Source organism: Leucopleurus acutus (assembly GCF_964270905.1).
Source record: "Leucopleurus acutus genome assembly, chromosome: X".
In the NCBI taxonomy this organism is placed as follows: domain Eukaryota; kingdom Metazoa; phylum Chordata; class Mammalia; order Artiodactyla; family Delphinidae; genus Leucopleurus; species Leucopleurus acutus.
In genome coordinates, this window is record NC_139148.1 from 63,179,661 (window position 1) to 63,323,839 (window position 144,179).

Sequence of the window (144,179 nt, forward strand, 5' to 3'; positions counted from 1 at the left end):
TGAGCCAGGCTACATTATGAGAAATACAGAGATTTAAAAATTTAGGCTCAATCCCCTTAGGATCTTATGGGGAGAAAAGACTAAAGCGAATATAAAAAAAGAGGTTCCATGAAAAGCAGTTGTATTCCAAGGGTGAAATGAGTGGTACTGATCATCAATGCTACAGTTCAGAGAAGGGAAAGACTGCTGTGGTCACAAACGTTTTCAAGATGCAAGTCTTGAAGGATGGGTAAAATTTAGAGTGGTGAAGAATGAGTGGGAGGCAAGGACAGCCCAGGCAAAAGTAAGATACATAGAATAGGTATGACAGGATACTGTGTAAACTGGTTTTGGTGAAGTGGAGAGAGAGTAAAAAGAGATGAGACTGGAACACACATAGGTACACAGAGGTGGTTTGACCTCTAGGCTAAAGAGCTTAGACTTTATGCCGGGAAGCAATGGCAGCTGTTTGGTATTTACAGCCTAGATTGCACTATTGTTTCTATTGATATATGTTCTGGCTCCTCTACTGAACTCTAAGCTACTTTAAAGTGAGAATGGTATCCTATCTCTTTATAACTCCAGAGTGCTTAGCAGTGTAAATAAAAGTACGAGAAATATGAAGGAGGAGTCGGTAGTTGGTTTATGAGTTGAATTCCTGATTTTGCTTGTGCCATATGTTAAATTAGGTATGTGAAACAGAAATACATCCTACTATCTGCTCAAAAATTCAGGGTAAGTGAAAAACAACTGAAAAATTGAGTTGAACTTTGAGTGAGAGCAAGAGAGAGACAGAGAGAGAGATCCTTTGCCTTCGTATGAAATCAAAGCCTCTTCAGGGAATGACAAGTATCCTTAAGGAATTCAAACTTTGCTCTCAAGGCCCTAACTAAAGGTCTTATGACTTGTTATTCTTCGGCATTTGTGAACTGTTATGTGAAGCCATTGTAGGGCAAGGAGCCTTCCTGCAACCTCTGAAATCATATTTTGTACAGTCTCTAACTTACAAATGCTTGATTCACAAGTGACACTTTCATGAAGTCATCTACTGCCATCTCTGCCCTTCCTTTCTTTTATCTCTCTCCCTCTTCTCCAAGGCTCCTGATGCCACTGGCAGTTGAGCCATAAAGAAGAAAATAAAGTGAATTTACAGAAAATCTGTGGGAGGAGGGAGCAAAGCTGTGATAAATAAGAACAACTTAGGGGACATGAAGATGGTAGGAGTAAGTTCCCAAATAGGTCTTACCTGACTTCATGATGGCCCTCTGCCCCAAAATACCTTTCACCAAATGGCCTGAATTTTTCTTATAAATTTGTTATACTGCCTGAAAATAAACTATATGGGAATGTGTTTAGATTAATAAGCACCTTCTTTCTATGTATACAAATGTCTCTAGGAGGATTAGGACAGCCACTTGACCTTTACTTATTAGTATTGCTATGCCAAATAAAGGCCCATTGCATACAAGCTAATAATCAGCTTACTTTTCCCCATGACATGTAAATATTAGGATCTAAGGGACTGGGACTTTGGGTTCTGGTAGAGAGGGTAGGTCACTCTGTGAGGCCTAGCTGACTTCAGTGGCATGATAGAGAGAATTTTAAGATGGCCTCCTAAGATTCCTGGTTTCCTGGTGTACACACACCTTCTGCCAGTTATTCAATCAAATACTAATCTAGGTACTGCTGTGAATGGATTTTGTAGATGAAATTAAGGTCCTAAATCACTTGACCATAAAATAGAGAGATTATCTAGTTGGGCCTGATTTAATCAATGGGTTCTTTAAAAGTAGAATATCTTTTCCACCTAGTGGCAGAACAAGAAGTCAGAGAACTGAAGTACTAGTGGGATTTGATGCATTGAGAAGTTTTCTGTTGTTGGTTTGAAAATGGAAGAGGATATGTGGAAAGGATTGTGAACAGTCTCTTGGAGCCAAGAGTGGCCCCTGCTTGATGGCTTGCAAGAAAACAGGGACCTCAGTCTTACATATGCAAGGCATTGAATTTTGTCAACAATCTGAGTAAGTTTGCAAGAAGACCCTGAGCTCCCCATGAGAACTGCAGCCCTGGGCAATAACTTAATTTTTTTTTTTTTTTTTTTTTTTTTTTTTTAGCGGTACGCGGGCCTCTCACTGTTGTGGCCTCTCCCGTTGCCGAGCACAGGCTCCGGACGCGCAGTCTCAGCGGCCATGGCTCACGGGCCCAGCCACTCCGTGGCATGTGGGATCTTCCCAGACCAGGGCACAAACCCGTGTCCCCTGCATCGGCAGGCAGACTCTCAAAATAACTTCATTTTAACCTTGTGAGCCCTGAGTAGAGGATCCAGCTAAGCTATAACAGACTCCTGACCCACAGGAACTGTGAGCTAATAAATGGCTGTAATTAATATTTTAAGCCACTATGTTTGTGTTATTTTGTTGTGTGGTAAAAGTAATATGTGATCTCCTAGGATGAGCCTGAGGGTTTTGGCACTCAAGAATCTGGAGGGAGGGGCTCTATAAAGCAAGGGGCTACAAAAAGCAACCTATTTGAATATTTTGCCAATGGACTGGCTCTCTGCTCAAGAAAGGGAAGGTAACTCTCTTCCTTTCCTCCCCCTACACTCCATCCCATGAACAACAGGACCTTCTTCTTCTAATACCTAAGGCTCAGATTGGTTATATTATTTTTCAGTTTTCCAAAAGTTAAATAGATTTCTACAGTCTGGCCTGAGAACTTAACTATTATGTATAACGTTGTTTCTATGGGAAAATGCATTCTGAGTTCCCAAGAACTTAAAAGCAAGCCTTTGAAGCAAAACCCATTCATTCTGAAAACAGACTGTACTCCTTTTAATAGAATATAAAGCCTTAAGCTAAAAGAAGATATCTATATCTATATCTATCTGTAGAGTTCCAGGTACCTGAGAGCTGGTATTTGGGAGGGTGAGGGGACCAGTTTCTTAGCAAAGCCATATATATCATAGCATATCATGCATCTAGATCCTAGTTGCCTGTGTTTAAACCCTATCTCTGTCACTTGTTAGTCGTGTGACCTTGGGGCAAGTTGCTTAACCTCTGGTTTCCATCTATAAAATGTGATTATAGTACTAATCTCATAGGATTGCTGCACAAATAAAAGAGCAGATATATGTAAAGCTCTTAAACTAATACCTGGCGTACTACATAAGCGTTAGTTATTACTGTTATAAATCCTCAGAAACTTTTTTTATAGTCTCTTTTGCCCCTCAGCTTCCTTAGCCTTACCAGCTAATGTAATTCAGTTAATCTCTAAAACTTTAGCTATTTTAGCATCAGTCTTGGAATATAAGGGGCATCCTTATACCATACCAGCCAAAGTTTCTCTAATCTAAGGCCAAATTCTATCTAACTCAATAGAAGCTCAACATCTTTTTGTGTGGTCACCGAGGAAGAACAATTCTTGTGTGTTTGTTTGTTTTAAGTAGAAGAGTGTGAAGTTGAGGAGAGTGAACCTGGAGGTGAGTTTTAAAATCTCAGTCTCGAGGGTATGCCTAGAATCTAAGTTCAAAATATGAAGGTGATCTGATTGGGAAGCCTGAGATCTGAGTGAGGTTATTATGACTAAACTTCGAATTTTGCTTTTCAATCTTTGGTCAAAGCTTTTGAAACTAAAATTCAAATTGCATAGCCTATTTGAGTCATACTGCAGCATTCCGGCGTATCAAAAACAAATAGCCATCCTTGGCACAGAAGGGTCCAGTTTTAAGAATAGCAAAAGATAACTTAGGCTTATTAAGAAGCCAAAAAAGCCATTGGGGCAGCACATAGCTATTTATTTATTTATTTATGGATGCATTGGGTCTTCATTGTTGCACGTGGCCTTTCTCTAGTTGCTGAGAGTTGGGGCCACTTTTCGTTGCAGTGCATGTGCTTCTCATTGCGGTGGCTTCTCTTGTTGTGGAGCATGGGCTCTAGGTGCATGGGCTTCAGTAGTTGTGGCATGTGGGCTCAGTAGTTGTGGCTCGAGGGCTCTAGAGCACAGGCTCAGTAGTTGTGGTGTACGGGCTTAGTTGCTCTGTGACATGTGGGATCTTCCCAAATCAGGGATTGAACCTGTGTCCTCTGCACTGGCAGGCGGATCCTTAACCACTACGCCACCAGGGAAGTCCAGCACATAGCTCTTTCTATAAACATTTTTATGAGGTAAATGCAAATAAACCAGAAACATGTTTTGGATTTCCTTGAAATTACATAGAGTGTAACAGGCAGAGAGATTCAGTTCACATTTGCATAGAGATGATCAATTATGCCATTTATTAGTCTACTTGGTAAAGAGCAAGAGGCTGGCACAAAATTCATGAAGGGGAACTCTAGTATATCCAAGTACGATGTGTATGTATCTTTTGGCTAGGGACCTCTTCATTCCTGCCTCCCTCATCCTTTTCTAGTGTTGGGTAAGGCTTTGGGAATATCTGTGAGAGCAGATTTTGAGGGTGTGAAGGAAGATAGAAAATTAAACTCATTCAGTCACTCCTCTTATAGCTCCAGTACAATGACCTGAGGAGAGTAGACAGGCCTCTGTGTGCAAGAATTGCAGGATATAGTGAAAAGATCATGAAACCTGGATCCTAGTCTTGACTACCATTCAGCTTAACCTCATTTTTTTCATGTGTAAAATGAGAATACCAATCTCTGTTCTGAAAAACTCAGAGGGTTGTTGTGAAGATCAAGCAAGATCATGGGTGAGAAGGTGCTTTGTAAACTATAAAGCACTGTGCAAACCCTAATACTTTCCTTCCTCTGTGCACTATCTCATGCCTTTATCACAGTACTTGGCACTATACAAAATCAAGTCTTTACTGGTCTATCTCACCTACCAGACTGTGAAGTCATTGAAAGCATGGAACCTATCTGTTTCGTTCACTGCTGTACTCCTGTACCTACCCCAGAGCCTGACACAGAGTAGGTATTCAATAAATACTAGATAAGTTAATCATAGGAAATTTATATTAAAAAGGCACAATTTGCTTCTGTTGCCCTCAATTTTTTTTTCTGGACTTCTCTCATCCCCAGTTCCCTCTTTGTTTCAGAGCCCTAATGTCTCACATTTTCCAATTAAAAAATGTTCTGTGGAAAAGAACCAATAACTTCACTTACAAGATGCGAATGGTGAACACTACTTACTGGCATATTCTCTGCTCCTCTTTCTCTTGGGAAATTAACATTCTAATAGGAATGAAAGCCTCAGGGTAAAGTAACAATTTCTAATGGTTGGAACTTCAGGGATCAGTAGCTTGTGGACAATGCATGATTTAATGCAAGAATGTCAGAGCCAGCAACATCATTAATCATTAGGGAAATGCAAATCAAAACTACAATGAGATATCATCTCACACCAGTCAGAATGGCCATCATCAAAAACTCTAGAAACAATAAATGCTGGAGGGGGTGTGGAGAAAAGGGAACACTCCTGCACTGCTGGTGGGAGTGTGAATTGGTACAGCCAATTCACATTTTAAGGAGGTTCCTTAAAAAACTACAAATAGAACTACCATATGACCCAGCAATACCACTACTGGGCATATACCCTGAGAAAATCATAATTCAAAGAGTCGTGTACCAAAATGTTCATTGCAGCTCTATTTATAATAGCCTGGAGATGGAAACAACCTAAGTGCCCATCATCGGATGAATGGATAAAGAAGATGTGGCACATATATACAATGGAATATTACTCAGCCATAAAAAGAAACGAAATTGAGCTATTTGTAATGAGGTGGATAGACCTAGAGTCTGTCATACAGAGTGAAGTAAGTCAGAAAGAGAAAGACAAATACCATATGCTAACACATATATATGGAATTTAAGAAAAAAAAATGTCATGAAGAACCTAGGGGTAAGACAGGAATAAAGACACAGACCTACTGGAGAACAGACTTGAGGATATGGGGAGGGGGAAGGGTGAGCTGTGACAAAGCGAGAGAGTGGCATGGACATATATATACACTACCAAACGTAAGGTAGATAGCTAGTGGGAAGCAGCCGCATAGCACAGGGAGATCAGCTCAGTGCTTTGTGACTGCCTGGAGGGGTGGGATAGGGAGGGTGGGAGGGAGGGAGATGCAAGAGGGAAGACATATGGGAACATATGTATATGTATAACTGATTCACTTTGTTATAAAGCAGAAACTAACACACCATTGTAAAGCAATTATACCCCAATAAAGATGTTAAATAAAATAAAATAAAATAAAATGACCAAAAAAAAAAAAAGAATGTCAGAGCCAGGATTAGGATAAGGTATGGCACTTGCCTTGGATGCAAAATTTAAGAAAGCATCAAAAACTCAGTAATAAAGATAAATAATATTTTAATGTATTTGTTTACTTTTTTACAGCTTTATTTTAAATTTAAAATTTAAAGTGCACAATAAAATGGTTTTTAGTATATTTACAGAGTTGTGCAACCACCACCATAATATATTTTTACAACATTTTCATCACCCCAAAAAGAAACCTTGTACCCATTAGGAGTCAGTCCCCACTCCCCTCAACTTCAACCTCTTTCCTCCCAGTTTTAGGCAACCACAAAGTTATTTTCTGTCGCTATGGATTTGTCTATTCTAGACACCTCATGTGAGTAAAATTATACAATATGTGTATTTTTGTGATTGGCTTCTTTAGTATAATGTTTTCAAGGTTCATCCATTCTATTGATATACTACATTCCATTTATCCATTCATGAGTTGATGGACATTTGAGTTATTTCTACTTTTTGGCTGTTATGAATAATGCAGTTATGAACAAGTTTTTGTGTGGACATGTGTTTTGTCTTGGGCATATACTTAGGAGTGGAACTGTTGAGTTATATGGTAACCCTAGGTTTAACTTTTTGAGGAACTGCCAAACTATCCCTCACTGTACATTCCCACCAACAATATATGAGAGTTCCAATTTTTCTACAATTTTACAAATGCTTGTCTTTTTTATTACAGTCATCCTTAGTAGACATGAAGTTGTAAATGCAATATTTAAAAAAAATTAAAGTTAGTGCAGTAGATCCATGATGAACAGAATACTGAAATTTTAAGTAAAGACAGAAACTGGCAGTGCTGTGCTGAGCCATATTAGAGCCTGAAGCAAAAGAAAATATGTGTGATCACATATACATATTTCTATATATTTTTAATGCTAATGAAAGAAATCAACTTTGAAAGTATGTTTTATGAATGTAAAACTTTATCAACAGATATGAATATTCTTCCTGAATTTGAAAATAAATGTAAAAAAAGGAAATAAATTGTAAATGTTCATATCACCAGATGAGAGCATCAATTATTGTGGAGAAAATGCATATCAAATAGAAATTGAGGAAATTATAAATGCCCTAATTTCACATTTGAAGTGGAAATATGAAAAATTAAGTGAAGTACCCTCACAATTTTCATTTTTAAGAAGAGAAAAATTATTTTCTATGAATACTTCTGACTTACAAAAAGCATCCAATGACTTGGCTCATAACTATTCTGATGACTTAAATCCTGTAGAAATTTCATCTGAAATAGTTAAGTAGCATGAAAAAGGAGAAAAACTGTCAACAACTGACTCAATAAGAAATAAAAAATCTGAATAGACCTTTAAAAGTGAAGAGAGAGAATTAGTAATCAAAGAAAAGCCCATAAAGAGAAGCCCAGGCCCAGGTGGCTTCACTGGTCAACTGTATTAAATGTTTAAAGAATTAACAGTCCTTCACAAACTCTTCCAAAAAACAGGAGAGGAAAGAACAATTTTCAGCTCATTCTCTGAGACCAGAATTACCCTGATACCAAAACCAGGTAAAAACATGTGAAATGGAAACTACTGACCAATATCTCTTAAGAATATAGACACAAAAGTCTCCAACAAAATACTACCAAACTGAACCTGGAAATATAAAAAGAATTATACGTCATGATCAAGTGGGATTTATTGCAGGAATGCTAAGTTGGTTCAACATAGGAAAATCAATCACCCTATTAATAGAAAAAGCACAAAAAACACATGATCATCTCAATAAATGTAGAAAAAAACCTTTAACAAAATCCAAACTCTTTTATGAAAGAAAACACCTAACTAGGAATAGAAGGGAACTTACCCAAACTGAAAAAGGGCATCTTTGGTAGGCTGAATAATGGTCCTTGTCCTAATTCCCAGAACCTGTAAACATGTTATCTCACATGGTAAAAGAGACTTTGCAGATGTGATTAAGATCTTGAGATGGGGAGATTATGCTGGATTATTCAGATGAGCCCAGTGTAATCACAAGGTTCCTTATAAGAGGAAGGCAGGGGATCAGAGTCAAAGAGAGAAGGTGAGAGGCAGAAAGCAGAGGTGAGAGATTAGAGATGATGTTACACTGTTGGATTTGAAGATGGAGGAAGAGACCCATAAGCCAAGGGATGCATGCAGTCTCTAGAAGCAAGAAAATGTAAGGAAACTGATTGTCCCCTATAGCCTCCAGAAGGAACACAGGCCTGCTAACACCTTGATTTTAACTAAGTGAAACTGATTTCAGATTTCTGGCCTCCAGAAGTGTAAAGAGAATAAATCTGTGTTATTTTCAGTCACTAACTTTGCGATAATTTGTTATAGTGGCAATAGGAAGCTAATACAGCACCTATGAAATCCCTTTCTTCCTTAGATCAGGAACAAGCCAAGGATGTATATTCTCAGCCTTGTAGTGGAGGTTCAGGGCAATTAGGCAAGAAAAAGAAATAAAAGCCATCCATATTAAGAAAGAAATAAAACTATATCTATTTTTAAATGACATAGTCTTGTATATAGAAAATCCTAAGAAATCCATAAGAACTACTAGAACTAGAACTAATAAACCATTTTAACAAAGTCATAAAATACAATACCAATATACAACAATGAGTTGTAGCTTTATACACTTGCAATGAAAACTCTGAAAGTGAAATTAAGAAAGTTCCATTTAAAATAGCATAAAGCCAGGACTTCCCTGGTGGTCCCGTGCTAAGACTCTGCACTCCCAATGCAGGGGGCCCCAGTTTGACCCCTGGTCAGGGAACTAGATCCTACATACTGCAACTAAGAGTTCGAATGCCACAACTGAAAATCCCGCGTGGTGCAACTAAAGACCCCACATGCCACAATGAAGATCCTGCATGCCTCAACTAAGACCCAACGCGGCCAAACAAATATTTTAAAAACCAATATTTAAAAAAATAAATAAAATAGCATAAAACCACTTAGGAATAAATTTAACAAAAAAGTGCAAAGCTTGTACATAGAAAGGTTCAAAATGTCATTGAAAAAATTAAGAAGACCTATGGATCAATATACGGGGAGACATCCATTCCCTGTTCATTGGTTGGAAGACAATGTCAATATGTCCCCCAATTTTCTACACATCCAACACAATCCCTATCAAAATCCCAAAACTCCAACTTGATTATTTCAAAACTTACCAAGCTAATCCTAAAATTCATAAGGAACTGCAAGAGAGCAGAATAGCTAAAACATTTTGGGGAAAAAGAAATTTGTAGCACTCATACTTCTTAATTCTAAAACTCACTTCAAAGCTACAGCAATTAAGACTTATGGTACTGGGCTTCCCTGGTGGCGCAGTGGTTGAGAGTCCACCTGCCGATGCAGGGGACACGGGTTCATGCCCCAGTCCAGGAAGATCCCACATGCTGCGGAGCGGCTGGGCCCGTGAGCCATGGCCGCTGAGCCTGTGCGTCCGGAGCCTGTGCTCCGCAAGGGGAGAGGCCACAACAGTGAGAGGCCCGCGTACCGCAAAAAAAAAAAAAAAAAAAAAGACTTATGGTACTGATGTAAGGTTAGACATGTATTTACATCAATGGAATAGAATTGAAAGTTCAGAAATAAGCTCTCACATCTATGTTCAACTAATTTTCAACAAAGAAAGACTAGTCTTGGGACTTCCCTGGTGGCACAGTGGTTAAGAATCCATCTGCCAATGCAGGGGACATGGGTTTGAGCCCTGGTCGGGAAGATCCCATATGCTGCAGAGCAACTAAGCCCATGTGCCACAACTACTGAGCCTGCGCTCTAGAGTCTGTGAGCCACAACTACTGAGCCTGTGCACTATAAGGCCTGCGCTCTGCAACAAGAGAAACCGCCACAATGAGAAGCCTGTGCACTGCAACGAAGAGTAGCCCCCACTCGCCACAACTAGAGAAAGCCTGCACACAGCAACGAAGAACCAATGCAGCCCAAAAATAAATAAATAAATTTAAAAATTGCTTTAAAACAAAAGGAAAGAAGTTGGATCCTTATTTCCCACAATATACAAAAATTAACTCAAAATAGATCAAAGATCTAAGTGTAAGTGCTAAAACTGTAAAGCTCTTAGAAGAAAACTTAGGTGTAAATCTTCATGCCCTCAGGTTAGAAAATGGTTTCTTTTTGGGGGGGGGGCGGGTACGCGGGCCTCTCACTGTTGTGGCCTCTCCAGTTGCGGAGCACAGGTTCCGGACGCGCAGGCTCAGTGGCCGTGGCTCACGGGCCTAGTTGCTCCGCGGCATGTGGGATCTGCCTGGACCGGGGCATGAACCCACGTCCCCTGCATCAGCAGGGGGACTCTCAACCACTGCGCCACCAGGGAAGCCCCAACAATGGTTTCTTAAATATGTCATCAAAAGCCCAAGGATCAATAACACATACCAAAAAAACCAGATAAATTATACTTAATCAAAATTAAAATTTTTTGTCCTCTAGAGGACATATCAAGAAATTGAAAAACCCATGGAATCAGATTAAGTATTTGCAAACCATATATCTGATAATGGACATGTATCCAGAATATATATAAAACTCTTATGACTCAATGGTAAAAGATCAATAACCTGATCGAAAAACGGGCAATGTATTTGAATAGACATTTCTCAGAAAAAGATATACAAATGACCAATAAGCACATAAAAAGATGTTCTACATTATTAGCCATCAGGGAAATGCAAATCAAAACTACAATGAGATGCTACTTCACACCTACTAGGCTGGCTATAATTAAAATGAAAAATGTTAGCGAGGATATGGAAAAACTGGAACCCCGTTCCATTGCTGGTGGGAATGTAAAATGATGCAGTACCTTGGAAAACAGTTTGGCAATTCTTCAAAGGGTTCAACATAGTGTTTCCATATTACCCAGCAGTTCCACTCCTAGGTATATTCCCTAGAGAATTGAAAATATATATCCACACAAAAACTCATACGTGAATGTTCATAGCAGCATTATTCATAATAGCTAAGAAGTAGAAACAACTCAAATATACATATTACTATGCTAAGTAAAAGAAGTCAGGCACAAAATGTCACCTATTGTATGATTTAATTTATATGAAATATTTGGCAGGGGTAAATCCATAGAGACAGAAAAAAAATTAGTATTTGCCAGGGACTTGTTTTGGGAAAGAGGGAATAATTGACAATGGTTACGGAATTTCCTTTTGGGGTGATGAAAGTGTTTTGAAATTAGATAGTGGTAAGGATTACACAAGTCTGAGTATACTAACAACCGCTGAATCATACTCTTTGAAATGTGAATTTTATGGTGTCTGAATTATATCTCAATAAAAAAGGAGTTTCAAATCATTAATCATCAGGGAAATGCAAATCAAAATCACAGTGAGATATCCCCTCACACCTGTCAGATGGCTTTTGTCAAAAAGATAACAAATAACAAGTGCTGGCAAGGATGTGGAGAAAAGGGAACTCTAGTACACTGTTGGTGGGAATGTAAATTGGTACAACTGCCATGGAAAACAGTATGGAGATTACTCAAAAAATTAAAAATAGAACTACCATACAATCCAGTAATTCCACTCCTGGTTATTTAGCCAAAGAAAATGAAAACACTAATTCAAAAAGATACATGCACCTCTAAGTTCATAGCAGCATTATTTACAATAGCCAAGATACGGAAGCAACCAAAGTGTCCATCAACAGATGAATGGATAAAGAAGATGTGGTATATATTTACAATGGACTATCACTCAGCCATAAAAAAGAAATGAAATCTTACCATTTGTGACAACATGGATGAACTTGGAGGATATTATGATTAGTGAAATAAGTCAGACAGGGAAAGATAAATACTGTGTGTTTTCACTTATATGTGGAATCTAAAAAATAAAACAAATGAACAAAAGTAGCAAAACAGAAACAGACTCACAGATACAGAGAACAGACTGGTGGTTGCCACAAGGGAGAGAGGTGGGGGGAGGGGCAAAATGGGTGAGAGGGATTAAGAGGTACAAACTACTAGATATAAAATAGATATGTTACAAGGATGTAAAGCATAGCACAGGGAATGTAGCCAATATTTTATAATAACTTTTATGGAGTACAATCTATAAAAATATCGATTACTATGTTGTACACCTGAAACTAATATAATATTGTAAGTCAACTATATTTCAATTAAAAAAATTTTTAAAGCGCTTCAGGATAGGTCGACTTTACACATAACGTAAATAGTGTGATTTTTAGATGTCTCATGATATATTTTCCTTCTAATATATTGCCCTCATTGGTTTGCAGTATAGTCATAGATTTCTTTTTGTTGTTGTTCTTCCCATTTGCTACATCACTTAGTACAGCCTTGCGAAATGTATGACTTTATAAATCATCTTAGGTGTTGAAATGTGTGTATTAAATACTTTTCATCTCCTTGAGTCCCCTAATAAAAATATTACCCAACCTTCAGGTTTTATTTTTCCCCACTAGTCTGTATATTCCCTGAGGCTAACACACTCAAGCCTCACTTTTATTCCCACCTTGTACCTAGTACGGTGCCTGATACAAAGATACTGCTTATAATTCTTTAGAACTCCTCTTAGTTTCCCCTCCCCAACTTGAATCTAATCTCCTTGAGGACCAATACTTGGTTTCATTCATATTTGTACTCTCTACTATCCTCTTGTGTAGCCCAATTCTTTACATGTAAGTTCTTAATGAATGAACTGTTATATCTGCTCTCCCATTTGCCACAACAAATTGTACTTTTTCCCAACTCATGTTTCAAATGAATGTATTCAAATCAAATGCAGAGTCTAACTTTGCATGCATCAATTATTTTGATTGTCATTTATAGATCCATTATTCATTTATTTGCCTTAGATTATGAATGCAAAGGTAACAGAAACTATTGTCCCAGAGGTCTGTGCAATTATCTTTGTAAATTCTCCAGCTTAGAGCCCTTTATAAGTAAGTGCCTGCTAAATGTGGCTGGATGATGGTGAAACCCCAACCTTCTTTTGCCTATTTGGATTTTATATCCTTGCAGGAGACAGTTTTATTACTTTTGGAACAATTACTTATGAAAGAGGAAAATTGGCCTCTCATAGAGAATGGAACAGGTACTGACTGCACCAGTAGAGTCCAGGAAGCTAAGAGGACCAGCCTTGAGGAGCAAACGAATCTCTGTCTCTGGTGTTTTCTGGAGGAATTTTTCTTGGGTTGGAATCAAGGCAGGCAGACTAGGGGAAATGTGAGTGGGTGGAGGCAGGGGTATGAAGCTTCCACTTTGGCTGTAAATTAATAGGGCTTTTCTGCTCCTAGGTCTCTGGATCCAGCACCTTTCAATTTGAAACAGCACTAAACAAAACCAGTGCATCAGGGTTTTTTTCCTCTAAAATTGACTAGCAGTTTTACAAGCCTATTGTTCTACTAATGCTTCCTGCTGATTATTTATTTATACACATATTTCTTTAAATCCAGTCATTTTTCCAGACAGAAAACATCCTGAGAGTCATCAGAGCAAAACTGTAATAGGTTTCACTTATTTTTCTCCACCTTTCTACTTACCATTAAATCACTGCAGAGAGATGTTGTATATCTAGCTTAAAATAAATATATTTTGTAGTACAACCAAGAGATATGCCACTTGATGGGAAAAGATAGTTGAAGTCACAGATCTCCTGCAATACCCAGAATTGTCCCTCCATTTACCCTAGGTTGTCTGCCTGACTCCATCCTCTCTTAAAATGAATTCTTTCTCAAGAGTTCAGCAGTTCTTCTTGCAATTGATTTCTGGTGTCTGCCCTACCACCCAGTTTCCAAACTGTGCTCAAACATGTCTAAACCCCAGGAAATGACATACTTTAAGCTAAGCTAAGTCCTTTTCACCTCACTACACAGATTACTGACAACACAGGTTGGCTCTATGCAGTATTTTACATAAAAATGGCCACACATCAAGGCCCAGATGTTTATACAGTTCTCTACCATTACCTCCTATTTGAGGGTGACAATATCAACATAAAGAAAGAGAAAGTAATGATGTAAATGAATAGAATAAGAGATGTTCTATGCTGGGTTCTTGTAGAAAACTAATGATAACTTTAGAATGTAGAAACTATTCCTTTGGAAAGGAATTAAGACCTCTAAATTGTCTTTTCCTTAACTGTGCAGCACGAACCTTCCCCCACTAACCTTCCACACCATTCACATGTAATTTTGCACAAACAAGTTTGAGTCTCAGTTTAAAAAAATGTTTTGGAGGCTGGCATCCAGCTAGTGTATTTTTCCTTACGGAGAGGGACCAAAAAAGATACACGTTTTGATTAATACAGAGGCTTCTTAGAGGAGTCAGAAGTTGAGCGAAGTCTAAAAGAAGGAATTTTGGGGCTGGAGAACAGCATCCCAACCACTATTTTTTTTTTTTTTTTTTGCGGTACACGGGCCTCTCACTGTTGTGGCTTCTTCCGCTGCGGAGCACAGGCTCCGGACGCGCAGAGTCAGCGGCCATGGCCCACGAGCCCACGAACCCAGCCGCTCCGCGGCATGTGGGATCTTCCCGGACCGGGGCACGAACCCGTGTCTCCTGCGTTGGCAAGCAGACGCTCAACCACTGCGCCACGAGGGAAGTCCCCCCCCAACCACTTTTTAAAGACGCTTTCTGTTACAGAATTAAACAAGGAAGCATCTTGTTTTGAATCCAGTTTTGTCATTGACTTATTGTATGAATTTAGGCCTAAACCCTTCCCATCTCTGTACAGTTTTCTCATCTTTTCAATTAGCTGGTTGAAGTAGACCATGATCTATAGGAGCACGGAGCTCAGTGGAATGAAAAGAATTAGGTTTTGTACACTCTAACACTCACTAGCTGTTGCAGCTTTTGGAAAATTGGTTCATCTCTCTAAGCCTTAGTTTCCTCATCTATAAAACAGGGAACATCAGTTCCCAGCTTACCTTATAATGTTGTGATAATTTGGTAAAATAACAGAAAGATAGGTTTGTCTATTAAAAAATGCTATACACATGTGAGGTAAATGAAAGTTGACTAGAACGAGAGATGTGGAAATGTGGAAAGGAGTCGGGGCAAAGATAAAAGCAATTTGGTATGGAAAAAGAAGAAAGAAATGAAGGGAAAGAAAATGGGAAATAACGAGGGAATTTCAGCGGAGGTAAACGCTGTAACAGGAAGCGCAATTGGGCAGGAACACTGCGGGGGGGCCGCAGGGCGCCTGGGTCACGTTGCTGGGGGAGCCATTTGGGCAGTGCACGGCGGTTGGGCGCCGGCGCTATTTGGCTGTGACGCTCAACTCAGGTTTCTATCGCCCTATCCCTTAGGGCTCATCTAAGACCTAAGATGGCGGCGTTTCCATGGCGTGTAAGCGCTGCAGGCGTACCAGATATGGAAAGGCGGCCAAAGGACGAATCTACTAAGGAGTGTCCAAGAACTCGCCGATATTTGTGTTGTGGTGAGTGCTGAACCTCACATCGGGTAGAAGAGTGACCGTTAGCAAGGTTACACACTTCGGGATCGCGTGGCCTGCCTGAGTGGGGGAGGAGCCGGCCTGCATTTCATCTTTCTCTCTCTCCTCTCTTCAAAATATCGGAGAATTTCTCTCTCCTTAATCACCTTACTGTCACGGATGAGGATAGGTGGTTGCACAAACTAGGTCCTAGGAGCGATCCTGGGTCGTTTTCCTCTTTGTTTTACTTTTTAAAATGGGTTTTTATTGACACCATGACGCCCTAAAATGAAAGATTCTGTCTCCCTCGAGCGCTTTCAGGAACTGCCTAACCTGTTGGGCCTACCCGTCCTTAATTCCTTCGGGCTGCCTTTCATGTGCAAACTTAGTAGCTTTGATAAACCAGTCAGTTTGTAACATATTCATTGTGGGCTAGATTAAAATTTTTTTTTTCTATGCCCTTTATATATACCCCAAATAAGGACTTTTGGGCATATAATACTTAACATTTGTTCTGGAAGCATGTCAGAGGTAGAGGTGTGTGTGTGTGTGTGTTTGTGTGTGTGTGTATAGATAATATTTGTGGGAGTTGCTACGTTATTTTGTGGATTGTTAGTTTTATTACTCACTGAGTAAGAAAAGAGCTAAATTTCCTGTGTTCAGATCTCTTGGTGAAAATAAATTTATGTTAAGCATAATATCATAACATGTTTACTATATGGGGAAGACAGTAAAACTGAATTTAATCTATTAAATGCTTATGTGGTTAAAAGAAATTTCACTCAAGAAATGCCCATATCTCACTCATACGTTGCTGGAGAGTATGAATTGCTGTAACCTTTTGAAAAATAATCTGCCAGTGTTTAGGGAAATAAAAAATACAGGTACCACTTGACTAAATACTGGAACCTAATAGTCTGACTTTTAAGAATACATTCTACAGAAATAAATGTACCATTGTATAAGGACATATGAACAAGATGCCTTTGTAGCTTTGTTTTTGTGACAGGTAACTGGAAACAGCCTGTATATCCATCAATAGGAGGATGTTTGAATAAATTGTGGGACATTTGTATTATGAAATATTTTGAAGCTGTGGAAACAGATTTACCTCTTTACACTCTTTTGATTTAGAGAATGCGATAATGTATTGTTATGTGAGGAAAGTAAGTTGTAGAATACTATGTCTAGTATGATTTAGTGTTTTTGTTTTTGGTGGTGAAGGAATTGTTAGATTAACTTTCTTTGTCTTTTTTGGGGGGCTTTCTATATATGTTATGAAATACTTAAGGCATATACAAACATATAAAGAATAGTACAGTGAATCTCTTTTCTCACCAACCAAACATAAAAAATTAAACATTACCATTATAGTTGAAGTCCTCTGTGTACCCATCCCTGATTGCATCTCTCACCTCTTCCCCAGAGGTAACCATTATTTTAAAGTGATTCTTTTTCCCATGCATTTCTGAAACTTTTGTGACATAATGAACTTTTTCTAGCATGGGTTATTTTTTATACATTTTGAAGAGAAAATTTTAAAAGTCAATAAAAAAGATGAATTTTTAAGTGCCTGTTATCTGGGTAACAGTAACAGGGGCCAAGTGAAATTTCTTCTAAATTGAGGACAGAGTCTAATTTATTAAAAAACCAAAACCAGGAAACAAGTGTTGGCAAGGAAATAGAGAAATTGGAACTCTCATACATTGTTGCTAGGATATAAAATGGTGCAGCCACTGTGGAAAACAGTTTGACAATTTCTCTATAAGTTAAACATAGAATTACCGTACCTCCTTGCCAACACTTGTTATCTCCTGTTTTTGTTTGTTTGTTTGCTTAATTTTAAAATTACAACCATTCTAGTGTGTTTGAGGTTATATGTCATTGTGGTTTAGATTTGCATTTTCCTAATCACTAATGATTTTGGGCATCTTCACGTACTTGTTGGCCATTTGTATATTTTCTTTGCAGAGATGTCTATTCAAGCCCTTTGCCCGTTTTTAAATTTGGGTGTTTGTTGTTGAGTTATACTTTATATATTATGGATAGTAGACTGATCATATATATAATTTGCAAATTTTTCCCCATTCTGTATATGTTTTTTACACGTTCTTGGTAATGTCCTTTGGTGTACAGATTTTTAAAGTCTGAAGTCCACTTAGTCTATTTTTTTTTCTTTTGTTGCTTGTACTTTTGGTGTCAAATCTAAGAATTCTTTGCCAAATTCAAGGTCATGAAGATTTATCCCTATTTATTCTTCTAAGTGTTCTATGGTTTTAGCTCTTATATTTATGTCATACATCCATTTTAAGTTAATTTTTATATGTGATGTGAGGTCCAACTTCGTTCTTTTACATGTGCATAGCCAATTGTCCCAGCACCATATGTTGAAGAGACTGTTCATTCCCCCATTGAATGGTCTTGGCACCCTTGTTGAAATCAGTTGGCCATAGATGTATGGGTTTGTTTTTGGTCTTTCAGACCCCACCTGTTTCTATCCTTATTCCAGTGCCACTTTTTTTTTTTTTTTTTTTTTTGGTGGTACACGGGCCCCTCACCGCTGTGGCCTCTCCCGCCGTGGAGCACAGGCTCCGGATGTGCAGGCCCAGCGGCCATGGCCCACGGGCCCAGCCGCCCCGCGGCATGTGGGATCCTCCTGGACCGGGGCATGAACCCACGGACCCTCAACCACTGCGCCACCAGGGAAGCCCTCAGTGCCACTGTTTTGATTGATGTAGATTGTGCTAATTTTTAAAATTGAGAAGTGTCAGTCCTCCAACTTTGTTCTTTTTTAATATTGTTTTGGCTATTCAGGGCCTCTTGCAATTCCATATGAATTTTAGAATCAGCCTGTCCATTTGTTTTTAAATCATATAGAAAAAAATAAGAGTTACAAACCAAAAGTACAATAATACTGGCTTTTATATTTACCTATGTAGTTACCTTTACCCATGTGCTTTATTTTTTCATATACTTTTGAGTTACTGTCTATTATCCTTTCATTTTAGCCTGAAGAACTCCCTTTGGCAATTCTTGTAGGGTAAGTCTGTTAGCAGTGAACTCCCTAAGCTTTTGTTTATCTGGGAATGTCTTAATTTTTCCTTCAGTTCTCTTTTGACAGATTTATTGAAGTATAATTCATAGCATACAATCACCCATAGCATACAATCACCCATTTAAAGTATACAATTCAATAGTTTTTAGTATATGTGCAACCATCACCACAGTCAATTTTAGAACATTTTCATCACTCCAAGAGGAAGTCCATATGCTTTAGCCATAAACCCATATCCCCTTCAACCCCACCTGCCCATCCCTAGGTAACCACCAATCTACTTTTTATCTCTATAAATTTCCCAGTTTTGAGCATTTCATATGAATAGAATCATATAATAAATGGCCTTTTGTGATTGGCTTTTTTCACTTAGCATAATGCTTCAAAGTTCATCCATGTTGTAGCATGTATCAGTACTTCATCCCATTTATGGCTGAATAATGTTCCATTCATAGTATGGATATACTACATTTTGTTTATCTGTTCATCCATCTGTGGACATTTGGGTTGTTTCCACCTTTAGGCTATCAAGAATAATTCTGCTAAAACATTTGTGTACAAGTTTCTGTGTAGATACATGTTTTCATTTTTCTAGGTGTATACTTAAGAGTGTTATTGCTGGATCATATGTTAACTCTGTGTTTAATAGTTTGAGACACTGTCAGACTTTTTTCCAAAGTGGCTGCATCATTTTACACTCATACCGGCAGTACGAGGGCTCTAACTTGTCCACATTCTCACCAACACCTGTCATTATCTGACTTTATCCAATTCTGGCCATCCTAGAGGGTGTGAAGTGGTATCTCATTGTAGTCTCCTTTCCCACAAGGTTAGTTCCCTGATGTTGCTCCTTGGGGAGGTGCAATTTGAATATACCCACCACCACCCTAGGATGATGGGTTTTGTTAGAGCTGACTGTCTCCGACCACACCCAGCAGCCATCCTCCACTTACTGTGAACTGATTGTTTAACTGTTTTCCATAATGCCCTAGGGCATAAACTATTCTGAAAACTAAGTCAGTCAAATAGTGGGTCATTTGAAGAAATAGTTGCTGAAGTTAGTGCTTGATATTTGTTCTGGCTGTAGGAGGGTTCCTCCCATTTGCCTTATTGCCCAGTTCTCACCTGCAAACTAGCTGACCTACAGTTTAGCCTATATTTTGAATCTTCTCCCAATTGCCTTTCTTTACAACCTCACTGTTTTTTCAGGGCTCCTCTAGGCTTGACTTTCTCCATGGTCTTGCAAATGAAGTCAGTTCAGTTCCTTTGAGAAGAGAATAGGTGCTCCGTTTTAATGTCTGCTTCTTCCCTCAAGCTAAAGCTCTGAGTCTGGTCTCTGGAGGTGGGGGTAGGGACAATGGCAAGTTTCTCTCTGAGAGACAATTCTGCTCGGTTAGCTGAGCGCTTAGTGGAGGGGAGGGTGCCACCAGAGGTCCTCTCAGTTTGCCTTTCTCTCACAGCCCAGGGCAAGGATGTTCAGGGTCCAGTATTCTCCATGTACCACACCCAATTAGAGTCTACATTCCACCACCTGGGGTTAGGTGGCAGAAGGGAACCCGTTCCTCTAAACCACACTTGCTCAGGACTCAGCCCTAGCAACAGGCAGCTGGTGGCTGGATGGGAAACTCTGATGTCCTGTTCTTCCAGGGAAGAAAGCTCTCTAAATGGGACTGGGGGAGGGTGGAGAGGGAGCCCTGTGTTCTTGGCTTCAGGAGTCTTGAGTAGAGTCTCCCGTTCCTTGAGCTGGGATGGGAGAAGAAGGGTGGGAGGGAGAAAGTAGGCTTGGTTCAAATACCGTAGGCTTACCTTTCTTAGTGAATTTTAAAAGATGTTCTTGAATAGATGTTTCTTCATTTGTTGTTTGTCCTTAGAACCATTGCCAGAGGCTTTAAATGGTTGGGTTTCTTTTTTTAACAGGTTTCGTCAGTTTCAGTGGGGAGCAGGACAGTCGAGCTCCTCACGCTGTCATGCCATAAGTTGATTTCTTGCCCTTCTTTGTGAAAGATTGTTTTGTCAGAAATAGATTTGTTGATTCAGAGCTTTTTTTTTTCTTTCTGGCTTCTTTTTTACTTTATTTATTATTATTATTTTTTTTATTGGGGTTCAGCTGTTTTACAATGTTGTGTTGGTTTCTACTGTACAGCGAAGTGGAGTTCCCTGTGTTATACGGCAGGTTCTCATTAGTTATCTGTTTTATACATACTAGTGTATATATGTCAATCCCAATCTCCCAATTCATCCCACCGCCCCCCTCCCCTCCTTGGTGTTTGGTGTCCATACATTTGTTCTCTACATCTGTGTCTCTTATTTCTGCCTTGAAAACTGGTTCATCTGTACCATTCAGAACTTTTTTTTTGTTCCAGCATTTAAAATATGTCATTCCACTGCCTCTGGCCTTCATGGTTTCTGATGATGAGTTACTTCTATTTTCTTGCTTTTTTTTTGGCTGCATCAGGTCTTAGTTGCGGCATGCGGGGTCTTTGTTGAGGCGTGCGGGATCTTTCGTTGTGGCGCGCAGGCTTCTCTCTAGTTGTGGTGTGCGGGTTTTCTCTCTCTAGTTGTGGCGCATGGGCTCCAGGGCACATGGGCTCTATAGTTGTGGCGCGCAGGCTCCAGAGTGTGTGGGCTCTGTAGTTGTGGCACACGGGCTCTCTTGTTGAGGCACGTGAACTCAGTAGTTGTGGTGTGTGGACTTAGTTGCCCCATGGCATGTGGGATCTTAGTTCCCCGACCAGGGATCGAACCCATATCCCCTGCGTTGGAAGGCGGATTCTTTCCCACTGGGCCACCAGGAAAGTCCAAAAAGAGAATCTTAAAAGCAAGAAAAGAGGGACTTCCAATGCAGGGGACATGTGTTCGATCCCTGGTCTGGGAAGATCCCACATGCCACGGAGCAACTAAGCCCGTGCACCACAACTACTGAGCCTGTGCTCTAGAGCCCACGAGCCACAACTACTGAGCCCACGCACCACAACTACAGAAGCCTGCATGCCTAGAGCCTGTGCTCCAGAACAAGAGAAGCAACCACAATGAGAAGCCTGTGCACCACAGTGAAGAGTAGCTTCCGCTCGCCACAACTAGAGAAAGCCGGCATGCAGCAATGAAGACCCAGTGCAGCCAAAAATAAATAAATAAATGCATAAATTAAGAAAAAATGGGGGCTTCGCTGGTGGCGCAGTGGTTGAGAATCCACCTGCCAATGCAGGGGACACGGATTTGAGCCCTGGTCTGGGAAGATCCCACATGTAGCAGAGCAACTAAGCCTGTGTGCCACAACTACGTGCCTGCGTTCTAGAGCCTGTGAGCCACAACTACGGAAGCCTGTGTGCCTAGAGCCTGTGCTCCGCAACAAGAGAAGCCACCGCAGTGAGAAGCCCGCGCACCACAGTGAAGAGTAGCCCCTGCTTTCAGTAATGAGAGAAAGCCTGCACACAGCCGCGAAGACCCAACGCAGCCAAAAATAAATTAAAAAAAGATTCTCTCTTTTTCTTGGGTTTCAACATTTTGATTATACTACAGCTCAGTGTGGATCTTTTTTGAGTTTCTTCTATTTGGGATTCATTGAATTTCTTATGCTATTGGGCATTCTTTCATCAAATATTCTTTTTTTGTAATTACCCTGTATTCATATTTGAAAACTGAATGGAAGGCATAGGGAATATTGCTTCCTTAGTTTTGGTCTGCATTATGGATAACAAAATAGTATACAAAATATAATTTGGGGACCTGTGAAGAATATTGAAGGATTGGAGAGAACAGCTTTCATTAGACTAAATAAAGAGATTTCTGTTACCTTTTCACAGATTGATAGGTTGAAGACAAAGCAGACAAAGATAACTGATATTTGGAGATCACTGAGAAAATTGAGAGGGGTCAGGCTGGGCCCGTCTTTCAATAAAGAAGTCTCATGGCCCTCTGGCTTGTGCTTCTGAATTGTATTAATATGTCTTATACCTTATAATGAACACCTGAGTTGTACAGAGATGAGAGAGGTTACAACTGCAGATCCCAAGTTATATATGAAGCCTGTTTAGTCCTGCAGGATTCTGAACATTGCTTCAAGGTTCTCTGTCATTTTAATAAAAATAGATCTATCACTTCTATTTATTTAGTATTTGCTACATAGGACGTACTTTACTCATCAACTCATTGGAACTTAAAAGTTCTAAATAAGTGTTGCTTAAAAGTTCTGAATAATTGTTAAACCATTTCACAGATGAGGAACTTGAGGTTTATATGGGGACTGATCCACCCATAGTCATGGTTGAATATTGACAGCTCAAGGATATTGTTTGCTTTATGATGTATCTGTAGGTGTATTTGAAATGGATGGGGAAGACAGTTTTGTTAATATGTTCTCAAAATTTATAACCTGTCTGGAAGTGAGAATTATGACTTGATTTGAACATTTCCAGGTTATTTTACACCATACCTCATGTGATATTTCTTTTCAGTAAATGTTGTTGTTCAGAATGTGTATATATCCCTGATTATGTCTAAAGGGCACTTGGAAAGTCAGCAGAGAGACACAGATACCTGAAACACCAAACTCTATACATATAGTCCCCTTCTCCAGCGCTATCATGTCAACTACCCTCCCTTGGAACTTATCCGGGAAGCTCTCTTGGAAGCAGAGTATCCATGATGTTTTAGAAAGCAGTGACCGGGGCTTCCCTGGTGGCGCGGTGGTTGAGAGTCGCCTGCCGATGCAGGGGACACGGGTTCGTGCCCCGGTCCGGGAAGATCCCACATGCCGTGGAGTGACTAGGCCCATGAGCCATGGCTGCTGAGCCTGTGCGTCCGGAGCCTGTGCTCCGCAACGGGAGAGGCCACAGCAGTGAGAGGCCCGCGTACCGCCAAAAAAAAAAAAAAAGGAAAATTTAAATTTAAAAATAAAAGTTCTATATGCATATAGTAGAGTTGTGTAGTTTTATGTTTGTTTTTAAAAACCCCGTGTCTTATTTTCCTTACTCCTTAATTTTCCATTCTCAAAGGTAACTAAATCACTTTGAACTTTGATTTTTCTGTTACTTAGATCCATATATCTAAATAATATGCTAGTATACCTTTTGTTTTGTTTTCTTTTTTTTTTTTTTGCGGTACGCGGGCCTCTCACTGTTGTGGCCTCTCCCGTTGCGGAGCACAGGTTCCAGACGCACAGGCTCAGCGGCCATGGCTCACGGCCCCAGCTGCTCCGTGGCATGTGGGATCTTCCCAGACCGGGGCACGAACCCGTGTCCCCTGCATCAGCAGGCGGACTCTCAACCACTGCGCCACCAGGGAAGCCCTGTGACAGTGTCTTTTGCAGAGCAGAAGTTTTTAATTTTAATGATGTCCAACTTACCAATTATTTTTGCATGAATCTTACCTGTGGTATTGTATCTAGGAGGTCATCACCATACCCAAGATCATCTAGATTCTCTCGTATGTTATCTTCTAAGAATTTCATAGTTTTGTATTTTACATTTATGTCTGTGATCCATTTTGAGTTAATTTTTGTAAAGGGTGTAAAGTCTGTGTCTAGATTCATTTTATTGCATGTGGGTGTCCAATTGTTCCATCACCATTTGTTGATTAAGACTGCCTTTTTTTTCCCCTATTATATTGTCTTTGCTCCTTTGTCAAAGATCAGTTGACTGTATTTATGTGGGTCTGTTTCTGGGCTTATGCTCTGTATTCTGTTCTATTGACCTGTTTGTCTATTCTTTCATCAATAGTACAGTGTCTTGATTACTATAGCTTTATAGTAAGTCTTGAAATCAGAGAGTATCAGTCCCATGATGTTGTTCTTCAGTATTGTGCTGGCTGTTCTGGATTTTTGCCTCTCCATATAAAACTTAGAATCGGTTTTTTGATATCCACAAAATAATTTGCTGGGATTTTGATTAGGATTGCATTGAGTCTATTGATTGAGTTTGGAAGAACTGACATGTTGACAGTATTTACTCTTCCTCTCCGTAAACATGGAATATATCTCTGCTTATTTAGTTATTTGATTTCTGTCATCAGAGTTTTGTAGTTTTCCTCATATAGATCTTGTACATATTTAGATTTATATCCTCATTTTGGGAGGTGCAAATGTAAATAGTATTATGTTTTTAACTTCAAATTCCACTTGTTTATTGCTGGTATATAGGAAAGCAGTTGACTTTTGTATATTTACCTTGTATCCTGCAACCTTGGTATAATTATTAGTTCCAAGTTTTTTTTGTTTTTGTTTTTGTTTTGGGGGGTCAATTCTTTAGGATTTTCTATAATGGATGGACATGTTATCTCTGAACAGAGACAGTTATATTTCTTCCTTCCCAATCTGTATTCCGTTTACTTCCTTTTCTTTATCTTTTCTTGCATTAACTAGGACTGTCAGTGCATTGTTGAAAAGGAATGGTGAGAGGAGCCATCTTTGCCGCCTTCTTGATCATTGTGTGAATTCTTCTAGTTTCTGACATTAACTATGTTAGTTGTATTCTTTTTGGTAGATGCTCTTTATCAAGTTGAGGAAGTTCCCCTATGTTCCTAGTTTGCTGAGAGTTTTTAGCATGAATGGGTTACTGGATTTTGTCAGATGCTTTTTCTGCATCTATTGATATGATCATGTGATTTTTCTTCTTTAGTTATTGATGCAGTGGTTAACATTTATTGATTTTCTAATGTTGAACTAGCCTTGCATACTTGGAATAAACCCCACTTTGTCATGGTGTATAATTTGTTTCTTATATTGTTGGATTCAGATTGCTAATTTGTTGAGGATTTGTGTATCTACATTAATGAGAGGTATTGGTGTATAGTTTTCTTGTAATGTCTTTGGTTTTGGTATCAGGGTTATGTTGGCCTCATAGAATTGAGGAAGTACTCCCTCTGCTTCTGTCTTCTGGAAAATATTGTAGAGAATTGTTAAAATATCTTAAATATTTGCTAGAATTCACTAGTGAACCCATCTGTGCTTGGTGCTTTCTGTTTTGGAAGATTATTAATTATTGATTCCATTTCTTTAATAGCTATAGTTCTAATGAGATTGTCTGTTTCTCCTTGTATGAGTTTTGGTAAATTGTTTCTTTCAAGAAATTGATCTATTTCATCTAGATTATCAAGTTTGTAGGCATAGTTACTCATAGTATTCCTTTATTATCCTTTTAATGTCCATGGAATCTATAGTGCCCCCTCATTCATTTCTGATATTAGTAATTTGTGTCTTCTCTTTGTTTAATTCATAGTTATCCTTGCTAGAGGCTTATTGATTTTATTGCTATTTTGAAAGAATCTGCTTTAGATTTTACTGATTTTGTGTATTTGCTGTTTTTAATTTGACTTCTGCTGTGGTTTTATTATTTACTTTTTTCAGCTTAATTTGGATTTAATTTGCTCTTCTTTTCTAGTTTCCTAAGGTGGAAGCTTAAGTTTTTGATTTTAGACTTTTATTCTCTTCTAATATATGCGTTCAATGTATAAATTTCCCTTTAAGCACTGCTTTCATTGTGTCCTGCAACTTTTGGCAAGTTGTATTTTCATTTAGCTCAAAATTTATTTTAAATTCTCTTGAGATTTCGTCTTTGATCCATGTGCTAGTTAGAAGTGTGTTATTTAAAATGCAAGTATTTCAGAATTTCCCAGTTATCTTTTTGTTGTTGATCTAGCTTAATTCCACTGTAATCTGAGAACATACAGACCTCAGGAGGGCTCTTCTATCTGTCTCTTTCTCTGGTCTCTGGTAAACTTCTAACTGGTGTTCCTTTAGTTTGTTGCTCTCGTGTAGTTACCAGTGTCCTCTTAATTGTTTACCACCAAAATTTCTGTTCTTTTTGGGAGTAGTTTTAGGATTGAACTTTCCCCAGTGTGTTCCAAATTAAGTTGGTTCCCTTGGGGATACCTCTGAGCTCTCTGTTATTACAGCCTACCTCTGCCCCTTGGCAAAACCTCTGCACTGCTGATCTGGAGCTGAGGGTAGAGGAAGTGGCTTGCGTTTCTCAGAGTGACACCGCTTCTTAGTGAGCAGGGTTGCTGACCTAGGGTAGTAGCCTCTGGTTTTCCTAAATGACTATGTCACCCTCAGGTTAAGTCTTCCCTTTGTGCTGTATCTCTGGAGAAGCTCTCTTCCCATTTTATTGTCCCACTCTTATTTGCAAAAATATCTTCTAAAAATCCACAAAAAGAGGTTGCTGAGATTTTGATTGGGATGACTTTGAATCTATAGATGAGATTGGGGAGATTTAATATCTTACTGAATCTTCTGATTCATAGACATGGTATTTTTCCTATTTAGATCTTCTTTGGTTATTTCATTAATATTTGTTGTTTCTAGCATATAGATGCTGCTTTGGTAGATTTATATATAAGAGCTTAATTTTGGGGGATGTTATTATAAATTGAATTATTTTTATTGTTTAATTTCAAGCTCCAATTATTTGTAACTCTGTATAAGAATATGGTTGACTTTTGTTTATTGACCTTATATTCTGCAACCTTGCTAAACTCACTTTTTAGTTATAAGGGTTTTTTTTTTTTTTTTTGGTAGATTGAGATTTTCCAGATGGACAATTATGTTTTCTGCAAATAAAGGCCTTTAAAATTTATTTCTTCCCAACATGTGTGCCTTATAATTTTTTTCTTGCTTTATTGAACTGGTAGACCTTCCAATACAGTGTTGAGTAGGGTAGAGAGGGAGGGCATACTTTCCTTCTTTCCAGTATCTGTTACCTATAGGTCTTATATAGATGCTCTGTATTAGGTTAAGCACGTCCCATTCTGTTTATAGTTTTGTGAGAGTTTTTACCATGAAAGTATGAATTTTTCAAGTTCCTTTTTCTAAATCTATTGAGATGACTGTGTGGTCTTTCTTATTTAAATTGTTGATTTGGAATTTCATTGATTTTTGAATGTGGAACTAACCTTATATTCCTTAGATGAACTTGACTGTAATACAGTTTTTTAAATATTACTGGATTTGATTTGCTAACATTTTGTGACAATTTTTACATCTATTATATTCATTAGATGTATTGATTTGTAATGTTCTGGTAGTGTTTCTCTCTGGATTTGTGAGCAGGATAATACTGGTTTCATATTTGGACCATGTTCACTACTTTTCTTTTTAATGGAATTGATTGTATAGAATTGGTATTATTTCTTCCTTGATTGTTTGGTAGAATTTACCAGTGGAACCATCTAGGCTTGAAGTTTTCAGCTTTAGTAGGTTAGTAACATCCCAATCCAATTTATTTAAAAGATATAGGGCTATTTGGGTTTTCTTGAGCAAGTTTTGGTAGTTAGTCTACGTCTTTTAAATAATTATTCCATTTCATGTAATTTATCAAGTTCATAAGCATAAAGTTGTTTGTAGTATTCCTTCATTTTCCTCTTAAAGTCTTTGGCATTATTTGTGATACTGATGATTTATAGTTTCTTTCTCTTCTGTGGGTTTTTGTTGTTGTTGGTTTGCTTTGGTCAGCCAACTCTAGGCACAGTTGAAAATCCATGTATAACTAACTTATAGACGGGCTGTCTATATCCACAGGTCCTCCGTACCTGTGGATTCAACCAACCGTGGATCATGTAGTATTGTAGTATTTACTATTGAGAAAAAAAAAAAAAACTTTGTATAAGTGGAGCCATGCAGTTCAAAACTGTGTTGTTTAGTGTTTTCAATGAACCAAGTTTTGGTTTTATTGATTTTCTTGGTATTTTTTTTGTTTTGATCTCTGTTCTAGATCTTCTTATTTCCTTCCTTTTGCTTGCTTTATTTGCTCTTCTTTCTCTAGTTTCTTTAATGCAAGCTTTGGTTACTGATTTTAGGTCTTTATTATTTTCCAGTATAGTTATTTTAGTGCTATAAATTTCCCCATTAGCACTGCTTTAGCTGTATCCCACAGATTTTGATGTATTATATTTTCTTTGTCTTTTAGTTCAGTGTCTTTAATTTTAATTTCCCTTTAGACTTTCTCTTTGATCTCTGTTATTTAGACATTTGTTGTTTAATTTTCAGTTATTTGGGAATTTTCCAGATATCTCTGTTATTGATTTCTAGTTTAATTTTATATTTTAGAGTGCACTTTATATTATTATTATTTAAACTCAGTGAGATTTGTTTTATAGACCAGAACATGATCTATCTTGGTAGTGTTACACATGTGTATTTTAGAAGAATATGTATTTTATTGTTATTGTTTGGTGTGTTCTATAATTATATCAAGTTGGTTGATAGTGTTGTTCATGCCTTCCATATTTGTTCTGGTTTTCTGACTGTATTATTAACTTTTTAGAGAGCAGTGTTGAAATCTCGAACTACTTTTGAATTTGCCTATATATCCTTTCACATCTATGATTTATTTATTTCACATCTATATATCCTTTCACACCTATGATTTATTATTAACTTTTTAGAGAGCAGTGTTGAAATCTCGAACTATTTTTTAATTTGCCTATATGTCTTTTCACATCTATGATTTATTGTCTTCTGTATTTTGAGAATCTGTTGTTAGGTGCATATGCATATGGGATTATTATATCTTTTGGGGGCTGTCACCCCTTTATCTTTTCATAATGTTCCTCTTTATTCTCTGATAATACTTCTTGTTCTGTTGTTTGATTCAAATTAGTATAGATTCTCATCTTTTTTCTTTGGTTAGTATTTCATGCTATGTCTTTCTTCATGTTTTACTTTTAATCTTTTTGTATATGTAAAGTTTGTGTGGGTGTGTGTTTCACAGTAAGTAGGTTGGTGGTTGGGTTTTTACGTCAGATAATTAGAGTAAATAGATAGGTGGGTTGGCTTGTGTTTTATCCCATATGACAATGTCTGTCTGTCTTCTTTTGGTGTTGTTTAGACCATTCCAATTTTAAAAATCAACTGTTTTTCAGATAAAACTTACATACCATTTAATTTGCTCATTTAACGTATACAATTAAATAATTTTTAGTAAATTTAATGAACTCTGCAACCATTACCATAATCACGTTTTATAACATTTTCACCATTCCAGTAACATCCCTCATAGTAGTTTACATTTAATCTCCGTTTCCACCTTTAACCCCAGGCAAACACCAATCTACTTTTGCTTCTACAGATTTGCCTTTTCTGGGTCTTTCATACAATTGGAATCATATAACTTGTAGTCTTTGTGTTTGATTTCTTTTACATAGGTTAATTATTTTGAAGTATTTCATTCAGTATCTCATTTGTTTGCACATAATGTTCAGTTGTACGAGTATACCAGTTTTTGTTTCTGTATTAAACACTTGAGAGTTTGGGTTGTTTCTGTTTTGTTGGCTATTATAAATTATGCTTCTGTGAACATTCACATGGAAATCTTTGTGTGAGTATCTTTTCATTTCTCTTATGTGTAAATTGTAGGATCATTTGGTAATTTATGTTTAACTTTCTAAGAAATTTCCAAATTCTCTTTCAAAGTAACTTTATCATACTATATTCCCACCAGCAATGTAGGAGGGTTAATGATTTTTACATTTCTGTCTACATGTTACTGCATTCTGTTGGAGTAAAATTGCATCTCATTGTGGTTTCAATTTGCATTTCCTTAATGACTAATGAATTAGGGAATTTTTCCTGTTTTTTTTTTTTTTTTTGGCTGCGCCCTGTGGCTTGCAGGATATTAGTTCCCGGATCAGGGATTGAACCCACACACTCAGCAGTGAAAGCGTGGAGTCCTAACCACTGCACCGCCAGGAAATTCCCTCCATGTTTTTTTATTAGCTTTTCATATATCTGTTTTGATGAAATGTCTATTTAAATATTTTGTCTGATTTTTAAGTGGATGTTTGCCTTCTCATTATTGAGTTATAACAGCTCTTGGTGTATTCTGGACACTAGTCTCTTACCAGATACATGATTGGCAAGTACAGTTGACCCTTAAACAGTGCAAGAGTTAGGAGCACCAATCCTCCAGGCAGTCAAAAATCCACATATTAAACTTTTGACTCCTCAAGAACTTAACCAGAAGATTTACCAATAAAATAAATAGTTGATTAATACATGTCTTATGTGATATATGTATTATATACTGTATTTTTATAATAAAGTAAGCTGGAGAAAAGAAAATGTTACTAGGAAAATCATAAGAAAAATACATTTACAGTACTCTACTGTATTTATCGAGATCATAAGCTTATGTCATCTGTTTACTAGATGTCTATCAGTACCTCCATCAGTATTATATGATACAAAGCATGTAGATGTTATACATATTACTAACACTAGATACCAAAAATGAAAAGATAATGTGAAAAAAGAAATTAACATATAGTTACAGGTGTAATCATTTATGCATTGACAATGAAGAAGCAGCAATATGATTGCTTTATGGTAGCCTAGTGTAATCAATATGATAGCCTATACAATACTGAATGAAGTGTTATAAAAATTTTATGGCATACAGTCATATTCATTATACAGTATTTTTTTCATAATACAGTATTGGAAACATCGTTCCATTAAAAAAAACACCTGTGATGACAAACTGATGCACAGTTTCTCTAATTACGAGAGAGAGGTATTCTGTACGGTGATGTAGTTCTTTAAAAGCAGAGTTAGAAAACAGTAAGAAAAGTAACCCCAAAATCTAGAACTAATAAGCAAGGATAAGAAGGATGCAGGATACATTTAGACTATACGAAAGTCAATTATTTTCTTTTTTCTCTTTATTCCTTTAAATCTTTTTTGTTTTGTTTTTTTAATTCTATTTTTTAATATATAGCATGTTCTTATTAGTTATTTTATATATATTAGTGTGTATGTGTCAATCCCAAGCTCCCAATTCATCCCACCACCACCATCACCACCCCTGCTTTTCCCCCTTGGTGTCCATACATTTGTTCTCTACATCTGTGTCTCTAGCCTTGTAAACCAGTTGATCTGTACCATTTTTCTAGATTCCATATACATGCATTAATATACGATATTTGTTTTACTCTTCTGACTTACTTCACTCTGTATGGCAGTCTCTAGGTCCATCCACTTCTCTACAAATGACCCAATTTTGTTCTTTTTTATGGCTGAGTAATATTCCATTGTATATATATACCACATCTTCTTTATCCATTCATCTGTCAATGGGCATTTAGGTTGCTTCCATGACCTGGCTATTGTAAATAGTGCTGCAGTGAACATTGGGGTGCATGTGTCTTTTTGAATTATGGCTTTCTCTGGGTATATGCCCAGGAGTGGGATTGCTGGGTCATATGGTAATTCTATTTTTAGTTTTTTAAGAAACCTCCATACTGTTCTCCATAGTGGCTGTATCAATTTACATTCCCCCCAACAGTGCAAGAGGGTTCCCTATTCTCCACATGCTCTCCAGCATTTGTTGTTTGTAGATTTTCTGATGATGCCCATTCTAACTGGTGTGAGGTGATACCTCATTGTAGTTTTGATTTGCATTTCTCTAATAATTAGTTATGTTGAGCAGCTTTTCATGTGCCTCTTACAATTATTTTCTTATATGCCAGCAATGAACAATTGGAATTTGTAATAAAAAAAAAATACCATTTCCAGTTGCACCAAACGAAAATGAAGTACTTAGGTGTAAATTTAACAAAATAAGTACAGGGTCTGTTGATGAAAAATATGTACAGGGTCTGTTGAGGTCAAAGAAGATCTAAATAAATGGAGAGATACTTTCTGTTCATGGATTGGAAAGCTCAAGATTGTTAAAATGTCAAATTTTCCTACCTTGAGCTGTAGATTCAATTCAATTTACATAAAAATTCCACCAGAATATTTTGTTGATATTCATAAGCTGATTCTAAACCTTTTATGGAAAGGCAAATTATCTATAACAAGTAACATAGTGCAGAAGAAGCACAGAGTTGGAGGGCTTATACCACTTGGTTTCAAGACTTACTGTAAAGCTATAGTTATGACAACAGCATGCTACTGGTAAAAGGATAGGCATATAGATCAATGGAACAGAATAGAGTTGAGAAACAACCCATACAAATATAGCAAACTAACCTTTGACAAAGGCAGAAAGGCTGTACAATGGTAAAAGGATAGTCTTTTCAACAAATGGTGCTAGAACAATTGTATGTCCACAGGTTAAAAAGTGAACCTATTTTGAGGCCCTCACCCTTCACAAAAATGAACTGAAAGTGGAACACAGACCTAAGTAGAAAATGGAAAACTGTAAGACTTCTAAAAGAAAATACAGGAGAATATGTGAATTCGGGTTTGGTGATGAGTTTTAGATATGATATCAAAAAAGAAATTGATAAGTAGGACTTTATTAAAATTAAAAATGTTTGCTCTGGAATTCCCTGGTGGTCCAGTGGTTAGGACTTGCACTTCCACTGCAGGGGGCCTGGGTTCGATCCCTGGTCAGGGAACTAAGATCCCATAAGCCGCGCAGCGTGTCCCAAAAATTTAAAAAAATGTTTGCGCCCATAAAACACTGTCAAGAGAATGAAAAGACAAAAACCATAGACTAGGAGAAAATTTTGCAAACCCCATATCTAATAAAGGACTTTAATATACAAAGAGCTCTTAAAACTCAACAATAAGGAAACAAAAAAACCAATTAAAAATTGGCCAGAAGATCTGGACAAACACCTCACCAAAGAAAATACAGATACGGCAAATGAGCAAATGAAAAGATGCTCATTTGCAATTACAGAAATTCAATGAAAAAAAAAGATATCCCTATACCCATAATAGAATGATTAAAAAAATTTTAAACCTATAAATACCAATTGCTGGCAAGAGGAAACTCATTTGTAGTGTATTTTTTAGTTTATTTTAAAATTGTTGCTCAAGAGATTATAATATGCATATTAACTTGAAATCATCTACTTTAGATTAATACTAAGTTATGTCGAACATTGTATGGAATCTTCCAATAATTCTTTTTTTGCACCCTCTCTCCTTTGTGCTGTAGCCATACAAATGAGGCCTTTACATGTTGTAACCCAACAATGCTGTTTTATACTTGTTTTGTATTTGTATCTTTTATGCACTTCTCATTTTTTTTTAGCATCTTTATTGGAGTATAGTTGCTCCACAATGGTGTGTTAGTTTCTGCTTTATAACAAAGTGAATCAGTTATACATATACATATGTTCCTGTATCTCTTCCCTCTTGTGTCTCCCTCCCTCCCACCCTCCCTATCCCACCCCTCTGGGTAGTCACAAAGCACTGAGCTGATCTCCTTGTATGCATTTCTCTTTTAAATCATTTTAGAAGAAAAGGGTAAAAAATATATTCTATCATTTATATTTACCCATGTAATAAGTTTTCCTGGCCCTGTTTATTTCTTTGTATGGATTTGAGTTAGTCATTTTTTTAAACAGACTTTACCTTTTTAGTGGAGTTTTAGGTTCATAACAAAATTGAAAACAAGGTACAGAGATTTCCCATATACCCCTTCCCCTACACATGCAATGTTGCCCCCATTATCAACATTTCCCACCAAAGTGGTACTTTTGCTACAACTGATAAACCTACATTAACACATCATCATCCAGGGACTTCCCTGGTCACACAGTGGTTAAGAATCTGCCTGCCAACGCAGGAGACACAGGTTCAGGCCCTGGTCTGGGAAGATCCCACGTGCCATGGAGCAACTAAGCCCGTGCACACAACTACTGAGCCTGTGCTCTGGAGTCTGTGAGCCACAACTATTGAGCTTACGTGCCACAAGTACTGAAGCCTGCGCACCTAGGGCCCATGCTCCACAACAAGAGAAACCTCCGCCATGAGAAGCCCGTGCACTGCAATGAAGAGTAGTAGCCCTCACTCGCCACAACTAGAGAAAGCCCGTGTGCAGCAACGAAGACTGAATGCAGCCAAAAATAAATAAATAATAAATTTATTAGGGAAAAAAACCACATCATCATTCAAATCCATAGTTTACATTGGGGTTCAGTGTACTGTTGTACATTATATGGGTTTGCACAAACTTATAATGACAATACATCCAAGATTAAACTGCTATACAGAATCTCTGCCCTAAAAATCCACTGTACTTTCCCTGTTTATCTCTCCCTCCATCCCCTAACCTCTGGCCACCACTGATCTTTTTACTGTCTCTATAGTTTTGTCTTGAATGATGGTTTTTTTCCCTTAGTTTTTCACCTTACTTTGGAGTTTCTGTCAACCTATGTTCGAGTTTCCTGATTAGTCATTTGTGTTGAGCCTACTTATGAGCCCATTAAAGGCATTCTTTGGGCTTCCCTGGTGGCTCAGTGGTTGAGAGTCCGCCTGCTGATGCAGGGGACACGGGTTCGTGCCCTGGTCCGGGAAGATCCCACATGCCACGGAGTGGCTGGGCCCGTGAGCCATGGCCGCTGAGCCTGCGCGTCCGGAGCCTGTGCGCCACAACGGAAGAGGCCACAACAGTGAGAGGCCCGTGTACCGCAAAAACAAACAAACAAAAACAAATAAGCAAAAGGCATTCTTCATTTCTGCGTTTTAAATTTCTACCATTTTCTGGGCTTCCCTGGTGGCGCAGTGGTTGAGAGTCCGCCTGCCGATGCAGGGGACACGGGTTCGTGCCCCGGTCCGGGAAGATCCCACATGCCGCGGAGCGGTTGGGCCGGTGAGCTATGGCCGCTGAGCCTGCGCGTCCGGAACCTGTGCTCCGCAACGGGAGAGGCCACAACAGTGAGAGAGGCCCGCGTACCACAAAAAAAAAAAAAAAAAAAAAAAAAATTTCTACCATTTTTATATGATTCCTTCTTATAGTTTCTACCTGTCTTCTGATATTACCTACGTGATCTCGTCTGTTGCCTACGTTTCAAACGTATTATCCTAGTTATTTAAAATTCTCTGTTAGTTCCCACATCTCATATCCGAGTCTGGTTTTGAAGATTGCACTTTTTCAGACTGTTTTTTATCACATTATTTTTGTTTACATTATAATTTTTGTTGATAGACGTTATATAAGATAGTAGATACTGAAGTATATATTTTTTATTCTTTGAGAAAAACATACCTTTCTTTTGTCTAGGCTATTAATGTGGAATTTTGTATCCAATTAGTGAGAATTGGGTTGGTTTTGAAGCTTGTTGCTATGGTTTCCCTCAGTGCACCAGAGATTTTGAACCATGTAATGATACTTTGTTTTCATGTCCCTGCTTGGCTTTGGGTTTCTTTCTTTGCAATGCTTCCCAGAGAGGGTCTGTCTCCTTCAGTTTTCCCCTGTGTATTATTTTAATTTTAAGCCGGCACTGTGATTCTGGGTCTTAGAGTATGGCCTTCACAAGTCTTCTTGCACCTTCATATTTAATGCTGTTCCCAGCTTGTATTCCTGTTCCTCCTCCAGGGCTAAAGCTTTGTTTTTTCTCCCTTACCCAGATGTAGTTGGTTTCCACCACTGGGTTTCCCCACGTTGTGCATTTAGGCTTTTGTTCCTTAGGGGAGATAGGCCTGGTATTAATTTTTGTCTGCCCTCTATTCCTCTACCCAGTTCTTCAGGCCACAAGTTTTAGTGATCATACTTTGAGATTAAGTACTTTTTCTTTGGTAAGAGAGATAGGAGAGATGCTTCTGGGCAGGATTTCAGCCATAGTTGCTGCTCCCCTTCCCCCGATAGCACAGAGGGAATCTTTCTCTCTGATCTTCCTTGTGGCCATCTGTTGATAAAACTGCAGGCCAGTACAGCCTGACCCTTGTTTTTGAAACCTTGAGGGGCTTCTCCTTCTTGTGGAATCCCATACTTGGCCATTAGCAGTTTATTATAATTTTTAGTTTAATATTCCTACCTGCTTTTATATGACTTTCTGTGGCATTCGTTCCAGTAATCAATTGCTCATTCTATCTTTCCCTGTAGGCACCTTCCTTTCTCTAAATTTCTTTATAATTCTTTGCCACAATGGCTTAACTTCTGAGGTCAAGAAAATCAAGTTGTCAAGCTTTTGTCTTCTCTTAAGGAACATAGTGATGCTTTTTCTAACTTCCTACATGTCTGACCTTTGTTGTCTTTGTTAATTTTGTTTGTTGATGTTTTTCATTTTTTTCTTTTGCATTATTTGACCATTTTTTTTAGTATTGCATTTTAAAGTTCTTTTTTAAACTTTTGGTTGCATCTCTTAAATTTGCTTTGCTGTTGTGGTTGCTGTAGGGATTACACTATACATACCTAGCAATCACCTAACAGTTTGTATAGATTTTGTGTTTTACCACTTCAAGTGAAACACAGAAGCCTTAACATTCATATAGATCTCTTTATACCCCCAGTGGTTTTTTTAATAGTTGCCATGTGTCTTACATTTATATATTTTGAAGGCCCACCAGACTGTGTTATGATTCCTTTCATATTTTAGAGTCTTACATATTTTAAAGAATTTAGGAGGAGAAAAATAATCTGTTAGTTATTTACCAGTTCCATTGTTCTTCCTTCATTCCTAAAGATCCTAGCTCCCTCTGGACATTATTTACCTTCAAGAGTAAATAGCTCTCTATCATTTCATCTCAATGCTGCTTGAGATGAATTCTCTTCATTTTCCTGCATCTAAGAATGTGTTCATTTCACCTTCATTCCTAAAGGACGTTTTCACTGGATAAAGAGGTGTTAGATAATGAAACCATTATTTACTTCTTCTTTCAGCACTTTAAATAAAGGTGTTTTTCTACTATGTCCTCCATCGTTTCTGAAGAGAAATTTGCAGTTGTTTGAATCATTGTTTCCCCTTAAGGAATGTGTTGTTTTTTGTAGCTGCTTGCAAATTTTTTCTTTATTTTTTAGCAGTTTGACTAATATTTTTGGGTGTGTTTTTCTTTCGGTTTATCTTGTTTGGGTTTGCTGAGGTGGTTGAATATGTGGATTTATCTTTCATCAAATTTGGGAAGTTTTTGGCTGATATTCCTATGAACATTATTTGCCTGCGCAATATTTATCTCTTTCTGGCATTCTGAAGACTTGTATGCTAGGCATTTTTATAGTGCCCTATAGGTCCTGAGTGTATGTTTTGTTTCAACCTTTTTTGTTGTTCTGTTGCTCAGAACAGTAATTTCTGTTGATCTGTCTTCAAATTCAAATTCAGTGACTTTTTCTTCCTGTCTCTATTCTGCTATTGAGATCTCAAGTGAATTTTTTTTATTGTAGATGATGTATTTTTTAGTTAAAAATTTTCAATTTGGTTCTTTTTAAGCATTATTGAGGTATAATATCATACCATAAAAATTAGTCATTGCATTTACTTATTTTCAGTAAATTTGTATAGTGTGCAGCTCTCACCACAATCCAGCTTTAGGACATTTCACTATTTCAAAAAATTCCCTCAAGCCTGTTTATATTCAGTCCTGTTCCTGTCCTCAGCCCCAGGCTACCACTGATCTGTCTAAAATTAACCTTTTCTGGATATTTCATATAAGTGAAATCGTATAATATTTATTATACTGAGTTTGATCCCCCTTCACTTATTAAAATCTCTCTTCTTTTTTTTTGGCCGCCCTGCACAGCTTGCAAGATCTTAGTTCCCCAACACCAGGGATTGAACCTGGGACCATGACAGTGAAAGTGCCGAGTCCTAACCACTGGACCACCAGGGAGTTCCCAAAATCTTTCTGAGGTTTATCCTTGTGGTAGCATATATCAGTATTTTAGTTCTTTTTTAGAGCTGAATATTATTCAATTTTATAAATATACTACATTTTTGTTTTTCCATTTAGCACTTGACAGAAAGTTAAATTGTTTCCCCTTTTTGTTTTTCTTTTGACTATTAATAAATGCTGCTGTGAACATTGATGTACATATTCTTGTATGTTTTCATTTCTCTTGTGTAGATTTTTTGGAGTGGATTACCTGGGTCATAGGGTAAGTATTTATTTAGCTTTTAAAGAAGCTGCCAAATTGTTTTCCACAGTGGCTGTGCTATTTTACATTCCCACCTATAATATATGAGAGTTCACATTTCTCCACATCCTCATCGTCACTTGTTGCTCCCCGTCTTTTTGGTTATAGCCATTTTAGTTTGTGTGAAGTGGTATTTTGTTGTGGTTTTATTTTGCATTTCCTTAAACTCTAATGAGCTTGAGCATCTTTTCATTTGCTTATTGCTCATTCATATGTATTTGAAGGAATAACATTTAAATCTTTTCCATTTCTAATGTTTTTCTTATTGCATTGTAAGAGTTCTTTATATCTACAGAGTTTGGACACAAAGTTATCAAAAATATGATTTTCAAATATTTTCTCCCACTGGGTGGCTTGTCTTTTCATTTCCTATAGTGTCTATCTGAAGCACTAAAATTTTTAATTTTGATGAAGTCCAATATATCAGTTATTTTCTGTATCTAACCTTTTATCAGTGTTGTACTGTCTTGATTACTGTAAATTTAAAGTAAGTTTTAAAATCTGGTAATGAAAGACCTAATACTTTTGTTTTTCAAAATTGTTTCTGGTATTCTGCATTTTTTGCCTTTAGGATCATTTGCCATTTTCCACACACACACACACACACACAAAACCCTGTTGGGATTTTGATAGAGATTGCATTGACTTTATAGAGCAGTGTGGTGAGTGTTGTCTTCATAATAATATTGCATGTTCCAATCCATGAATGTAGATTTCCATAAATTTCTTTCCATTTATATATCTCAATTTCTCCAAGAAGTGTTTTGTAGTTTTTAATGTATAAATCTTTTCTTTTGTTAAATGTATTCCTAAATGTTTTATTCTTTTTGATGCTATTCAGAATGGAGGTCTCTTAATTTCATTTTTGGATGGTTTATTGTAGTGTAGAAATACAATTGATTTTGGGGTTTAAATCCTGTATCCTATTGCTTCCTAAATTTCTTTGTTAGTTGTGTAGTTTTATTATGGATTCCTTAGGATTTTCTACATATAGGATTATTTCACCTGCAAATAAGGGCAGTTTTACTTCTTTCTTTCTAATCTCATCTTCTTTAATTTTTTCCCCTTATTTACTGCCTAGAACTCCCAATACAGTGTTGAATAGAAGTGGTAGGAATGGGCATTCAGTCCTTCACCATTAAGCATGGTAGTAACTATAGGTTTTTGTTTTGTAGATTTCCTTTATTAGGTTAAATCAGTTTCTTTTCATTCTTAGTTTTTTGAGTTTTAAAGTCTTGAATGAGCTTGGAATTTAGTCAGGTGCTATTTTTGTGTTCATTGAGATGATTATGTGGTTTTTCTTTTGGAATTCAATGTATTTAACTACATTTATTTTTGAATTATGAAACAGGCTTGTATTTCTGGGATAAACCTTACTTTGTCAAGATACATTACTCTGTTTATATGTTGTTAGATTAGATTTGCTAAAATTTTGTTAATTGTTGCATTTACTTTCATGAGGGATATTAGTTTGTAGTTTTCTTATGTCTTTGTGAGGTTTTAGTATCAGCCTGATTGTGGCCTAATTCATTAAACTGAGTTGGAGTGTAATACTTCTTCAGTTTTCTGAAATAATGTTTGAAGAATCCATATTATTTCATCCTTACATGTTTAGTAGAATTCACCAGTGAATTCATCTTAGCCTGATGTTTTCTTTTGGGGAAGATTTTTAACATTTATTGTAATATCTTTAGGTTATATACATATATTTGAGTGAGCTTTGATAGTGTGCATCTTTTAAAGAATATGCCCATTTCACTTCAGTCATTGAATTTATTGACATGAAGTTCATAAAATTCACTTATCATTTTTTTATATCTATGTAACCGGGTGATGTCACCTTTCTCATTTGTGGTAATGCTGTCATGCCTTCTCTTTTTCTCTCTGTTTTCTCATCAGCCTGGCTAGAGGTTTATCAATTTTATTAATCTTCTCAAAGATCTACATTTTGGTTTCATTTATTTTCCTTATTTTATGTTATCAGTTCATTGATTTTTTTTTTTTAGGCTGATTTTTTTTTTCCTGCTTATTACCTCTAGTTTAATTTGCTCTTTTTCTAGTTTCTTAAGGTCAGGTCACTGAGTCAAGACTTTTCTCTCTCACATAGGGATTTTATGCTGTTTTCTCCTATGTACATCTTTGGTGACTTCCCACAAATTTTGATATAGTTTTAATTTTATGTTCAAAATACTTTCTAATTTCCATATTGATTTCTTCTTTGATCCATGAGTGTGCTATTTAGTTTGCATACATTTGGGGGATATTGGGGGATATTCCAGAGATCTTTCTGGATTATTATCTATTTTAATTCTCTTATAGTCAAAGAATATGCTTTATATGATTTGCATTATTTTAAATTTACTTAAGATTGTTTTATGGCCCTGGTTATGATTTATCTTAAAAATGCTCAGTGTGTGCTTAAAAAAGAATGTGTGTCCGCTGTTGGCTGAAGTGTTATATAAACATCAGCCAGGTCAAGTTAGTTGATTGAGTTGTTCAGTCTCTATCTTTACTGATTTTCTGTCCACTTTTTCTACCAATTATGGTGAGAAATATATTGAAATCTTTAAATATAATTGCAGTCAATCTGTTTCTCCTTGAAGTTCTATTAATTTTTGCTGAATTTATTTTGAGGCTCTGCATAGACTTTTGGCATTATGTCTTTCTTAACCCTTTTATCATTACGAGATGAACTTCATCTGTGGTAATATTCTTTGGTCAGAAATCTGCTTTGTCTGCCCCAAAAGGCCTTGGTTTCTAGCAAATTAAGCCATGAAGAAAAAAAAAACTTGGAGAAAATGAGAATATGATCCAAATGATTGTTGACACTAAACTTGTTCAGGCAAGGTTAAGAGTGCAAGAAGTAGGAGAGTTGATGAAAATGTGAGGACTTTAAATTTTTTAATATCTCTGAAAATTCACTTTTTTTTCACTTGAGAAAATTACAGCCTCCAACTAAGGCAGAAACTTTTGAATTCTTTTTAAAGATAAATTTAAGTTTTAAAATAACTTTTATGGTAAAATACACCACAAACAGAATTTGAAAGAAAACTAATTTGTATTGCACGCAAAAGGTAAAGGGTTTCTATCTCTGCTATTCCAAAGAGTTAGTAAGAAAAATAGTAGATTAGTGGATAAAAGATACGAATGGAAATGCCTATCCGAATCAATAATAAGCATAGAAAATATACTGAAGGAAATGCAAGTTATAAGTGCAATATCCTTTCTTATCTGCTAGATTGGTATAAAACTAAATAGACAACTACTATTGGCAGTGATGGGCAAAGGATACTTTTGTATGTTGGTTGTGGAACTGGAGCTGTGAATTGTCACTCTCTTTTTTTGGATCTGTAGGACCTTCCATACAGGAAGCCAAGCTCTTCTACTTTCTGGAGAGCACATTTCTTGCCTAGATATCACAGCAGTGGCTTTGAGTTCTGTCTTTGTTTCTGGTATCTGAGGAATTTCTTCTCTTCTCTTTGATCTTTCTTATGTACTTTTGTCAGTGTGTTCTATTTTATCCAGCATTTCTACTTTGAGTTGGGTGAGGGGAGGTTTCCCATAGCATTCTTAAGTTCACCATAGTGACTGGAATTCATCTAAAAAATTGTCACCAAATTTGTTACCATATCACTCAAAGAGAGAGGTTGTCTTTCAAGTATTAAGGAGACAGGCAGAAATAATTAAATATAAAATTACTCATGGAATTAGCATTCATGAACCTTTCTTGAAAAAGGTATTTAACAGTGAAATATAGTCAACCATGAAGTAAATAAAAATTCATATAAGGCAAGTCAAGGAAAATTTAAAACTAAAGCTTTTTCTCTGCCCTTTGGCCTCTTGTCTCCCCTCTATTGTGCATTGTGTATTTGCATTATGCATCGACCAAACCTCCCTGTCAGCAGAAATACCTGCTCAACCATAAAGAGCAACATTCTCCTAGCACCAACAAGACAACTCCTTAAAAGATAGCATTCCTTCTTAATCTTGTAAGGAGTCACAATGACCCACCATTTTGTACTTGCAGATCTGAATTGTGCAATCTATCTGTGGCATTTAATGTACAGCTTTCTGTCTCAAAAAAACTGCTTTGACCTCTAATGGGTGGAACAGTTCTCAGATCTTTCTGAGAGGCTGTTCCTCGGTTATAATCCTCAATTTGGCTCGAATAAAATTTTCCTTTTCTTTCAATAGATTGACTGTTGATTAATTTTTTGTCAATTACAGGAATAGAATTAACTGTTATAAAAGGGCTGGTGGTAAACATTGAATCCATGGTAAATGTTGAACTAGAGGAAAAACTGAGGGAGTAACGTTACACAACAAAATGTGTTATAAGCCCTGAAAGTAGAAATACACCAGCCACAGAAATTTGTCATTTTATGAGTTGTAGAAGTAATTATCCTCATTCTTTTATTCTCATTCTTCATTGTATGGTGTCAATACTTTAAAATTAACATGTGGTAAGAATATATATAATGTTTTACATGCTAATGATTTTTCATCCAAAAAAAACATTAGGGTGTCATTTTGTAAGTTATATTTCTTGTGAAATAGCATGTGCAATTCAGCAAGTCCTTCACTGTCATTTTTCTTTCTCTCCTCTTTAAAACAAGTAAAATAAAATTGAACTATTTAAAATAAAAGCTCATATAATCCCATTTTAAAACTTTGAGGTATAGTTCACATATATTAAAATGCATTATCGGGAAGAAAGAAATTTTCCTCTATCCTTACAGGAAGCCTTTCCTCTATCCTTACTAGACCTCTGGCTGGTCTAGTAATTAGATTGACATGATTTACAGGAGATTAACAGAAGAAAAATCAAACAAAAGTTTAATAACATGTATACATGGGGCAGACCCAGGAATGTTGAGTAACTTGCCAAAATGGCTGAAGCCTTCACCTTAAATACCATCTTTAGCTAAAGACAAAAGAGGGTGTTGGGGGTAGTGGTTTGGGACTTCAAAGGGAAGGAAGGCAATTCACATGGAGATGGAAAAGCAAGGGTCTGGTATATAAATGCAGAGACAACCTGACACAGAGTGGACTCTTGATCTCTAGGCCCTGCTAAGTTTCCTCCCACCACAGCTAGTTCATATTATTTGCAGATATCTTTGGTGATAGCTCTATTCCAGGAACAGGCCCTTGATCTAAATTCTTTAGATAGTTTCAGGGTAAGTATAATGACAGTCTTCCAGAGTCTTCTGTTATTTAAAAATAATCAGCCTAAATTAATCCTCATGCCAAAGAGAAACATTTTGGGGTGGCGAATTTTGCACCCCTAAAGCATTGTAACCCTTCCATTTCCATCACCTGTGAAAGTTTCCTTGTGCCCCTTTCCAGTCAGTTCTGTAAGCAACGGCACCAAAAACGGAGGAGAGCTTAAACAAGCTTTATTTAGGAACGCTCCCGGGCGAGGTTCACTGGTCTGAGAGAAAGGGGCCAGAGAAGTCGCGCGCTGGTGCAGGCACGAACAAAATTTATAGGGGTGGACGCAGGGGAGGCGCTTGCTGTGTGAGGCAGCCCTTTTTTGGTAATCTCTCGGGTGTTGTGGCAATGTCAGGTGTCGGTTGCATCAGCCTCAGAGCCGTTGGTTCTGCCCCTTGGGGAGCGGGAAGACCGGGGCCGAGTGGGAAGTCCTGGGCCTGCAATGTCAGGTGTCATCGGTTGTATCAGCCACTTTGGCGGGGGTTCCGTCTGGCTCCCTGGGCCCTTCCCTGGACCTGCTGGCCTTACAAGTTCACCACTCCTTAGCAGCCACTTTGTGATTTAATCCTAGGTTAATGAAATTGTTGGTAACTATGTTTTTAATCTACTTATATTTTTCTTTTTAATTTTATTTTTTGTACATTTTTATTTTAGTTTTATTGAGATATAATGGACATATAGCACTGTATAAGTTTAAGGCATACAACATAATGATTAGACTTAACATGCATCATTAAATGATTACCACAATAAGTTTAGTGAATATCCATATTTCATATAGATGCAAAATTAAAGAAATAGAAAAAAAATTTTTTCTTGTGATGAGGACTCTTAGGATTTACTCTTAACAACTTCTATCCATAACATACATCACTGTTAATTTATCATGTTGTACATTACATCCCTAGTACTTATTTATCTTATAACGAGAAGTTTGTAACTTTTGACTGTCTTCATCCAAACCCCACCCCCCCCACCCATCTCTCGTAACCACAAATCTGATGCATTTTTCTATGAGTTACTTTGTTTTTGAAGTATAATTGACCCACAGTACTATGTTAGTTCCTGTTGTACAACATACTGATTTGATATTTCTGTATATTTCAAAATGATCTTCACGATAAATCTAGTTACCATCTATCACCATTCAAAGGTATTACATAATTATTGGCTGTATTTCCCACACTGTACATTTTATAGCAGTGACTCATTTATCATGCAACTCTTAATCCCCCTCACTGATTTCTCTCCTCTCACTCCCTCCCCTCTGGCAACCATCTGTTCTCTGTATTTATGTTTCTGTATTATGTTTGTTCATTTGTTTTGGTTTTTAGATTTCACTTAGAATAATACTCTCTAGGTCAAGATTTCATTCTTTTTTATGGCTAAGTAATATTCCACTGTGTGTGTGTGTGTGTGTGTGTGTGTGTGTGTGTGTGTGTGTGTGTATCCCACATCTTCTTTATCCATTCATCTATTGAAGAGCCCAGGGTGTCCCAAACCTGGTGTCAGCCAGCTGGTGAGCAGGCTGGATCCTAGGGCAGCTGACTGAGGGGTCCACAGTGTCTCAGAGCTGGTGTTGGCCTGCTGGTGGGTGGGGCCAGGTCCCAGGAATCCTGGGACTAGTGCCAGTCCATTGGTGGGCAGAGCTGGGTCCCAAGGTTTTTGACTGCAGGGCCCTGGGGAATCCTGGAGCTGATGTCAGCCCCTCTGGTGGATGGGGCTGGGACCTAGGGGGTCCCTGGGTTGACACCAGCCTCCTGGTAGGTGTGGTGGGTCTTGACACTGGTAGACCATGGGTCTGTGGTGGTCCTAGCGCTGGTGTCTGCCCACTGGTGGGCACCACCAGGGTCAAGGGGGTTCCGGGGTTGGTGCCCACCCACTGGTATGTGCAGCCAGGGCCCAGGGTGTCCTGGGGCTAATGCCAGCCTGCTGGTAGGCAGAGCCAGGTCCTGATGTCTCTGGCTGCAGGGCCCTGGGGGTCCCAGAGTTGGTGTCTGCCCACTGGTAGGCGGACTGGGTCTTAATGGCTGGCTGTAGGCCCTCAGAGGTCCCTGGGCTAGTGCTGGTGCATTGGTGGTAGCCCATGTCTGAGGGTGGCTGGTGCTCAAGGGGTCCTAAGGCAGCTGGTCTGCTGGTGGGTGGGTCTGTGTTCCCATGTGAGTAGCTGCTTGACCTAAAGCATCCCAGAAGTGATGCCGACAGGCTGGTGGGTGGGGCCAGTTCCATCCCTAATAAGCTAGAGGGAAGATTCCAAAATGGCGTTTTCCAGCACCAGTATCCTCCTGATAGAATGAGCTCCCCAAAATGGCTGCTGCCAGCATCTGTGTCCTCAGGGTGAGCTCCAGTTGCCTCCTGCCTCTCGTAGAGCCTCTCCAAGATCAGCAGGACGGTCTGATCCAGGCTTCTTTCAAATTACTGCTTCTTCCCAGGGTCTCAGAGTGTGTGAGATTTGGGGTGTGCCCTTTAAGAGTGGAGTCTCTTTTCTATCCTCTGGTTCTCCTGAAAGTAAGTCATCTAAATTTTTTAAATGAAATATTTCAAACGGAATATATTGGCAATGAGAAACTGAGTGCTTGTTACTACTACCCTGCTTTAACAGATCTTAAATGTTATATTTGTTTCAGATTTTTAAAAACTTTAAACAGTACAGTTGAAGCCCCCCTCTTCATCACATGCCACAAGTAAGTCCTATTCTGAAGTTGTATATCCTTACCATGTGTTTTTTTTAATACTTTTACTGCTTAGTTATATAGTAATGGTTTTTCCATGCTATTAAACTTTATTAAAATTCTATCATATTTTATGTATTCTACAACTTTGGTTTTTTTCACTCATTTTTGAGATACGGGATATTCAGCCACTATGGAGTGGTATAGCCATAGTAGTTATTTACAATGTCTTTTCTGGTTGGTGCCATACTAGTTGTTAAGTATTTTTAATATCTTACCCTGGGATTTATCTATATTGATAAATATATTAATCTAGCCAATTCATTTCAATTACTGTACCATAGTCCACTTGGTGAAAATACAATGGATCTGTTAGCCTATTGATGGATGTTTAGGTTGTTTCCAGTTATTTACTATTAAATACAAAGCTGCAGTAAAATCTTTAGAGGACTTCTTACGCACATATGAGAATTTCTTTAGTGTTTTTATTAAAGTGAAATTATGTGTATGTAAAGTGAAATATGTGTTACTCTCCAGAGTGATTGTTCCAATTTACGCTCTCACCAAAGAGTATGAGAATATTTGTTTCTCAGTAACATTTTCTTTCCTCTCCTTATCCCTTTCCCCCCTGCTTATGCTTTTCAGCACTTTTGTTATTATTTCTTTAAAAAATTTGCCAACATGATGGATATGAAATTATATCTTGTGCTTTAATTTGCGTTTCACTAATTATTGGTGATGTTGAAGATCTTTTCATAGGCTTATTAATGATTCTGGTTTCCTTTTCTTAAGTTTCTTTTCACATCATTTACTGTTATCTATTGGATTGTTTTGTCTTTTAATTTTGTTAATTGATTTGCGACAGTATTGTTTTTAATATTCTGGATAAAAATTTACAGTAGTTTTTAAGAAATGTTATGGATGTCATTCCTTTTTTAAAAATTTTTCATTCAAAAATATTTTTAAACTTATGGAAACTTACCAAAATAATATAAGGAACACATGTATTCTCTTATCAAGATTTGTCTATTGTTTACATTTTCCACTACTAGTTTTACCTTTTGTGCTCCTCCCTCTTCACTCTGTATAAATAGTTTTTTTTTTCTAGAACATTTTGCCCTTTACCCCTAAATACTTCAGTGGATACTTTCTAAGAATAGGGTTGTTTTTGTTTTTTTTTTATAACCATAATACATTTGTCTACCTCATTTGTCTAAACTATCCTTCATATTTCATAACAATGTTCTTTATAGCATTTTTACCCCATGTAGTCCTGGATCCAGCCTAGAGATAAATATTATACTTAGGTGTGCCAGTTTATTTTCCTAGGAAGGGCTTATCCCACGTCACACATCATTTATTAAGATTCCCCCAACGTTGCTGCCACTCATTGATCCCTACCTTGCCTGAACTCTTACAACAGTCAGACTAAAAACTTTGTTTTAGCGTTTAACTATACAAGGTAGTGCCATGAAGAAAGCATAGACTTTGCTGACAGCCAAGAGAATGCTGGAGTTCTCTCAGAGTAAATTGACCAGCTGAAGAAATCAGACCAGTATTTACAGTTGGGAATCTCCATTGAAATGACCCAACCATGTCATTCTACCACGAAGAACAAAGATTAACAAGCCCCACCTATATACCTAAAACTTCCAATCAGCTTTTCATTCCAGTCCCTTAGATATGAACAGACAACCATGGATCAGTCCACATTTGAAGAAAATCTTTAAGCAGAAAGGCAGAGACCAAAATGAACAAACCAACAGCAAGGAATTAAAGACAAACAAACAATGCAGAGAACAGAAGAAAATGTTTTAATTATAATAAATTCCTTTAGAGAGATGAGAGAAAACTTTGCATCCATGAAACAATAAAATGCCAGGACTTCCCAGGTGGCGCAGTGGTTAAGAATCCACTTTCCCATGCAGGGGACACAGGTTTGATCCCTGGTCCGGGAAAATCCCACATGCCGCAGAGCAACTAAGCCCGTGTGCCGCAACTACTGAAGCCCACGCACTCTAGGGCCCTTGCTCCGCAACAAGCATAGCCACCGCAATGAGAAGCCCGTGCACTGCAACGAAGAGTAGCCCCCGCTCGCTGCAACTAGAGAAAGCGTGCACGCAGCAACAAAGACCCAGCTCAGCCAAAAAAAAAAAAGCCATGTAAAGGAATATTTAAAGGACCAAAATGAGCTCTTAGAAATTAAAAACATGATAACATAAATGAAAAAGTCCATAAGTGGATTGAAAGATAAACCAAGGAAATGTCCCAGATAGTAGAACAAAAAGACAAAGCTATGAAAATAAGAGAGAAAAGTTAAGAAAATTAGTGGATTAGAACAGGATATCTAACATCCAAATAAAGGAGAGAGAGCAGAGAATATGGAGGAAAGGAAAATATTAAAATAATTTTTAAAATTTTCTCAGAAATGTCAGATGTGCATTTTCAAACTGTATCAGCGCACTAAGTGCCCAGCATAGTGGAAAAGAAAGACCAACAGCAAGGGACATAATTGACATTTCAGAACAATGGGAATCAAAAGAAGATCATAATAACTTGCATGGGGGGTGCAGGGGGGAACCATGTTGCATGAAAAGAACAAGAATAAATATATCTTTGAACTTGCCAGTAAAAACACTGGAAGCTGAAGGATAATGAAGTAAACAATTTGAAAATATTTTTAACCTAGAATGTTATACTCAACCAAATAATCAAGTGTGAGAGCAAAACAGCTCATTTTCAGACACACAAGTTCAAAAAAATTGTATCTCTTACACACCCTTTCTCAGAAAGCAAATGGAGGCTGTGTCACACCAAAACAAGGCAGTTAATTACAAGAGAGCAACGTGGAATCTCGAAAACAGGAAACAAACATGGGGGTATAATGCAAAACAGGACATTTCTGTTGGGAATGTGAAATGGTACAGCTACTGTAGAAAACTATATGGCAGTTCCTTAAAAAATTAAGCAGAATTGCCATATGATCCAGCAATTTCACTTCTAGATATAGTTTCAGAATAAGTGAAAGCAGAGACAGGTATTTGCACACCAATATTCATAGCAGCATTATTCACAATAGCCAAAAGGTTGAAACAACCTAAAAATTCATCAACAGGTGAATGGATAAAACAAAATATCATGTATACATACAAGGGAATATTAGTCTTAAAAAGGAATGAAATTCTGATACATACTACAACATGGATAAACCTTGAAAATATTATGCTAAGTGAAACGAGCCAGCCACAAAATGGCAAATACTGTATGATTCTACTTATATGTGGTACGTAGAATAGTCAGATTTATAGATACAGAAGGTAGCATAGTGGTCTGGGGGTGGGGGGCTGGTGAGGGAGAATAAGAATCATTGTTTAATTGGTGCAGTGTTTCAGTTTGGGATGATGAGATGGATGGTGGTGATGGTTGGCCAAAAATGTGAATGTACTTAATGTCACTGAATTGTACATTTTTAAATGGCTGAAATAATAAATTTTATGTTATGTTTTTTATACCAAAAAATATATTATACTTAGTCGTCATGTCTTTGTAGCCTTCTTTAATCTGCAGCATTTCCACAACCTTGTAAAACTGTAGTACAGTATGGCAACCAGAATATTCACATTGTTGATCATTCCATCACAGTGTAGTGAGATATTTTGAGATCATGAAAATATCTTGCACCCTATCAAAATATCCCCCTGGACTTAGCCTTTATCCTTGCCCATTCTTTACTGTGAATGTTTTGCAACTCTAGTACTTCCTCCAGATTTACCAGTCAAGCCTCAGCATAATACTTACTATAAGCACAAGACCTACCTTCTCTCTGATTTATTTATTATTATGAGGGATTGAAATTCTTAGCTTTTTTCAATGGTTAATAATTCATTTTGTTTCTTAATTATTTTTTTGCTCAAAATGTTCTAGACATGGCCCATGGGAGCCCCTTAAAACTGTTTCTTATGTGCTTGTAATATGTCCCCAACATTTATTTGAACATTTCCTTACTTTTGTCATCATAAGACTCATACCTATCCTGCCTCATCCTGCAATTGTCTCTTTCTTCTAGGAGCCTTGGCTCCTTTTAGTGGAGGAATAGTATTTACAAACCAAGATCTCGGTGCTTGGTTGCTCATTGCTCCTGAGCTCTTTTCTTGTTAGCCCTTCCTACAGAGCTAGGAAGTACATACATATATATACACAGATACACAGATATATATATACTAAACATATACATATTTTATTTCTGTGTGGGTTCATACTGTACCTTCAGTTCTAATCCATCCCTATAGTGTTCTTTCTTGATTTTCCCCATTCTATAATTATCTCTTCCTTCTATGCACAGTGGGAAAACTGGCTCCCAGTAACATCAAAAATATTTACGCAATTGTGCGGTCTTACAATGTATCTAAAGTATTTTCAAAATTGCTTCACCCAAAAGCCAATAAACAAACCCACTAAGAATAGTTAAGGGTTTATTTTCACTACTGCTCCTCGCCCCCTGACACCCCCGCATCCCCCAAGACTGAGGGTATACTGTCAGATATTGTGTTTATAAGATACTTGAATGCATCCTTTCTTCTTCCCTCCCTCCCTTCTTTCCATTCTTCCCCTTTCCTTGCCTATTTCCCTGCCCCTTCCTCTTTCTCTTTTTCCCATCCCATTTGCTTCCTTTTCTTCTCTCCATATGGTTATGGTGTAAACACAGAATGTAACTATGTTCATTTGTTTAGTTTTAGTTTTCCTTCCATCACGTTCTTACTGATATAATTTTATTTTTTGAATATTTAGAGTAGTAATATGCTTTAATAAGTTAAAAAGTGTACAAAAGATTACACTCAGAGAAGTGTCATTCTCTCCTATATCCGTTCTACCTCATTTGCTTCCCCATCCCTTATTGATGACTCAGTTCATTGTTTTCTGGTTTATTCTGCTGACACAGATATATGTTTTCTTATTTTCCCTTCTCACACAATAGGTAGCATGATATATTTGTTCTTTAACATATTGTATTTTGAGTTTTCCTTTTAATACTACTTTTTGGAACCTACTCCATATCAATTCATAATATTCCTTTTTTATTTTTTGAATGTATGAAGCATCTGTAGTGATGTTCCTTATTTAATTCCTGATATTAGAAATTAGTTTTATTCCTTTCTTTATCAATCTATCTAATTTATCAGTTTTGAGATTTTTTTGTTTTCTCTATTTTTCAGTTTTTTATTTCAGTGATTTCTGCTCTTACCTTTATAATTTCCTTTTGCTTGCTTTGAGTTTAACTTGTCTTCCTTTCCTGCTTTCATAAGGTAGAAGTTTAGGTCAGGTGTAGGCAAAGTTTTTGTTAAAGGGCAGCATAGTATTTTAGCTTTATGGACCGTATGGCCTCTCACAATTGCTCAGTGCTGCTGTTGTGGCAGAAGTCGGCCATAGATAATTTAAGTGAATGGATGTGGCTGTGTTCTGGTAAAACATTATTTACAAAGACAGCATAGGCCTGGGGGCTGTAAATCAGTGAACCCCCCCCCCACTGGCTTAGATCATTGATTTGAGACCTTCCTTCTTTTTTTTGGCTGCGTTGGGTCTTCATTGGTACACGTGGGCTTTCTCTAGTTGCAGCGAGTGGGGGTTACTCTTCGTTGCAGTACGCTGGCTTCTCTTGTTGCAGAGCACAGGCTCTAGGCATGCAGGCTTTAGTAGTTGCCACATGCGGGCTCAGTAGTTGCCGCACATGGGCTCTAGGGTACGCGGGCATCAGCAGTATGGCACGCAGGCTCAGTAGTGGTGGCTCGTGGGCTTTAGAGCGCAGGCTCAGTAGTTGTGGTGCAATGGCTTAGTTGCTCTGCAGCATGTGGGATATCTTCCCAGACGAGGGATCAAACCCATGTCCCCTGCATTGGCAGGCGGATTCTTTTTTTTTTTTTAACATCTTTATTGGAGTATAATTGCTTTACAATGGGGTGTTAGTTTCTGCTTTATAACAAAGTGAATCAGTTATACATATACATATATCCCCACATCTCTTCCCTCTTGCGTTTCTCTCCCTCTCACCCTCCCTATCCCACCCCTCTAGGTGATCACAAAACACCGAGCTGATCTCCCTGTGCTATGCACCTGCTTCCCACTAGCTATTTTACGTTTGGTAGTGTATATATGTGTGTGCCACCCTCTCACTTTGTCACAGCTTACCCTTCCCCTCTCACCATATCCTCAAGTCCATTCTCTAGTAGGTCTGCGTCTTTATTGCCATCTTGCCCCTAGGCTTTTCATGACCATTTTTTGTTTGTTTTTTAGATTCCATATATATGTGTTAGTATACGGTATTTGTTTTTCTCTTTCTGACTTACTTCACTCTGTATGACAGACTCTAGGTCCATCCACCTCACTACAAATAACTCAATTTCGTTTCTTTTTATGGCTGAGTAATATTCCATTGTATATATGTGCCACATCTTCTTTATCCATTCACCAGTTTATGGACACTTAGGTTGCTTCCATGTCCTGGCTATTGTAAATAGAGCTGCAGTGAACATTGTGGTACATGACTCTTTTTGAATTATGGTTTTCTCAGGGTATATGGCAGGCAGATTCTTAACCACTGCACCACCAGAGAAGTCCCAAGACCTTCCTTCTTTTCTAAGATAGACATTTAAAGTCATAAATTTCTCTATTTAGCTGCATCTCACAGATTTAAAACATATTTTCATTATTATTCAGTACAAAATGTCATCTGATCTTTCTTTTTTTTGTTAGTAGTTTTTTGACTGAGTCAATGTTCATTTAAAGGAATGTTTAATTTCTAAGTATTTGGGGGCTTCCTAGTTACCTTATGGTTTGTGTTTAATTCTGTTGTGGTTAAAGAACATATTCTTTACAATCTTAATGTTTTAACTTGTTTTTTTTAATTTAATTAATTTATTTTTGGCTGCATTAGGTCTTTGTTGCTGCACACGCAGGCTTCCTCTTGTTGCAGTGAGTGGGGGATTACTCTTCGTTGTGGTGCGTGGGCTTCTCATTGTGGTGGCTTCTCTTTGTTGCAGAGCATGGGCTCTAGGCCTGTGGGCTTCAGTAGTTGTGGCTTGCGGGCTCCAGAGCACAGGCTCAGTAGCTGTGGTGCACGGGCTTAGTTGCTCCATGGCATGTGGGATCTTCCCAGACCGGGGCTCAAACCCATGTCCCCAGCATTAGCAGGTGGATTCTTAACCACTGTGCCACCAGGGAAGCCAATCTTAATGTTTTTATTTATACTTGTACTGTATTATGGTCCAGCATATTGTCCCTCTTGGTAAACCTACCTTGTGCAATTGAAAATAATGTGTGTTATGTCATTTTTGTTGTATTATCTAACAGTATCAATTGAATCTAGGTGATTGATAACGTTGTTCATATCTTTTATGCATGTATGCATTCCTGAATTTTTTTTTTATGTCTGTGAATTGCTGACAGAGGTTTAAAATTAGCAACCATGAGTGTAGAATTACCTTTTATTTTGTCAGTCTTTAGTTCATGTATTTTGATGTAGTTCATGTATTCTGTTACTGAGTGCAAATACGTTTATGATTATTGTGTATTGTTGAATCAGTACTTTTTTTAGTCTTAGTCCTTCTTGATTTCCAGTAATAAGTTTTGTTTTTAAATCTGTTTTATCTACTATTAATGCAACTATTTTAGTGAACTTATGCTTATCATTTCCTTCTGATATTGTTTTTCCACCCATTTCAGTCTATTTGTGTTTTATATTTAAAGTTCACCTCTGTATTTCATATTTAGTTTATGTTAGTTTTTAAATTGATTTTTAACAGTCTCTGCCTTTTAAGTGGAGCATTTATTCCATTAACATTTATTGGAATTATTGCCGAGTCTCTGCTGGGGTCTGCCATTTTATTTTTTGGCTTTCTATTTGTTTCCTCCATTATTAGTTTCTTTGTTCCTCCTTTCTTGCTTTTCTGGGAGCAGTTGAATTGTTTTAGAATTTCATTTTAGTTTTCCTATTTACTATTTAGCTTATGTTTTGTATATTATTTTTATAGTGGTCTTCCTATGAATTACAATGTTCATTCTTATGAAGAACCGAATTCCAACTCTAAGGTAAACCAAAATTGTAAACTAGCATTTGAGAATTTTAAAGTGGGCATTTTTATTCTCAATGAAGTGAAACAACATATTTTCTTTTTTAAATATTTATTTATTTTTATTGGTGTATAGTTGCTTTACAATGTTGTGCTAGCTCCTGATGCACAGCGAAGTGAACCAGCCATATATATACACATATCCCCCCCGCTTTTGGATTTCCCTCCCATCCAGATTGCTACAGAGCACTGAGTAGATTTCCCTGTGCTATACAGCAGGTCCTTACTAGTTATCTGTTTCATACCTAGCAGCATATGTATGTCAATCCCAGTCTCCCAATTCATCCCAGCCCTCCTTCCCCCTGCCGTGTCCACATGTTGAAACAACATATTTTCAATGCATGAAAATCTCAGTAGAAAAATGGAAACTCTCCACAAGGAGCTCATGAAAAGGAAATAAATGGATATGCTGGAAAACAACAATGTAATTTCTGAAGTGCAGAGTTCATTGAGGAGATTTAACTTCTGTATGTGTATAGACGTGACAGAAGAAAGAGTAAGTGAGCTTGGAGCCAGATCAATAAAAATTATCTTAGGTGAGGAAACGAGTAAAAAAAAGAATGAGAAAAACTGAACAGAGCCACGGAAACCTGTTAGATCACATCAGTCAAACATATGTGTAATTGGGATATCAGAAGAGATGAAAGAGACAAATAGGGAAAAACATTTTTTAAATGAAAAATTCTCAAACTCCATTAAATGTAAAAATTTGCAGACAGAAAATGCTAAATATGAAGCATGATAAAGGTAAAGAAGGCCACCTTAGGCACATCATAATTAAAGTGTCTGAAGCCAAACAAAAAGTGTAAGCTTAGCAACACAAAAATGACATATACATGGGCATAATGATCATATTACTTTCTGACTTCTCATCAGAAACCATTTCAGCCAAACTGCATGGAACAGCACCTTTAAAGTTGTGAGCGAAAAAATAAAAAACAAACCTGTCAATCCTTAATGTATATCCAGTGAAAATACTCAAAAATGAAGATGGAATAAAGGCATTTTCAATAAAAGAAAACTAAGAGTATTTGTTACAAATGGATCTGTATTACACCACAAGATAAAGAAGTACTTACGACAGAAGTAAATGAAACTTCTTGAAAACTTGGATCCTCAGAAAAGAATGAAGGGCATTAGAACTGCTAAATATCTGGGTAAATGCAAAGTTTGTTTTTTTTTTTTTTTTTGGCCTTTTCTGTCTTCATAGCTTTATAAAGCAAATACCTTATTAAAAATTAAAATTGTAACATCGTTGTATTAGGTCTATAACATACATGTATGTATTATATATAAAAAAGTAAAATAAAGAACGGGACTATGAGCTTATAACATTGCAAGATATTGTGAAGCAATACATTATTAACTGCAAAAGGACTGTGATGTAGTAAGCTTTTACATATAGTTGGGTCTGTTTTCTGGACTTTTCTGTTCCTTTCCATTGACCTCTCTATTCAGGGGCTAGTACCACACTCCTGATTATATAGGCTTTATAGTATATTATAATAACTTGTCAGGTTAGTTCACTCATGGAGCTTTTTTTTTTCTTCAGTGTTTTCCTAGAAATTTATGTGGGTTTATTTTTCCAGTTGAACTTCAGGATCAATTTGTATAGCTCTGTAAAACTAATTTTGGGGGATTTTGGGGGGAGGATTTTATTAAATTTATAAAATTATGTTTATAAAATTTATAAACTTATAAGTGTTGTCTTGAAGATCTTGGGACATCCTAATCCAAAAACAAGGGATGTCTTTTTATTTATTTAAGGCTCTTTTTGAATTTTTAATGTGTATTTTATAGTTATCTTTATATATATTTTAAACAGTTTTTGACCTGCTTATTCATAATATTTTATCCTTTTTGTTGCTGTTGTATTTGGGGCTTTACCATAATGCCCTCTAACACAGGGGTCAGAAAGTTTAAGGACCAAATCGAAGGTGTTTTATGCTTTTCAAGTCCTGGTCTTTCACACTACTTAACTCTGCCATTGTAGCACAGAAGTCACCTTAGACAATTAATAAATGAATGAGTGTGACTGTTTTCCAGTAAAACTTTATTTATAAAAACAGGCACCAGGACTTCTGTTTCAGAAAGTGTGACATAGATACATTTCTCCCTGTTCCTCCACTCTTAAGTACACTGTAATCCCTGGAAATAACTTAAGAGGCAACCCAAGGAGAACTCTGAAAAGTGGAAAGAGGAGCTCTGTTAATATGTTGGTAAGGTATGTGGGGAGAGGAGTAGCATTTATATCCCTGTGATTAAGTCTCAGTCTTTTAGTGAGCCTGTGCCCCTTGTCTGTGACCTTACCAAGTGATTCTTGGGTTTTTCCCACTTGAGGTGAGACAGGAAGGCTAGAAAGGGCTGGATTTGGGTACTTCCCTTTTTTCTGTCAGAGGCTCAAAGGGACTGGAGTTGGGTATTTTCTTTCCTCTATGTCAAAGGCTGTAGGGAACAGAAGTTGGGATTTCCCTTACCCGAGGTCTGTTTGACTGTGATAAAATGTTTCCCTTGACAGTGTGCCTTTTTTAAGGAGAACAGAATGCTCTGGGTGTATTTGAAAATGGTCCGGTTCAGAACTGAAAGAGTAATTCAACATTTGGAAGTCAATCATGTAACTAAAAAAGAAAACATGTTATCTCAATATGTACAAAAAGAAAAAGCATTTGACATAATTTAAAACCTATTCATAACAAAAAAATGCTTAGCAAATTTGGAATAGAAGGCAACCTCATTAATGTGATAAATTGAATCTCCTAAACATTGATAGTAACATCAGTATCAACCATTAAAGACTTAATGGTTTCCCCTTCTATGAACAGGAAGTAGGCAAGTATGTTAGATTTCACCATGACTATTCAGTTTTGCACTGGAAGTTCAACCCAATACCATAAGGCAATAAAAAACAATAAAGGGCATGCATTTCAGTATACTAGCTGTGAATATTTGGAAATCAAAATTTAATTAACAGTACCATTTACAGTGGCACCCCACCCCCCCAAAAATCCCATGAAATATAGGCAAATCTTGCTTTACATAGTATTGTGGGACTGTAAAAATGACTGCTACCTGAAAGCAGTATTAATTAATGGAAAAATTACTGTTGCTCCATTACCTAAAAAGTTTTTTGTCAAAACATTAAAAATTCTTACTGTCAATCACAAATGTATAGGAAATTTAAAGCATTAGTTAAGCTAACAGTTATTTACTATATTTTAATATGAAATGTTAGAAACATTTAAAATTAGAGTGTTTTATTTCATTATAAAAATTATCAATAGTAGATTTAACAGTGCTTACTTTCTTCTCGTATAATTTGTATATTAGGAATGAGCATCTTTTCTATAGTTTGCTGAATTGTCATTCTTCTTTCTAAATATGGATTTCCATCCAGCATTTCATCTTTCATGCTTTCAATGTCATGAAATATTTCTGAAAGTTTCTTTAATATAAAATTTTTTGCTGGTATGTCATTCCCTATTGGTCATCTTCATCCTTTTCAGCACAGTCACTGTTCTCATTTGTACTGGTAAGTTACTACAGGTGCATATCTAAACATCTCAAATGATATTGTCAACATTTCCATGGTCAGCCAATTATGTTATAACTATGTTTACATTAATTTCAAATTTCCCGTCAGTATTAACACTTTTATTACTGCACTTCTATTTTTTTTTCTTGGCCATTTCCTTTTTTGATTATGTATTTTCGAAGATGTTGTATGGGTTCATCCCTGGAAGACAAGGAGGCAACATAACTACATTTTTGCATGTAAACTGAATACCTGATATGCAGTGACTGATCACTAGTAGACTTCAAAAGAAGTGAGGTTTCTAGTTCCACATGTAAGGAACTTGGAGCCACTCCATCCAAAAGATAAGTAAAAAACTAAACAGACTGAAAAATCACCAGTGCTTCTTGTATCTGTAAAAGAGGAGAGGACACAGGGCAAACTATTGCCCACAAGATTGGAGAGAAGAGACAGGTGAATACAGGGAATCATGGCTTACTGTAGTAGAGGAGCAGAAACCACTGCAGGAACCAGTGCCAGGATAGGAAAACCTGAACTGTAAGTTAAATTGCTGGAGCCTCAGTGTGGACAAGTCTGAGAGGTAAAAACTCCTTGGGAACCCAGTCATAGAGGGATCTCCACAATATTGTGAGATTTACCTCCAGGAGTACATACAGGAGAAAAATACCCTTGTACTTCTGTCAGGGGGAGAGACAGGGGAATCATTTTGAAATAAGCCAGAGTACTCTGTTCTTAAGAAGACCTGACCTCAGAGGCAACTATTTAACCAGAGCCTAACCTGCTGGGGTATTATCATAGCCTAACTTAACCTGGGGAAGGGGAATACCCAACTCCAGCTTACTGTAGCCATCCTGTCCCACCCAAGGCAAGAAGAATAAAACTGAGAAGCTGTTGTGAAGTTACATAGTCCAGAGACTACGGTCACTGAGAGATCGAAATCTAATTATAGGACTGTAGAATGTTTCTCCTTCCCTCACGCTTCACCATCCCATTACTAAAGCCTTGTTATAGCAGTTCCTTTTACATTGTATGTCGTGTCCAGCTATCAAGAAAAAACTACAAGGCATACCTAAAGGCAAAAAAACCCAATTTGAAGATGCAGACCAAGGACCAGAACCAGAGATGGCAGGTATATTGGAGTTATCAGACCTGGAATTTAAAACAACTATGATTAATATTCTAGGGGCTCTAAATGGGTGAAGTAGACAGCATGCCAGAAGAGACGGACAGTGTAAGTAGAGAGATGGAAATCCTAAGAAAGAACCAAAAGAAGTGATAAATATAAAAAATACTGTAACAGAAATGAAGAATGGTTTTGATGGGCCCCTTAGTAGACTAAACAAGGCTGAGGAAAGAATCTCTGAGCTCAAGGATATAGTAATAGAATTCTTGAAAACCAAAAGCAAAGGGAACAAAAGACTGAAGAAAAAAGTAGAATATTGAAGAACTGTGGCACAACCACGAAGTGTAACATACATGTAATGGGAATACAAGAAGAAGAAGTAAAGGAACAGAAGTTATATTTGAAGTAATAGTGACTGAAATTTTCCCCCAAATTAATGTTAGACACCACAGCACAGATCCAGGAAGCTCAGAGAGCACCAAGATAAATGGGCCAAAAACTATACCTAGGAATATCATTTTAAAAAACTACAGAAAATTAAAGCTAAAAAAAAATCCTGAAAGAAGCGAGAGGACTATGTTAAAGACTCTAGTGGGTGACGTAGACAGCATGTAGGAACAGATGGGCAATGTAAGCAGAGAGATGGAAATCCTAAGAACCAAAAGAAATGTTAAATATCAAAAACACTATAAAAGAAATGAGGACACCTTTATAGAGGAATAAAAATAAGAATCACATCTGACTTCTCAGAAATGATAGCAAGAAAAGCATGGAGTGAAATATTTAAAGTGGTTAGAGAAAAAAACCTGGAAACTAGAGTTCTGTACTTTGCAAAGTTATCCTTCATAAGCGAAGAAGAAATAGAGACCTTCTCAGACAAACAAAAATTGAAGGTCCATTTTTTGCCAGTAGACCTTTCAGGAAACGTTAAAAGAAGTGCTTAGAGAGGAGGAAAGTGATAAAGATTAGAAACTCGGATCTACATAAAGTAGTATCGAAGCGCCTTGAAGAAGGAATGAGTGAAGGTGAATAAAAACTTTTTTTCTTATTATTAATTGATCTAACAGGTAATAGTTTGTTAATAATAACACTGTATTCAATCATGTGTACTTTTATATATCATATGCATATATGTTTGTGCTTATGTTTACTTACATATAAGTGAAATTAGTGAAAGCAATGATATAAGGTACAGGAGGGAGGAATTAGGAGTATTTTGTTATTAAAAGGTACTCACACTACCGGGAAGTGATATAATGTTGTTTGAAAGCAGACCTGGATTAATTGTAAATGTATATTGCATTGTGGCAAGCACTAAAAAAAAGTTACAAAAGAAGTATTAGCTGATATGCTAATAAAGGGGAGAAAATGGAATCATATAAAATGCTCAGTTAAAACCACAAAAGGCCAAAAAAATTAAAAGACAAAAATAGGAACAGAGAAAAAGTGCAACAAATAGAAAACAGGAACAAATATAGTAGATATTAATCCAGCTATATCAATAATCACTTTCAACATCAGTGTTCTAATTGCACAAATTTGGGAGTGTTCAGAGTAGGTCAGATAACAAGAGCCAACTATATGCTTCCTAAAAGAAGTGAATTATAAAGACACATACAGATAAAAGTAAATGAGTGGGCTTCCCTTGTGGCACAGTGGTTGAGAGTCCGCCTGCTGATGCAGGGGACATGGGTTCGTGCCACAGTCCGGGAAGATCCCACATGCCGTGGAGCGGCTGGTCCTGTGAGCCATGGCTGCTGAGCCTGTGCGTCCAGAGCCTGTGCTCCACAGCAGGAGAGGCCACAGCAGTGAGAGTCCCATGTACCGCAAAAAAAAAAAAAAAAAAAGTAAATGGGTGGAAAAGATATATCATGTTAACACTAGTGAAAAGAGAGTAGGAGTACCTCTATTAATTTCAGATGGAGGAGATTTCAAAGAAATTAAAGGTGTCAGGGATAAAGAAGGTCATTACATAACGATAAAGGGGTCAATTCTCCAAAAAGATACAACAGTCCTTCACGTGTATACACTTACCAACAGAACATCAAACTATTTGAGGGAAAACCTATGCAAACTACAAAGAGAAATAGATGAAACCATCTATTAGTTAGAGACTTCAACACCTCTCTTTCAGAAATGGACAAATCCAGCAGGCAGAAAATCAGTAAGGACATAGTTGAACTCAACACCACCATCAATCAGCTGGGTCTAATGAATATCTATAGACTACTTCATTGAACAACACTAAGATTACACATTCTTCTCAAGCTGACATGGAACATTCAGCAAAATGGAAAACATTTTGGGCCATAAAACACACCTTAACAAATTTAAAAGAATAAAATCAATATATGCTCTCAGACTGCAATGGAATGAGATTACAAATCAATAATTTTCCTGATTAGAAATATCTGGAAAATCTCAAATGTGTTGAGATTAAAAACACTTCTAAATAACACATGTGTTAAAGAAGCAGTATCAAGTGAAATTTTTAAATATTTTTAATCAAATGAAAATGAAAACTCTACTTACCAAAATTTGTAGAATGTAATGAAAGCAGTGCTCAGAGAATAATTTATAGCACCGGATATGTATTTATAGAAAACAAGAAACAACTAAACTCAATCTAAATTTCTACCTTAGGAAACTAGAAAAAAGCAAATTAATCTAAAGAAGAAAAATAACAGTTAGAGCAGAAATTAATAAAACTGAAAACAAGAAATACAAAAAGTAAATGAATCCAAAAGTTGGTTCTTTCAAAAGATCCATGAAATTCATAAGCCTCTAGACAGACTAAGAAAAATAAAACAGAGGACACAAATTACTCATATCAGAAATGAAAGATGGGACATCACTGCAGATCCTGTGGACACTGAAATGATAATAAAGGAATACTATAAACAATTCTGTGCCCACATATTTGATAATCTAAATGAAATGGACCAATTCCTCAAAAGACACAGTTTACCAAAACTTACACAATAAAAATAGACAATCTCAGGAATTCCCTGGTGGTCCAGTGGTTGGGACTTGGTTCTCTCACTGCCAGGGGCCCAGGATCAATCCCTTGTCAGGGAACTAAGAACCTGCAAGGTGTGTGGTGCAGCCAAAAAAAGAAAAAAGATGAGTATAGAAAAAGTTACATTTAAAAAAGTAGACAATCTTCTTAGTCCTATATCTATGAAGGAAATTGAATCAATATTTAATAACCTTTCAAAACAGAAAGCACCAGGCCCAGATGGGTTCACTAGTAAATTCTGTAAGACATTTAAGGAAGGAATCATCCCAGTACTCTACAATCGTTTTCAGAGGATAGAGGCAGAGAAAATGTTTCCTAACTTATTCTGTGAGGCCAACATTACCCTAATAGGAAAATCAGACAAAGGCATTACAAGAAAACTGCAGACCAGTATCTTTCATGAACATAGATAAAAGTTCTCAACAAAATATTAGCAAATCAAATACAACAATGTATAAAGAATTATGCATCATGAATAAATGGAATATATAATTGGTATGCAAGGTTGTTTCAGCATTTGAAAATTAATTAATGGTCAGATGCCAGTCCCTGCCCCTGCTGTCCTGGGAGTGTGCACAGGCCACCAGACCTGCACACCCCATATCAAGGGGATAATGGCTAGCACACACTGAGGAAAGAGGCAGCAATCATCCAAACTAAAAGCAGCCCCTCCATTCTGGACAAGATGGCAGAGTAGAAGGACTTGTGCTCACCTCCTGTCATGAAAACACCAAAATCACGACTAACTGCTGAACAGCCATCAATAAAAAAGGCTGGAACCTATGAAAAAATATATTTTACATCCAGAGACAAAGAAGAATCCACAATGAGATGGTAGGAGGGGCACTTTCATGATATAATCAAATCCCATACCTGCCAGGTGGGCAACCCACAAACTGGAAAATATATCAGGTTCTCCCACAGGAGTGAGAGTTCTGAGCCCTACGTCAGGCTCCCCCAGCCTGAGGGTTTGACATTGGGAGGAGAAGCCCCCAGAGCATTTGGCTTTGAAGGCTAGCAGGGCATGAGTGCAGGAGCTGCATAGCAGTGGGGGAAACAGACTCCACTCTTAGAGGGCGCACACAAGGCTTCATGTGCACTGGGACTCAGCACAAAGCAGTGACTCCATAGGAACCTGGGCTAGACCTACTGGCGGGTCTTGGAGGGTCTCCTGAGGAGGCAGGTGTCAGCTGTGGCTCACTGTGGGGGCAAGGACATTGGTGGCAGAAGCCCCAGGAAATATTAATTGGTGTGAGCTCTCATGGAGGTCACCATTTTGGCACTGAGACATGGCCCCACCCAACGGCCTGCAGGCTCCAGTGCTGGGATGCCTCAGGCCAATCAACCAGCAGGCTGGGAACACAGCTCCACCCATCAGCAGACAGGCTGCCTAAAGTTGTACTGAGCTCACAGCCACCTCTAAACCCACCCCTTGAAATGGCAGGTACCAGTCCCTTCCACCAGGAAGACTGCACAAGCCCCTGGACCAACTTTACCCACCCGGGTGGCAGACACCAGAAGCAAGAGGAACTATGACCCTGCAGCCTGTGGAAAGGACATCACAAACACAGAAGGTTAGGACTTCCCTGGTGGTGCAGTGGTTAAGAATCTCCTGCCAAGGCAGGGGACACAGGTTTGATCCCTGGTCTGGGAAGATCCCACATGCCACAGAACAGCTAAGTCTGTGTGCCACAACTACTGAGCCTGCACTCTAGAGCCCATGAGCCACAACTACTGAGCCCAAGTGCCACAATCACTGAAGCTGTGCACCTAGAGCCTGTGCTCCGCAGCAAGAGAAGCCATTGCAATGAGAAGCCCGCTCACAGTAGTGAAGAGTAGCCCCAGCTTGCCACAACTAGAGAAAACCTGCACACAGCAACGAAGACCCAATGCAGCCCCAAATAAAATTTTAAATAAATTTATATAAAAACACATGAGAAAAACCCACAGAAGGTTGGACAAAATGAGACGGTAGAGAAATGTAGTCCAGATGAAGGAACAAGATAAAACCCCAGAAGAACAGCTAAGTGAAGTGGAGATAGGCAATCTACCTGAAAAATAATTCATAGTAATGATAGTAAAGGTGATCCAGGATCTTGGAAAAAGAATGGAGGCACAGACCGAGAAGATGTAAGAAATGTTTAACAAAGATTTTTGTTTTGTTTTCAAATTTGCTTTATTATTATTTTTTTAACATCTTTATTGGAATACAATTGCTTTACAATATTGTGTTAGTTTCTGCTATACAGCAAAGTGAATCAGCTTTATGTATATTTACATCCCCATATCCCCTCCCTCTAGAGCCTCCCTCCCACCCTCCCTATCCCACTCCTCTAGGTCATCACAAAGCATCGAGCTGATCTCCCTGGAGGTAGAGATTTAAAGAACAAACTGTTAAACAGAGATGAACAATACAGTAGCTGAAATGAAAAACACACTAGAAGGAATTAATGGCAGAATAAATGAGGCAGAACAGATAAGTGAGCTGGAAGACAGTGGTGGGAATCAGTGCCACAGGACAGAATAAAGAAAACGGAATGAAAAGAAATGAGGACAGTGTAAGAGACCTCTGGGACAACATTAAATGCACCAATATTCACATTGTAGGGGTCCCAGAAGGAGAAGGGAGAGAGAAAGGGCATGAGAACATATTTGAAGAGAAAATTAATTAATGTAAACTCTTATATCAACAGGCTAAAAAAAGAAAAATCACATGATCATAGCAATAGATGCAGGAAAAGCATTTGACAAAATCCAACACCCATTTGTGATTTAAAAAAACAAAAACCTTGCAATAAACTAGGAATGTAGGGGGAACTAACTCAGCCTGATAAAGATGATCTATCTACATAAAACCTACAGCTTGATACCTAATGGTGAGAAGCTAGCAGCTTTCACACCAAGATCAGATAAAAGGCAAAGATGTCCCCTGTCACCACTCCTTTTTTTTTTTAACATCTTTATTGGGGTGTAATTGCTTTACAATGGTGTGTTAGTTTCTGCTTTATAACAAAGTGAATCAGTCATACATAAACATATGTTCCCATATGTCTTCCCTCTTGTGTCTCCCTCCCTCCCACCCTCCCTATCCCACCCCTCCAGGCTGTCACAAAGCATCGAGCCAATATCCCTGTGCCATGCGGCTGCTTCCCACTAGCTATCTACCTTACTACGTTTGTTAGTGTGTATATGTCCATGACTCTCTCTCGCCCTGTCACAGCTCACCCTTCCCCCTCCCCATAACCTCAAGTCCGTTCTCTAGGAGGTCTGCGTCTTTATTCCTGCCTTACCCCTAGGTTCTTCATGACATTTTTTCCCTTAAATTCCATATATATGTGTTAGCATACGGTATTTGTCTTTTTCTTTCTGACTTACTTCACTCTGTATGACAGACTCTAAGTCTATCCATCTCATTACAAATAGCTCAGTTTCGTTTCTTTTTATGGCTGAGTAATATTCCATTGTATATATATGTGCCACCACTCCTTTTTAACATTGTACTGGATTCTAGCTAAAGCAAAGACAAGGAAATTAAAGGAATACATTTTGGATAGGAAAAAATATAACTGACTTTGGTTGGAAATGACATGTTTGTCTATGTAGAAAATATGAATTGACAAAACTAAAACCAAAAATACCTTCCCAGAACTGAAAAAATTATAGAAAGGATTCAGGATACAAGGTTTTTCAGTCACTTTCTTAGCAGCAACAAGCAAGTGGAATTTGAAGTTAAAAACACAGGTCTGGGGGCTTCCCTGGTGGTGCAGTGGTTGAGAGTCTGCCTGCCGATGCAGGGGACACGGGTTCGTGCCCCGGTCCGGGAGGATCCCACATGCCGTGGAGCGGCTGGGCCGGTGAGCCATGGCCACTGAGCCTGCGCGTCCGGAGCCTGTGCTCTGCATCGGGAGAGGCCACAACAGTGAGGGGCCCACGTACCGCAAAAAAAACAAAAAACACAAAACACAGGTCTGTTCACATTCATACTCTCCAAAATGAAACTGGTATAAATCTAACAAAATATGTACAAGATATATATGAGGAAAACTGTAAAATTCTGATAATAGAAATTACCTGATTTAATGGAGATAGTATCAATACATGTTCATGGATAAAGAAGACTCAATATATTCAAGATGTATGTTTTTCCCAATTTGATGAATAGCTTCAAGGTAGTCCTAATAAAAATTCCAGTAAGTTATTTTGTGGATATCAACAAACTGATTATAAAGTTTATATGGAGAGACAAAATACCCTGCATTACCAACATGTTATTTGAGAAGAGCAAAGTTGAAAGATTCACACTACTCTACTTCAAGACTTATTTTAAAGCTACAGACAGTAATCAAGATAGTGTTGTATTATTCCCCCCAATAGACAAATAGATTAATGAAACAGAATAGGTAGCCCAGAAATAGACCCAAGTGAAAATTGATATATATGACAAAAGAGCATATATATGATATATATGCCAGTATGGTACTGGCACAAAAACAGAAATATAGATCAATGGAACAGGATAGAAAGCCCAGAGATAAACCCACGCACATATGGTCACTTTATCTTTGACAAAGGAGGCAAGAATATACAATGGAGAAAAGACAGCCTCTTCAGTAAGTGTGCTGGGAAAACTGGACAGCTAAATGTAAAAGAAGGAAATTAGCACACTCTCTAACATCATACACAAAAATAAACTCAGTGTTGATTAAAGACCTAAATGTAAGGCTGAATACTATAAAACTCTTAGAGAAATATATAGCAGAACACTCTTTGACATAAGTCACAGCAACATCTTTTTTGACCCACTGCCTAGAGTAATGAAAATAAAAACAAAAATAATGGGACCTAATTAAACTTAAAACCTTTAGCGCAGCAAAGGAAACCATAAACAAAATGAAAAGACAGCCCTCAGAATGGGAGAAAATATTTGCAAATGAAGCGACCCACAAGGGATTAATTTCCAAAATATGTAAACAGCTCATGCAGCTCAATATCAAAATAAAAAACAACAAACCCAATCATAAATGGGCAGATGATCTAAATAGACATATCTCCAAAGAAGACATACCGATGGCCATGAGACACATGAAAAGATGCTCAACATCACTAATTATTAGAGAAATGCTATCAAAATTACAATGAGGTATCACCTCACACCAGTCAGAATGGCCATCATCAAAAAATCTACAAACAGCAAATGCTGGAGAGAGTGTGGAGAAAAGGGAACCCTCTTGCACTGTTGGTGGGGATGTAAATTGGTACAGCCACTATGGAGAACAGTATGGAGGTTCCTTAAAAAACTAAAAATAGAGCTGCCATTTGATCTAGCAATCGCACTCCTGGGTGTATATCTGGAGAATACCATAATTTGAAAAGATACATGCACCCAATGTTCATTGCAGCACTATTTACAATAGCCAAGACATGGAAGCAACCTAAATGTCCATTGATGGATGAATGGATAAAGGTGTGGCACATGTATACAATGGAATATTACTCAGTCATAAAAAAGTACAAAATAATGCCATTTGCAGCAACATGGATGGACCTAGAGATTGTCATACTGAGTGAAGTAAGTGAAACATAGACAAGTATATGATATTGCTTATTGTGGAATCTGTAAAAAAGGTTACAGATGAACTCATTTACAAAACAGAAGTAGAGTCACCGATGTAGAAAACAAACTTACAGTTACCAGGGGATAAAGGGGGGGGAGGGATAAATTGGGAGATACACACTACTATATATAAAATAGATAACTAATTAGAACCTGCTGTATAGCACAGGGAACTCTGTACTCTGTAATGGCCTATATGGGAAAAGAATATAAGAAAAAAAGGAGTGGATATATGCATATGTATAACTCATTCACTTTGCTGTACACCTGAAACTAACACAACATTGTATTAATAAAAATAATTTTTAAATAATAAATAATAAAAAATTTTAAAAAACAACCCAATTTAAATAAATGGGTCAAAGATGTTAATAGACCCCTCACCAAAGAAAATATACAGATCAAAATAAACATATAAGACTTAATGTAAAAAATAAATGGAAATTTAACCATCACTGTGATACCTCTGCACACCTATTAGAATGGCCAACTTCTGAAACACTGACCATACCATATTTTGGCAAGGATGTGGGGCAACAGTAACTCTCCTTCATCGCTGGTGGGGATTCAAAATGTTGTAGCCACTTTAGAAGACAGTTGGCAATTTCTTAAAAAGTAAACATACTCTTACCATAAAATCCAGCAGTTGTGCACTTTGACATTTACCTGAAGAGTTGAAAACTTAAGTTCACACAGAAATCTGCACATGGATGTTTATAGCAGCTTTATTCATAATTGACCAAATGTGGAAGAATTAGGATGTCTTTCAGTAGGTGAAGGAATAAATAAGCTGTGGTACATTCAGAGAATGGAATATTTAATTCTAAAATGAAATGATATATGAAGCCATGAAAAGACATGAATGATTCCTTCATATGTGCATATTATAAAGTGAAAGAAGCCAGTCTGAAAAGGCTATATAATGTATGATTCCAACTATATGACATTGTAGAAAAGAGAATACTATGGAGAACGTGAAAGGATCAGTGGTTCTCAGAGGTTGGGGTGGGGTGGAATGAAAAGTACAGCGCAAGAGATTTTTAGGGCAATGAAAATACTCTGTATGATATGTTAACGATGAATATATGTCATTATACATTCTATGTACCCATAGAATATACAACACTGAGAGTGAACCGTAATGTAATCTGTGGATTTGGGTGATTAAGATATCTCTGCGTAGATTTGTCACTTGTAACAAATGTGCCATTCTGTTGGGGGACATTGATAATGAGGGAGGATATGCATGTGGTGCAGCTTGTATATGGGAAATCTCTACTCCTAAATTTTGCTGTGATCCTGAAACAGCTCAAAAAAATAAAATCAACCATAGGGGAAGAAACAAAAAGAAGAACAGAGAACTACAAAAACAAAAAGGAAACAAGTAATAAAATGGCAATAAGTACATACCTATCAATAATTACTTTAAATGTCAACAGACTAAATGCCCCAATCAAAACACATAGGGTGGGACTTCCTTGGTGGTCCAGTGGTTAAGACTCTGTGCTTCCACTGCAGGGGATGTGGGTTTGATCCCTTGTTGGGGAACTAAGATCCCCCATGCCACGTGGCACGGCCAAGAATAAAAACACACATAGGGTGGCTGATTAGATATAAAAGCAGGACCTATCTACATGCTGCCTACAAAAGACTCACTTCAGAGCTAAAGACAGACACAGACTGAAAATGAGGGGATGGAAAAAAGATATTTCATGCAAATAGAAACAAGAAAGTGAGGGTAATAATACTCATATCAGACAGAACTTTAAAGGGTATAACAAAAGACAAGGGCATGATAATATAAAGGGATCAGTACAAGAAATTATACTTGTTAACTATATGCACCCAATACAGGAGCATCTAAATATATAAAGCAAATATTAACAAACAAAAGGAGGAATTGGCAATAATATAAGGCAAAAGAAATAAAGCAAAAATAAACAAATGGGACCTAATTAAACTTAAACGCTTTTGCACAGGAAAGGAAACCATCAACAAAACAAAACGATGACCTACCGAGTGGGAGAAAATATTTGCAAATGATATGACCAACAAGCGGTTAGTATCCAAATTATATAAACAGGTCATACAACTCCATATCTAAAAAGCAACCCAATTTAAAAATGGGCAGAAGACCTGAACAGACATTTTTCCAGAGAAGATCTACAGATAGTTAATAGGCAGATGAAAAGATGCTCAACATTGTTAATTATTAGACAAAGGCGAATCAAAACAACGAGATACCACCTCACATCTATCAGAATGGCTAACCTCAAAATTTCTGCAAATAACAAACGTTGGCATGGATGTAGAGAAAAGGGAATACTAGTACACTGTTGGTGGGAATGTAAATTGGTGCAGCCACTGTGGAAAACAGTATGGAGGTTCCTCAAGAAACTAAAAATAGAACCACCATATGATTCAGCAATTCCAGTCTTGGGTGTATATTCAAAGAAAATGAAAACACTAATTCAAAAAGATACATGCACCCTAGTGTTCATAGCAGTACCATATACAATAGCCAAGATATGGAAGCAACCCAAGTGTCCATCAATAGATGAATGGATAAAGAAGAGATATATATACATGTGTGTGTGTATAGTATACACACACACATATGCATACCCACAATGGAATATTAGCCATAAAAAAGAATGAAATTCTACCATTTGCAGCAATGTGGATGGACATTATGCTTACTGAAATAAGTCAGACTGAGAAAGACAAATACTGTATGGAATCACTTATATGTGGAATCTAAAGATCAAAACAAATGTACATAGCAGAACAGAAACAAACTCATAGATGTCGAAAACAAACCAGTGGTTATCGGTGCGGAAATGGAAGTGAGGAGGTGCAAGGTAGGGGTATGGGATTAAGAGATATGAACTCCTATGTATAAAATATAGAAGCAACAAGACATATTGTATAACAGTGTATATAGCCATTATTTGGTAATAACTTTTAATGGAATATAATTCATAAAAATACTGAATCACTTTGAAAATTTGAAGAGATCTATATAAATAAAGGGACTGAACAAGTAACCAAAATATAAAACCTCTCAGTAAAGACCTCTGTCATATGCCTGCACTGGTACATTCTACCAAATATTGGGTTGATAGTAATCACTCAGATTCTTTAAAAAAAAATGGAGGGGCTTCCCTGGTGGCACAGTGGTTGAGAGTCTGCCTGCCGATGCAGGGGGCACGGGTTCATGCCCCAGTCCGGGAAGATCCCACATGCCGCGGAGTGGCTGGGCCCATGAGCCATGGCCGCTGAGCCTGTGCGTCCAGAGCCTGTGCTCTGCAACAGGAGAGGCCACAACAGTGAGAGGCCCACGTACTGCAAAAAAAAAAAAAAAAAAAAAAAGGAAAGGAGGGAATACTTAGTTATTCTCTGTGTCCACATTACTCTGACACCAAAGCCAAGTAAAACCATCACAAGAAGAGAAAATTAATTACCAGTATGTCTTAGAATATAGATTCCAAATTTTTCCAAAAACTCTACAAGAAAGAAACCAACATTATATTATCAGAATTATACACCAAAAATAAGTAGAATTATTGCCAGTAATACAAGGATAATTCATCACATTAATGTAATGAGGGAAAGAAACCAAAGGATCATCTCAGTTGATACAGAGCAAGAATTTGATAAAAACCAACAAACCTTTCATGATTTCAGAAAAGAAAAAAAAATGTGAATTAGGAATAGGAAATTTCTGAACATGATAAATAGCATTTATGTAAAACACATAGCTAATATCAGTGTCAAATGACTGAATGCTTTTCTGCTAAGATCATCAGCAAGACGAATGTACCTGATTTCATCATTGCTGTTATATATTGTACTGGATATTGTAGCCACAGCAACTAGGCTGGAAGAAGGAATGGAAGGCATAGTAATTGGAAAGTAAGAATTAAAACTCTTTTTATACTCCTATTATGTAGAAAATTCCAAGGAATTCACAGAAAGTTTCTAGAGATAATAAGATCAGCAAAATTAAACCATCAGCACTCAAAATTATTTGTATTTCTGTAGCTAATTACAATCTGAAAAGGAATTTTAAAATTATTTTTAAAATCCATGAACCGGGCTTCCCTGGTGGCGCAGTGGTTGAGAGTCCACCTGCCGATGCAGGGGACATGGGTTTGTGCCGCGGTTGGGGAGGATCCCACATGCCGCGGAACAGCTGGGCCCGTGAGCCATGGCTGCTGAGCCTGCACGTCCGGAGCCTTGCTCTGCAACAGAAGAGGCCACAACAGTGAGAGGCCCACATACCACAAAAAAAAAAAAAAAAAAAAATCCATGTACCATAGTATTCAATAGAATAAAATGCCTAGGAATAAATTTAGCCTGGAGTTGAAGTATTTGTTCAGTGAAAACTGCAAAACTTTGCTGGAATAAATTAAGGAACATGTAAATAGATGGAAAGACATCCTGTGTAAATGTATTGTAATACAGTATTCTTAAGATGTCGTACAACCCATAGTGATCAACAGATTCAGTGCAATTCCTTTCAAAATATGTATAGCCTTTTATGCAGAAATGGAAAAGCTGGTCCTCAAATTCATACGTAATTGCTAAGGTTTGTGAGTAACCAAATCAGTCTTGAAAAAGAGCGAAGTCCGAAGACTTGAATTCTGATTTCAAAACTTACTGCATAGCTTCATTAATCAAAAATGATACAGTCCTGGCATAAGTATATACATATTGACCAATGAAATAGAATCGAGTTTCTAGAAATAAACCCGTATACCTATACCCAGTTGCTTATTGATAGGTTTCCAAGATCATTTAGAGGAATGAGTAGTCCCTTCAACAAATGGTGCTTGACAGCTGGATTTCCACATGCAGAGGAATGAAGGTGAACCCCTACCAACAAATGGAGCTTGGACAAATGGACTCAGCAATGAAGATGTACCATATACAAAATTAACTCAATGTTCATCAACATCCCAAATGTAAGAGCTAATCTCTGTAACTTTTAGTAGAAAACATAGAAATAAATCTTCATGACCTTGGATTTGGCAATGGAATATTAGATGTGATATCTAAAGTCTAAGTAAATAAATAATAAATATATTAGATGCTATCAAAAATCAACACTTTTGTGCATGATAGAACATTACCAAGGAGGAAAAAGGCAACATGCAGAAGATGAGAAAATAGAAAGCATATGCCCAATACGGGTCGAGTATCAAGGATGTGTTATGTATTAAAAACAAAAAAACAAAACTCTTACATCTCCACAAGTAGACAACCCAATTAAAGAATGGGCAAAAACTTGAAAAGACATTTCTTCAAAGAAAATGTATAAATGGACAAAAAGCACATGAAAGATGCTTCATAGTATTTGACGTAAGTGAGGTAAAAGCAGAGCCATGAGATAATTTCATATCCACTAATGTGTTTGTAATTTTAAAAGCATGAAAAAGAAAAGTGTTGGCAAGAATATACATAATTGAATCTTGTCCACATAGCTGGTATTTAAAATGGTTCAGCTGCTGTGGAATACAGTGCAAATGTCCACAGAGACAATGAAATTTTGGTATATGCCTACAGTGGAGTATTATTAAGCCACAGAAGTCATGAGGCACTGACAAAATGATAAATTTGGATGAACCTACAAAGCATTATGCTAAGTGAGTGAAACCAGACACAAAAAGTCACATGTTATATGATTTTATACATATAGACATTACTTTGAGAAAGAATTTTGATTATTTGGTGCCAGGAACTAGGAATAGAGGGAATGTGGAGAAACCGCTTAATGACTATAGGGCTTTACTTTGTAGTGATGAAAATGTTTCCTACTAAACCATGTGAATGTGCTAAATGCCACTAATGTGTTCACTTTAAATTGTTATTTTTAAGTTATGTGAACGTCACCTCAGGAAATTATATTTTTTAAAATCTGCCAGTAAAGAAGCCCAGTACTAAGTGGTTTCACTGGTGAATTCTTCCAGATGTTAAGGAAGAATTAATACCACTTTTCAGCCTCTCTCCAAAAATACAATTGAGGGAACGTTTTAAAATTCATTTTATGAGATAACATTTCAATGATACCAGTGTCAGACAAACACAAAGACAAATCTATGGGTCATTATACCTTATGAATATAAATGCCAAAACCCTTAAAGTACTAGTTAAAAATTGTGACAACATGCTAAAAGGGATTATACACCATGAGCAAAATGGGATTTTTTTTCCAGAATTGCAAAGATGACTCACCATACATAAATCAATGTTACATACCATATTAATAGTAGAAAGGAAAAAAATAACACGTGATAATTCATTTCAAAGAAAGCATTAGACAAAGTACATACCCGTTCGTGATATACAAAGCTCTACAAACTAGGAATAGAATTGAATTTCCTCAACGTGATGAAAGGCATTTATGAATACCATGTAACATAGTTAAAGGGGAAAGATGGCTGTCTCCTTATGACCAGAAATAAAACTAGGATGCCTCTTGTATTCAACTTTGTACTAGAAGTTTCAGCCAGAACAATTAGCCAAGAAAAATAATAAAATATATCAAAATTGGAAATGAAGATGTAAAATTGTCTCTATTCTCATGATATTGTCATACATACAGAAAATCTTAAAGAATACATGCAAAAAACTATTAGATCTTATAAGAAATTCAGCAGTTTCAGAGTATACAGGAAAATCGGTTATATTTTTGTGTACTAGCAATGGACAATAAATAAAGGCAAATAAGCAATTCCATTTACAATATCATAAATAATAAAATATGTAGGGTACATTTATTCAAATAGATGTGAGACTTGTAAATTGAAATCTACACAACATTGCTGAAAGAAATTAAACAAATGGAAAGACATCCTGTGTTCATTTATTGGAAAGCATATTTAACATGCCATCAGCCCATAAAGCAATATACAGATTTAATGTGATCCTTATCAAAATCTCAACTGCCTTTTTTACAGAAATGGAAAAGTTGAACCTAAAATAGGTATGAAATTGCAAACAACCTGAATAGCCTAAACAATCTTGAAAACTATAAATTTGGATGATTTACACTTTTCTCAAACCATAACAAAGCAATAGTAATCTTGAACAGTATGGTATTTGTGTAAGGATAGACATATAAGCCAATGTCATAGAAATGAGATTTCAGAAATACAACTTATGGCTAATTGATTGTCCAGAAGATTGCCAAGACCATTCAATTATGAAAGAGTAGCGTTAGCAGATGGTCCTTTGACAAATGGAGATCAACATATAAAAGAATGTAATTGGACTTTTAACTCATAACCTTTACAGAAATTAACTCAAAATCTATCAAAAGCTAAATATACAAGCTAATACTGCAAAAATCCATAACTGAAAATGTATAGTAAAATTTTCTTGATCTTTAATTTGGTGATCAATTCTTAGATACGACACTGAAAGTAAAATCATCAAAAGAAATAATAAATTACAGTATACCTCATTGCAGTTGGTTTTACAGTATACCTCATTGCACTTTGGGTACATTGTGTTTCTTACAAATTTAAAGTTTGTAGCAACCCAACATTGAGCAAGTGTATTGATACCATTTTTCCAACAGCATTTCCTCACTTTATATCTCTGTGTCATATTTTGGTAATTCTTGCAATATTTCAAAAATTTTCATCATTATATTTGTTATGGTGATCTGTGATCAGTGATCTTTGATGTTACTATTGTAATTGTTTTAGAAAATCACATACCACATCCATATAAGATGGTGAGCTTAATCAATGTTGTATGTGTTCTGAATGCTCCACTGACATGCCATTTTCCTGTTTCTTTCCCTCTCCTCAGGCCTGTCTATTCCCTGAGAAACAACAACAATGAAGTTAGGCCAGTGGATATCCCTACAGTGGCCTCTAAGTGTTCAAGTGAAAGGAAGACTCGCACATCTCTCACTTTAAATCAAAAGCTAGAAATGATTAAGCTTAGTGGGGAAGGCATGTGAATGCCTACACAGGCCAAAAACTAGGCCTTTTGTGCCAGTTAGCCAAATTGTGAATACAAAGGAAAAATTCTTGAAGGAAATGAAAAGTGCTTCTCCAGTGAACACGTAAATGATAAGAAAGCAAAACAGCCTTATTGCTGATACTGAGACAGTTTTAGCAGTCTGGATAGACGAACAGACCAGCCTCAACATTCCCTTAAGCCAAAGCCTAATCCAGGGCAAGGCCCTAGCTCTCTTCAATTCTATGAAGGTTGACAGAGATGAGGAAGCTGCAGAAGAAAAGTTTGAAGCTAGCAGAGGTTCGTTCATGAAGTTTAAGGAAAGAAGCCATCTCCATAACATAAAAATGCAAGGTGAAGCAATAAGTGCTGATGTAGAAGCTGCAGCAAATTATTCAGAAGATCTGACTAAGATAATTAATGAAGGTGGCCACACTAAACAACAGGTCTTCAATGTAGACAAAACAGCCTTCTATTGGAAGAAGTACATCTAGGATATTCATAGCTACAGAGGAGAAGCCAATTCCTGGCTTCAGAGGACAGGCTGACTCTCTTGTCAGGCTAATGCAACTGGTAACTTTGAGTTCAAGCCGGTTGTCATTTACCATTCTGAAAATCCTAGGGTTCTTAATAATTATGCTAAATCTACTCTGCCTGTGCTCCGCAAATGGAACAACAAAGCCTGGATGAGAGCACAGCTGTTTACAACATGGTTTACTGAATATTTTCAGCCTACTGTTGATACCCACTGCTCAGCAAAAAGAGATTCCTTTCAAAATATTGCTGCTCATTGACAATGAACCTGGTCACTCAAGAGCCCTGGTGGAGATGTACAATGAAATTAATGTTTTTTTAATGCCTGCTAACATATCATCCATTCTGCATCCTGTCAGTTAAGGAGCAATTTCGACTTTCAATTTTTATTATTTAATAAGTACATTTTGTAAGACAATACCTGCCATAGATAGTGTTTTCTTTGATGTTTTGGGCAAAGTAAATTGAAAACCTTCTGGAATGGATTCACCATTCCAGATGTCATTAAGAACATTCGTGATTCATGGGAAGAGGTCAGAGTATCAACATTAACAGGAGTTTGGAGGACATTGATTCCAGCCCTCATGGATGACTTTGAGAGGTTCAAGACGTCAGTGGAGGAGGTAACTCCAAATGTGGAAATTGGAAAAGAACCAAAAATTAGGAGTGGAGCCCGAAGATGTGACTGAATTGCTGCAATCTCATCACAGAACTTTAATGGGTGAGGAGATGCTTCTTATGGATGAACTAAGAAAGTGATTTCTTGATATGGAGTCTACACCCATTAAAGATGCTTTTGAATATTGTCCAAATGACAAGAAAGGATTTAGAGTATTACACAAACTTAGTTGATAAAGTAGTGGAAGAGTTCGAGAGGACTGACTCCAATTTTAAAGTTCCACTGTGGGTAAAATGCTACCAAACAGCATTGCATGTTACAGCGAAGTTGTTCGTGAAAGGAAGAGTCAATTGATGTGGCAGACTTCACTGCTGTCTTATTTTAAGAAATTGCCATAGCCATCTCAATCTTTAGCAACCACCACCCTCATCAGTCAGCAGCCATCAACATCAAGGCAATATCCTCCACAAGCAGAAAGATAACTACTCACTGAAGGCTCAGGTGACAGTATTTTTTAGTTAAGGTATGTACATTGTTTTTTAGGCATAATGCCACTGCATACTTAATAGACTACAATGTAGAGTAAATATAACTTATTTTCACTGGGGAACCTAAAAATTCATTTGACTCAACTCACTTTACTGTGATATTTGCTGGAACAATACACTCACTATCTCAGAGGTATGCCCGTAGTTGGACTTTATCCAACTTACAAACGTGCACCATAGCACACTCTGAGGGAAGTGAAAAGACAGCTCACAGAATGGGAGAAAATACTTGGAAATTATGTATTTGAGAACTTACTAGCATGGAGAATATATAAAGAGCACTTCCAACTAAAAAACGGAAGAAAAGTACAATTTAGAAATGCACTAAGGATGTAAATATTTCTCAAAAGTTAATATCCAGGAGCCGTAGTACATGAAAAGAATTTTAATATTTTTACTTGAGAAATTCAATTCAAAATAATCATGAGATATCACTTCACATTTTGGGTATAAAATGAAAAATGAGAAATAATAAATGTTGCTAAGGATGTGGAGAAGTTGGGATTTTTGTTCTTTGCTATGGGGGGATGTCAAATAGTGAGGCTACTGTGCAAAACACTATGGTGGTCCCCCAACAATTTATAGAATCTCTGTGACCCACCAATTCCACAAAAGGTATATTTCTCAGTTAAAGGAATATTAATGTTCAAGTAGAAATTTTGTATGGAAATATGTAAAGGAATATTAATGTTCAAGTAGAAATTTTGTATAGAAATATGTATAGCCACACTACTTGCCATAGTCAAAGGGTGTGTAAATGGAATAAGACCCTTATGTGTCTGGTTTCTTTTACTTAGCACAATGATTAAGAAGAACATACATGTCATACTGTGTATCCATAATTCATTCCTGTTTATAGATGAATAATATTGCAGTATATGGACATACTACTTTCTTTACCCATCTGTCACCTCATGGTGATTGGCACAGAAAACATTTGAAGAAATAATAATATTGTTTGGTGAAAGACATATATGTGCAGATTTAATAAGCATTGTGACCTTGAAGAGAATAAACCCAAATGCATACTGATAACACAATGTAATCAAACTGATGAAAGCCAATGATGAAGAAAAAATTTTGAAAGTTCCTACCAAAAATCAGTTTATTATATATAGGGTAATGGTAATTTGAATAAATAATTGTATTTCTTACCAGATACTACAGAGTCCAGAAAATAGAACATCTTTAAAGTGCTGAAGGTAAAATTAACCCAGAAGTCTATAACTAGGAAAAATGTCCTTTTAAATGAATTGAAGATTATTCTCAAATGAAGGTAAACGTAGATAATTTTTTATCACAAAAATGCTCTAAAAGAAATGATAATGGTTTTCTTCAGGTAGTGACACCAGAGAGAAACTTGGTACTTCAAAGGGATAAAGTTTGAGCAAGTAATGGTAAGTATCTGGGGATATACGATAACTGTTTTTCTCCTAAACTCTTTAAAAAGTACATGACTCTTGGAAACAAGATTATAGCATTGTCTGAGAGGAATTTCAATATATTTAGATGTTAAATTATGGTAACAACATGAAGTAGGTGTTGGTAGGTAATTTTAGCACAGGGCAGGTTTTTTGTTTTCTTTTTAGGTATTTTAAATTTGTTTTATTTTTATTTATTTTTGGCTGTGTTGGGTCTTTGTTGCTGCGTGTGGGCTTTCTCTAGTTGCGGCAAGTGGGGGCTGCTTTTCATTGTGGTGCATGGGCTTCTCATTGTGGTGGCTTCTCTTGTTGCAGAGCACGGGCTCTAGGCACGTGGGCTTCAGTAATTGCAGCGCGTGGGCTTAGTTGTGGCACACGGGCTCAGTATTGGTGGTTCGCAGGCTCTAGGGTGCAGACTCAGTAGTTGTGGTGCACGGACTTAGTTGCTCTGCGGCATGTGGGATCTTCCTGGGCCAGGGCTCGAATCTGTGTCCCCTGCATTGGCAGGTGGATTCTTAACTGCTGTGCCACCAGGGAATCCCACAGGGCTGGTTTTTAAATTTATTGTTTTGCTCTATCCAAATGATAATGTTTCCTTCTGTCATGCCAGAGGTTGGCATGACACTTTGCAATCTCTTAAAACATTTGGAATATCCATTTTGAGAAAAAAGGCCCAACAAGCCTATTTGTCAGATGAAATTAGTATTTTTTAATAATACAGAAACATTAGCCCCAGGGTAATCTCATCTTCACTTTGAAATGTTGCAGCTTTCCCTCTCTGGGAATCTTTATCTCCTGCTCCACAACCTGAAGCAAAGCTTCAGTGAAAGCTGACTCCATGGGGTGCTTAATTCATTAAGGTTCCTCTACCTATTCCTTGAATGCAGTCAAGTCAGCTTCATCTCATTGGCCAGAGTTTGTTTTAGATTATAGAATTGCCCTAGAGTTACAACTTGCAAGCAAAGACAGAGCCTCTGCAATCACTAATACATCCTGTGGTACCTGGATTAATCCTTTGGGCCTATTGGAAAAGTTAATATACAGAGAATCCAAAATATTCAGGTTTCCTAAACTTGGGATTCCTTACCTCTGATGCAAACCCATTACATGGGCAGAATCCACCTAGACCATTTTTCATTGCCTCCTTGAAATAAGGTGGAAGGCTTGAAGAACCAGTGTGAACTCATGAAATCAATGTGAAGATGCTCATGCTGCTTACCATGTCATGAGTTATAAAATCTTCTGTCATTGAGGCATGATTTTCATGTCTTCTGCCAGAATTCATAAAGCTAACAGGCTTACTTTGAGCTTGTACGTATGACAAAATCACAGGACTATAGTTCATGACAAAGCAGATGGTAATGGGACCTATATGGTCCTAAGATTTATAGATTTTATTTAAAGTAGTAATATTTTAATGTTTAGTAGATGGGAAAATATCACCCATGTACATTTTAATCCGTAGGGAAACCTCTGAAATATATGAAAACCTACTAAAAATTATTAAATAAATTAAAATGGAATACTATAAAATATTCAAATCAAATGGAATAGAGGAAAGAAGGAAAAGTAGAATTTTATAAAGAGAGGAGAGACATAATAAAAAGATAGACATAAATGCATATAAATAAATATCTTAATTTTATATGGCCTAGGATTTTGGGCTCAAGATCAGGGGAATAGATGCACTTTCATATTTGCCAAAAACCCTGGATATTATATATAAAAGAAATATAAGAAGAATGAAAAGGGATGGAGATCAGCAAGAGACACTGGCACCCAAGAAAAGACATTACATGGAGGTTTTTTTCTTTTGCCTAATATATCTCAGGTTAAGTGCTGAAGTATCTGGCAAATAGAAAGACCTGTGAGCACAGACCAAAAATCAAAACAGAACAAATCCCTAGGAAAAGGATTCTCTAGCCAGTAGCAACCCATCAAATAAGACAACTTTTAGAAAGTATTGCCCTACTACTCCCAAACCTAAGGGTAAAAATCACTGCTCCATCCACACCTTCATCAGCAAAGGCTGAGTGGCATCATGGCCTTCTCTGTTGCCAATCTACAATGAGACTCTTCAACCACCCTCAACCAATGTCAGGGTAGTATGAGAGAAAGCCTGTTGGGCAGCAAAGCCTTTACTGCACAGTGGCAGCACTAATCCCCATGGCATAAATAGAGGCCTTGTGGGCATCTTGGATTCATATCCACATCCCGCAGTAACAAAGAGCACTTCCCTCTCTACATGGGGCTTGTCAGATGAGGCCATGTGGTAAGCTAGTACTTCAATCACTCTCCAGCCCTATTGAGTGCTGTCCCAACCACCCATTCTGATATCTGTGGAGGACATGTGGTGAGGAGCATTGATATAATATGCTGTTCCCTCACACCTACATATGATCAGCAGTAATGAGCTTCCTCTCCCTCCTGGAGTTTAAAGAATGTCAAGGGGAGAACCTGTACATTCACTGTTACCTAGTACTTAGATGGCAGAATCTCCATCCCTCACCAGAGCTGACTCATAGGAGGTCTGTAAAAAGAAGATTCAAATGAATTCCAGAATCATATGCCCAAAATGTCTAGCATAAAAAAAAATCATAATCATGGGCGAGGAAATTTTCAACTTTAATGAGAAAAGACAATAAATAGCTGCCAACATAGAGATGACACAGATGTTGGAATTACCTATTGAAGACTATAAAGCAGCCCCCACAGGAATGTTTTAACAAGCAATTAAAAACACATTTGAAATAGAATATCAGAAAATCTCAGTAAGGAAAGAAGATATGAGGGACCAAGTGTTTAATTTCAGAACTGAAAAACATAAATGAAGTAACTAAACAGATGGTTTTAACAGCACAATGGAGATGACAGAGAAAAGACCCAGTGAACTGAAAGATAGAACAATTAAAATTATTCACAGCAAATAGACTAAACATTTTTTTAAGCCTCAAGGGTCTTTGGGACAATAACAGAAGTTCCACACGATTCCTGTCACTGGGGTCCCAGAAGAAGGTAAGAAAGAAGGTAAGTCCAAAATGTGTTTGACAATGACTGAAGACTCCTCCAATTTTTTAAAACACATAGATGCACAAAGCTTAATGAACCCCAAATAGTAGAAACCCAAAGAAATCCATTCTGAGGCACACAGTAGTCAAACTATTAAAAACAAAAGATACTCATGAAAGCAGCCAGAGGGGGCCAAAAAGAAACAAACAAAAACTATTGTAGAAAAAAACACAAATGATAGTAGACTTGTCCTCAGAAAATGTGGAGGCCAGAAAGAGGTGACTTTACATTTTTCAAGTCATAAAGGAACTGTCACCTAGATTTTTATAGTGGGCAAAGTTATCCTTTAGGAATGAAGAAGAAATAAACACATTTTCAAACAAATTAAACACAGGATAAATTGATGTTCCCAGACCTATTCTATAAGAATGGTTAAAGAACATTCTCCAAACAAGTGAAATGATAAATATTGGAACACTAGGAGGGACGAAAGAACAGTAGAAGGTGAAGACTGTTTAACACTGAGCATGGTTCTCAAAGCATGTGGTGAAAATATTTAAAACTATTATAAATAGGAGAGGGAAAAGAGACAGAAGTTCTCTACACTTATTACCAAGAGCAACTAAAAATCTCTAAGAAGAGATATACTCAAAAACACTAGATAAGTCAATATGATATCCTAATACGCACTCAAGTAAAAATTAGTAAGGTAGGAAAGATAAACATAAATGAAAAACAGAAGGAGCAAGCAAACAGCAATATAAATTGTGGAGTTAACCCTACCATGTCAAAAGTTATAATGTAAATTTCTAATTATGGAACAATTATAATGTATATAATATACAATAATATATATAACATAAATTATAATATGGGTACAATTATAAGACAGTGGCATAGAGGACAAATTTACATGGCCAGTTATACATGCTATATATCAGTAAATCACTCAAAATATGGTGATATATATGCTTGGAAGTAGAAACATGGAAAAAGCTAACCATGCATATATGAACCTGAAGAAATTAGGAGTTCCTGTAAATTTCACCACAAAAAATCACAAGGACCAGGAAGAGACAAAACATAATAAAAGAGTCAACTAAGAATATATAACAATCCTAAATTTTATGCATCAAACAGCAGAGGTTGAAAATACAAAAAGTGGTAATGGATACAAAAATAATAAATAGAGTTGGCAAACACTCCTCTCAATAGTGGATAGAATTAGACAGAAAATTAGTAAGGGTAGAGAATTGATCAAAACTATGAATTACCCAGACTTAATTGACAGAAGAAACAGGCCATCCATATAATACCAAAGTAAATGTTCTCTTCAAATGAACATTTGAAATAAACAAATGTAGAAATGATACCATATTTTGTGCCACAAAGCAAATCTGAATGTGTTTAAAAGCATTTCAACCATAGAGTGTTTTCTGACCACAGTAGTATTAAAGTAGAAATGCATAAGTGAAAGGTAACAGGAAATTTTATGAACACTTGGAAACTAAAAAACATACTTTTGGGGGGGGGGCGGGTACGCAGGCCTCTCACTGTTGTGGCCTCTCCCGTTGCGGAGCACAGGCTCTGGACGCACAGGCCCAGCGGCCATGGCTCACGGGCCTAGCCGCTCCATGGCATGTGGGATCTTCCCGGACCGGGGCATGAACCCACATCCCCTGCATCAGCAGGCGGACTCCCAACCACTGCACCACCAGGGAAGCCCAAAACATACTTTTAAATAACCCACTGATGAAAGAAAATGTCTTTCAAGAAATACAAATACCTAAAAATGACAAAAAATATTAAATATGTAAGGTACAGCTCAATCAGTGCTGCAAGAAACATATCATTGAATACACACATCAGAAAACACAAAAACCACAAAATCAGTAAACACCTTAAGAAACTAGGAAAAGAATGGCAAATTAAATACAAAACAAGAAGAAGGAAGAGAATAAGACCAGAAACTGATGAAACGATGCACAAAACAATAGAGAAAATGAAACATAAGCTGTTTCATTGAAAGGCTTGTTGAAATTAACAAACCTCTACCAAGACTGGGAAAAAAGTGAAGCCACAAATAGTTCAATAACACAAGAGAAACAAGATATAACAATAAACTATGAAGACCTTAAAGAAATGAGAAAATACGAATAACTTGCCATGCTTGAGTTAGACACATTAAATGAAATGGACCAATACCTTAAAGAACACAAATTACTGTTACTCGCTAAAAGAAGTAAAATGAATAGTCCAATAACAACTTATTTACATTTATAATTTTAAAACTCCTGGAAAAAAGATCTCCAGGCCCACTTTGTTTTACTGCAAAAACGAACTAAATATTTTCAGATTTATCACCAATCTGCATGTGATCTCTTTCAGAAAATAAAAAAGAAAAGCACTTCTTAACTCATTCTGTAAGACTAGGTTGTTGCCTTTATATCAAAGGCAAATGAACTTAAAAAATAAATAAAATACATAAATAAACTACGGACTAATATCAGTTTAATATAGATATACAATTCCTTAACAAATAGACAATTTTTTTTTTTTTGGCAGTACGCGGACCTCTCACTGTTGTGGCTTCTCCCGCTGCAGAGCACAGGCTCAGCGGCCATGGCTCACGGGCCCAGCCGCTCCGCAACATGTGGGATCCTCCCGGACCGGGGCACGAACCCGTGTCCCCTGCATCAGCAGGTGGACTCTCAACCACTGCGCCACCAGGGAAGCCCAACAAATAGACAATTTGAATAAGCCCTTATGTATTACAGAAATTAAATCGATAAATAACAGCCTTCAATAAGGGAAAGCATAAGGCCTAGATGGATTCACTGGGGAATTCTATCAACAATTTATGGAAGAAACTATGTCAATACTCTGCAAAGTCTTCCAGAAGATAGAAGCAGTAGGAATATTTCCTAACTCATACAATTGGACCACAATTACCATATATCAAAATCACAGACATTAAAAGAATACTACAAACCTGTATTTCATGAACACAGATGTAAAAATCCTTAACAAAATATTATATCAAATCCAAATATGAATTAAAATTTTTAAGCCGTGAACTTATGGAATTTACCCCATGTAAGCAACATGGTTTCAACATTCAAAAATCAGTTTCTGTAATCCATCACATCAACAGGCTAAAAAAAGAAAAATCATATGGTCATATAAATAGATGCAGTAAAAATCATTTGACAAAATCCAAAACCCATACATGATTTGTAAAAAAGAATAAAGAGTAACATCCTTAACCTGATAAAAACTTATTCAAAAAACCTACAGCTAATATCATTTTTTAAAATTGTATTTTAAAAATGTTTTATTGAAATATAGTTGATTTAAATGTGTGAGTTTCAGTTGTACAGCAAAGTGAGATATATATATATATATTTTTAAGATTATTTTCCATTATAGGTTATTAAAAGATATTGACTATAGTTCCCTGTGCTATACAGTAGGTCCTTGTTGGTTATCTATTTTATATAGAGTACTGTGTATATTTTAATCCCAAACCCCTAATTTATTCCTCCCTCCCTCTTTCCCCTTTGGTAGCCATAAGGTTCTGTTCCGTGAGTCTATTTCTGTTTTGCAAATAAGTTCATTTGTATCATTTTTTAGATTCCACAAATAAGTGATATATATTTGTCTTCCTCTGTCTGGTATGACTCTGGTATGACTGCTTGGATTGCATGAGCCCCATTAGCACCAAATGCTCAGGGAAGCAGGCAGCCACGGGCGCAAGAGATATGGCCCTCTCTGGATTATTCTTAACTTAGGATGCAACTAACTATAGTTTTCAACATAAGTGAAACAAAAAGTGAAAAGAGATATAGAAAGATCCACAATTATTCTTGGAGAATTTAACTTTCCTCTCTCGTTATTCATCAATTATTATTATTAATTCATTATTTTATTCATATATGAAATCACATAGACAGAAAATATCATGGATGTAGAAGTCTAAACACTATAAATCAACTTTACTTAGATGACATTTATGGAACACTCCACCTAACAACTGTAGATTGCAAGTTCACTTGAAACATTCAGCAGTATTCACCATATGCTCAGCCAAAAGGAAATTTGATCAAATGTACTATGATCATAATCATAGAAAGTGTTATTTGTCGCAATAATGGAATTAAACCAGAAATCAGTAACAGAAACATCTGATACGTCCTCTACTCTTTGGAAATTAAGCAACAACCTCTCCAAATCTAATTGGTATAAGAAATTAGATTTGTATAAGAATTAGATTAGAAAATATTTTGAACTGAATAAAACATACAGCATATCAAAACTGGGATGTTTCTACACAGAACTTGAAATTTTTAACGTTAAATTCTTACATTGGTATTCAAGAAAGGCTTTAAATCATTAAAAATTTCCCCTTGAAGCAGGGAGAAAAAGAACAAATTAAACTGAAAGCAAGCGGTAGTAATGAATAATAAATATGGGAGCTAAAATCAGTGAAAATGAAAAAAGAAAGTAAAATTAGCAAAAGCAAACCTTTCTAAAATCAATAAATATGATAAGCTACCTGCCGTAACCTCCAAGAAAAAAAGAGACATAACAAAATTATCATTATCATGAATAAAAGATGATATTATTACAAACCCTAAAGGCATTAAAAGATATTAAAACACCAACTACTATAATTACACCAAGAACAGATAATTTGAATAGGCCCATATTTATTAAAGAATTATATAATTTGTATTTAAATAACCTTTCAACTTCAAAGTTTTGGTGGAAGAAATCAATGACCTAAATTAATTGAGAGACATACTGTGTTCATGGGTTTGAAGACTCATCATAGTAAGGATGCCAATTCTCCTCAAATTTATCTGTAGAATTAACAATTTTCCAAACATGATCATAGCAGTTAGTAGTATACTGTCTACCTACTAAATAAATATTTTCAATAAATATTTTTGTATGATCGAGTGATGAAATAAGTGACCAAAAAATACATTACAAATAAACTTTTTGTAGAACTTATTTTTCAGCTTGAGACTCTTCTGTATATCAGTTTTCCATTTGTCAAATTAGTGTAACAATTGTGGGATCTTAGTTTTTTAAAATGATTCAGTGCAAGGTGTATGGATAGAAAATATATTTAATTGAACTCAGTATGATGAATTACATCATGATATTTCCTATATTTTAAAACATTTCATATATGATATTCTGTTATACATTTTCTTATTTGGTTCCCAAGAACTTTTGTATTTCTCCATATTCCTACTTTTTGCATATTTTTTATTTATTTATTTTTATTATTTTTTTTATTTTTTAACATCTTTATTGGGGTATAATTGCTTTACAATGGTGTGTTAGTTTCTGCTTTATAACAAAGTGAATCAGTTATACATACACATATGTTCCCATATCTCTTCCCTCTTGCGTCTCCCTCCCTCCCACCCTCCCTATCCCACCCCTCCAGGCTGTCACAAAGCACCAAGCCAATATCCCTGTGCCATGCAGCTGCTTCCAACTAGCTATCTACCTTACTATGTTTGTTAGTGTGTATATGTCCATGACTCTCTCTAGCCCTGTCACAGCTCACCCTTCCCCCTCCCCATAACCTCAGGTCCGTTCTCTAGGAGGTCTGCGTCTTTATTCCTGCCTTACCCCTAGGTTCTTCATGACATTTTTTTTTCTTAAATTCCGTATATATGTGTTAGCATACGGTATTTGTCTTTTTCTTTCTGACTTACTTCACTCTGTATGACAGACTCTAAGTCTATCCACCTCATTACAAATAGCTCAATTTCGTTTCTTTTTATGGCTGAGTAATATTCCATTGTATATATGTGCCACATCTTCTTTATCCATTCATCCGATGATGGGCACTTAGGTTGTTTCCATCTCCGGGCTATTGTAAATAGAGCTGCAATGAACATTTTGGTACATGACTCTTTTTGAATTTCGGTTTTCTCAGGGTATATGCCCAGTAGTGGGATTGCTGGGTCATATGGTAGTTCTATTTGTAGCATTTTAAGGAACCTCCATACTGTTCTCCATAGTGGCTGAACCAATTCACATTCCCACCAGCAGTGCAAGAGTGTTCCCTTTTCTCCACACCCTCTCCAGCATTTATTGTTTCTAGATTTTTTGATGATGGCCATTCTGACTGGTGTGAGATGATATCTCATTGTAGTTTTGATTTGCATTTCTCTAATGATTAATGATGTTGAGCATTCTTTCATGTGTTTGTTGGCAGTCTGTATATCTTCTTTGGAGAAATGTCTGTTTAGGTCTTCTGCCCATTTTTGGATTGGGTTGTTTGTTTTTTTGTTATTGAGCTGCATGAGCTGCTTGTAAATTTTGGAGATTAATGGAAAATGGATGAGAAGTAGTATTATGTAGTTGACTACTGTGAGGATTAATTTTATGTGTTGTTGAGAATCTAAACTCCATAATATTGCTGCCTTGGCATCCATTTTGTATGTTTAAGTACCCTGCAGGGGCCTTAAGTTGACACTAGCCCCTTCAAAGAATGCATGCCCTATATAACAGCAGGGGCACAAATGTAAATGTAGGGTCCTGATATGACTCCCCAAACTGCCCTTGTAGTAAGCATTCTCATCCAAAGCCTCCCCCTTGTGCACCTTTTATATTAGACTCAAGAAGCTTTCCAAAGTCCGATTCTTTTTGGTTTGAATTGACCAATTCAGCCCTAGCCTGGGATCTCTTGCGGTCTTTTGTTGAACTGTGACTCACCATCTGACATCCTGAGGCTCTACTTGACAAATGATAATTTAACAAGTCACAACATGTGTCAGTTTGACTGCACTAAGTGATGCCCCAGATAGCCGGTAAAGAATTATTTCTGGGTGTATCTGTGAGAGTCTATCCAGAAGATTTGTATTTGAATCAGTAGACTGAGTAAAGAATATCCACCCTCACCAATGTGCCAGAATAGAACAAAAAGGCAAAGGAAGAGTGAATTCTTTCCTGCTGTCAGACATTGGAGCTCCTGGTTCTCAGGCTTTCAGACTCCAGGATTTACACCACCACCTCTCTTCTCCCCTAGAGTTTCAGTCTTGGAATGGGAGTTACATCATTGGTTCCCCTGTCTCCCAGGACTTCAGACTTGGACTGAATTATACCACCAGCTTTCCTGAGCCTCCAGCTTGCTGACAGCAGATCATGGGACTTCTCATCCTGTGTTGCCACATGGGCCAATTCCTATAATAAATCTCTTCATATATTTGTTTTATATCCTTCTGGTTCTGTTTCTAAGGGGAACCCTGACTAATATAACTAGTTTATATGAATGTGTAAAGCGAAGGAGTAGAAAAAACACTTTGAAATTTAAATCTCAGAATTAGGATGCTCAAATTAATTTTTAAAGCCATACTTTCAAGTATTAGATTTAAAATTCTCATGTCTATTTCATAATATCTTCAAAAGTTAACCTTAGGGGCTTCCTTGGTGGCGCAGTGGTTGAGAGTCCGCCTGCCGATGCAGGGGACATGGGTTCGTGCCCCGGTCCGGGAAGATCCCACATGCCGCAGAGCGGCTAGGCCCGTGAGCCATGGCCGCTTAGCCTGAGCGTCCGGAGCCTGTGCTCCGCAGTGGGAGAGGCCACAACAGTGAGAGGCCCACGTACTGCAAAAAAAAAAAAAAAGAGTTAACCTTAAAATGTTAGAGCAATTATAATTAGAAAAATATACCAGTAGAGCAATTATACCTCAGTATGGGAAATTTATTTGAGAACCATTATAACCACTTGTCAGCGTTTTTAAGCTGAGCCATATTCATGATAACTTATTCCAAAAATAATATATTTTCAAATGTATTTACAAGTGTCTGTCATCAAGATTTTTGTAGACTATTAGAACTAAAGTTAATGTTTTGGTTTTTACTGTAACAGTGTTAAACATGCCAATTATAGAAGAGTAAATTGCAGGCATTAATAAAAATATTGAAAAGTAAGTAAAGATAAACTATTATACATATATATGTAGTAGTTGGGTATCTTCTTAGGTCTGGGAAATATCAATTCTAAATAACAACTCTTGGTCCTGTTTTTAAAATAGGTTTGTGGCAGACAAACCATAAGGTAACCCCCAATATTTTCTTGTCTACTAGTGTTTACACCTTTGTCTATTCCCCTCCCCTTCTGTGCACACAGTACCTGTGACTTCCAACCAATAGCAAACTCTAAACAATGGCAGAGGTGATGGAATGTCATTCACTTGATTAGGTTATGTTATGTGACCAAAAGTCACTTCTATGATTATATCATGTTATCTAAGACTCTATCCTATATCAGACTGGAGGAAGAAACTCATTGCTGGTTTCACAATGTAAGCAGTTATGTTGGGGAGACACATGGGAAACAGGAACTGTGGCATCATTTAGGACCTGAGGGTAGTCTCCTGCTGGCAGGCAGCAAAATGTCTGAAAATTTGGTTATATAGCCACAAGAACATGAATTATGCCAACAACCTGAATGAACTTGGAAGTATATTCTTTTCCTAACTATTCGTACAGATGAGAACCCAGCCCAGCCAACACCTTGATTACAGTCTTGTGAGACCCTAAGCAGAGGAGGCAGCTAAGCTGTCCCAGATCCTTGGCCAACACATAACACGATATAAAAAATGTGTGTTATTTAAAGCTGTTAACTTCATGGTAATTTTTAGCCAGGAATAGAAAATGAATATAAAGTTTAATGTGAAGTTGTCTATGTCTACAATCTATTTGAATAGTCTTTAACCTGTTCTTCTACAAATATATTTTTTGATTAGCTTTGGAAAGGATTATCATCTAGTATATTTTTCAGGATTGCTCCTAAAATTTTAAAACTTTTGTTTTCTTTACAAGTAGGTTTATGAGCTATCTACTGTTGTGTAAAAAATTGGCCCATAATATGAAGGCTTAAAACTACAAACATTAATTACCTCACAGTTTGTAGGAATTAGAAATTCAGGTATAGCTTAGCTAATAGTTCTGGCACAGCATTTCTCAGAATATTGGAGCCAGGGAGTCTGTTGAGACTGGAACCATCTGAAGGTTTGACTGGGTTGTGGGATTCACTTATAAGATTGCTCAGTCACATTGCTTTTGGTAGGAATATTTCATTCCTTCTATGCGGGCCTCAGCATATAGCAGTTGGCTTTTCCCAGAGTGAACAATCCAAGAGAGAGAGCAAGGAAGAAGCCTCTAATGCCTTTTGTGATATAGTCCTCCTGAGTCGTGTACCATCACTTGTATTTTGTAGCCACCTCCTATTGCTATTGTGGTGAGAGCAAGTGTTGGGAGGATCTGCTTGAAACACTGTGTGATGTTAATCATCTTTGTGTGAGTGGTTTGTCCCCAGTAAATTGCATAACAGTAAAAAGTGATTTCTGCTTGTTTTTGTGTTTGTTTGCGGTACACGGGCCTCTCCCGCTGAGGAGCACAGGCTCCGGACGCACAGGCTTAGCGGCCATGGCTCATGGGCCCAGCCGCTCCGCGGCATGTGGGGTCCTCCCAGACCAGGGCACGAACCCATGTCCCCTGCATTGGCAGGTGGCCTCTCAACCACTGCGCCACCAGGGAAGCCCTGTTTTTGTGTATTTTTCATGTTTAGTGCAATACAGTAAACCTTGTATAACATCATGGGACCCATTCAAAGTGCCACTAGTGATGCTGGAAGTGCTCCCAAGAAGCAGAAAAAAGTTGTGACATTACAAGAAAAAGTTGAATTGCTTGACATGCACCTGCCATTTCAAGATAAATCCAGTATAAGGATTATTGTAAGAAAAGGAAAGAAAACGAAATTCATAACATCCTTGCTGTGGCTAGCAACAGACCTAAAAACCTTGCACTTTTTGTGAAATAACTTTTTATCTCCTATTGAAAATGCAGCTTCTATGTGGGTGCAGGATTGGTATAAGAAGGTCATGCCTATAGACTCTAATATGATTCAAGATAAAGCTATGTCAGTATATGGCAAAGCAAAAGGAAGGTGAAGGATCTAAAGCTGGAGAATTTAATGCCAGAAAAGGATGGTTTGATCATTTTAGAAAGAGGTTTGGCTTAAAAAATGTCACGATAACAAGAGAACCAACTTCTGCTAATGAAGAGGCAGCAGACAAGTTCCCAGATACCATTAAGAAAATCACTGAGGAGAAAGGATGTCTTTTTTAAAAATATGTATTTTATTGATTTTTAACTAATTTTATTGGAGTATAGTTGCTTTACAATGTTGTGTTAGTTCCTGCTGTACAGCAAAGTGAATCAGTTATACGTATACATATATCCCCTCTTTTTTAGATTTCATTCCCACTTAGGTCACCACACAGCACTGAGTACTACTGTGCTATACAGTAGGTTCTCATTAGTTATCTATTTTATTCACAATAGTGTATATATGTCAGTCCCAATCTTCCAATTCATCCCACCCCCATTCCCCCCTTGGTATCCATAAGTTCTTTACATCTGTGTCTCTATTTCTGCTTTGCAAGTAAGTTCATCTGTACCATTTTCTTTTTTTTTTTCATCTGTACCATTTTCTAGATTTCCACGTATAAGTGATATTATATGATATTTGTTTTTCTCTTTCTGACTTCATTCTGTATGACAGTCTCTAGGTCCATCCACGTCTCTGCAAATGATCCAATTTCGTTCCTTTTAATGGCTGAGTAATATTACATTGTATATATGTACCACATCTTTATCCATTCCTCGGTTGATGGATGTTTAGATTGCTTCCACGTCCTGTCTATTGTAAATAGTGCTGCAATGAACATCTGGGTGCATGCATCATTTCAAATTATGGTTTTCTCTGGGTATATGCCCGGTAATGAGATTGCTGTGTCATATGGTAGTTCTATTTTTAGTTTTTTTAGGAACCTCCATACTGTTCTCCATAGTGGCTGTACCAATTTACATTCCCACCAACAGAGTAGGAGGGTTCCCTTTTCTCCACATCCTTTCCAGCATTTATGGTTTGTAGATTTTTTTGATGATGGCCGTTCTGACTGGTGTGAGGTGATATTTCATTGTAGTTTTGATTTACATCTCTCTAGTACTTAGTGATGTTGATCTTCTTTTCATGGGTTTGTTGGTCATTGCGACAGTCAGGTATGGGCCCAACTCTCCAGCGTCATCCATTTTCAGGGCTAGTTAATTTGGCAGGTGAGTTGTTACACACTCCTTAGCAGATTCCAACATCCATGGCCACTGTCCTGCTGAAAGGGTATCTTCTTGAACAGGTTTTTAACGCAGACAAAAGTGCCTTATTCTGGGCGGAAAATGCCACAAAGGACTTCTATTAGTAAGGAAGAGAAGCAACCATCAGAATTTAAGGCAGGAAGGGGTAGGATAACTCTACTGTTTTGTGCAAATGGAGTCGGGTTTATGAACAGGACTGCCTTTACCTATAGAGCAGCTAACCCCCGAGCCTTGAAGGGAAAAGGTAAACACCAACTGCCAGTCTTTTGGTTGTACAACAAGAAGGACTGGACGACAACCCTTTTTTCTGGATTGGTTCCATTAATGCTTTGTCCCTGAAGTCAGGAAATACTTTGCCAGTAAGGGATGGCCTTCTGAGGTTCTTTTGATATTGGACAATGCCCCTGGCCATCCAGAACCCCATGAGTCCAATACTGAGGGCGTCAAAGTGGTTTATGCCCCCAAATACACGTCTGTAATTCAGCCTCTAGGTCAGAGGGTCATAAGGATCTTTAAGGCTCATTACACACAGTACTGTATGGGAAAGATTGTCAATGCTATAGAAGAGAACCACGATAGAGAGAACATCATGAAAGTCTGGAAGGAGTACACCATTGAAGATGCCATCATTGTTATAGAAAAAGCCATGAAAGGCATCAAGCCCAAAACAATAAATTCCTGCTGGAAAAAAACTGTCCAGATGTTGTGCATGACTTCACAGGATTTAGGACAGAGCCATCAAAGAAATCATGAAATAGATTGTGGATATGGCCAAAAAGATGGGGAGAGTGAGTGATTCAAGATATGGATCTATTGAGAAATTCAAGAGTTAACAGACACCATACCAGAGGAATTAACAGATGACAACTTGATGGAGATGAGTGCTTCTGAACCAGTGCCAGACGACAAGTAAGAAGACTTAGAAGCAGCACCAGAAAACAAATTGACGTTAGACAATCTAGCAGTGTTCCAGTTATTCAAGACTGCTTTTGACTTCTTTTATGACAGGGACCCTTGTATGATACAGGTGCTGAAACTAAAGCAAATCTTGGAAGAAGGATTAGTACCATATAGAAACAGTTTTAGAGAAATGGAAAGACAAAAAAGTCAGACAGAAATTGTGATGTATTTCTGTAAAGTTGCACCGAGTGTGCCTGCCTCTCCTGCCTCCCCTTCTACCTCTGCCATCCCTGAGACTGCAAGACCAAACCCTCCTCATCCTCCTCAGTCTAGTCAATATGAAGATGATGAAGATGAAGAATTTATGATGATCCACTTCCACTTAACGGTAGCAAATAATCATCATGCCCTACAGTTTAGAAACTTATCTATTGTGTATGTCTGTGAATGTCTTCATATGAAAATCTAATAAACTTACAGCAAAAACTCTATGGGACCTTTTTTGTCACCATTGTCATCATCATCCCCTAAGTATTCATTGTATATCACATCCTGTACAAGACTTGTATTGAGCTGGGTAACCTATCCTTACATAGGCATAATGTGAATGACATTTAATATAAAATTAGTAGTGGGTTAGTTTTCTTACTGTTTTATAACTTTACTTTCAAAGAATTATATTACAGTATGCCTCTCGTTATTAGAGAAACTGTGCATCAGCCTTATCATCACAGGTAAGTGGTTTTTTAAAAGTGTAATAACATTTCCAATACTGTATTAAGAATGTGACTGTAATATTGCATACCATAAAATTTTTATAACATTTCATTCATTAGTGTATAGGCTATCATATTGATTACACTAGGCTACCATAAAGCAATCTTTCTTATCAATGCATGAATCATTATACCTGTAAATAAATATTAATTTCTTTTTTCACATTGTTTCATTTTTGATGTCTAGTGTTAATAATATGTATAACATCTAAAGTGTTTTGTATCATATAAGACTGTTGTGGGTACTCACAGATGATTCATCTTGTAAACAGATGATGTAAACTTATGGTATCAATTAATATATTACAGTGCTGTAAATGTATTTTCTCTTATGATTTTCTTAACATTTTCTTTTCTCTAGCTTACTTTATGGTAAGAATGTAATATATAATACATATAGCATACAAATATGTGTTAATTGACTGTTTATGTTATCAGTAAGACTTCTGGTCAACAGTTGGCTATTAGTAAAGTTTTTAGGGAGTCAAAAGTTATATGCAGGTATTTGACTGAATGAGGGTTTGGTGCCCCTAGCCCCCACATTGTTCAAGAGTCAACTGCATTTATGTAATAATGAGACCTCTATAAAAAGAAATGTGTAAAATGAAAGGAATATTGAAATAATTATGCAGCTATGCAAGTAACTACTCTGTCTCTTTTCCCTTTCTCACACACACACACACACACACACACACACACACACACACATACACACACTCATGCCCTTATTCAGTTTTGCTAGTATATTTTTAGTGGTTATTTATATTATTATTTTAAACTCAACAAACTGTGGGATAATAGTTTTAATTGATGAGAAAGAATAGCATGCTTGGTGTAAATTTAAAAAACATCTCATTATTTATTTAAGTGGTATGCAAGGTTATAGCTTAGTTAGGTAATTGAGTAACTTGGTCATTCTAATGTTTTTTCCATTCCAGCTTCAGTTAAAAAGTTTGGAGATTAATAGCAGACTTGTTATAAGTAACAACTTACCACATACATTAGTAATGTGGTTTGTAAACTCATTAAAAGATTGTGGTAGCTGAAGTAAAACAGTCATGTTGCTATACAGAGTGGTGTTTTATCTTCTTTCTCTAAGCATCTCAGCTTTGAGTCATTCCTGAAGAAGGGTTTAATCACGTTCCAGCAAGTCTCTTCATCTTTGACATCCATCTGCACTGCTGAGCTCTGTGGACCTGGTCTTATACTTGGTTTGGTTTCTGTAGCATCTTTATTAAGCTATAAAAAAGGAGAATGAATATTAACAAATCCATTAAAATATTATAGAGGGTTGATAAAAATACAAGTAGACTAAAATGCAAGGACAGAATCCTTCAGGAAAGAACCATGCATGTTAATATCTATGAAGTAAAAGAACCACAAGTAGATAGATTCAAATGACTGTTGAGAGGAACTGGGGGAAATACAACAATAATGCAGAAAATGGCTTAAGGACAGTGATCTAAAAACATATTCACTTTCATGTGATTTAGTAAGAAGAAACAACATTATTAAGAAAGCTTAAATTAAGTGAAGTAATTTAGGAAGAGAAAGACAAATACCATATGATATCACTTATATGTGGAATCTAAAATATGACACAAATGAACATATCTATGAAACAGAAACAGACTCACAGACATAGAGAACAGACTTGTGATTGCCAATGAGGAGGGGAGTAGGGGAGGGAAGTATTGGGAGTTTGGGATTAGCAGATGTAAACTATTATGTATAGGATGGATAAACAACAAGGTCCTACTGTATAGCACAGGGAACTATATTCAGTATATTGTGATAAACCATAATAGAAAAGAATATGAAAAAGAACATATATATATGTATAACTGAGTCACTTTGCTGTACAGCAGAAATTAACACAACATTGTAAATTAACTATACTTCAATAAAATTTAAGAGAAAAAGAATGCTTGTATTAAAAGGCTACCATTTAAAATGAATTTGAGGATTTTTTTTCAAAAAAAAAAAGTCACCAAAAGATCAGTAGGCAGCATTAATAAAAAAATCCTGGGGAGACGTGAGAATCTAATTTCTATAGCTGCCATATTATAATATGGACATCCTCAAAATGTCCACTTTTCAAGAAAAATCTAACAGACATTTTAATAAAAGAAAATATGGGACTTCCCTGGTGGCACAGTGGTTAAGAATCTGCCTGCCAATGCAGGGGACACGGGTTTGAGCCCTAGTCCAGGAAGATCCCACATGCCATGCAGCAACTAAGCCCATGTGCCACAACTACTGAGCCTGTGCTTTAGAGCCTGCAGGCCACAACTACTGAGCCTGTGTGCCACAACTACTGAAACCTGCACACCTACAGCCCATGCTCCACAACAAAGAGAAGCCACCTCAATGAGAAGCCCACACACCGCAATGAAGAGTAGCCCCTGCTCACCACAACTAGAGAAAGCCCGCCTGCAGCAATGAAGACCCAATGCAGCCAAAGATAAATTTATATAAAAAAAGAAAATATGGCATATTAACAAGAGAAAAATCAATGCAAACATGCTTGAGGAAGCACAAATGATGTATTTCTAGACAAAGACTTTAAGTTGGTTGTTTTAAATGAGTTTAATAGAATGAGTTTTGAAGTGTTCAAAGAGCTAAAGGAAACTATTATCTAACAAACTAAAGAAAAGTATGAGAAAATGTCTCACCAAAGTGAGAATATCAATAAAAAATGGAAATTATATAAAGAGCAACTAAATAGAATATTTAAACTTGAAAAGTATAGTAACTTGAATTCCTTTTATTTCTTTTTCTTGTCTGATTGCTATGACTAGGACTTCTGATACTATGGTGAATAAAAGTGGTGAGAGTGGGTGTCCTTGTCTTGTTCCCAGTCTTAGAGGAAATGCTTTCAAATTTTCACTGTTGAGTATGATGTCTGCTGTGGGTTTCTCATAAATGGCCTTTATTATGTTTAGGTATGTTCCTTATATGCCCACATTCTGGATAGTTTTTATCCTAAATGGATGTTGAATTTTGTTAAAAGTTTTTTTTGCATCAATTGATATAATCATATGGATTTTTTGTTTTGTTTTGTTTTCTGTTTTTTCTTGCAGTATGCGGGCTTCTCACTGCTCTGGCCTCTCCCGTTGTGGAGCACAGGCTCTGGACACGCAGGCTCAGCAGCCATGGCTCATGGGCCCAGCCGCTCCACAGCATGTGGGATCCTCCCAGACCGGGGCACGAACCCGTGTCCCCTGCATCGGCAGGCAGACTCTCAACCACTGTGCCACCAGGGAAGCCCAATCATATGGTTTTTATTCTTCAATTTGTTAATGTGGTGTATCACATTGATTGATTTGTGGATGTTGAAAAATCCTTGCATCCCTGGGATAAATCCCACTTGGTCATGGTGTGTGATCCTTGTAATGTATTGTTGGATTCGGTTTGCTAATATTTTGTTGAGGATTTTTACATCTATGTCTGTTAGTTATATTTGTAATTTTCTTTTTCTTGTGATACCTTTGTCTCGTTTTGGTATCAGGGTGATGCTGGCTTCATAGAATGAGTTTTGAAGTGTTCCTTCATCTGCAGTTTTTTGGAATACTTTAAGAAGTGTAGGTGTTAACACTTAGTTAACTGTTTGGTAGAATTCACCTGTGCAGCCATCTGGTCCTGGACTTTTGTTTGTTGTGAGTTTTTAAATTACTGATTCAGTTTCATTACTGCTAACTGGTCTGTTCATATTTTGTATTTCTTACTGGTTCAGTCTTGGAAGATTGTATATTTCTAAGAATTTGTCCATTTCTTCTTGGTTGTTCATTTTATTGGCATATAGTTGTTTGTAGTAGTCTCTTTTGATCCTTGGTGTTTCTGTGGTGTCGGTTGTAACTTCTCCTTTTTCATTTCTTACTTTATTGATTTGGACCCTCTTCCTTTTTTTCTTGATGAGTCTGGCTAAAGGTTTATCAATTTTGTTTATCTTAAAAAAAAACAGCTTTTAGTTTCATTGATCTTTTCTATTTTTTTAGTCTCTATTTCATTTATTTCTGCTCTGATCTTTATGATTTCTTTACTTTTTTTTTTAAACATCTTTACTGGAGTATAATTGCTTTACAATGGTATGTTAGTTTCTGCTTTATAACAAAGTGAATCAGCTATACATATACATATATCCCCATATCTCCTCCATCTTGCGTCTCCCTCCCAACCCCCCATCCCACCCCTCTAGGTGGTCACAAAGCACCAAGCTGATCTCCCTGTGCTATGCAGCTGCTTCCCACTAGCTATCTATTTTATATTTGGTAGTATATATTAGTCCATGCCACTCTCTCACTTCGTCCCAGCTTACCCTTCCCCCTCCCAGTGTCCTCAAGTCCATTGTCTTCATCTGCGTCTTTATTCCTGTCCTGCTCCTAGGTTCTTCATAACCTTTTTTTTTGGTTTGTTTTTAGACTCCATATATACGTGTTAGCATATGATATTTGTTTTTCTCTTTCTGACTTCACTCTGTACGACAGACTCTAGGTCCATCCACCTCACTACAAATAACTCAATTTCGTTTCTTTTTCTGACTGAGTAATATTCCATTGTATATATGTGCCACATCTTCTTTATCCATTCATCTGTCAGTGGACACTTAGGTTGCTTCCATGTCCTGGCTATTGTAAATAGAGCTGCAATGAACATTGTGGTACATGGCTCTTTTTGAATTATGGTTTTCTCAGGGTATATGCCCAGTAGTGGGATTGCTGGGTCACATGGTAGTTCTATTTTTATTTTTTTAAGGAACCTCCATACTGTTCTCCGTAGTGGCTGTATCAATTTACATTCCTACCAACAGTGCAAGAGGGTTCACTGTTCTCCACACCCTCTCCAGAATTTATTGTTTCTAGTTTTTTTGATGATGGCCACTCTGACTGGTGTGAGGTGATACCTCATACTTCTTTTTTTTAATTAGTTAATTTTTGGCTGCATTGGTTCTTTGTTGCTGCATGTGGGCTTTCTCTAGGTTCAGTGAGTGCGGGCTACTCTTCATTGTGGTGTGCAGGCTTCTCATTGCAGTGGCTTCTCTTGTTGTGGAGCTTGGGCTCTAGGCACGTGGGCTACAGTAGTTGTGGCATGCGGGCTCAGTAGTTGTGGCTCACAGACTCTAGAATGCAGGCTCAGTAGTTGTGGCACATGGGCTTAATTGCTGCATGGCATGTGGGATCTTCCCTGACCAGTGATCAAGCCCATGTCCCCTGCATTGGCAGGTAGATTCCCAGCCACTGCTCCACCAGGGAAGTCCCGATTTCTTTACTTCTAATTTTGGGTTTTATTTGTTTTTCTTTCTCTAGTTCCTTTAGGTATAATTTTATGTTGTTTGATATTTTTCTTGTTTCCTGAGGTAAGGTTGTGTCACTATAAACTTCTCTCTTAAAACTGCTTTTGTTGCATCCCATAGGTTTTGGAGTGTTGTGTTTTCATTTTCATTTTTCTGTAGGTAGTTTTTTAAATTTCCATTTTGATTTCTTCAGTGATCCATTGGTTGTTTAGTCCATATAGTTTTGCCTTCACATGTTTGTGCTTTTTGCAGTTTTTTTCTTGTAGTTGATGTCTAGTCTCATAGCATTGTGGTCGGAAAAGACGCTTGATATGATTCCAATTTTCTTAAATTTACTGAGGCTTGTTTTGTGGCCTATCATGTGATCTATCCTGGAGAATGTTCCATGCACACTTGAAAAGAATGTGTATTCTGCTGCTTTCGGATGGAATGCTTTATATATATATCAATTAAGTACAACTTGTCTAATATGTCATTTAAGCCCAGTATTTTATTGTTTATTTTTTGTCTGGATTATCTAGCCATTTATGTAAGGGGGTTGTTAAAGTCCCCCACTTTTATTGTGTTACTGTCAATAAGAAAAATGAACACAAGCATACTACTAAAGGAAATCATCAAACGAAATGGAGAGAAACTAAAAGAAGAAGAAAAGAACAGGGAAAACTGACAAAAATAATCAGAAAACAGGTATAAGTACATACCTATCAATAATTACTTTAAATGTTAGTGGACTAAATGCTCCAATCAAAAGATATAGGGTGGCTGGATAAAAAAAACAAAACCCATCTATATGATGCTTACAAGAGACTCACTTCAGAACTAAACACACATGCATACTGAAAATGAAGGGATGGAAAAAGATATTTTATGCAGATGGAAATGATAAGAAAGGGGTGGTACCAATAATATCAGGAAAAATCTTTAAAGCAAAGTCTCAACAACAGACAAAGAAGGGCATTATATTATGATAAAGAGATGAATACAAGAAGTGTATATTTTACTTTTTAACATTTATGGATCCAATGTAGGAGTACCTAAGTATATAAAGCAAATACAGATATAAAGGGGAAATTTGACAATACAATAATGGCAGGGTACTTTAGCACCCCAATTTCATCAAAGGACAGATCATCAAGCTCTAAAGACTTTACCAAAAAACTATTATAAATAAGAGATGGATTCAGTAAAGTTGCAGAACAGAAAATTAATACACAGAAATCTGTTAAATTTCTATACAGTAATAATGAGCTGTCAGAAAGAGAAGTGAAGAAAACTATCCCATTTACAGTTGTATCAAAAAGAATAATACACCCAGGAACAAATTTAACGAGGTGAAATACCTGGACTCTGAAGAGTAGAAGATATTGTTGAAGAAGACACAAATAAATGGAAAGATATTTCCTGCTCATTGATTGGAAGAATTCACATTGTTTAAATGTCCATATTATTTAAAAGAATCTATGCATTCAGTGCAATTCCTGTCTGAATCTTAAGGACATTTTTCATAGAAATAGAACAAAAAAATTCTAAAATTTATGTGGAACCACAAAATACCCCAAATAGTCAAAGCAACCCTGAGAAAAAAGATCAAATCTGGAGGTGTAACACTCTTTAGTTTCAAAGTATATTACAAAGGTATAGTAATCAAAACAGCATGGTATTGGCAGAAACTCAGACATATGTGGGCAATTAATTTATGATAAAGTAGCAAAGAACATACAATGGAGAAACAATACTCTTTTCAGTAAATGATGTTGGGGAAACTTGACAGTCACATGCAAAGCAAAAAGAAAAATGAAACTAGATCGATCACCTTGTTTCACCATAAAGAAAAATCACCTGAAAATGGATTGTATGTAAGCTTTGAATGTAAGAACTGGAACCATAAAACTAGAATAAAACATAGGCAGTATGCTCTTTGAAATCAGTCGCAGCATTATCTTTCTGGATATGTCTCCTCAGGCATGGGGACCAAAACAAAAACAAATGAGACTACATTAAACTAAATAGTTTCTGCCTATCAAAGGAAATCATCAACAAAACAAAAAGAGAACCTACTGAATGGGAGAAGATATTTGCAAATCATATATCCAATAAGGGGTTAATATCCAAAATATATAAAGAATTCATAGAACTCAAAAACAAAAGCAAACAACCTGATTAAAAAGGGGGGCAGAGGAAATGAATAGACATTTTCCAAAGAAGACATACAGATAGCCAACAGGCACATGAAAAAATATTCAACATCGGTAATTATTAGTGAAATAAATATCTGGTAAAGATAAATACATGGGAAATTGTGTAATGCCAATTTTTATTTTCTACATGATTGAAAAGATAAATGCATTAGAATTATCATTCTATTTATTGGGCACACAATTTATAACTATGTAGTCTATGTCATCAATGATAGAAAGAGGGAAGGACAGAGCTCTACTGGAGCAGGGGTTTTGTATGATATTGAAGTTAAGGTGGTATACATTCTTTTTTGTTTTTTAATTGAAGTGTAACTGATTTACAATGTTGCGCCAATCTCTGCTGTACAGCAAAGTGACTCAGTTATACACATATAGACATTCTTTTTTTAAATATTTTTTTCCATTTTGTTTTATCCTAGGACATTGGATATAGTACCCCTTGCTATACAGTAGGACCGTTTTGTTTATCCATTCTAAATGTAATAGTTTGCATCTACCAACCCCAAACTTCCAGTCCATCCCTCTCCCTCCCCCCATCCCCCTTGGCAACCACAAGTCTGATCTCTAGGTCTGTGAGTGTGTTTCTGTTTTGTAGATAGGTTCATTTGTGCTGTATTTCAGATTCCACATATAAGTGATATCATATGGTATTTTTCTATTTCTGACTTGCTTCACTTAGTATGATAATATCTGTTTGCATCCAGGTTGCCATAAATGGCATTACTTTGTTCTTTTTTATGGCTGAGTAGTTTATATGTTGTTTATATGTACCTCATCTTCTTTATCCATTTTCTGTCAATAGACATTTAGGTTGTTTTGATATTTTGGCTATTGTTAATAGTGCTGCTGTGAACATTGGGGTGCATGTATCTTTTTTTTTTTTTTTTCATGTATCTTTTTGAATTATAGTTTTGTCCGGTTATATGCCCAGGAGTGGGATTGCTGGATCATATGGTAATTCTATTTTTAGTTTTCTGAGGAACCGCCATACTGTTTTCCATAGTGGCTGCACCAACTTACATTCAAGGGTGGTATACATTCTAATTAGACTGTTATAACTTTAAGGTGCTAAATGTAATGATTAGTGTACCCACAAAGTACCTATTTATAGAATATACACTAAAAGTAATAAGAAGGGAATCAAAATGTTTCACTAGAAAAAAAATCATCCAAACACAAAAGATGTCAGTAAAATGGTAAGAAATGAGTTACAAAAATGCCATAAGGCATATAGTAAACAAATAGCAAAATGGCAGAAGAAGTACCTCCTGATTGATAACTACTTGGAATGTAAAAAATCTTTAATCAAAAGACATAGCTTGGCAGAATAGATAAAACATGATCAAACTATATTGTATCTAAAAGAGACTCATGGGGACTTCCCTGGTGGCACAATGGTTAAGAATCCATCTGCCAATGCAGGGGACACGGTTCGATCCCTGGTCCAGGAAGATCCCACATGCTGCAGAGCAACTGGGCCCATGCGCCACAACTACTGAGCCCGCGCTCTAGAGCCCGCACGCCACAACTGCTGAAGCCCGCATGCCTAGAGCCTGCGCTCTGCAGCAAGAGAAGCCACCGCAATAAGAAACACACACACCGCAGGGAAGAGTAGCCCCCATTCGCCGCAACTAGAGAAAGCCCACGCACAGCAATGAAGACCCAATGCAGCCAAAAATAAATAAATAAATTTGTTAAAAAAATTTTTTAAAACAGACATATTTTAGATCTAACACACAAATATATTGACAGTGAAGAAGACTCCATGCAAATAGTAACTGAAAGAGATCAGGCGTGTCTATACTAATATGAAATAAAGTAGATTTTAAATCAAGAAGTTTATAGTAGGTGGAGGAATTATATATTTATAAAATATTCAATTCAACAAGAAGACATAACAATTGTAAACATTTACAAACCTAATAACAGATCCTCAAAATATATGAAGGAAACTGGACAGAATTGAAGGAAGAAATAGGTAGTTCTTCATAAGAGTGAGAGGCTTCAATACTTCTCTTTCTATAATGGAAATAGCAACCAAACAGAAAATAAGTAAGGAATTAGAGGACTTGAACAACTCTGAACCAAATACACCTAACAGACATATATAAAGTACATTCTACACAACAATAGCAGATTACACATTCTCTCACATGCACATGGAACTTTCTCCAGGACAGAGTATATTTTAAGCTACAAAACAAGTCTCAATAGATGTAAAAAGATGGTTATCGTACAAAGTATCTTCACTGACCACAACAGGATGAAGTTAGATATCAACAACAGAAGGAACTAATAAAATCACAAATATATTAAAATTAAACAACACACTCAAACAGCCAATTGGTCAAAGAAGAAATTGTAATGGAAATTAGAAAATACTTAGAGACAAGTGCAAATAAAAACACATTAAAATTATACTATGCAGTGAAAACAGTTGTTAGAGGAAAATGTATATCTGTAATTATGTAGATCTAAAAAGAATAAAGGTCTCAGATCAGTAACCTAACTTCACACCTGAAGGAACCAGAAAAAGAAGAAGAAACTATCCCAAAGGTAACAGAAAGAAGGAAATAATAAAGATCAAAGTAGTGATAAAATAGAGACTAAGCAAACAATAGAGAAAATTAATTAAATCAGAAGACGGTTCCTTGGAAAGATAAACAAAATCACCAAATGTTTAGTAAGACTAAGAAAAAACAGGGAGAGAGAGTACATACAAATAACTAAGATGAGAAATGTAAGTGGTGACACAACAACTGACCTTAACAAAATTAAATTAATTGTAAGAAAATAGTATGAAAAATTGTACAGCAAATTAGATAACTTAGAAGAAATGGATAAATTCCTTGAAATACACAATTCACCTAAACTGACTCAAGAAGAAATAGAGAATCTCAACAGACCTAACAAGTAAAGAGAATGAATCACTAACATAACACCTGATGACAAAATTAAGTCCTGAATTAATTTTGGTGATTTCCGCCAAACATTTAAACAAGAGATAAAAACAATACTTTTAGTACTCTTTCAAAAAATTAAAGTACTTCCTAACTCATTCGATGAGAACAGCATTGCTCTGATACAAAACCAAATAAAGACATAACAAGGAAGAAAATTATAGATCAATATCCCTTATTAATATAGATGCAAAAGTTCTCAACAAAATATTAGAAAACCAAATCCAGTTGCATATTAAATGGATTACTCACCATGTCCAAGTCAAATTTATTCCAGGAATGCAAGGGTGGTTCAACATAAGGAAAGCAATCAATGTAATACATGATGTGAATAGAGCAAAGGGAAAAAACCCTCATGATCATCTCAATTTATGCAGGAAAGGCATTTGACAAAATCCAACATCCTTTCTTGATAAATACTCTGAAAACTGGGAATATAGGGAAAATTCTGCGACATGATACAGGGCATTTATGAAAAACCCACAGTTAACATCATACTCATTGATGAAAGACTGCAAATTTTACCCCTAAGATCACTAACAAGGCAAGGATACCCACTTTCATCATTTGCCATTCATGTCTTACTGGAAGTACTAGCAATAGCTATTATACAAGAAAAGGGGCATCCGCATTGGAAATGAAGGGGTAAAGCTACCTCTATTCACAGATTATGTGATCTAATCTTTAGAAAATCCAAAGGAATCCGCAAGAAAGCTAGTAGAACTAAAAAGCGAGTTCTTCATAATTGCAGGGTACAAATGAAAACAAAAATCAGATGTATTTCTGTACACCACCAACAATCTAAAAATTAAATTAAGAATGGAATTCCATTTATAATAATAGCTAAGAGTTTAAATCCAAGGAGAGAAAGGAAATCTTGGGAAGCTGCCGTCTGCACCTCCATGACCAGCACAGCCATGCCAGAGTCAACAGGAGACCCAGGCCATCACCCCATCACTGCTGCTTCTATCCACCTGCTTCCACGTCCTTGGATTCCTTCCAACAGCTTGCTAAAACATGATGGATTCCTATGAAGTTCTATGCATGCAGAGACATGCTTCAGCCAAGGATATTAAAAAGGCTTATTGGAAACTGGCATCAGCATAGCAACCAGATAAAAATCTTGACAAGAAAAAGGGAGAGAAAATTCAAATAGCCAAGGTATATGAGGTGTTTGAGGTGTTATCACATATTAAAAAAATGGGACATCTATGACAGATATGCTAAAAAACAATTAAATGATGGAGGTGGAAGTCATTTTGACAGGCCATTTGAGTTTGGCTTCAGATTCCTTAATCCAGATGTCTTCAGGGAATATTTTGGTGGAAGAGACTTTTTTTATTTGACCTCTTTGAAGACCCACTTGAGAACATATTTGGTCATTGCAGGGGCCCCATGGAAACAAGAGCTGGGGCACAGGGTCATTTTTCTCTGCCTTAAGTGGATTTCCGTCTTTTGGAGGTGGATTTTCTTCTTTTGACCCAAATTTACATTGTTCAGTTCACTACGTCATGGGGGCCTCACTTCATTCTCTTCCATGTCATTTGGTGGTAGTGGGATGGGCAACTTCAAATCTATGTCAACTTCTACTAAATTAATTAATGACAGAAAAATCACTACAAAGAGAATTGTCAAGAATGGTGAAGAAAGATTAGAAGTTGAAAAAGATGGCCAGTTAAAGTCCTTAACAATAAAATGCAAGGAGCAGCAGCCATGCTTGGATAAGGAGTAATTGCATGCATTTAACTGAAATGTTAAACTATAAATATAGGAACATTTGTTGAAGATTTGAAATGAATTCAACTTCTAGTATAACTGTACCTGATGTAAAGTATTTATAAACAGTTCACTGGAGCCCCTATTTGTCATATGCTTTCGAGTTTATTGTTGGGACCACATAACAGTTCCATATTTTTCTGTCTTTAAAATTGTTGTAAATCTGTATATGCACATTGCTTTTCTATTAAATGTAATCTAAGGTGGCTTTGATTCTTTTGTACACTAACAGCTGCAAAGACCTTCTTTTGCATTGTGTTTGAAACATGAGCCAAGTAGTGTCAGTCAGCTGTAAAGTCAGTATTGCCAGGATGAATCTTACACCCACACACACACACACACACACACACATACACAAATTCAATTTTTTTCAGTATTTAATAGTGAAAGACATTAATGGTAACACACTTTTGATTTAATATAAATTGAGGATGTTTTCTACTTGTGCATGAATGCTGGCAACTTAGTACATTTTGACAATTGTTTAAACATGTAATTAGAAGCTTAGGTTTAAAAAAGTAAAGCTGGTAAGCTGGGTCTTTGTCATTTGCTTTAAAAAAAGAATGGAAATGTGAATGTGTTTAATGCATTCCTTCCTGAGTGGGACCTGTAAAAACTTAATTAATTTAATTAATTTATGAATTAAATTCTCAGTAATAAATTTAGGCAAAAGGCTAGTACACCAAAAATTATAAAACATTTTGCTGAGAGAATCCTTGTGCATTTCTGGTGGGAATGTAAAAAGGTGTAATTGCTATGAAAAACAGTTTGGCAATTTTTCAAAAGGTTCAATATAGAACTACCAAATGACACAGCAATTCCACTCCTAGGTTTATATCCGAAAGAACTCAAAACAGGAACTCAGATATTTGTAACAAGTTTCATAGCAGCATTATTCACAATAACCAAAAGGTGGAAACAACCGAAGTGTCAATCAACAGGTGAATGGATAAACTATATGTGGTATATTCATACAATGGAATATCATTCTGTCATAAAAAGGAATTACATTTTGATATAGGATATACCATGGGTAAACCTTGAAAACATTATGCTTAGTGAAATAAGCCAGATACAGATGAAAATATAATATTGTATCCTTTCACTTTTATGACATGCCTAGAATAGGCAAATTCATAGAGACAGAAAGTAGAACAGAGATTACCAGAGGCTGGGGGCAAGGGATGGGGTTAGAAGCTCAGGTTTTTGTTTAATGTGTATGGGGGTTTGGTTGGGATGATGAAAACGTTTTGGGTATTGATTTAGTAGTGATGTTTACAAAACATTGTATATTTAATGCCACTTACAAATGATAAAAAACTATGTATATTTTACCACAATAAAAATGAAAAAGAAATTAAGGCATTTCCAGATCTACAAAAACTGAGGGTTTTTTTTTACTAGCAGACCTGTCCTTCAATGAATGCTAAAGAGAGTCCTTTAGTTTGAAATATATGGATACTAGACAGTAACTCAACTCGACATGAAGAAATAAAGAACAGCAGGAAAGGTAACTAAATAGGTAAATGTAAAAGCCAGTATTATTGTATTTTTGGCTTATAACTCCTTTTTCCCTATATGATTTAAAAGACAGTTGCAAAACGCAGTAATTATAAATCTGCATTAATGGGAACACAGCATGTAAAGATGTATTCTGTGTCAATAGAAGCATACAGATTGGGAGAGGAATGGAGATATATAGAAGCAAAATGTATACTATTGAAATTATGTCAGTGTTACTCTGAACTAGATTGTTATAAATTAAGATGTTAATTGTAATCCTAAGGCAACCAGTAAGATAATGACTAAAAGATATAGTAAAAGAAATGATAAGGGAATGAAAATAATACACTAGAAAATATCTATTTAATACTAAAAAAGGAAATAAAATAAGTATGGAGAAACCAAAAAGACATAAGATATGGAACATTAATATCCAAATGCTACAAATAAGTCCTTCCTTATCCATAATTACATTAGATGTAAGTGGATTAACCTCTCGAATTAAAAGGCAGAGATTGGCAGAATGGATTTTTTAAAAAATGATCCAACTAAATGCTGTCTACAGATACTTTAGTTTTAATGACACAAATTGTTTGAAAGTAAAAATATAGTGTATGGAAACAGTACTCACAAGAGAGCTGAAGTTCATATGCTAATATCAGACAAAATAGACTTTGAAATAAAATTGTCACTAGAGAGAAAGGACATTTTTTTTGGCTGCATTGGGTCTTCATTGCTGCATGCGGGCTTTCTCTAGTTGTGGTGGGCGGGGACTACTCTTCATTGTGGGGCATGGGCTTCTCATTGTGGTGGCTTCTCTTGTTGCAGAGCACGGGCTCTAGGTTCACGGGCTTCAGTAGTTGCAGCACTCAGGCCCTAGAGTGCACAGGCTTCAGTAGTTGCAGCACGTGGGCTCAGTAGTTGTGGTGCGTGGGCTCTAGGGCACACAGGCTTCAGTAGTTCTGGCGTGCAGGCTCCATAGTTGTGGCTCACAGGCTAGTTGCTCCATGGCATGTGGAATCTTCCGGGACCAGGGATCGAACCTATGTCCCCTGCATTGGTAGGCAGATTCTTAAACACCGCACCACCAGGGAATCCTGAGAAAGGACATTGTATAATGATGAAATCATCAATCCCTGGAAAAAATATAATAATTTAAGCACCTCACAACAGAGCACCTCACAACAGAGCTCCAAAATATATAAAGTAAAAATGGAGAGAATGGAAGGGAGAAATAGGTAATTTAATCATAAGAGTTGGATATGTCAATACCCTACTTTCAATAATAGAAAAAGTAGATGGAAGATCAGCAAGGAAATGGAAGACTTGAACATCCCTAATTACCAAGCAGACCTAATAGTTACCTATAGAACACTTCACCCAATTTCATCAGAATATTATTCTCAAGGGAACCTGGAACATTGTGCATGATAGATTGTATCTTAAGCCATTAACATGTGTTAATAAATTTTAAAAGGATTTAAATCATACAAAGTAAGTGTTGTAATTAAAGTAAAATGAAATATGAAATTAGTAACAGAAGGAAATTTAGAAAAACCACAAAATGTGGAAATCAAACAACACACTACCAAATAAGGAATGGGTTAAAAAGGAAATCATAAGGGAATGTAAAATGGTGCATTTGCTGTGGAAAATAAGTTTGGCAGTTGCTCAAAAAGATAAAATAAAGTTACTTTATGACACAGCAATTCCTCTCCTAGGTATATACCCAAGAGAAATGAAAACATATGTCCATACAATACTTGTACATGACTGGTTATAAGAGCATTATTCATAATAGCCAAAAAAATGAAAATAACCCAAATGTATTCAATACATTAAATGTTGGATGGACAAATAAAATGGATGTGGACAAATAAAATGTGGCATAACCATCCAAAGGAATATTATACAGAAATAAAATGAAATGAACTGATATATGCTGCAAGATGGATAAACATTGAAAATATGCTAAGTGAAAGAAGCCATATACAAGAGGCTACATATTCTATGATTCCATTTATATGAAGTAATCAGAATAGACAAATCTGTAGAGACAAATCTATAGAGATAGAAATCTGTAGAGTAGTTATTGCTATCACATGGGAGGAAAGACAAACTAGGACTAACTACTAATAGGTATGGCTTGGTTTTGGGGGTGGGGGTATCAATAGAAATAGTCTGGAATTAGATAGTGGAGATGGTTGCAGAACCTAATGAATGTCCCCAAAACCACAGAAGTGTACCCTTTAAAGTGGTGAATTTTACCTCATGTAAAGTACATGTGAATTTTAAAACCCTATAGGTCCCCCATGTGGCCACAAATTATTTACAATCCTCCCACATGCAAAATACACTTACCCACTACAAAGGCCCACAAAAGTCTCATCTCACTATACCATCAGCTCAAAGTCCGTGAAATCATCTAAATCAGATCCATGCACAGATGAAGTTTTCTCAGGTATACTTTCTTAAGTAAATCACCTCAAGTATAGTTCTTGATCTGAGTTATGTGCACTCCATTTGCCCAACATACAGGGTCGAGACTGATAAAACCCCTATGGGTATTCCTATTCAAATAGGGAGAAAATGTGAAGCACAAAGAAGTACATAGAAATTCTGAAATCCAGACAGGAAAATTTTGGAAGTTTCTTCATTAAGGACTCAGCCCCATTCCTGCCCAGGAATGGCTCAGTCCTTACTCATTGTTCTTGGTTCCACACTTTGAGTCATCCTTCCTTTGATTTGCTAGGTAAGCTATATTTTCAACTGCGTAGCTTTTGTGGTTTGCTCCCTGCTAGTAGGTTTTGGAGGTTCAAAGTCCTTTTTTCCTTTTTGTAGTGTTTTTGTCCCTGTCAGTGAAAGTTGGTGGTATGTCTGGAAATGTAATTCTTTTAAAATCATTTTGGTCTCCTATGAATAAACACCACACCCTGAATTTCTTCCAATTAAACCCTTCTTCACCCTGGTCTTATGTCAGGAGGGTTGTATAATAAAGTTTTTATGTTTCTTAGATACTCTTGTTTGATGAAGATACTCTTAGGTACACCCTTAAACTCTAAAGTGCTATTTTTGTCCAACTTAATATTCTAAAGCAGAACACTGTATCTTTTTGATGCCTTAACAAAGGATTTTAGAGCTATAACTTCAGCTTCACCTTGAGAGCATACAGTATTTTTCTGGCTGGACCCTGGGTTTGATTGTTACTTGGAAGCCATTTCTTAACTTCAACATAGTTTGCCTTTAGGAGAGAATGAGAATTTTCCAAACCGTTAGGTCTAAACTTGTTCATGTTTAATACTCCTTTTTTTTTTTTAGTTTTTTAAGGAACCTCCATACGGTTCTCCATAGTGACTGTATCAGTTTACATTCCCACCAACAGTGCAAGAGGGTTCCCTTTTCTCCACACCCTCTCCAGCATTTATTATTTGTAGATTTTTTTGATGATGGCCATTTGGATTGGTGTGAGGTGATATCTCACTGTAGTTTTGATTTGTGTTTCTCTAATGATTAATGATGTTGAGCATTCTTTCATGTGTTTGTTGGCAATCTGTATATCTTCTTTGGAGAAATGACTATTTAGATCTTCTGCCCAGTTTTGGATTGGGTTGTTTGTTTTTTAGATACTGAGCTGCATGAGCTGCTTGTAAATTTTGGAGATTAATGCTTTGTCAGTTGCTACATTTGCAAATATTTTCTCCCATTCTGAGGGTTGTCTTTTGGTCTTGTTTATGGTTTCCTTTGCTGTGCAAAAGCTTTTAAGTTTCATTAGGTCCCAATTGTTTATTTTTGTTTTTATTTCCATTTCTCTAGGAGCTGGGTCAAAAAGGATCTTGCTGTGATTTATATCATAGAGTGTTTTACCTATGTTTTCCTCTAAGAGTTGGATATTGTCTGGCCTTACACTTAGGTCTTTTATCCATTTTGAGCTTATTTTTGTGTATGGTGTTAGGGAGTGTTCTAATTTCATACTTTTACATGTAGGTGTCCAGTTTTCCCAGCACCACTTATTGAACAGGCTGTCTTTTCTCCACTGTATATTCTTGCCTCTTTTATCAAAGATAAGGTGATCATATGTGCATGGGTTTATCTCAGGGCTTTCTATCCTGTTCCATTGATCTATATTTCTGTTTTTGTACCAGTACCATACTGTCTTGATAACTGTAGCTTTGTAGTATAGTCTGAAGTCAGGGAACCTGATTCCTCCAGCTCTGTTTTTCATTCTCATGATTGCTTTGGCTATTCGGAGTCTTATGTGTTTCCATACAAATTGTGAAATTTTTTGTTCTAGTATGACCCAGCAATCCCACTACTGGGCATATACCCTGAGAAAACCATAATTCAAAAAGAGTCATGTACCAAAATATTCATTGCAGCTCTATTCACAATAGCCAGGATATGGAAGCAACCTAAGTGTCCATCAACAGATGAATGGATAAAGAAGATGTGGCACACATATACAATGGAATATTACTCAGCCATAAAAAGAAACGAAATTGAGTTATTTGTAGTGAGGTGGATGGACCTAGAGTCTGTCATACAGAGTGAAGTAAGTCAGAAAGAGAAAAACAAATATCGTATGCTAACACATATATATGGAATCTAAGGGGGAAAAAAGGTCATGAAGAACCTATGGGTAAGACAGGAATAAAAACACAGACCTACTAGAGCATGGACTTGAGGATATGGGGAGGGGGAGGGGGAGGCTGTGATGAGGTGAGAGAGTGGTATGGACATATATACACTACCAAGCGTAAAGTGGATAGCTAGTGGGAAGCAGCCGCGTAGCACAGGGGGATCAGCTAGGTGGTTTGTGACTGCCTAGCGGGGTGAGAGAGGGAGGGTGGGAGACGCAGGAGGGAAGAGATATGGGAACATGTGTATATGTATAACTGATTCACTTTGTTATAAAGCAGAAACTAACACACCATTGTAAAGTAATTATACTCCAATAAAGATGTTAATAAATAAATAAATAAATATATAAAATGCTAAATAGGACCACAAAGCACAGTTTAGACAGAGCAACTAAGATTAATCTTTGCCTCCAATTCTTGAGGTGCCTCTTTCACTATAAATTCTGTAACAGCTATTCTTAAAATTGTTTAAAATTTAAACTAAGCTAAATACAGGTACATGATTTATCTAACTAACCCTATTGCACAAGATTCCAGAAAATTTCTTTAGATCTATTATTTTGAATAATTTATTCCTATTGAATTATAATTTGTTTTAAATAATTGTATGAATTTCTTGTGGGGCTGGAGCTGTGGGGAATGGAAATTGGGTAAAACAGAATTTTTTATAGGACTTACAAAATTTTAGTTTGTAATACAATCTGACACGATACTTTCTTCTTAGATGAAAGTACTGAGGCTTGGGCTACATTCAAACGGAAATAAAGATTTGAAACAGTCAAAAAAAAAGATGTGGCACATATATACATTGGAATATTACTCAGCCATAAAAAGAAACAAAATTGAGTTATTTGTAGTGAGGTAGATGGACCTAGAGTCTGTCATACAGAGTGAAGTAAGTCAGAAAGAGAAAAATAAATACCGTATGCTAACACATATATATGGAATCTAAGAAAAAATATGGTCATGAAGAACCTAGGGGCAAGACGGGAATAAAGACACAGACCTACTAGAGAATGGACTTGAGCATATGGGGAGGGAGAAGGGTAAGCTGTGACAAAGTGAGAGAGTGGCATCGACATATATACACTACCAGATGTAAAATAGATAGTGGGAAGCAGCCGCATAGCACAGGGAGATCAGCTTGGTGCTTTGTGACCACCTAGAGGGGTGGGATAGGGAGGGTGGGAGGGAGGGAGACGCAAGAGGGAAGAGATATGGGAACATATGCATATGTATAACTGATTCACTTTGTTATGAAGCAGAAACTAACACACCATTGTAAAGCAATTATACTCCAATAAAGGTGTTTTTAAAAATACAAAAAAAAAAAAGAATGATGTTGGCTGTAGTGGATTTTTAAATTTTTTTTAATCAAATTGAGGAAGTCCTTCTCTATTCCTAGCTTTCTGAGAGTTTCTTTCATGAATGGCTGGTGGATTTTTTCAAGTGTTTTCTTCTGCATCTATTGATATAATCATATGATTTTTCTTCTCTACTCTGTTAATGTGAGAGTTTACATTATTTGACTTTCGAATGTTGAACTAGCCTTACATAGATGGAAGAAATCTCACTTGGTCATGGTGTATATCCTTTTTATATATTTTTGAATTCTGTTTACTAATATATTGTTGAATACTTTTGCATATACATTTATGAGGGATGTCATTCTCTGCTTTTTGTTTCTTATCATAGTTTGGGCAATTTTTAATGCTGCATCTTCAGTTCATAAATTTTTTACCTGTTCTCTCCAATCTCTTGAGCCCACCTATTGAGCTTTTAAATTTTTACTGACTCTATGCTTTACTTCTAAAATTTCATTTGGTCTTTTTTATTTCTTCTATTTCCTTGCTGGTGCTTTCTAAATGCTTAATGAGACTTTCTGTTTTTGTTTCAGTTGTGTTTGTAATTCCTCACTGATGCTTTTTTATAAAAGTTGATTGAAAATCATTTTCAAATAATTTTATCATCTGTATCATCTCAGTGTTGACACACTTCGATTTTCTTTTTTCATTCAGTTTAAGATCCTCCTTGTTCTTGGTATAAGTGACTTTCAGTTGAAACCTGAAAATTTTAATATTATGTTATTAGACTCTGGGTGTTATTTAAATCTTCTGCTTCATCTGGTTTTCTCTGACAGTGCTTTGGCAGGGTAAAGAGTATCACCACCTTGTTACTTCCAGGTGTAAGTAGAATTCTAGATTCCCCACTTGACCTCATTACCACCTAAGGATGGGAGCTTATTTGCTTATTTTTACTGCTGGGCAAGAATCAGAATTCTGGCTTCCCTCACAGTCTCCAGTGATGCTGCAATGGGGGTGCTTTGGTACCATTAGGTGATAGTGAAGTTCCTTACTCTCCACTTCTCCTTTGATATTTCCCCAGTAGGTAAAAAAATGTTGTGCTGCATGGGGCTGAAGTCTACAGTTTCTACGTGGTCTCCACTGATATCATGGGGATGAATGGTTTCATTGCTGACAAAGGGGGATGAGAGTCCAAGTTATCTACTTGGACCTCTTGAACATCACCCACACATGAATGTTGTGATGCTCTGCTACAACCTCATGGGAATTCTGTGGTACCCACCTGGATTTTTCTGGTATGGTTAGGGGTGAGGAGCCACAGTTCTTTTCTGTAATGTTTGACTAGAGTACAGCCATTATTATGTAAAAGTTTTCTGCCTTGTTAAGATGCTCCTTTCCTGATCTGTTGCTAGGGAAACCAGGATTTATTGGGCCTTTTACAGCAGTAATTGGCAATTTGAGGTTTCTACCTTCTTCAGTTCCAAGTCTGGGATATATTAGGCAAAGAGAAACCCCACAGAACTCATAAACATCTCTTCCTTTTGGTCCCAAGGACCCTAGCTGTCTGCCTTCTCTCCACCTTTCATATTCTTATTTTATATATAGTGTCCAGGGTTCTTATTTGCAAGAATGAATAGTAAGAAGAATAGGGAAAAGTATGTCTACTTCATCTTACCAGAAGCTTCTTTTTGGGGAAGGAATCTTCTCTCTACATCAAGTTCTTAAGTATTTATTTGGTTTGTTTTATATGTTTATGTGTGTGCATGTTAAACCAACATGGAGCAAACCATTTAACATACCGAGATTTAGTCTCTTTGAGTAAGTACATAAAGCTTTATTCAACTGCTTTGCTAATAGAGAAGAAAGAGAACACTATTAAATAAATTGATGAGTATAAGTATTATGGTTTTGCTTCCCCTCAACTTCATTTTCAAACTTTCTCAAGGGCAGCTAATAAAGAACAGAATTTGCTTATTTGAATTATACCTTGTTCCTTTAGTTGCCTAACTTCTGTTATTAATACAATGAAATTTCTAAATGATAAGTTGGGAGTGGAAGAAAGGCTCAAATTATATTCCAGGCAGATAATCAGCCCCTTTATACTTGAGACTTAGTTATACTTATAAGCGTTATTCATTCTAAAATAAAGGAGTAATATTAAAAATGCTTGTATTAATAAGATACAGATACAGATTCATAATTTGAGGGAAAAGTATTTTCCCCTTAATCTTAATATAGTACCAAGTAACTCATATTTTTAAAAAGGTTTTCTCCCTTTCAAAGCCCTTTTCTATATTAATTAGTTTGGCAACATCAGCTATTGAAATGTCATTTTAAAGAGACTTTTTTTCCCTTCATTATTTATTTTAATTTTTTATTTGTTTTTATTTTTTTTTTTTTTTGGTTGTGCCACGTGGCATGTGGGATCTTAGTTCCCCAACCAGGGATCAAACCTGCGCCCCCTGCATTGGAAGCGCAGGGTCTTAACCACTGGACCGCGAGGAAAGTCCCAAAGATACTTTATTTTCGTTGTCCATAGTGAGAAAATGTCTTAGCATACATGATCCAACTGTAGAACAAGAGACAAATTTTTATTTGGGTTTGGATATTTTCTTGACAAATCACTTAAAATTTTATTACAGAATAAAATAAAACCCTCTTTGGAAATGGTTATATTACACTCAAACTTGCTGTGAGCTCATCTCCAGACTCTTACAAAGTAACCAGCTACAGCCTTAAAAAATAATGTGTTGATGAAAAATTAATCAATAGTGAATCTATGAAAGAGATGGAAAATTGTATTAGAGCCAACCTGAGGATTATAACCCAGGAGACAGATTATAACCCAGAGAGCCCTGAGAACTGTTCTGCCCATTAGAGGTCAAAGCACAGTTATATACATTTTTGAGACAGAAGGTTATATATCACAGTATGTATTGACAGTGTACACAATCTAGAATTGCACTTACAAAGTAATGGGTCATCCTGACCCCTTGCAGGATTAAGAAGGAATGTTATCTCCTAAGGAATTATCTTGCTAGCACTGGGAGTATATTGCTCTATATGGTGGAGCAGGTATTTCTGCCATGGGGGAGGTCTGGTCAATGCATAATGCAAATACACAATGCACAGCAGAAGGGAGAGAGGAGGCCAAAGGGCAGAGAAACTTTTTATGTTTAAATTTTTAGAGAGTTGCCTTAAATTATGAATTTTTATTTCATCAATCTCCCCCTTCTTATCATAAATCTTTTGATAAAAAGCATAAGGTGATCAATTATTTCATCCCTCCATGCAGGTTGCTTACCTGCCCTGGGTTCATCATGTCCCTTGATGGCTGGGACCTAGTAGCCTGGTTCTCTAGTTTTGGGAAGGGGGTTGGTTATACTAATAGGATGTTCGGCAAGGACTGAAGGTCAATTCCAGGTTGTCCAATAAGATTTATGCCAGTTTTGTCTCGCATATGCATTGTGCATGTCCATTATTTTATAAAGAACTATAGATGTAATCAATAATTTCAAGTTGTTTAGACATGATTATCTTAGTAGGAGTAGGTAATATATGGCATGAAAGGCAAGAAACTATCACCTTAGAAGTTAGACAAAGTGTAATTAAAATTGCCAGGTGGAGTAAACAACATTATTAGTAAAGTTTTAAGCCAAGATCCTCCTAAACCAAACCATTTTCCTAGTATTTCCCCTAAACTGGGAAGAGGATTATTCAGACCAGAAATTTGAGTCTTCATAGGTATTAAGAATGAGTTACATTAGAAGACTTGCCAGGTATAAAGACACAGCATTCAGTATGTATTATAGCACAATTCCCCCTTGAGAAGCAGTTAGAATATCAAGGGCTATGCAATTCTGTAGGACCACTTTTCTCATCATGGAGACTTCTGAATTGAGCAAGCTAATGGCTTAATTACTATCATTCAAAGCTTGCTGAGTAATTTTTAGTAAAGCTTCTATGTGAGTAATGATATCTTCTATTCCATGCGCAGGAACAAATATCATGACCAAATGATCATATCACTGAAAAACTAATCAAACCCAGTGTGCCCACATTAAAGGCAGATTGGCAGGGGCTATTTCCAAGGTTACCGGTAAGTGACCTTGAACCCAAGGGAAAACAATTGTGCATCTCCCTAACCAACCTGAGGAAAACCAAGGCCACAAACTTGTTCCACAAATCCATTGGATCCCATTAGAAGCTACACAGTATATCCCTGGTCCTCTTAACCAATTAGTTCCAAACCAATCACTGGTCCTCAAAGTTATAGTATACTGACAACTTTCAGGTGGCATCCAACATAACTTATAAGTATTGCTAGGTTGATTATCATTGGTATGATTGGTTTGTCCCCATCAGAGAGGGTCCCTCATATTCAGGTTGCCATAGGCTGGCATCAGATAAATTCATCCCATAACTGGGGAATAATGCCACCAAAAAGACAGGTTGTTACATTTTTAGGTTTAGCCTTAGCATGTTGCTCTGGTTGGGATTGGGTAACATCCAGTGAAAAGGAGTATTTATGGCCAGGTTCAGAACAGGTGTCATTAATTAACCAGGTAAGAGGGTCCCACTTAGTGATATCATTGGTGGCTTGCATGGTACTAGAATTTCTTTCTTCTAAGATAAAATGCCTAAGGTCTAGCCAGTCTGAACCGTGAAGAGGTTAAACCCGCCAGTGTAATCCAGAAGTGCTGGACATGGGTAATTGGCCACAAACCCAGCAATTGGATTGATTTTTCAAATTTTCAAGTGATTGAGCCCAAGAAATAAATACATTTGGTTCATAAGCAAACGTGAGCGATTATCAAGACCTGGTCCAGCATCTTGGGTCATCTGTTTACTTCGGATTTCATCTTCTCCTCCTGGTCTGGTAGTGCTGGTTTTAGTTAGTCAAAGCTGGGTGTCAGAAACAGGAGTTGCAGTCCATTTAGGAGAGGAGGCTTTTTAAGGTGAGCAATGTGAATCCAAGAGCTTACTCCTTTAAGTTTTGCAGCACAGATTTGTTAGTAATATCTGATATGGCCTCTTCCAATTTGGTTGTTAAGAGTCCTTTATTTGATATCTTGTCCAATAGACAAAATCTCCAGGCTGTAACCCGTGGTCCTTAGAGTCTTTGTCTCCCAGGAGCTCGCTGTGAAAGGAATTAGTAACTTTTCATTTTCTTTAAGTGCTTTAATAAGTCCTTGGCAATAATATGATACGGCACCCTTAAGTAATGCTGGTTCTTACATGCCTTCATCTAAGCACATAGGTCACCCAGTGATTATTTCAAAAGGAAACAGTTGATGTTTACCAAAAGGGATAGACCTGAGGTTGAGAAGCACCAATGGGAAAGGTTTTCACCATGAAAGACTAAAAGCCTCTGAGAATTTTGCCAATTGAGTTTTGCTGTTGTTGTTGTTATCTTCATGATCTTACGATTTTTTTTGTTTTTTTGAATTTATGAATTTTATTATGTTTATTTTTTATACAGCAAGCTCTTATTAGTTATACATTTTATATGTCAATCCCAATCTCCCAATTCATCACACCACCACCACCACCACCCCTGCCGCTTCCCCCCCTTGGTGTCCATACGTTTGCTCTCTACATCTGTGTCTCACTTTCTGCCCTGCAAGCCGGTTCATCTGTACCATTTGTCAAGGTCCCACATATATGCGTTAATATATGATAATGTTACTCTCTTTCTGACTTACTTCACTCTGTATGACAGTCTCTAGATTCATCCACATCTCTACAAATGACCCAAATTCGTTCCTTTTTATGGCTGAGTAATATTCCATTGTATATATGTACCACATCTCCTTTATCCATTCATCTGTCGATGAGAATTTAGGTTGCTTCCATGACCTGGCTATTGGAAATAGTGCTGCAATGAACATTGGGGTGCATGTGTCTTTTTGAATTATGGTTTTCTCTGAGTATATGCCCAGTAGTGGGATTGCTGGATCATATGGTAATTCTATTTTTCGTTTTTTAAGGAACCACCATATTGTTCTCCATAGAGGCTGTATCAATTTATGTTCCCACCAAAAGAGCAAGAGGGTTCCCTTTTCTCCACACCCTCTCCAGCATTTGTTATTTGTAGATTTTCTGATGATGCCCCTTGTAACTGGTGTAGGTGATACCTCATTGTAGTTTTGATTTCCATTTCTCTAATAATTAATGATGTTCAGCAGCTTTTCATGTGTTTATTGGCCATCTGTATTTCTTCTTTGGAGAAATGTCTATTTCGGTCTTCTGCCCATTTTTTGATTGGGTTGTTTGTTTTATAAATATTGAGCTGCATGAGCTGTTTATATATTTTGGAGATTAATTCTTTGTCCATTGATTCATTTGCAAATATTTTCTCCCATTCTGAGGATTGTTTTCTCGTCTTGTTTGTAGTTTCCTTTGCTTTGCAAAAGCTTTTAAGTTTCATTAGGTCCCATTTGTTTATTTTTGTTTTTATTTCCATTACTTGAGGAGGCGGATAAAAAAGATCTTACTGTGATTTATGTCAAAGAGTGTTCTTCCTATGTTTTCCTCTAAGAGTTTTATAGTGTCTCATCTTACATTTAGGTCTCTAATCCATTTTGAGTTTATTTTTGTGTATGGTGTTAGGGAGTGTTCTAATTTCATTCTTTTACATGTAGCTGTCCAGTTTTCCAAGCACCACTTATTGAAGAGACTGTCTTTTCTCCATTGTATATTCTTGCCTCCTTTGTCATAGAATAGTTAACCATAGGTGCATGGGTTTATCTCTGGGCTTTCTATCCTTTTCCATTGATCTATGTTTATGTTTTTGTACCAGTACCATATTATCTTGATTACTGTAGCTTTGTAGTATAGGCTGAAGTCAGGGAGTCTAATTTCTCCAACTCAGTTTTTTTCCCCTCAAGACTGATTTGGCTATTTGGGGTCTTTTGTGTCTCCATACAAATTTTAAGATTTTTTGTCCTAGTTTTGTGAAAAATGCCAGTGGTAATTTAATAGGGATTGCATTGAATCTGTAGATTGCTTTGTGTAGTATAGTCATTTTCACAATATTGATTCTTCCAATCCAAAAACATGGTATATGTCTCCATCTGTTTGTATCATATTTAATTTCTTTCATCAGTGTCTTATAGTTTTCTGCATACAGGTCTTTTGTTTCCCTAGGTAGGTTTATTCCTAGGTATTTTATTCTTTTTGTTGCAATGGTAAATGGAAGTGTTTCCTTAATTTCTCTTTCAGATTTTTCATCATTAGTGTATAGGAATGCAAGAGATTTCTGTGCATTAATTTTGTATCCTACAAATTTACCAAGTTCATTGATTAGCTCTAGTAGTTTTCTTGTGGCATCTTTAGGATTCTCTATGTATAGTGTCATGTCATCTGCAAACAGTGACCGTTTTACTTCTCCTTTTCCAATTTGTATTCCTTTTATTTATTTTTCTTTTCTGATTGCCGTGGCTAGGATTTCCATAACTATGTTGAATAATAGTGGTGAGAGTGGACATCCTTGTCTTGTTACTGGTCTTAGAGGATATGCTTTCAGTTTTTCACCACTGAGAATGATGTTTGCTGTGGATTTGTCGTATATGGCCTTTATTATATTGAGGTAGGTTCCCTCTATGCCCACTTTCTGGAGAGTTTTTTTCATAAATTGGTGTTGAATTTTGTCAAAAGCTTTTTCTGCATCTATTGAGATGATCATATGGTTTTTATTCTTCAGTTTGTTAATATGGTGTATCACATTAATTGACTTGCAAATATTGAAGAATCCTTGCATCCCTGGGATAAATCCCACTTGATCATGGTGTATGATCCTTTTAATGTGTTGTTGGATTCTGTTTGCTAGTGTTTTGTTGAGGATTTTTGCATCTATGTTTATCAGTGATATTGGTCTGTTGTTTTCTTTTTTGTGACATCTTTGTCTGGTTTTGGTATCAGGGTGATGGTGGCCTCATAGAATGAGTTTGGGAGTGTTCCTCCCTCTGCTATATTTTGGAAGAGTTTGAGAAGGATGGGTGTTAGCTCTTCTCTAAATGTTTGATAGAATTCGCCAGTGAAACCATCTGGTCCTGGACTTTGTTTGTTGGAAGACCTTTAATCACAGTTTCTATTTCATTACTTGTGATTGGCCTGTTCATATTTTCTGTTTCTTCCTGGTTCACTCTTGGAAGGTTATACCTTTCTAAGAATTTGTTCATTTCTTCCAGCTTGTCCACTTTATTGGCATAGAGCTGCTTGTACTAGTCTCTTAGGATGCTTTGTATTTCTGTGATGTCTGTTGTAACTTCTCCTTTTTTATTTCTAATTTTATTGTTTGAGTCCTATCCCTCTTTTTCTTGATGAGTCTGGCTAATGGTTTATCAATATTGTTTATCTTCTCAAAGAACCAGCTTTTAGTTTTATTGATCTTTGCTATTGTTTTCTTTGTTTCTGTTTCATTTATTTCTGCTCTGATCTTTATGATTTCTTTCCTTCTACTGACTTTGGGTTATTTGTTCTTCTTTTTCTAGTTCCTTTAGGTGTAAGTTTAGATTGTTTATTTGAGATTTTTCTTGTTTCTTGAGGTAGGCTTGTATTGCTATAAACTTCCCTCTTAGAACTGCTTTTGCTGCATCCCACAGGTTTTGGATTGTCGTGTTTTCATTGTAATTTGGCTCTAGGTATTTTTTGATTTCCTATTTGATTTCTTCAGTGATCTCCTGGTTATTTAGTAACATACTGTTTAGACTCCTTGTGTTTGTGTTTTTTTATGTTTCTTTCCCCTGTAATTGATTTCTAATCTCATAGCATTGTGGACAGAAAAGATGCTTGATATGATTTCAGTTTTCTTAAATTTACTGAGGCTTGATTTGTGACCCAAGATGTGATCTATCCTGGAGAATGTTCCATGCGCACTTCAGAAGAAAGTGTAATCTGCTGTTTTTGGATGGAATGTCCTATAAATATCAATTAAATCTATCTGGTCTACTGTGTCATTTAACGCTTGTGTTTCCTTATTAATTTTCTGTTTGGATGTTCTGTCCATTGATGTAAGCGAGGCATTAACGTCTCCCGCTATTATTGTGTTACTGTCGATTTCCTCTTTCATAGCTGTTAGCACTTGACTTCTGTAGTGAGGTGCTCCTTTGTTGGGTGCATATATATTTATAATTGTTATATCTTCTTCTTGGATCGATCCCTTGATCATTATGTAGTGTCCTACTTTGTCTCTTGTAACATTCTTTATTTTAAAGTCTATTTTATCTGATATGAGTATTGCTACTCCAGTTTTCTTTTTTTTTTTCTTACATCTTTATTGGAGTATAATGGCTTGACAATGGTGTGTTAGTTTCTGCTTTATAACAAAGTGAATCAGTTATACATATACATATGTTCCCATATCTCTTCCCTCTTGCATCTCTCTCCCTCCCACCCTCCCTACCTTACCCCTCCAGGTGGTCACAAAGCACCGAGCTGATCTCCCTGTGCTATGCGGCTGCTTCCCACTAGCTATCTACCTTACGTTTGGTAGTGTATCTATGTCCATGCCTCTCTCTCGCTTTGTCACAGCTTACCCTTCCCCCTCCCCATATCCCCAAGTCCATTCTCTAGTACGTCTTTGTCTTTATTCCAATCTTACCCCTAGGTTCTTCATGACATTTTTTCTCTTAACTTCCATATATATGTTTTAGCATACAGTATTTGTCCTTCTCTTTCTGACTTACTTCATTCTGTATGAAAGACTCTAGGTCTATCCACCTCATTACAAATAGCTCAATTTCGTTTCTTTTTATGGCTGAGTAATATTCCATTGTATATATGTGCCACATCTTCTTTATCCATTCATCCGATGATGGACACTTAGGTTGTTTTCATCTCCGGGCTATTGTAAATAGAGCTGCAGTGAACATTTTGGTACATGACTCTTTTTGAATTATGGTTTTCTCGGGGTATATGCCCAGTAGTGAGATTGCTGGGTCATATGGTAGTTCTATTTGTAGTTTTTTAAGGAACCTCCATACTGTTCTCCATAGTGGCTGTACCAATTCACATTCCCACCAGCATTGCAAGAGTGTTCCCTTTTCTCCACACCCTCTCCAGCATTTATTGTTTCTATATTTTTTGATGATGGCCATTCTGACTGGTGTGAGATGATATATCATTGTAGTTTTGATTTGCATTTCTCTAATGATTAATGATGTTGAGCATTCTTTCATGTGTTTGTTGGCAGTCTGTATATCTTCTTTGGAGAAATGTCTATTTAGGTCTTCTGCCCATTTTTGGATTGGGTTGTTTTTTTTTTTTTATTGAGCTGCATGAGCTGCTTATAAATTTTAGAGATTAATCCTTTGTCAGTTGCTTCATTTTTAAATATTTTCTCCCATTCTGAGGGTTGTCTTTTGGTCTTGTTTATGGTTTCCTTTGCTGTGCAAAAGCTTTGAAGTTTCATTAGGTCCCATTTGTTTATTTTTTTTATTTCCATTTCTCTAGGAGGTGGGTCAAAAAGGATCTTGCTGTGATTTATGTCATAGAGTGTTCTACCTATGTTTTCCTCTAAGAATTTGATAGTTTCTGGCCTTACATTTAGGTCTTTAATCCATTTTGAGCTTATTTTTGTGTATGGTGTTAGGGAGTGATCTAATCTCATACTTTTACATGTACCTGTCCAGTTTTCCCAGCACCACTTATTGAAGAGGCTGTCCTTTCTCCACTGTACATTCCTCTCTCTTTTATCAATGATAAGGTGACCATATGTGCATGGGTTTATCTCTGGGCTATCTATCCTGTTCCGTTGATCTATATTTCTGGTTTTGTGCCAGTACCATACTGTCTTGATTACTGTCCAGCTTTCTTTTGATTCCCATTTGCATGGAGTATCTTTTTCCATCCCCTCACTTTCAGTCTGTATGTGTCCCTACGTCTGAAGTGGGTCTCTTGTAGTCAGCATATATATGGGTCTTGTTTGTTTGTCCATTGTGCAAACCCGTTTCTTTTGGTTGGAGCATTTAATCCATTCACGTTTAAGGTAATTATCGATATGTATGTTCCTATTACCATTTTCTTAATTGTTTTGGGTTTGTTTTTGTAGGCCCTTTTCTTCTCATGTGTTTCCTGCCTAGAGAAGTTCCTTTAGCATTTTTTGTAGAGCTGGTTCGGTGGGACTGAATTCTCTTTGCTTTTGCTTGTCTGTAAAGCTTTTGATTTTTTTTGAACCTTGCCAGGTAGAGTAATCTTCATTTTAGGTTCTTCCCTTTCATCACTTTAAATATGTCATGCCACTCCCTTCTGGCTTGTAGAGTTTCTGCTGAGAAATCAGCTCTTAACCTGATGGGAGTTCCCTTGTATGTTATTTGTCATTTTTCCCTTGCTGCTTTCAGTAATTTTTCTTTGTCTTTAATTTTTGCCAATTTGATTACTATGTGTCTTGGCGTGTTTCTCCTTGGGTTTATCCTGTATGGGACTCTCTGCACTTCCTGGACTTGAGTCACTATTTCCTTTCCCACGTTAGGGACGTTTTCAAGTATAATCTTTTCAAATATTTTCTCGGGTCCTGTCTTTCTCTGTTCTCCTTCTGGGACCCCTGTAATGTGAATGTTTTTGCATTTCTTATTGTTCCCCTGGTCTCTTAGGCTGTCTTCATTTCTTTTCATTCTTTTTTTATTCTGTTCCACAGCAGTGAATTCCACCATTCTGTCTTACATGTCACCTATCCGTTCTTCTGCCTCAGTTATTCTGCTATTGATTCCTTCTAGTGTAGTTTTCATTTCAGTTACTGTATTGTTCATCTCTGTTTGTTTGTTCTTTAATTCTTCTAGATCTTTGTTAAACATTTCTTGCATCTTCTCCATCTTTGCCTCCATTGTTTTTCCTAAGTCCTGGATCATCTTCACTCTCATTATTCTGAATTCTGGAAGGTTGCCTATCTCCACTTCATTTAGGTGTTTTTCTGTTGTTTTATCTTGTTCCTTCATCTGGTACATAGCCCTCTGCCTTTTCATCTTTTCTATCTTTCTGTGAATATGGTTTTTGTTCCACAGGCTGCAGGATTGTAGTTCTTCTTGCTTCTGCTGTCTGCCCTCTGGTAGATGAGGCTATCTGTCAATTGAGTTTTGATAATACTGTTTATTCTTTCTACCAATCCTGAAGATTGGAGGTGGTAAGCGCACTATTGGCCAAATATGGATTTTATTATTTTCCCAGTAAAGTGAGTCCCCTGGTCGTGGTGCAACTCGAAAGGGATCCTCCAAACAGGAGTTATTCTTTCCAATAGTAATTTACCTATTGTTAAAGCTGTTGCTGTTCTGCACGGAAAAGCTTCAACCCAGTGTGAAATCATACAGATCATTACCAAAATATATTCATATCCTTGAGATTGTGGCATTTGGATGAAGCCCAATTGCCATACCTCAAAGGGTCCCCTAGGAATGGGAAAGTGACCTTGTGACCAATGCAGTGGTTTTCTGGGATTATATTTAAGGCAAATAATACATCCAGTATATGCCTTTTTGGCTACCATTGCGGAGCGCTTTGAAATATACTCTTTTCTCCATAGAGTTATTTTTTCAGGAACCTATTGGGTCAGGGAATGCATGTGCTGGAGTAAGGGTAACTGAGCCCCCATGGGCACTATAAGCCTCTTATTATTTTCCAAATCGTATTCGTGAGGTGGGATCAAAGAATCTTGTTTTCTTCTTCCATATTTCTTTTTCATCTTTTGGGGCTAATTCTTGAACCTGTAGGGGAAATTTCTTAACAGCTAAATTGGTGTCAAGTTTAAGTAGTGGACATTCTCAGAGCTGGACAGAAATAGAACTTAAAGCAGCTTGTTTAGCTGCCAAGTCTGTGAATTGATTCCGTTTAGCCTCTACTGAGTAAGATTTGGAATGTCCAGATATTTTGATAATGGCCAATTGTTTGGGTAATTATGGAGTCTAGTAATTCTGAGACTAGTTTCCCATTTTTTTATGAGCTTCCCTGAGGAAGTAAGAAATCCTCTTTCAGGGCTTCTCTGGTGGCGCAGTGGTTGAGCGTCCGCCTGCTGATGCAGGGGACACGGGTTCGTGCCCCGGTTCGGGAAGGCCCCACATGCCGCGGAGCGGCTGGGCCCATGAGCCATGGCCGCTGAGCCTGCGCTTCCGGAAGCTGTGCTTCACAACGGAAGAGGCCACAACAGTGAGAGGCCCGTGTACCGCAAAAAAAAAAAAGAAGGAAATCGTCTTTCCTTCCAGAGCATTCCAAAATCATGAGCCACTCCAAAATCATAGCGACTATCAGTATAAATATTTGCTATTTGATCCTTGGCTAGCTGAGAAGCCCTGATTAGAGCAATTAATTCAGCTTGTTGTGCCAACTTTGGTTCTGGTAAGTAAGAAGTTTCAATTATGTCCACAGTGGATGTTATTGCATTTTCAGCTCAGTAATGTCCGTGTTCATCTTTTAAGTAAGATCCATCTGTAAACCAACTTAAGTCAGCATTATCAATAGGATTTCTTGTAAATCATTCCTAGGAGTAAGAAGATAATCCATTAGTGAAATACGGATGTGGCTGTTTTCTTCCTGTGGTACTGGAAGCAAAATTGTGGGGTTAAGATTATCACATTGAGCCAAAGTATAATAATATTAGACAAAGAAAGCAACAATGCCTTGTAAGAAGTGAGTCTACTCACAGAATAGTGCTGAGTATAATGAGAATTTAAAAGAGATTCCACTGAATGTGAAACATAGACAGTCAAAGGAGACCCCATTATGAGCTCTTCAGTAACTTTGAACAAGAGAGCTGCTGTTGAAACAACCTTCATATAGGGTGGGATTCCTTTTGCCACTGAATCTAGGTGGTGGCTATACTATCCTATGGGTTGATGCTGGTCACAACGCTTCTGAGTTAACACACCCCTAGGGCATTTCCTTTTATCTTCATGCACAAAGAGAAAAAATGGTAATTTATAATTAGGATGGCCTAATGCCAGAGCCTGAGTCAATGAAGATTTTTAAGGCATCTGTAGCCTTTTCTCCTTTTATTGTCCATTCAATTGGGCCTGATCAGTCGTACTTAAGTAACACATAGAGGAGTTGGGAAATTAGGGGAAAAGTAGGTACTTAATTCCTACAGTATTCAGTCAAACCTAGGAATCCTCTTAGCTATTTCTTTGTTTTGGGTAGCAAGAAAGCCAGGATTCCCTTAATTCTTTGAGAATCAATTAACAGTCCTTCCTTGGATATCAAATGACCCAAATATTTCACAATTGGTAAACAGAATTGCAGTCTGTTTTTAGACACTGTATGTCCCTTAGAGGCTAATTGTTGTTACAGACAGATAGTGTCTGTTTGAAAATCCTGTTTGGGGACTTCCCTGGTGGTCCAGTGGTTAACACTCCATGCTCCCAATGCAGGGGGCCTGGGTTCAATCCCTGGCCAGGGAACTAGATCCCACATGCATGCCACAACTAAGAGCCCACATGCTGCAACTATAAGATCCTGCATGCCAAAACAAAGGTACCATGTGCCTCAACTAAGACCCAGCACAGCCAAATAAGTACATAAATATAAAATAAAGAAAGTCTTGTCCAGTTCTTGAACACAAAAGCAAATCAGCTACATATCGAATCAAAACAGAGCCATTAAGGAAGTGAACAACTAAATCAGCTTTAAGTATTTGAGAAAAATAAGTGAGTCCTTCAGTATAGTCTTGCAGCATAACTCTCCAAGTATACTGATGATCTTCCCACATAAAGGCAAAGAGGTATTGGTTTTCATCTTCCACTGGAATACTAAAAAATGTACTACATAGGTCTATTACTGAGAAATAACAGGTGTCTGCTGGAACGGCTGAGAGCAGGGTGTGAGGATTAGGAACCACAGTGTAGCAAGGGATCACAATGGTATTTATACCTCTCAGGTCCTGAACAAACCTTCAGTCTTCCTCATTTAACTTTCTTACTGGTAAAATAGGGCTATTACAAGGACTGGTACAAGGAATTATAAGTCCTTTATTGAGGAATTCCTGAATAATAGGAATTCCATTTAATACCTCTGATCTAAGTGGATATTGTCAAATATTGGATAGAGGCTTGGAATTATCAATAGTTACTTTAATGGGAGTAGCTGACTTGATTTTCCCAATGTCTGAGGAGGAGGATGACCATAATTCCTCAGGCACCTGTAACAGTAGTTAACTTCCTCTCCATCTGTCCAAACTCTTGTTTTCATTACCATCAATTTCTTGGTAATTATGTTCTTGTCTGCATCTAAGTTTTATAAATCTAAAATATTTTCACCCTTTGGTGGAAAGATAATATGGCTGTTGTATGCCTATGAAAGTCTCATCCTATTAAATGAATTGGAGCACATTTTACCAAAAGGAAAACATGTCTTCCAATGATAGTTCCTAGCTGAAAATTTATTGGTGCTGGTTTAAAAACTTGTATAGGTAAATTAGAAACCCCTATCATTTGAATCGACTGTTTACTCTGAGGGAGAGGGCAATGAATAAGGGTAGGGTTAAGAACAGATAATGTAGCCCCTGTGTCTACAAGGGCCTTAGAAGTTTTCCCTCTGATTTTTATTTCAATTTCCCCGAAGGTAGTTAGTGAGAAGGAGGGGGAATGCCTTCTCATAATCCTCAGAGCACCCGTATTCCTTGTTAATCCTACCTTGTTCTAAATCTCATTTAAATTTGTGGCAGTCTCTTTCAAAATGCCCAGGTTTTCTGCAATAAAGGTGTTACTGAAGTCAGGTCTGGCCGCTTGCCACTCAAAAATCAATATCAAGAGGCAATTGTTGGTAGAAAGGAAAGTTGCTTTTAATCAGAATGCTGGCAATCTGGGGAGAAGGTGGACTCATGTCCCTCAAAAACTACTCCCAAGATTCTGCTTTGCCATGAAAGGTTTTAAAGGGAAAAGGACAAGTAATTTCAGTTAATCATTGAGATAGGGCGTCTGAGTCATTGCCATCTCCCACTGCATGCAGGCTTGTTGACTCCTCGTGGTCTTTCTTTAGATGCTATTTTGTTCACGCAGTTTGTTCACAAAGTTTATTTGAAAGATTACTGAAGGGGAAGCTAGGGAAACAATCTGGTCATCTGTTAATTACTTTTTCTTCATTTCTATTTCTTTGATCTATGGAAAGAACCAACAGGTTAGGCAAGGTACTGTGTAATCAAAAGATATGAAATGTGTGCTACGGCCAGAGATGAGGAGAGCATGGGGGTGCCTGGTTATATTAGTTACAATATAGCTTTCCTAAAGTGACAAAACAAAGAAGCCTCCTGCAGAGAGCTCTTTTCTGCAAAGAGCTCTTTCCTGCCAAAAGCTGCTTACAAATCCCCACTTGTCAGAATATCATTCCATGTTTGTGGGATTGTGAGTGAAGGTCCATCTTCTGTAACTTCTTCCTGCTGACATAGGGTGCCATATTCTTAGAGTGGAAGATGTCAACGTAGTTCTGTAGTATCTCTTTGCTGACAGTTTTAGTTGCCTATTTACATACATGGGCAGAACAAGCTACAATTATTTTGATGCCCACATAGATATAGATTATTATGAGCAATAGTGTTTTTTCTTTTGATTTTCCTTACCTATTTTAATTGAAGTACAATTAATTTACTATATATATATATATTCTTTTTCAGATTGTTTTCCATTATAGATTATTACAAGATATTGAGTATAGTTCCCTGTGCTATATACTAGGTCCTTGCTGTCTACCTATTTTATATATAGTAGTGTGTATATGCTAATCCCAAACTCCTAATTTGTCTTCCCCCCACCTTTCCCCTTTGGTAACCATAAGTTTATTTTCTATGTCTGTGAGTCTGTTTCTGTTTTGTAAATAAGTTCATTTATATCATTTTTTTAGATTCCACATATAATGATATCATATGATATTTGTCTTTGTCTGCCGTACTTCACTTAGAATGATCATCTCTAGGTCCATCCATATTGCTGCAAATGACATTATTTCATTTTGTTTTTATGGCTGAGTAATATGCCATTGTATATATATATCACATCTTCTTTATTCATCTGTTGATGGACATTTAGGTTGCTTCCATGTCTTGGCTATTGTGAATAGTGCTGCTATGAACATTGAGGTTCATGTATCTTTTCGAATTAGAGTTTTCTCTGGATATATGCCCAGCAGTGGGATTGCAGGATCATATGGTAGTTCTACTTTTAGTTTCTAAAGGAACCTCCATACTGTTCTCCATAATGGGTGCACTAGTTTACATTCCCACCAACAGTGTAGGAGGGTTCTTTTTTCTCCACACCCTCTTCAGCATTTATTTGTAGACTTTTTACTGATGGCCATTCTGACTGGTGTGAGGTGATACCTATGAGCAATAGTGTTAATCCCACTCTCTTAAGGATGGTTCTTGGAATTATGCTAATCATAGATTCAGCACTGCTCAAGATGGAGCAGCTTATGTCATGGCTGCAATCTGGCCATCATGCAGTTAGCTTTCTCCCTCTGGTGGCAGTTATAGTATCTGTAAAACAACTCAGAAATGTGCATCAGATACTGAATCTGTGACTTTATCGTCCTAATCATTAACTGCTTGAGTCTGCTCTTTTGTGACTCACAGAGGGCTGGGAGATTTCAGCTTTTCTACAAACAAGAGGCAGGGAACATGGAGGGGGCCTTTATACTTGGAAGGGGGGCCCACAGGGTTCCAAAGGCAGGTGTGGTTGCTTCAAGACTGATTGAAATTTGGGCCAGGTAGTCTCAATGGACTGCTGAGCAGTTGTAACTGCATATTCATAACCTTGGCAGCTTTTTCCTTTTCTCTTTTCTGTAAGGTTTTGGAGAGTTTGTCAGCAATAGTGAAAAGTGTATTAGTATACATAGTAGCCCAATCAAGTTCATATCTTTTTACCAGTCATGCCAATTCACCTATTCCTTCTAGGAAAATATAATTTAATATTGGATCATTCTGATGGTTCAGGAAACTCTTTGGGTCAGTGCCAGAGTGATATTTGACTATATTTTCAAATATTTTGAAATAATCAAAAAAAGTCTCTTCTGGCTTTTGTTTGCATTCATGGATTTTTGCCCAATCTATTTTCTTTGGAAAGATCTTTGGAATCGCTTAATAAAGGTTGTGGGCAATTTCTCTGCATTTCTGGCAATCTGCAGCCTTGTTTAAGAAAATCTTCCATAGGTGTCTTCTAATCTATCTCCTGGAGCCATTCTTTTGCTTTATTTTCAGAGACTAGTAATTGTACAAGCTGGTACAAGGCTGAATATCCAGGCTTGTGAGTTGTTACTGTAAGGTCAAATTATTTAGCAAAACCCAAAGGATCCTGTAAAGGATCTGGAAAATCCTTAGTTAAGTTCTTAAGTTCTGTCTTAGTCCAAGGGGTATAGGCAAGAGCAAGCTCCCCTCTACTTGTGGGTTTCTCCTTAAAGGGAGCAGCTGTTATTTTAGAGCTGTCTTTATCCTTTCCCTTAAACTCAATAAGTTCTTTCTTTGAAATTGAAAGTAGAAGAGCAGGAAGGTCAGGACAGGGAAGCACAAAAAGAAGAGGATATGAAGAAGCTGAAGGAGGAGGAAAGAGGGGGAGAATAAGCAATGGTTTCTGAAGTCTTTTCTAATTAAGCCACTGTTTCTAATAATTTTCAGTTTGTCTCTTACAATGAAGCCACTTTATCATTCTCTTGCTTTGAGGCTTCCAGGTACCAATTAAAATATGCCTTCCATTCTGGCTGTTTGATCTTATAGCTGGATATTTTTCTAATTGAGCCTGTGAGTAAACCAACTTAGTTTAAAATCAAAAGTGCCCCATTTTGGGCATCTCAGGCACAAATTATATTTGGTCAGACCTTACCATTTAGTTAAATACTTGCAAGTGTCAGTTCCATAGATGTTATACATAAACCCAGATGGGTTTCCCAGAGGTGGCTGTTCATCTGGGAGCTTTTTGGCCTTTGAGGCACAATTTCCCTTTATTAATTTGGTAGCCTAATTCAGATATGAGATATGATCTGAACAACTTTCTGAGGATGGTGTGTTTGATTGGATGGGTGCTGCTTCTGAGTATAGCTCCCCAAAGAATTACCCTTGGGTCAGTTCAACTCTTTTATGTGTCTTGGTTTCTCCCTCTTACAATCTAAAACTTCCATGGGTGCTCTGATCACTAGGTGATCAGCCTCTGTCACATTTCTCAGAAGAGCAGTATTTACTTAATGGTTGTAGTGGGGCCCCCTTTGGGACCACTACACATCACAAGGATTAATCCTCAAACACTTCTGCTAGGTTCTTAGCCACCTGAGGATGCCTTGTGGCTGGAAGGAGCAAAAGTCCCTTGTGCCTTGGAGCTGAATAATTCAGTCTCTCATTTCACTAGCAAACGGTTTGTTCAGGCCATATATCAACTTGTTTTTTCTAAAGTTAAGCCAAATTTAACAAAAACCAGCCACCTATGGTTCCCTGGACCTCCTACCCAGATCCCCATACATGCCTGCCTAGGAAAATGCACCAATGCCCCTTAAGACTCCAAGTCCTAAGTAAAAACAGCTCAAATAAAAGTTTTAGGATTGTCACTCAAACAATGAGATCCAACTATCAGGAGAACTCGAGGAGTCAAGATGGCAGAATAGGAGGATGTGGAATTCACCTTTCCTCACAAGTACATCAAGAATACAAACAATCTACGAATGGAACAGTTCTCACAGAGCACTTGCTGAACACTAGTAGAAGACCTTGGATACATAAAAGGACAAGAAAAATCCCCACACAACTGGGTAGGATGAAAGAAAGAAAATAAGAAATGGAAAGGGACCAGCACTGCTGGCAGAGAGCTAAAAGTGAGGAGAGGTTCCCACATGCAGAAAGCCCCCTCAAGGTGGGAAGATTAGTTGGGGCAGAAAGAGGCCTTTGGGGGATCAGAGTGGAATGCAACAACCAGTCTGTGGAAGGCAGGACAAAGTAAGAACTGCATGCATGATCCATGCCACAGCCCTGCACACCTGAGTTGTGTGTCTCCTGGTGTGGAGAGGGGCTGGGTGCTGGAAAGTGGGATTTGGAGAGTGGATCCAGGGAGGGTACAGCTGTTGGCTGTGAAGAGACAGCCTGAAAGGACAGGAGTAAAGAGCTCCACAACCAGGAAAGTTTGTGGAAGAAACCCAGGACACTATAGAAGCAAGGCGTCATTATGAGTGGTGTGCAAGGGGTGGGACCGCCATTGCAACCCCCTTTCTCACCCATTGGCTCCTGCCTCCATGGGCACTGGGAGGGGCACCCATCTGAGCAGGCTCACCCACCCTTCAAGCCAAAGCTTCCTCCACCCATGCAGGCTCTGGGATCATGAGCACCACCACCACCAAAGCCTCCTTTGGCTGCACAGGCCCCAGCGGGCCCACACGTGCCACCCATGCCAAAGCCTCCTTGGGAATCAGCCCTGGGTGCCCCAGCCTGAGATGGGAATCCGCCAATGCTGGTGGGGGCTGAGTGCTAAGCATGGGGTTAGGAGAGCGGATTTGGGGAAAGGACCACTCTTGGCTGTGTGGAGACAACCTAGCGGGATGGGAGTGAAGGGCTCCAGCAGCTGGGAATGCTCCTAGAGGAAGGGTGGTCTGCCTTGGAAAGGAGGCACCATTGTCGTGTGGTGTGCAAGGGGCGGAGCCACAGTCACAGACTCTCTTCCAACATGCCAGCCCCTGCCTCCACGGGCACTGGGAGGGACTCCTGCCAGAGCAAGCACAGCCCAATCTGTTGCAACTTCCTGCTGGTCTCTGCTGCTGCAGGCACTTCGCACATGCCCCAGTTGCGACCGCCTTATCCCTCCCCAGCCTAAGTAAGTGTGCCCCAATCAGCCGCTGCTTTTGTCCCCTCTTGCCTGGGTGGGAGTCAGAGGCCTGAGGTTGCCCTACACACAGAGGTGGGGCCAAAACCAAAGCTGGGCCCCAGGGGATGTGTGACAAAGGAAGAGGAATGGAAATCTCTCCATGCAGCTGCACAAGCCATGGATTAAATCCCTGCAATCAGCTTGGTAAACCCTGCATGTGTGGACTATCTGAATGAACAAGGAGTGCTCCCACAACTGAGACCAGTCTAGCTTTAGCAGCTGTGGACTTTGGGGGCAAGTACATGTGGGAGTTGGCCCCAGGAAAACTGTTGTTAACTATTAAATTTTTTGTTATATTTTGTTCTGTTGCTGTTTTTTTAAATTTATTTTTTCTTTTCTTTTCAAAAAAAATTTTTTTTTTTGGTTTTGTTTTTTTTTTTAACATCTTTATTGGGGTATAATTGCTTTACAATGGTGTGTTAGTTTCTGCTTTATAACAAAGTGAATCAGTCATACATAAACATATGTTCCCATATGTCTTCCCTGTTGCGTCTCCCTCCCTCCCACCCTCCCTATCCCACCCCTCCAGGCTGTCACAAAGCACCGAGCCAATATCCCTGTGCCATGCGGCTGCTTCCCACTAGCTATCTACCTTACTACGTTTGTTAGTGTGTATATGCCCATGACTCTCTCTCGCCCTGTCACAGCTCACCCTTCCCCCTCCCCATAACCTCAAGTCCGTTCTCTAGGAGGTCTGCGTCTTTATTCCTGCTTTACCCCTAGGTTCTTCATGACATTTTTTTTCTTAAATTCCATATATATGTGTTAGCATACAGTATTTGTCTTTTTCTTTCTGACTTACTTCACTCTGTATGACAGACTCTAGGTCTATCCACCTCATTACAAATAGCTCAATTTCGTTTCTTTTTATGGCTGAGTAATATTCCATTGTATATATGTGCCACATCTTCTTTATCCATTCATCCGATGACGGGCACTTAGGTTGTTTCCATCTCCGGGCTATTGTAAATAGAGCTGCAATGAACATTTTGGTACATGACTCTTTTTGAATTTTGGTTTTCTCAGGGTATATGCCCAGTAGTGGGATTGCTGGGTCATATGGTAGTTCTATTTGTAGTTTTTTAAGGAACCTCCATACTGTTCTCCATAGTGGCTGAACCAATTCACATTCCCACCAGCAGTGCAAGAGTGTTCCCTTTTCTCCACACCCTCTCCAGCATTTATTGTTTCTAGATTTTTTGATGATGGCCATTCTGACTGGTGTGAGATGATATCTCATTGTAGTTTTGATTTGCATTTCTCTAATGATTAATGATGTTGAGCATTCTTTCATGTGTTTCTTGGCAGTCTGTATATCTTCTTTGGAGAAATGTCTATTTAGGTCTTCTGCCCATTTTTGGATTGGGTTGTTTGTTTTCTTGTTATTGAGCTGCATGAGCTGCTTGTAAATTTTGGAGATTAATCCTTTGTCGGTTGCTTCATTTGCAAATATTTTCTCCCATTCTGAGGGTTGTCTTTTGGTCCTGTTTAAGGTTTCCTTTGCTGTGCAAAAGCTTTGAAGTTTCATTAGGTCCCATTTGTTTATTTTTGTTTTTATTTCCATTACTCTAGGAGGTGGGTCAGAAAGGATCTTGCTGTGATTTATGTCATAGAGTGTTCTGCCTATGTTTTCCTCTAAGAGTTTAATAGTTTCTGGCCTTACATTTAGGTCTTTAATCCATTTTGAGCTTATTTTTGTGTATGGTGTTAGGGAGTGATCTAATCTCATACTTTTACATGTACCTGTCCAGTTTTCCCAGCACCACTTATTGAAGAGGCTGTCCTTTCTCCATTGTACATTACTGCCACCTTTATCAAAGATAAGGTGTCCATATGTGCATGGGTTTATCTCTGGGCTTTCTATCCTGTTCCATTGATCTATCTTTCTGTTTTTGTGCCAGTACCATACCGTCTTGATAACTGTAGCTTTGTAGTATAGTCTGAAGTCAGGGAGCCTGATTCCTCCAGTTCCTTCTTTCGTTCTCAAGATTGCTTTGGCTATTCGGGGTCTTTTGTGTTTCCATACAAAGTGTGAAATTTTTTGTTCTAGTTCTGTGAAAAATGCCAGTGGTAGTTTGATAGGGATTGCATTGAATTTCTAGATTGCTTTGGGTAGTAGAGTCATTTTCACAATGTTGATTCTTCCAATCCAAGAACATGGTATATCTCTCCATCTATTTGTATCATCTTTAATTTCTTTCATCAGTGTCTTATAATTTTCTGCATACAGGTCTTTTGTCTCCTTAGGTAGGTTTATTCCTAGATATTTTATTCTTTTTGTTGCAATGGTAAATGGGAGTGTTTTCTTGATTTCACTTTCAGATTTTTCATCATTAGTATATAGGAATGCCAGAGATTTCTGTGCATTAATTTTGTATCCTGCCACTTTACCAAATTCATTGATTAGCTCTAGTAGTTTTCTGGTAGCATCTTTAGGGTTCTCTATGTATAGGATCATGTCATCTGCAAACAGTGACAGCTTTACTTCTTCTTTTCCGATTTGGATTCCTTTTATTTCCTTTTCTTCTCTGATTGCTGTGGCTAAAACTTCCAAAACAATGTTGAATAATAGTGGTGAGAGTGGGCAACCTTGTCTTGTTCCTGATCTTAGTGGAAATGCTTTCAGTTTTTCACCATTGAGGATGATGTTTGCTGTGGGCTTGTCATATATGGCCTTTATTATGTTGAGGAAAGTTCCCTCTATGCCTACTTTCTGCAGGGTTTTTATCATAAATGGGTGTTGAATTTTGTCAAAAGCTTTCTCTGCATCTATTGAGATGATCATATGGTTTTTCTCCTTCAATTTGTTAATATGGTTTATCACATTGATAGATTTGCGTATATTGAAGAATCCTTGCATTCCTGGAATAAACCCCACTTGATCATGGTGTATGATCCTTTTAATATGCTGTTGGATTCTGTTTGCTAGTATTTTGTTGAGGATTTTTGCATCTATGTTCATCAGTGATATTGGCCTGTAGTTTTCTTTCTTTGTGACATCCTTGTCTGGTTTTGGTATCAAGGTGATGGTGGCCTCGTAGAAGGAGTTTGGGAGTGTTCCTCCCTCTGCTATATTTTGGAAGAGTTTGAGAAGGATAGGTGTTAGCTCTTCTCTAAATGTTTGATAGAATTCGCCTGTAAAGCCATCTGGTCCTGGGCTTTTCTTTGTTGGAAGGTTTTTAATCACAGTTTCAATTTCAGTGCTTGTGATTGGTCTGTTCATATTTTCTATTTCTTCCTGATTCAGTCTTGGCAGGTTGTGCATTTCTAAGAATTTGTCCATTTCTTCCAGATTGTCCATTTTATTGGCATAGAGTTGCTTGTAGTAATCTCTCATGATCTCTTTTATCTCTGCAGTGTCAGTTGTTACCTCTCCTTTTTCATTTCTAATTCTATTGATTTGAGTCTTCTCCCTTTTTTTCTTGATGAGTCTGGCTAGTGGTTTATCTATTTTGTTTATCTTCTCAAAGAACCAGCTTTTAGTTTTATTGATCTTTGCTATTGTTTCCTTCATTTCTTTTTCATTTATTTCTGATCTGATTTTTATGATTTCTTTCCTTCTGCTAGCTTTGGGGTTTTTTTGTTCTTCTTTCTCTAATTGCTTGAGGTGCAAGGTTAGATTGTTTATTCGAGATGTTTCCTGCTTCTTAAGGTGGGCTTGTATTGCTATAAACTTCCCCCTTAGAACTGCTTTTGCTGCATCCCACAGGTTTTGGGTCGTTGTGTCTCCATTGTCATTTGTTTCTAGGTATTTTTTGATTTCCTCTTTGATTTCTTCAGTGATATCTTCATTATTAAGTAGTGTATTGTTTAGCCTCCATGTGTTTGTATTTTTTACAGATCTTTTCCTGTAATTGATATCTAGTCTCATGGCGTTGTGGTCAGAAAAGATACTTGATACAATTTCAATTTTCTTAAATTTACCAAGGCTTGATTTGTGACCTAAGATATGATCTATCCTGGAGAATGTTCCATGAGCACTTGAGAAAAATGTGTATTCTGTTGTTTTTGGATGGAGTGTCCTATAAATATCAATTAAGTCCATCTTGTTTAATGTATCATTTAAAGCTTGTGTTTCCTTATTTATTTTCATTTTGGATGATCTGTCCATGGGTGAAAGTGGGGTGTTTAAGTCCCCTACTATGAATGTGTTACTGTCGATTTCCCCTTTTATGGCTGTTAGTATTTGCCTTATGTATTGAGGTGCTCCTATGTTGGGTGCATAAATATTTGCAATTGTTATATCTTCTTCTTGGATCGATCCCTTGATCATTATGTAGTGTCCTTCTTTGTCTCTTTTAATAGTCCTTATTTTAAAGTCTATTTTGTCTGATATGAGAATTGCTACTCCAGCTTTCTTTTGGCTTCCATTTGCATGGAATATCTTTTTCCATCCCCTTACTTTCAGTCTGTATGTGTCTCTAGGTCTGAAGTGGGTCTCTTGTAGACAGCATATATAAGGGTCTTGTTTTTGTATCCATTCAGCTAATCTGTGTCTTTTGGTGGGAGCATTTAGTTCATTTACATTTAAGGTAATTATCGATATGTATGTTCCTATTCCCATTTTCTAAATTGTTTTGGGTTCGTTATTATAGGTCTTTTCCTTCTCTTGTGTTTCTTGCCTAGAAAAGATCCTTTAGTATTTGTTGTAAAGCTGGTTTGGTGGTGCTGAACTCTCTCAGCTTTTGCTTGTCTGTAAAGGTTTTAATTTCTCCATCAAATCTGAATGAGATCCTTGCTGGGTAGAGTAGTCTTGGCTGCATGTTTTTCTCCTTCATCACTTTCAGTATGTCCTGCCACTCCCTTCTGGCTTGTAGGGTGTCTGCTGAGAGATCAGCTGTTAACCTTATGGGGATTCCTTTATGTGTTATTTGTTGTTTTTCCCTTGCTGCTTTTAATATGCTTTCTTTGTATTTAATTTTTGACAGTTTGATTAATATGTGTCTTGGCGTATTTCTCCTTGTATTTATCTTGTATGGGACTCTCTGTGCTTCCTGGACTTGATTAACTATTTCCTTTCCCATGTTGGGGAAGTTTTCAACTATAATCTCTTCAAATATTTTCTCAGTCCCTTTCTTTTTCTCTTCTTCTTCTGGAACCCCTATAATTCGAATGTTGGTGCGTTTAATGTTGTCCCAGAGGTCTCTGAGACTGTCCTCAGTTCTTTTCATTCTTTTTTCTTTATTCTGCTCTGCAGTAGTTATTTCCACTATTTTATCTTCCAGGTCACTTATCCGTTCTTCTGCCTCAGTTATTCTGCTATTGATCCCATCTAGAGTACTTTTAATTTCATTTATTGTGTTGTTCATCGTTGCTTGTTTCATCTTTAGTTCTTCTAGGTCCTTGTTAACTGATTCTTGCATTTTGTCCAATCTATTGTCCATTCTATCTCCAAGATTTCGGATCAACCTTACTATCATTATTCTGAATTCTCTTTCAGGTAGACTGCCTATTTCCTCCTCATTTGTTAGGTCTGGTGGGTTTTTATCTTGCTCCTTCATCTGCTGTGTGTTTTTCTGTCTTCTCATTTTGCTTATCTTACTGTGTTTGGGGTCTCCTTTTTTCAGGCTGCAGGTTCGTAGTTCCTGTTGTTTTTGGTGACTGTCCCCAGTGGCTAAGGTTGGTTCAGTGGGTTGTGTAGGCTTCCTGGTGGAGGGGACTAGTGCCTGTGTTGTGGTGGATGAGGCTGGATCTTGTCTCTCTAGTGGGCAGGTTCACGTCTGGTGGTGTGTTTGGGGGTGTCTGTGGCCTTATTATGATTTTAGGCAGCCTCTCTGCTAATGGGTGAGGTTGTGTTCCTGTTTTGCTAGTTGTTTGGCATAGGTTTTCCAGCACTGTGGCTTGCTGGTCGTTGAGTGAAGCTGGGTGCTGGTGTTAAGATGGAGGTCTCTGGGAGATTTTCGCCGTTTGATATTATGTGGAGCTGGGAGGTCTCTTGTTGATCAGTGTCCTGAAGTTGGCTCTCCTACCTCAGAGGCAGAGCCCTGCCTCCTGGCTGGAGCACCAAAAGCTTTTCATCCACACGGCTCAGGATAAAAGGGAGAAAAAGTAGAGGGAATTAGTAGAAGTATGAGGAAAGAAAGAAGGAAAGGAGGGTAGGAAGGAAGGAAGAAAGAAAGAAAGAAGCAAAGAAGGAAAGAAGGCAAGAAGGAAAGAAAGGAGGGAGGGAGGAAGGAAGGAAGGAGGGAAAGAAGGAAAAAAGACAGAAAGAAGATACAGTAAAAATAAAATAAAGTATAATAAAGTTATTGAATTAAAAAATTCTTATTTAGGAAAAAAAAAAAGGGACGGAAAGAACCTTAGGACAAATGTTGGCAGCAAAGCTATACAGACAAAATCTTACACAGAAGCATACACATACACCCTCACTAAAAGAGGTAAATGGGGAAAAATCCTAAATCTTGCTGTCAGAGACCACCTCCTCAATTTGGGATGATTCGTTGTCTAAAGGAGGGAAGGAAGGACGGAAAGAAAGAAAGAAAGAACGAAGGTAAAGTATAATATTGTTATTAAAATTAATTATTAAGAAAAAAAATTTAAAAAAAACATGGACGGATAGAACCCTAGGACAAATGGTGGAAGCAAGACTATACAGACAAGATCTCACACAGAAGCATACACATACACATTCACAAAAAGAGGAAAGGGGAAAAAATCATAGATCTTGCTCCTAAAGTCCACTTCCTTAATTTGGGATGATTGGTTTTCTATTCAGGTATTCCACAGATGCAGGTACATCAAGTTGATTGTGGAGCTTTAATCCGCTGCTTCTGAGGCTGCTGGGAGAGATTTCCCTTTCTCTTCTTTGTTCTCACAGCTCCCAGGGCTAAGCTTTGGATTTGGCCCTGCCACTGCGTGTAGATCGCTGGAGGGCGTCTGTTTTTTGCTCAGACAGGATGGGGTTAAAAGAGCCGCTGATTGGGGGCTCTGGCGCACTCAGGCCGGCGGGGACGGAGGGGCACAGAGTGCGGGGCGGGCCTGCGGTGGCAAAGGCCGGCGTGACTTTGCACCAGCCTGAGGCGCGCTGTGCGCTGTCCCGGGGAAGTTGTCCCTGGATCCCGGGAACCTGGCAGTGGCGGGCTGCACAGGCTCCGCGGAAGAGGGGTGTGGAGAGTGACCTGTGCTCGCACACAGGCCCCTCGGTGGCGGCAGCAGCAGCCTTAACGTCTCCCGCCTGCCTCTGGGGTCCGCGCTTTTAGCCGCGGCTTGCGCCCGTCTCTGGATTCCGCGCTTTCAGCCGCGGCTCGCGCCCGTCTCTGGATTCCGCGCTTTCAGCCGCGGCTCGCGCCCGTCTCTGGATTCCGCGCTTTCAGCCGCGGCTCGCGCCCGTCTCTGGATTCCGCGCTTTCAGCCGCGGCTCGCGCCCGTCTCCGGGGTCCGCGCTTTCAGCTGCGGCTCGCGCCCGTCTCTGGGGTTCGCGCTTTTAGCCGCGGCTCGCGCCCGTCTCTGGAGTTCCTTTAAGCAGCGTTCTTAAACCCCTCTCCTCACGCCCCAGGAAACAAAGAGGGAAGGAAAAGTCTCCTGCCTCTTCGGCAGGTGCAGGCTTTTTCCCCGGACTCCCTCCCGGCTAGCTGTGGTGCACTAACCCCTTCAGGCTATGTTCAAGCCGCCAACCCCAGTCCTCTCCCTGCGCTCCGGCCTCAGCTCGCAGCCCCGCCCGCCCCGGCGGGTGAGCAGACAAGCCTCTCGGGCTGGTGAGTGCCGGTCGGCACCGATCCTCTGTGCGGGAATCTCCCCGCTTTGCCCTCCGCACCCGTTGCTGTGCTCTCCTCCGCAGCTTCGAAGCTCCCCCCTCCACCTCCCGCAGTCTCCACCCGCGAAGGGGCTTCCTAGTGTGTGGAAACTTTTCCTACTTCACGGCTCCCTCCCACTGGTGCAGGTGCCGTCCCTATTCTTTTGTCTCTGTTTTTTCTTTTGCCCTACCCATGTACGTGGGGAGTTTCTTGCCTTTTGGGAGGTCTGAGGTCTTCTGCCAGCCTTCAGTAGGTGTTCTGTAGGAGTTGTTCCACGTGTATATGTATTTCTGGTGTATCTGTGGGGAGGAAGGTGATCTCCGCGTCTTACTCTTCCGCCATCTTCCGCCTTCTCCCTCAAAAATATTTTAATGTATTTCTTATTTTTCCATTTTTACTTTACTGTTTGTTCTTTTTATTTTTTTTTCTGTTCTTCTGTTTTGTTTGGAACTTTGATCATTTTTGTGTGTTTGTTTTATGTTTTCTTTGCTTTTTTTCAGTTTGCTTCCTGTTTTTCTGTTTTCTTGTTTTTAGTAGTCTTGTTTTTACTGTTTGTTTTCATTTTCGGGTTCTTTTGTTTGTTTCATTGTTCTCTTGTTTTTTGTTTTCTTTGTATCTTTATTTTTTTCTCTGTTTTTGGTTTTCATTTTATTTTTTTGGTTTTGCTTTTATCGTTTGTCTTCGGTTTTGTTTGTTTTCTTTTATTTTTTTATGTTGTTGATGTTTCTTTCTGTTTCTGTTATTTGTCTTGGGTTTTGTCTCTATCCTTTTTTTAAATGTTTTTAAAATTTTATTTATTTATTTATTTTGGTTTCACCAGGACTTAGTTGCAGCAGGCGGGCTCCTTAGTTGTGGCTCATGGGCTGCTTAGTTGCAGCTCACCTGCTCCTTAGTTGCGGCAGGTAGGCTCCTTAGTTGCAGCTAACAGCCTCCTTTAGTTGCAGCTGGCCAGCTCCTTAGTTGTGGCATGTGAACTCTTAGTTGCAGCATGCATGTGAGGTCTAGTGCCCTGACCAGGGATCGAACTGGGGCCCCCCTGCATTGGGAGCTTGGAGTCTTAACCACTGTGCCGCCAGGGAAGTCCCCTGTCTATTTGCTTTTCCTTTTTTTCCCTTCTTTTTTGGCCATGCTTCACAGCTTGCAGGGTCTTCGATCCCAGGCCAGGGGTCAGGTCCAAGCATCTGG

The 144,179-nt window shown here is 37.5% G+C and overlaps 1 long non-coding RNA gene and 1 pseudogene across 4 annotated transcripts; both read left to right on the forward strand.

Annotated features, from left to right (window-relative positions):
- Positions 1-15,555: 15,555 nt before the first annotated feature.
- Positions 15,556-87,311, forward strand: LOC309978450. 3 transcript variants are annotated; one of them, XR_014327126.1, is made up of 4 exons: positions 15,556-15,673; positions 46,360-46,416; positions 54,429-54,486; positions 75,637-87,311. It is a non-coding gene; the product is annotated as an uncharacterized lncRNA (long non-coding RNA). The 3 variants fall into 3 exon arrangements; XR_014327128.1 differs by lacking the exon at positions 54,429-54,486 and having other exon boundaries at positions 75,637-77,465; positions 78,830-87,311; XR_014327127.1 differs by lacking the exon at positions 54,429-54,486.
- A 15,864-nt stretch (positions 87,312-103,175) lies between these two features.
- LOC309978821 (dnaJ homolog subfamily B member 6-like) lies at positions 103,176-107,207 on the forward strand (annotated as a pseudogene). The gene has a single exon. The product of its transcript is annotated as a dnaJ homolog subfamily B member 6-like (transcript).
- Positions 107,208-144,179: the final 36,972 nt, after the last annotated feature.